This window comes from Lampetra planeri, chromosome 19 (assembly GCF_965212315.1).
Source record: "Lampetra planeri chromosome 19, kcLamPlan1.2.h2, whole genome shotgun sequence".
Classification (NCBI taxonomy): domain Eukaryota; kingdom Metazoa; phylum Chordata; class Hyperoartia; order Petromyzontiformes; family Petromyzontidae; genus Lampetra; species Lampetra planeri.
In genome coordinates this window covers 6,955,729-7,083,910 of record NC_136125.1, presented here as the reverse complement: position 1 = coordinate 7,083,910, position 128,182 = coordinate 6,955,729, and the positions used below count along the sequence as shown (strand labels likewise).

Below are 128,182 nucleotides of genomic sequence, written 5' to 3'. Positions count from 1 at the left end.
TCTCTCCTCTCGACCTGCTCGTAGCTACAGCGGCACTTGCGCTACACGCACCTGATGATTGCTGAACAAGTCCCAGTTTGCGGAGCGCGTTCATTCACGTTAACATAGAGACGACGTTTCGGGTATGGGCGCCTCAATTAATGGCATGCACATCGCACCGAAGATCGAAGAAGAATACTGTTAGGTTTTTTCAGTAAAGTCACGTAGGTAAAAAAATAAAATTTAAAGTTAATAAAAGTAATGGAAACAAAATAAAATAATAAATCACGACGTTTCGGAGGGCAACACAAGTCTCCGTCATCAGGTGGGGACCGTCACAGCTACCCCCCCCCCCTCATTACCCCTCCTCTCATACCCCCCCCCCGCCCCCCCCCTCTCATACCCCCCCCCCTCATACCCCCCCCTCTCATATTCCCCCTCTCATACCCCCCCTCTCATACCCCCCCTCTCATACCCCCCCCTCTCATACCCCCCCTCTCATACCCCCCCCTCTCTCATACCCCCCCCTCTCATACCCCCCCCTCTCATACCCCCCCCCTCTCATACCCCCCCCTCTCATACCCCCCCTCTCTCAACCCCCCCCCTCTCATACCCCCCCCTCTCATACCCCCCCCTCTCATACCCCCCCCTCTCATACCCCCCCTCTCATACCCCCCCTCTCTCATACCCCCCCCTCTCATACCCCCCCCTCTCATACCCCCCCTCTTCTCATAACCCCTCCCCCTCTCATACCCCCCCTCCTCATACCCCCCCCTCTCATACCCCCCCCTCTCATACCCCCCCCCCCCCTCTCATACCCCCCCCCTCTCATACCCCCCCTCTCATACCCCCCTCCCTCTCATACCCCCCCTCTCTCATACCCCCCCTCTCTCATACCCCCCCCCTCTCATACCCCCCCCCTCTCATACCCCCCCCCTCTCATACCCCCCCCCCCTTTCATTACCCCCCCCCTCTCATACCCCCCCCCTCCTCATACCCCCCCTCTCATACCCCCCCCCCTCTCATACCCCCCCTCTCATACCCCCCCCCCTCTCATACCCCCCCTCTCTCATACCCCCCCTCTCCAGGTGGGTTCGGCGTGGCCAAGAACTTGAGCTCGTGGGCCTCCGAGGGGCGCGAGCTGCTCCGCTGCTGCCGGGCGTGGAGGCGGCGCTGCGCGCCTTCAGGGAGGCGGACAAACCCGTGGCGCTGTGCTGCATCGCCCCCCGTGCTCGCCGCGAGGCTCTTCCCGGGATGCGAGCTCACGGTCGGGGGCGACAGCGAGCAGGGGGGCAGGTGAGAGGGGCGGGGCGCGGGGGGGAGTGGGGGGGTGGAGAGTACAGGGGACAGGTGAGGGGGAGATGAGAGGGGCGGAGTGTGGGGGGGAAGGAAGGGATGGAGGTGGGGGTGAGAGGGGCTGGTGCAGCTGAGGAGGGTATTGTGATAGCAACGGCTTTGGAGCGGCATTCACCCAGCAGTGGATAGACCATAGATGAAACACTCGCACCTACTCCTATATAAGTCTATGTGAACAAACATGTGCCAGTAGACGTGTACACACACACATGTATACACACGCTGTCCCCCCGTCTCACCGCGTCTCCCCACCCCCGCGTGCGCCCAGGTTCCCCTACGCGGGCACGGCCGCCGCCATCCGCGAGCTGGGCTGCACGCACGTGTGCACGGACGTGGGCGAGGCACACGTGGACGCCAAGCTGAAGATCGTGACCACGAGCGCCTTCATGTGCGCCACGGCGCCCATCCACCACGTGCACGACCGGCGTCGGCGTCATGGTGCGGGAGATGCTCAAGCTCGCGTGAGCGGGCGGGGGGAGGGAGGAGGGGGGGGCGGGGGGAGGGGGGGGGGATGGGGGAGGGGGGCGCTGGTGACCAACACCCCCCCCCCCCCCCAATTCTCTCTTCCGCTGACCCATACCCCGTCTCGTCCGCTGACCCAGATCGCCTCTCCATCCTACATGCGTGTTATGCGAACACATATGTGGGATGGACAGCAACAGGAAAATGTAAAGTGTGTTTGTTGTTGTTGATGTTGTTCGGGAAAAACGCAAGGAATCGGAAAAAGAGGAAGACCTCGCAGGCATGGCTTGACGACGACGACATCAGAGATTGGTGCCAGAGTGTCACACCACGTGAGCGTCTCGTCCAGTCGACACCGACGGCCTAGATGCCCATGGATCGTGATGATGATGGTGATGATGATGATGAACCTGGGTCAAAGGCTGTGTTTAGTGTTGCTGTTGTTGCGGTCTGCGTCTTTGCTTCTCGTGAATAAATTTGTTGCGCCGCACCGAAGGTCGTAACCGTGTTGTCTGTGTGTGCGCGTCTCCTCGCTGTGTGGCGATCGCGTCACTTGACACGCATTTCCGTACGAGTCGCGAGACGCGTCTTGTCGCGCCTCCCCCACCACTGACGGCACTGCAGGGACGGATTTTCGAGAGCACGACGGCCACGCCGTGGCAGGAGCGGTAGTGTCCACCATAAAATAGCGGCGGAACCCAGATCCTCTGTCTCACCCGCCACCACCACCACGGGGGAGACGGAGCGATGCAATCATCTCATGGATCGTTCTGTCGCGAGACTGTGGGGGCATGGGGGCGGCTCGGAGGAGCCTTCATCCCATCAGTGAGCAGGTCATCGTCGATGGTGTCACGTTGTTCACTCGTACATCGAGTGAGCTGGCGGGCGTCCTGTCAGGGCTGTTCATCGGGTTGCCATCCCGTGACCAGTCTCGTCCCTTGGCACTGATCTGGGCGCCACTGTGGCGAGATGTTAACTATTTCGCCTGGTCAACAGGAGGTCGTGGGTTCAATACAGACCCTGACGCCTGTTTGTAGATTTGGAGTTTGCATGTCTCTCTCCCCGTGGTCACGTGGATTTTTCTCCGCGTCCTCCGGTTCCCCCCCCCCCCTACACATTTAGAATCCACATGCGTTTAGAGTAATTGACTGCTGCTGTAAATTTCCACGCGATTAGCGACTTCGTTGAGCTATCATTTGTGGCCAGGTCGCTTCTGAAAAATAGCTATCTAGCTCAGTGAGCCTTACCTGCTAAAATAAAAAAACATGTTTAGCTCATCTCGCCTGGGCGTAATGCCTCCTCTCTCGTGGAGAGTTCCCACACCGCGCCTCAAATCCTCTCTTCTACAAACAACCAGGTCTCGGATAATTTCTTGTTCAGATCAACTCAGATCCCCTCTCCTACACAACCCAGCTACACTCTCCGAGAAGACCCAGATCGGGGCTTCATGTCTCACTGAATACAGTCCAGTGTTGTAACAAAAAAATCCGTGGCGCTGCCAAAACCAGGAGATTGGCACGTGACTCGGAGCCACGGTCATGACTAAAGCTGCACTGAATATGGTGAAATTAATCCCTCGCCCACACCCTTCACTCCCCTTCCATCCCAGCAGCGTCCTTCTTGATCGGACGCGTTTTTAGTCTGGTGACTACTATAACGTTTACCTTCGTTCCCTCTCTCTTTCCCGGACGCACGTGTTACCGTGTCTCTCGACAACAATAATAACGATGACGATGATTCTCGTAATAGGAAACCTTTTACCCGTGGCACACCGCCAAGACGGACAAGAGAGCAAGTTGGAGCAAGCTGTTTATTTATCCTGGAGAAATCCGACGAGCTGAGAAGCTCTTTTTGTCTTCTTCCAAAGACGCCCAGTAGGTGCGGGTCAGAAAGTCACAAATCACAGGCGATACGAACACGCGACAGAACTGTTCTCCACCTGAGGACGGCTACTTGCGTTGTGGCCGAAACGTCGTGAGAATTATTTTATTATGTTTTATTTTTATTATTTTATTCATTCAATTCTACGTTACTTTACCGGAAGAACCAAGAAGAAGGAGAGCGGCGTCTGAAGAAAAAAGAAGAAATGGCCGGGCCGAGATGTCGGTGATGATGAGAGATGATGATGATGATTGGAGAAGGGGGGGAAAGAGAGAAGGAAGAGGCGTGCAGAAGTGAGCTGCACGGAGAAGCGGCGTCTGTTTTCACAGTGGGCGCTATGGAGAGAGGGGGGGGGGGGGTCAGAGTGGGCGTGGCCACACACAAGTCACGTGATTTACTGGAATCTCAAGCTGATTCAGAGCTATTGATGCAAATAGTGTATAACTTACAAAGTCACAGAGAATGCCTGCTCAGCTTCTTGGTTCTTTCGGTAAAGTCACGTAGAAGGGAAATAATAAAATAATAAAAATTAACATAATAAAATAATTCTCACGACGTTTTTTTTATTATTTTTTATTATTTTAATTTATTTTTTATTATTATTTTATTTCCCTTCTACGTGACTTTACCGAAAGAACCAAGAAGATGAATCCCTGCAGTTACGAAAGCTTCAAATCGAAAAATGCTTGCTCAGTTTTAAGCAAAGAGCTGGTGCTCATTTCTGTCGGCGGCTCTGAACCAAAGATGGAAATTCCACATGTATGTTGTATGTATGTTGAACTTCTATCGCACCGTACATAGCCAACCATGCTAATCGGAGGTGATGGCAACGATGATATCCAATATGACAGTCGCAACAAGAAGTGCAATGCATCAAGTTAAACTATTTTGTTTATCAGGTGAGGCCCACTGAGCTATGTAGCTCTTTTTCAGAAGCGACTTGGCCACAAACGATAGCCCAATGAGGTGGCTTATTATGTGGAAAGTTATAGCAGCACGTTTATTAACGTGGAGGGAGAAACCGGAGGAACCAGAGAAAAAAATCCACGCGACCACGGGGAGAGAGAGGGAGATTACACGCAAACTCCAAAGATGCAACAGGCGTCAGGGTCGGGATAGAACCCACAACTTGCTGTATACCTGGCGAGGTAGTTCACATCTCGCCACCGCGGCGCCCACGTTAATACGCTCGGCAGTGTAATTCCCAGCATGCACTGTCGCACACTTCTCCATTTTAACTGCTCCGCATTACTTTGTTCCATGTTCACGTTTCCTGAGATTACGCTGAGCGACAGCAAGAGGAACTGCTGGGATGATGAAACTGAGACACGTTCGATGGGTCACATGGGTTTAACAGTGAGTGAGCGTGCGTTGCGAGGGAGCTGCGAATTTCTCGCTCACGGCCAACGCCGGTGACGATTATCTGAACCGGTCCTGCGCTTCCTCGAGGTCCGACTCAGCCTTAAATGAGTACCCGGTGCGGTGCGTAAAAGATCGCCACTAGAGAGACAAAGGCGGCCGGGCGTGGTGCTGGCCACCCAACCCCTCGTGTGCAGTGTCGGCCGTCATAGGTGCTCGCTAACGGCACTTTTCCCCAAGAGTCTGTTGGGGTTATAGGCGGGAATCTTGGCGAGGGTGGGATCCCAAAACTGGTTTCGAGTTCGCTCCACGCTGACGTTAGCCACGGGCGAGTTCTTCACGCAGTGCCCTAACCACTGCGCCACCGCTCCACCGAAGAAGAAAAACAAAACAATCGTGAACAAAGTCAAATCCTCTCCACTTTCTAACAAACCACGTGGTGGGGATGCTGCTGCTACGTTTGGCAAGGGTGCACAAAGATAAATTAACGATAATTAACAACAACACAAACTTCACACGTTTGTCAATAACAACACAGTGGCCTTTAAATCTACGTATGACGTGATGCGTCCTCTCTCCTGGAGAGCTCCCACACCGCCGACTCAAAGCCTCTCTTCTACCAACAACCAGGCCTCAGCTCATTTCTTGTTCAGATCAACGCAACTAGTTTTTAGTTGCGTATCTGAAACCTCAACCCTAACCTCGAGAACATCTCGACCATACGTGGACCGTTTTTTTTAGGGATGCGTCGGTCCTATTTGAGGAACTTGATGGCCCAGTGCAGGCACCCCCCTCCCCCTTGCCCCCCACCCCACCGATATGATTTTTGTGTTCTTGTTTCCGTGTGCCGCAAGGAGAGTGCTGGAGACAGATTAGACGACACTTCCATCTCCCCTTTGCGCGCCGTCACCCGACTCATCAGCAGCACCGTGGGGCGCTGGTGCCCGGCCATGGTGGCCTTTTTGAGAGTCGCGTGGATTTGTCGCGTGGCTGCCACAAAAGAAAATAAACTCCGTAAAAAAAAGTTTTTTTCAAACAACGGTTTTATTAACAACTTCGTTTAACTCGCGGTCTAGAAGTACGTCAATGGCGCCTGAGACACGCGTCGCCTGCTTCTTGTGCGAGCCGATTCCACAGTTTGGGGACCACGACGTTTTTGACCTACACAGACATATATAACTAATAAGCCGTCCACACAAAAATTGTAATTGCTTGAAACGAGGCAATTAATTGATGAATTTATGCCAATTTTGATACAGGCATGCATTGTCACCGGATCTGAATACGCGTGCAACATTTGGAATTGATTGCACCACAGGAAGTAGACTAACTTTTGATTACAACATTTGACCACGACAAACACAAGTGAAGTTAAATAAACCCGTTGAAAAAAAGGCCACACTCACACTCGCACGAACGCGCGTGCAATGAACAATTGCGGTGCCAGGCAAGGTTCACTTTGAAGCGGGCTGCCACTTGGTGTGTTACGGCTTAACTGGCTGAGGGTGTCTGGCCAGCTGGGTGTTCGGCACAGTCTTTGCTGAGAACACCTTCGCTGCTTACCTGATGAGTCGGTACTGCCAGCAGCTGCCAACGCCTAACCCCGGGCAACGGTTAACTAACCCGACAAACTCAGTATCTGAGTTGGGTCTGTGGAACCCTTGGTGGAGGAAATAGCCTCAGAAGGTCTTCTCAGACCACCCACTGCGCCCAGCATCATCTCCAGCCGCCTGGACACAGCCTTGCCACTGGATACAGATGAGTTTGGGCGAGAGAGTGAGGTCTAAGCGGCGCCACTCTCCCTCGCTTAAATCCAACTCTAAGAAGCACCATTGGTCGGCACTCTCGTTCTTGGCGCCAGTGTCGAGAACAGCGATGGAAGTTCTCCAACTCCCTCGGACATCGTCAGTTTCTTCTTCTCTAAAATCGCCTCGCCTCGACTTCGCAGCTCGAACCAAACCACCGTCTGACTTCGCACAGCGGTGACTAGGGAGATGTCCCAAGTCCCGTGGCGAGGTTGCGAACGACAACGTGGCAGGCGTCGATGCACCGGGGACTTGTGGCCGTGGACCCACTCACGGGTGGCTCGGGTTGCCGCGGGGGTCGCTTTTCAAAGGACTGAAGCGGCACTGGAACTCGGCAGCAGCCTGGGCGACTGAGCAGCCCTATTCATGATCACACTGCTCACCTCGCCAGCACGAGGTGGAAAAGGTGCCGCGAACATCGTGTCCTCAACGTCACCCTGGCCAGCCTACCCCAGACTCATCCCAGTGGAGCGTGTCACGGTCATCGTCAACCTTTGATGGGCGAACAAGGAAGAAGAAAAAGCTGGGGTGATTGGCAGACGCGCTGCCTGTCACTGCAGGTAAAAACAACAATAACAACGATGGCAACGACAACAACGATACGTCTTTGTAAACTGTCGGGGGAAGTGCTGTTAGCGAGCACCTATTAAGGCCGAAAACAACGTACGAAGGTGTGGTGTAGTGTGGCCAGCACCACTCCGGGCCGCCTTTGTCTCCCCACTGGCGACGATTACACACTGAACCGGTACTAATTTCGGATGATGAATTTGAGGCGAGAAAAGGTTCCGGGTTTGCTTCTGATTTCCACGCCCCACTGACATTAGCCGTGACCGGGAATCGAACATTGGTAGCGGGGGTTGTAGCACAGTGAGCTAACCGATGCGCCACCGCTCCCCGCATATGATTCCACTTGCAGCTCACGCTGTGCTCGGAGGAGAATCGAAGCTGGCTTGGGTATTGAACTCAGGTGGGGTTACTCTTTGGTTCTTTCGGTAAAGTCACGTAGGTATAAAATAAAATAAATCACGACGTTTCGGGCGCAACACAAGCGTCCACAGCAAGAAGCAATTGTTTTCTTGCTGTGGTTGTCCCACATGATGACGGACGCTTGTGTTGCGCCCGAAACGTCGTGATTTAATTTATTTTATTTTATACCTACGTGACTTTACCGTAAGAACCAAAGAGTATGGATCCCTGCAGTCACGAAAACTTCAAATCTAGATTCAGGTGGGTATAGAGTGGAACAGGGGGCTGCGCAAGCAGGTCTGGAACGAAGCGAAACGCCCTTTCACCCACTGAGCACTCGATCGCACAATCCATCACCACGATCATCATCAGCCGTCATCTATCCACTGCTAGAAAACCGGAGGACCCGGAGAAAAAACATCCACACGACCACGAGGAGAACACGCGATCCCCAAATTTACAGGCGTCAGGGTCGGGATCGAACCGACGACCTCCTGTGTATCAGGCGAGGTAGTTAATATCTTGCATCCATTTCCTCGGTGAACGTCGTCCTCCCGGGGGTGTTCTCGCTCCTTTGACTGCCGTTCCATTGCTGGTCTCGACCACGGGCCGGCCATCGAGTCCTGCCTAAGCCCAATTAATTAATGTTCTTAACAGTCGATACGATACTCTTTGATTATTTCGGTAAAGTCACGCAACACAAGCGTCCGAAGCGTCGCGATTTCTTTTATTTTATACCTACGTGACTTTACCGAAAGAACCAAAGAGTATGGATTCCTGCAGGCACGAAAGCCTCAAATCAAAGTCGAAACGATGTCTCTAACCTGCGTATGGTCCCGCCTGATGCACCCCCCACCACAAAGCCCCCCAGTCTGTGTCTCGGTGATAATCTAAGTTCCTCTTTCTGTCTCTCTCGGTGTTATTCAAAGCATGCACCAAGTATACTGCATGCCTCGATATGATAATCCATCAGGGCGCAGGCACTTCGAGCTGTCTTAATCTCGTCCGGACGTTATCTCGGACGCGTTCCGAATCTTCGCTGTGACTTCCGCCGTAAATATGTTGACGATCGGCTGTCATGTCTCCTCGCCTGAACCACCACGTGCCCTGCCCCAAGTCAACAACCTCCGACGAGCTCGGCCGATGTCACACCGTGGGCCTTCGAACGGAAGATACAGATTGTCTCTCTCTCTCTCTCTGTGTGCGTGTGCTTGTGAAGAACGACCATTACCCGAAACGTCGCACATTATTTATGTGAAAGGCGGCGTGGAGCTGTTCGTTGTTAATTGTGATTGTGCACCAAATAATAAGTTTGATTTTATTAAGGAAGCGAGGTTGACCTCGCTGACCTCTCAGCGCAATTCAAAGTGCACACTTCTCCGCGTTTCTTAGGACAAATTTGTTTTCCTTTTAAGTTTTCATTGTCCCACGTTTCTGCTCCGAATAAATTAAATTTGGAGCTTTCGTGACTGCAGGAATTACACTTTGGTTCTTTCGGTAAAGTCACGTATGAAGAGAAAATAATAATAAAAATAAAAGCATACTATGCTATTATTTAATTTATTATTTTCTCTGCTCCGAATGACTGGCGAGGCAAGAGTGTACGTTGATTCACGTACGGGAGTTCCAGTGGCTGTGTTACTAATCAGTGTTTTGCACACCGCAAGCAAGTGCTATTTTTAAGGCTGAGTAGACCTAGGCGAAGGCCCACCACCAGTTCAGATATTCACCGACTGTTAAAATGTTTCAGTTTAACGCGGAGGATGCTTTCGCGACCAATATCATTCACAATCGAGATTTTTTTTGTATGATCGCGTAAATATCTAAAGGTTGTCGTTAAACCCGACACACAAATCTGGCTGTCGCCTGATGAAGCTGGTTGTAATTACTGGCGAAACGTCGTACTCAGATTGTAAATGTTGTGGCTCTCCAACACACCGGTGTTGCTGTACTAGTGACGAATTGGCCACGTTCTGTTTACGTGACAACCCTTACTAGTTGGCTGTGTCGGGTGGTGGCGGGTTTAACGACACATTTATATATTTAAACGATCTAAGCAAATAACCCATCTATTATAGATGTTAAAATCGTCGTGAGCGGGTATCGAGCTCGTTTGGCCGGGTTCGTAGTGCAGGCCGCTCACCGCTGCACCCCCACACACAAATACAATGACTAAACGATTCCCCGTGTAGCCTTTAACAGATTGTTGGGGCATGTGCTGTTCGTGAGCACCTGTGTATGTATGTTGAACTTCTTTCGCACCGTACGTAGCCAACCATGCTAATCGGAGGTGCCTATGAAGGCCGGGACGGCCCACGAGTGGCGGCGGGGGATGGGGGGGGGTGACCGAGTCACCACACCCGGCCGCCTTTGTCTCCCCAGTGCTGATGTTTACACGCCGCACCAGGTACTTTTTTTTAAGGCTGAGCGAACCTAGGTGGAGGCCCACGAGCGGTTCGAATATTCGCCACTGCTCAAATCGCCGTGAATCCGCGAACTGAAATCGGGTCGCCGGGTTCAGTGGCGCAGCGCGCTAACCAAAGCGCCACCGCTCCCCCTCCCCCCATCACACGCACGCCCCGACGCAAACTCCTGCCAACCCGCACGTGCGCCGCGCACTCACGTTCGCTTCTCTCCGCAAGTCCGTGCGGCAACAAGTCGCTTGGCACGGTTCCGCCGGACGGGTGAACGCGTGATGCAACTCGGCACGAGGAACTGTCTACGGGAGGAAGAGGAGGAGGAGGAGGGGGAAGAGGAATGAGAGTCGCCGGGGACGGTTTGACAAGAAGTTGAAAGTCACAGTGGAAGCGAAGTTGCGGAGTCGGCGACGCAGGCCACGAGATTTTAATATTTTTAAAAGTAATTGACTTTAAAGGTCAGCTCAGTCACCGCATGGGGAAGTACACAGAAAAAAAATCCCCCTCCCAGAGAGAGAGAAGGCCGCGGTTAAAAAAAAAAACCTCGCCGTTGGCGCTCACGAGACGAGCACCAGTGACTGATGATCGTCATGATCACCGTGAGTGTCATCATCATGGGACATCAGCGTCAATCATTAATCATCAGCATGAGCATCGTCAAACAGACATCATTGCTGCTTTATCGGAGGCAGATTTCCCGTCGCTGGAGACTCCGACTAGATTATTGTAAAACCACCGCGGGTGCTTTCCATCTGAACATGCTCGCAGCAGACACCACCCTTGATATATCATTCTGTTGTAGCCCGGTGCGCTACGACCCCACGCCAAAGATATATCGGTGTTGCTATTGGCAAAACCCTGACATTCAACGGCCTCACATGAAATAAATCTGTGGACATATCAAATCAAGAATCGCCCCGCTACAGAAACTTGCAGGATCGACCTGGAGTGCCCTCGGCTCAAGCGCCGTCTCGCTGTGAATGATCCTCTCCGTGGCAGCAGAGTCACCGTGCTCCAGCCCGGTCCGGGAGCTCGTACTACACAAAACTGCGAGATGCACAATCAACAACGGTATGATACATGACAAGGTCGTGTTGATGATGTTGATGACTTAACGAGACGTCTGGAAAAGAACAAAAAACATTACCAAGCTGCAGCGTGCACAACATTCTTTGGCACGTGTCGTGACAGATCCGACCGTGTCCGTACGGTGCTCGCTAAAGCTGCAGTGGCTTCAGGGTTGCCGAACGAATTCATTATTGTAAAGGTGGCTCTCATTACACACACACAGCGCTTGCCACAAAGGAACCACAGTACCTTGCTGATGGTCTCGTCAAGCAGCAATAGACCGTCACGCGGACTGCGTCGCGTGCTTTCAGATGCGCTTCTGCGGCCGTCTGGAACGCTCTTCCTTGCGATATTAGGAAGCCACTGGAGCTATGCATTTCCAAATCTGGTTTGAAAACTAATTTCTTAATAAATATTTTTTGTCTTTAGTTGTCTGTCCTTCCCCGCACCTCCGAATAGCATGGTTGGCTACGTACGGTGCGAAAGAAGATCAACATGCATGTTTACGTCATCAGCCGCAGTAGCGGCAACATCATCGTCATCGACACAGCCGCAGGCATTCCTCATGAGCCTCCTCCTTCACCTTCTCCACCTCAACGTTCTCATCATCTGACCAAGTGGTGTTTATTTTTATAATAATAATTCTCTATTCACAAATGGGAAGACCGCGAGTTCAAAGTCTAGTGAGAGATAAATTCAGCCCATTATCTTTTCGCGGCAGATAAAATAGTTACCCACTTTGTGGAAAGTCAAACAGAGGTCCTGGCTCTCGTCATAGGAATGGGGAATTTCCTCACACTGGTTCAACACCACCGACAAAAACGAGAGCATGGAGACGCGACGCATGTCCATCCGAGATGGTCATGAAGTTGCCAGGTTGATGTTAAGAATCACATTCATTTTTCACCACCATCATCATCCATGCTCAATCCACTGCTCAATGAAGCCTTCCCCAAGGCGCCACCACCTCTCACGATTCTGCGATGTAACAATCCACAATACATCTGCGCAGTAAATCTGATTCCATCGCTCCATCTCCTCGGTCCACGTGCTCGAAGACGCGTTCCATCCCTCGACTGCCACTTAGCCACCTTTATAGGGTGTCAAATCGTCCCCCACCACCCTTCCCATCCCCCCCCCCCTTCCCCCTCTCCACCCTCCATCGGGATCTAGTTAATATTTGTTGGTATCTGGAGCATCATCATAGGCCATGCTCGCTCCACTGCTGAATGAATGCTTCCGGATTCCACCGGCGCCACCTCTGACGATCATTCCGGGCGACGTGAATAATCCACAGCCCGCCTGAGCGCAGGTGGGCTGATAGCTGGCTGATAAGATAAAGATAGGTATAAGATGAGAGAATCAAAAGCATTCTGTTCTACATCGGATGATGGGAAGTTCCACATTCTTATGACCTTGAAGATAGCAACACTTTGCGATTGTCGATGAGAAAACAAAAACACATCAAATGTCAAAGCAATGCCCGGCACTCACCCCTCTCGCATTCTCATACCGTCACGCTCTCAATCTATCACTTGTTCTCTAATCTCACCTTGTTTGGGGCAACGTCAATTCCCCCGCTCATCTTTATCGTCCCCTCCCCCCTCCTACTCCTCATCTACCCCTATTTTCTCCTCCACTTCCTCCCCCCCCCTCCTCCTCCTAACCGAAGCCCCCCACGAATCCGGCGATACAATCTGCGAGAGAGATTGACAGAGCGGCGCGTTTTACGTTCCATTGCGAAATGACGCCACACGTTCGTCGGCAGCGCTGTGGTCTTAAAGGCAATAAAGTCGACCATACACTAAATATATAATATATATCTCCCTATATAAATGTTGCAGCTTTGTAACTCTTTGTCGATGACACCTGTGACTTGATAACGTCCGCATGCAAAGAAACCCAAAGGCGTCAAATCCGGAGGTGAAGTTGTCCAGGGCGTGTTTCTGCCATGTCCAGCGACTTGGAAAACGCTAATGGAGGTACTCCCGATACGACGTTTGCGGAGTGACAAAAAGCCCCATCTTGTTGAAACAAAAATAAATTATTCAATTTGTATTTATTTTTACCAGCTCAGCCCCACTGAGTTAGCTCTTTTTCAGAAGCGACCTGGCTACAAATGGTTGCTGAACGAAGTGGCTTATCATTATGTGGACATTTCTAGCAAACACATACTCTAAATAAACGCTGATTCTAACGTGGAGGGGAAAACCGGAGGAGCCAGAGAAAAATCCACGCGACCACGGTGGAGAAAAGAACATGCACACTCCAAATATACAACAGGCGTCGTCAGGGTGGGGATCGAACTCACGACCTCCTGCATACCAGGCGAGGTAGTTACCATCTCATAGCCACCGTGATGATGATGAGAGAGACGCAAACTCCAAATATACAACAAGCGTCGTCAGGGTGGGGATCGAACCCACGACCTCCTGTATACCAGGCGACGTAGTTAACATTTCCTAGCCACCGTGATGATGATGATAAGAGATGCAAACTCCAAATATACAGCAGGCGTCAGGGTCGGGATCGAACCCACGGCCTCCCTGCATACCACACGCTCTTGTACATTCATATTCATAGGGTCCTGTAAAGAAACATTTCTATATACCATTAGTTCATTACAAAATATATAGAGACTTCATGGATACCCTGTATATCAGCCATCCATTTCCAGGTGATTGCAAACTATGTTGGCGTTGCATCTGCTGACTGAACACATGACGATGTGCATGCTTTTCTTTGTATAAATCAAGGCCGTAGCCATGGAGTCAACATTGGGGGGGGGGGGGACCCAATCTTCCAGGGGGTCTGGGGGTCCCCCCCACCCCCCCAGAAAAAAAAATCTAAATTTGAAAACTAATTTCCTGCCTAAAATATTACAAAATTCACTAACACACAGGATTGACTTTTTATTTATTTTTTACAATAATGTTTAATAGGGTATTGTATTCCATTCCTCAATGTTTTTCCTTTTCTTGTTTCATTGTATGTAATGGCAGAGATTAGGGATTAATAAAGTACAACCATAACCACAATCATATAAACAGAAATCTATTTTATAGCAATATATTGGGGGGGACATTTTAAGAATATTTGAATATGGGGGGGGGGGGGAATGTGTCCCCCCCCAATATATATTATAATTACGGCCTTGGTATAAATGTCATCGAAGAACACATCTGGGAGATGTCTTGAAATGTGTGGGATGAGGAGTAACCCCACAAACATCACCAAATCTGGCTCCCAATGCCCTCTGCATTTATCTGGAAGATAGAGGGAGAAATTAGAACAACGACTCAAGCAACAGACAAGAATCATCACAGGTCGCACTGTTTTGTATTGTTCACATATACAGAGCTTGAAGAAGAAAACAAATTTCGATTTAAAGCTTTCGTGACTGCAGGGATTCGTCTTCTTGGTTCTTTCGGTAAAGTCACGGAAATAATAAAATAATAAAAATAAAACATAATAAAATGTTATATTTGATTACTTTATTATTTCCCTTCTACGTGACTTTACCGAAAGAACCAAGAAGATGAAGAAAACAAAAACAAGGATGCAGCTTGGAAAGTTGAATGGAGTTCAAAATAACTCACAAATGAACACGTGGTTTGTGAAAGACCCAACGCAGAAGATCCCTGGGTGTTAATCTTCCACGAAGCTCGTGGTCCATCCTGAACCACATCCAACGCACAAACCATGGCAACGGATGCGGATACCCTGATGATGCACAAATTGAAAATGTTAAACTCTCCAGTAGCGTGCGACTGTGGTCATTCAGAATAGACGACGCGACGTCTCACGACGAAAATTCCCGATCCACAAATACCAAAGAGACATCACAGCCACAAACTCTGCTACGACGGACGCTGTTATCTGCGTTTGTGAAATTGTAGCTGTTAAACTTCGATTTAAAGCTTTCATGACTGCAGGGATTCATCTTCTTGGTTCTTTCGGTAAAGTCACGTAGAAGGGAAGTAATAAATTAATAAAAATAAAACGTAATAAAATAATTCTCACGACGTTTCGGCTACAACGCAAGCAGCCGTCTTCAGGTGAAGAATAAGACACTGCCAAGCTAGGAGCTTATATATAAGCTGGGTTGGAGGTGGAAGACGAATGTGCATATCAAGAGGAATTTAACATATTCATGCTAAATTCCTCTTGATATACACATTATTTTGTTAAGGCGCTCTTCTTCCACCTCCAACCCAGCTTATATATAAGCTCCTAGCTTGGTAGTGTCTCATTCTTCACCTGAAGACGGCTGCTTGCGTTGTAGCCGAAACGTCGTGAGAATTATTTTATTATGTTTTATTTTTATTATTTTATTACTTCCCTTCTACGTGACTTTACCGAAAAAACCAAGAAGATTGTAGCTGTTGCTACAAAACATTTTTTTTAGAAACGCAAGCTTACACTACCAGTGTTATGATATAGATTCAGAGATCTGGGCTCCCGTAATCTACCCGGCGAAGCTGGTTGTGGCTACCACGAAAAAAAAACAACGTCGTTGCCAATGTAAGCGTTGTGAAAGGGGCTCTCGAACAGTAACAATAAGAGCAACAATACCGGCGAAGCGGTGTTCACCATGGATCGGGCCACGTTTCGGCCGCAACGTTAGTAATTGGCCGTGTCGGGTGGAGGAAGGGTTTACGACACGACATGTTACTCAACGCCATCAAACCCGCGCGTCGTGATGTCCCGTCGCGAAAGCTGAGCCGGCACGCGTTCAACTCGTCCGTTCAAATGCCGGTGTCACGTGACACTTTTATTAATTCGGTTGTGTCGAGCGAAGGAGGGTTCACGAAACAATAGAGTTCTTCTATTTAAACGACATTACCCAAAAGAAACCCAATATGAATCATAAACAAACAGGTCTAGTTTTACTTCAACATTTCTGGCGCTTAACCTGCTATGACAATAGATATCAAAGTGAGATTTCCATCATCTCTTCTCGACACAGAACAGGAAGTTTTTGTTCCTGAATCTTCAACAAATCTTAGGTTTTCAAACGAATTGATGTTATTTTTATTTATTTGCCACAGCAATGCGATTAAAATCACGAACGCCAACGCTTCCATTTCACAACACCGCAACCCACCTCACCCACCACCACTCCCCACTCCCTCTTCCACCACACACACCACTCCATCCTCAAATATACCCCGCTATCACTCATCTGTTCCGCTGATCTCATCTTCCATTGCCCCCCCCCCCCACACCTTAACTCTACACCTCCACTTCCTCCACCTCCACTTCCTCCTCTGCCTCCTTCTCCTCCTCCTGCACCTCCCCTCCACCTCCTCCACCCCAACCTCCACCCCTCCACCTCCTCCTCAAGGCACATTCCTCATCATGTCGAGTCTAATCCGGGTGAGCGGCACAAGATATTAAGTTTTGTACAACGCAATCATCATTTTTTTCAAAATGACAAATAATAGAATAGGCGACGTGTTGGTGCAATGGCCTTCTTCTTCACAGCACAGAGAGAAAGCCGAGAGCCCACTCTACCTCTTCAGAACAATAACGTTATAAGATTAGGTGTAATCCTTTCTGGCAATAAAACAGTTGTGTTAAGATGTTAAGATACCAAACTGAAACCTTTTGCAAGGAATCGTGTTTGACATTAGCGACATATACTTGTGGTGAACGTGCATCAACAAAAACATGCTTTGATGGTATATGCTTTCTTATTCTTAAAGAAAGTTGTTTTTGGCATGAACCAATCAGTTTCAAACACAATGCATACACTATCAGAGCATGTTTTTTTATGTTTTGTTTTTTTGCATGTGTAGTGAGCCACTTCCGAGACACGCCGTGTAGAAGGCTTCTTAGCTACACATCGCCGACCCTTCGACACAACCCCATCGCCGGCGTCCAACTAGGCAGCTGTCCGACTCGTGCAGCGACGGCGACGATGAGAGCCCTGCAGAAGATCGGCCACGTGGCCGGACGACGAAGAGAGATGACGGCGAGCAGCGACGCAGCCAGGACCCAGGACCCGCAACAGCACCAAACCTCTCGTTCAGTCCCCCTTATATACACCGCGACGCGGCCAAAGCCCCGCCTCCAACCACGCCCCCTTCCAGAACCTTCGAGCAGGTATTCTTAGATTTTTTTCGGCAAAGTCACGTAGGTAAAAAAAATAAAATTAATAAAAGTAAAATAAAAATAAAATAAAAATTACGACGTTTTTATTTTATTTTTATTTTACTTTTATTAATTTTAATTTTTTACCTACGTGACTTTACCGAAAAAACCTAAGAATATGAATCCTTGCAGTCACGAAAGCTTCAAATCTAGAACTTCGAGCAGGTTCCCGAAGCTCCCCGACTGACTCTGCTTTTCACCTTTATCCCAGACACGCACCCCTCATAATGGGACATTACGTAACTTGCCCATAACCGCGATTACTCCTTCAGGCCGACAGGTCATTTTACACATGTTCACCACAAGATAATGTAGTTCACGCAGACATGATTCCTTGCAAAAGGTTTCAGTTTGGGGTTTTAACATCTTAACACCTGTTTTATTGCCGGAAAGGGTAAAACCTATTTTTATATTTTGATACTGGCAAGGGAGGGCCCATAAACTAATAATGTTAATATGTCAGTCGTGGGTAAAGCCAGAGATATTTTCACACGATGACAATGATTTCCGAGCCGCAAGCGTCAAACATTGGGAGCAAAGCTGGGCAACCGCGAACCTGACGAGGAAACTCCCCCGGGGTTACAGCAATCAATCCAAGAGATGTGAACCTTGAGTTAGGCCACATCGGTGCATTGCTTTCAAAAATTATTTTCTGTGTAAAATATATATATATATGTATGTGTGGGTTTTTCCCCGCTTTCTCCATTTTTTATCACTATGAATATTATTGTTATTTCTATCATCGGATTGCATCATTCGCCGTGTGTATCTGTATCACTCAACACATTCATTCGTCACAAGACGACGGCAAAGTCCAACGTGATTTTCTGCTCAAATGAGCATTGATGAGACATCGGTGTTCATCTGCTGATTTTATAGGCCTGACCCATTGGTGGAAATTCCACGTTCCTATGGGGGAGGGCGAGTCTGTATCCATCAACTAACCGCTGTCAACCCCATCACAAAGTGGTACGGTATTCTTTTTGTATCTACCCCAAAGCTGAGACACGCAAAAAGATGGACAGGGAATATATATATGCATACAGAAACTCAGAAAAATATAGAAATACAGTGTCACAGAGAGACACAGAGAGATAGACAAAGACCCCCCGTGTAGCCTTTAACAGACTGTTGGGGCAAGTGCTATTAGTGAGTACCTCTTCTTGGTTTTTTCGGTAAAGTCACGTAGAAGGGAAGTAATAAAATAATAAAAATAAAACATAATAAAATTAAACAATTCTCACGACGTTTCGGCCACAACGCAAGCAGCCGTCCTCAGGTGAAGAATGAGACACTTCAAGCTAGGAACTTACATATAAGCTGGGTTGGGGGTGGTAGAAAAAACCAAGAAGATGAATCCCTGCAGTCACGAAAGCTTTAAATCGAAATTTTGTGAGTACCTATTAAGGCCGCAACGGCAAACGAGGGGGTGGTGTGGCCAGCACCACACACAACAACCGCCGTTCACTACTGAGTAGCGGTGACGTCACCACGGCGCTTGTGCCAGGCTATGTGCACTTTGAGGCCACGTGAAGTGTCTCAGGCCAGCTGGCAGAAGGTCACGAAACAGATCCAGGTGCCATGGGTTGACTGACTGACATGGCTGGCAGATGCACCAACTGTGCTCCCCACTGTGCCAACTTTCTGCGTTGTATCTGCCTGGCGCTCCGCTCGTTGTTGTGAGCGTCGCTCCTCCGCCCTCCGTTGTTGCTGGAGGGCGACTGCCTCCACCTACCCAATGGCTTCCTTCACTGAACATCCTCCACAGAGGTCGATCTTGACAGCACCGGTACCAGTCATCGGCAAGCCCACTCAGCTCCATATCCTCCTGTACCGCATCAGCTCCATCTCTTCTCCCGCACGTCCCACGCACGTTTATCCCAAGCATAGGCTGGGCATGCCAACGCAGACTCGCTTGCCGGAGAAGCTCACTGATGGCACCGTGTCCAGTTCTTTCACACACCACACCAGGTACTAATTTGAGGCTGAGTCGACCTAGGGGAGGCCCAGGACCGATTCAGATAATCGTCACTGGTATTGGCCGCTACACCACCGCATCCACACTACACTCAACACTAGGGCTGAACGATTTGGGGAAAATATCTAATTCCGATTTTTCTGATAAATATCAGGATTACATTTTTTAAAGTAAAGTTTCAGTTCAATATTCACTGTGTAATGTATTGAAAACATGTGATAAAACATTACCACATGATACCATCAAAATATGAACTGCTCTATATATTCTAATGCAAGGATGAGGACTTAAAATATATTAATTGTTTCCAACATGCATTTATAAAAAAAATTGAAATAGAACATAAATAATACAAATAAATAATAAAAACAAAAAATAAAAATATAAGAAATAATTGAAATTTATTAATGAATCACGACGTTTAGGAGGCAACACAAGCTTCCGTCTTCAGGTGGAACAGTCACAGCACAATTGCTGTATCAATTTTTATTATTTATTTTTATTATTTATTTTTTTCCTACGTGACTTTACCGAAAAGACCTAAGAGTATGAATCCTTGCAGTCACGAAAACTTAAAATCTAGAATGAAATAGAACAATCAAACATAGAACAATTGCTAAGTTAAATAAATAAAGTTATAATAATCACAATAAATAATAAACCTATTCCAATAAAAAAGTAATAGGACTTTTCAAATCGCAAAAAAATCGCAGCCTTTTGCGATTTGCTAATCGCATTGTTTCAAATTGCGATTTCCATTTGAAATCGATTAATCGTTCAGCCCTACTCAACACACGCAACGACAACACGGCCCCACCCGAACATGTTTGTTCGCTCGAGGCGCCCGTTGTGTTTGCTCAGCCCACGTCTCTGGGTGACTCCACCGGGGAATTTTGGAGGGGGTGGGGTGGGGAGTTCCCAACGCGAGGTCGCGAGGAGTCGCATGGATGGGTGATGGGGGCAAAGTCGCCTTCTCTCCGGCAGCTGATTGGGATCCGAGGGCTGGAGGGGGTACAGCGGTCAGCGTCGTCGCGTTATACGAACCCGACAACCTCGCTGACTGCCACCAACACCGGTTATAATGAACCGAACAAATCCGGGGTCTCCTACTAGGTCGACTCAGCCTCAAATGAGCACCCTGGTGCGGTGTGTGAACATCGCCGCTTGGGGGGAGACAAAGGCGGGCGTGCTTGGTGTTGCTGGCTTTGCGGTCTGGGTGGCGGTCCCGATCGCCAAACCCAAAGGCAGGAGGATCTGGTCGTGCCATGGGGAGCAGCTGTGCCTTCTGCTTTCACTCTGCCTCACAGTCGCCGCTGCGGTCGCGTTTAATTCATTATCCATACGATAGCGGTCAGAGGATTGTAGAAAAAATATTAACATATGGACACGCTGGGAACACGTCCCAGACACTCTCATGCTCACATGCCCTTTGGATTGCACCCATCAGGCTCACATGCCCTTAAGATTGCACCCTCATGCTCACATGCCCTTTGGATTGCACCTCTCATGCTCACATGCCCTTAAGATTGCACCCTCATGCTCACATGCCCTTTGGATTTCCCTCTCATGCTCACATGCCCTTTGGATTGCACCTCTCATGCTCACATGCCCTTTGGATTTCCCTCTCATGCTCACATGCCCTTTGGATTGCACCTCTCATGCTCACATGCCCTTTGGATTTCCCTCTCATGCTCACATGCCCTTTGGATTTTCCTCTCATGCTCACATGCCCTTTGGATTTCCCTCTCATGCTCACATGCCCTTTGGATTTCCCTCTCAGGCTCACATGCCCTTTGGATTTCCCTCTCATGCTCACATGCCCTTTGGATTTCCCTCTCATGCTCACATGCCCTTTGGATTGAACTCTCATGCTCACATGCCCTTAAGATTGCACCCTCATGCTCACATGCCCTTTGGATTGCACTCTCATGCTCACATGCCCTTTGGATTTTCCTCTCATGCTCACATGCCCTTTAGATTGCACCCTCATGCTCACATGCCCTTTGGATTGCCCTCTCATGCTCACATGCCCTTTAGATTGCACCCTCATACTCACATGCCCTTTGGATTGCCCTCTCATGCTCACATGCCCTTTAGATTGCACCCTCATGCTCACATGCCCTTTGGATTGCCCTCTCATGCTCACATGCCCTTTGGATTGCCCTCTCATGCTCACATGCCCTTTAGATTGCACCCTCATGCTCACATGCCCTTTGGATTGCCCTCTCAGGCTCACATGCCCTTTGGATTGCCCTCTCATGCTCACATGCCCTTTGGATTGCCCTCTCATGCTCACATGCCCTTTGGATTGCCCTCTCATGCTCACATGCCCTTTAGATTGCACCCTCATGCTCACATGCCCTTTAGATTGCACCCCTCATGCTCACATGCCCTTTGGATTGCCCTCTCATGCTCACATGCCCTTTAGATTGCACCCTCATGCTCACATGCCCTTTGGATTGCACCCTCATGCTCACATGCCCTTTGGATTGCACCTATCAGGCTCACATGCCCTTTGGATTGCCCTCTCATGCTCACATGCCCTTTGGATTGCACCCTCATGCTCACATGCCCTTTGGATTGCCCTCTCATGCTCACATGCCCTTTGGATTGCCCTCTCAGGCTCACATGCCCTTTGGATTGCCCTCTCATGCTCACATGCCCTTTGGATTGCCCTCTCATGCTCACATGCCCTTTGGATTGCCCTCTCATGCTCACATGCCCTTTAGATTGCACCCTCATGCTCACATGCCCTTTAGATTGCACCCCTCATGCTCACATGCCCTTTGGATTGCCCTCTCATGCTCACATGCCCTTTAGATTGCACCCTCATGCTCACATGCCCTTTGGATTGCACCCTCATGCTCACATGCCCTTTGGATTGCACCTATCAGGCTCACATGCCCTTTGGATTGCCCTCTCATGCTCACATGCCCTTTGGATTGCACCCTCATGCTCACATGCCCTTTGGATTGCCCTCTCATGCTCACATGCCCTTTGGATTGCACCCTCATGCTCACATGCCCTTTGTATTGCCCTCTCATGCTCACATGCCCTTTGGATTGCACCCTCATGCTCACATGCCCTTTGGATTGCACTCTCATGCTCACATGCCCTTTGGATTGCACTCTCATGCTCACATGACCTTTGGATTGCACCCCTCATGCTCACATGCCCTTTAGATTGCCCTCTCAGGCTCACATGCCCTTTGGATTGCACTCTCATGCTCACATGCCCTTTGGATTGCCCTCTCAGGCTCACATGCCCTTTGGATTGAACTCTCATGCTCACATGCCCTTTGGATTGAACTCTCATGCTCACATGCCCTTTGGATTGCACTCTAATGCTCACATGCCCTTTGGATTGCATTCTCATGCTCACATGCCCTTTGGATTGCACCCCTCATGCTCACATGCCCTTTGGATTGCACCCTCATGCTCACATGCCCTTTGGATTGCACTCTCATGCTCACATGCCCTTTGGATTGCACTCTCATGCTCACATGTCCTACAGACCATCTCTCACAATCGCTGGCCCCACCCTCTTGCCCGATGCGGCACCCCCCCCCCCCCTCGGGTCTATATAATGCCTCTTCCACAGCAATCTGATTCTCTCACCTGAAGACGGTCGCTTGTTGTTGCGATCGAAACGTCGTGATCTATAAACTTTCGGTTCAACTAAACGGGATTGTATCTTTGTAGTAGCCGCGAGTGGCTTTGTGTCCTAGACATCACGTGCCGGATGATTTCATCAAGGAGCCTCCTGGTTTGTTTCTAACTGCGATCGGATGAATAATCTCTCACGTGCAGATTATTTCATGATACGGTTATAGCAAGAATAACATCGCGTATCTACGATGACAATGCCCTGTGTACGTCGGTCTTCCGCGGCGTCGAGTTGGACTACTGCTGGGCATCCAGAACGCCTCTGAGCGACTTGTGACCGACCGGTCATTCGCGTTCGGACGCAATCTCCCAAACGTTACTCGACCTAAAACCACCGGCTTCCAATTGAGCTCCGTGTTGTTAGGTTGAAATTTACTGTGCTGCGCCATTCACATAGAGGTCTTTGCAGCAATCGCCTCAATCTTTTACCGATAAACTGCAAATCCTTGTTCCAGGTGTGAGGTCATCACGCAGACCACACTCCTCTGTCAGCCACGCTTATGGTAAAAAAAACGTTTCGGAGCTCGGGCTTTTTCAGTCCTTGGACCTCAGAATTGGAAGGCTCTCTTACTCAAGCACTGCGCCTGGCCGCTGAGATTCTCCCATTGATAAAGAAAATAAAAATACCTCCTTTATTGGTTTGGTTATTTCGGTAAAGTTACGCAGAAGGGAAATAGTAAAAAAAATTTTTTTATATTAATTGTATTATTTCCCTTCTACGTGACTTTACCGAAAGAACCAAGAATATGAATCCCTGCAGTCACGAAAGCTTTAAATCAAAATTTCTAAGATATGTTAGATAAATCAGAGACGTGTTTTTTTTTTCGAAATACATTTTACTGCACGGTACTGACGCACTTTGTTGGGTCGGATGCGCCTTATAAAAAAAAAAACGTGAATAAAAACGAAATTTGCCGCCCTACGTCAATCCATTGCTGTATAAAGGCCTACCGCACGACGTGTCGGTCGTCGGGCTTGATTTTCTTGCCATACTTCACCTTTTCAGTCTCTGCCCCAGGGTCCATGCGAAGCCACGCTACGCTATACGGCCCAATAAGATTCTGCTCGGCCAGAGTGAGGGGTCTAAACGGGTGCGGTACGGGCTGGGGAAGAGATGGACTGATGCATAGGAGGATGTGGAGCTGAGGGGACTTGCCGATGACCGGTACCAGCGGTGTCAAGATCGGCCTCTGTGGAGGAGGCTCGTGAAGGACGCTGCTGGGCAACTGGAGGCAATCGCCCTCCAACAATAACGGAGGGCGGCGGAGCGACGCTCACAACAACGAACAGAGTGCCAGGCGAATTAAAATACTTCTCGTTGGCGCAGTAGGGAGCACAAGTGGTGCATCTGCCGGTCATCTCAGTTAACCCATAGCATTTGGGTCTCTTCCGTGACCTCATGTCTACAGCGAACTTTCGACACTTCAAGTGGCCTCAAGGTACACCTTGCCTGGCACAGGCACCGTGGTGACATCGCCGCCACTTATTGAGGACTTGTGCAACACAAACCATTTATTGAAATATTTTATTTCAAAGCAAACATGAGACTTGATTTAAAACATATTCACAGGTATATACATTGACACGTGACACGAAATGAACACACATGAAAATCATGTATACAATATTGCCTATGTGTGCACGCGAATTTTCATGACAATATTTCATGTTCATTTTATTAGCAATACATTAATTATTTACATAGCTTCGTCAATCCACTGCTGTTAGTCCATGGAGGCGGGGGGGGGTTATTTCACCATATTTCACCATTTTGGTCAATACGGGTTGGTGGAGGCGGGGAGCCGGACGTGGGAGCATAGACATCGAGGTTGATGTTGCTTCCCCTGCCTTCCACTGTCCACAACCCTCGCAGCAGCCGATACCACCCTCCTATCCACGGTGATCGCACATCCCAGCACTATCCAGGCTCAAGCCTGCTCAGCTCCCGGCTGAGTTGGCCGTAGGCGGGAAATCGTGCACCGCGATGCCGCGGTGGATTGTGGGCCATTTATTTCGTGGGCCACACACTCTGCTGACGAGGCTCAGAGAAAACGAAGCCGGGCCACGGTTTTCGCCACGAAAACAAATACTTGCCGGGTAAAGCGTTGATCCGAGAGGCCGATAGAACTCGATGTGATTTATAGTGAAACTGCACGAATGTGTGCGCTCTCTCGCTCTCGCTTGCAATGAACACATCGATACATTGCAGTCCAGCTCACGCGAGCAGCTGAGATGGCGTGACTCCAGCCAGCTGTCGCCAGGTTGGAAATTCCCCAGAAGCCCCTCCGCTCCCAACCCAGCCCGGCCAGACCACACGCGCACTGCGGCTGTGTTGAATACTTGAGTCACACAGGGGGCATTGGGTCGCCGGGGCGGTGGGAGTGGGGGGTAGCAGAGGAGGAATTTGGTGGCGTTGACTCTCTCTGGAAGTCCCGTGCATCAATTGCACGTGCGTGTGTGTGTGTTGACTGCACTCTCCATTCCTCTTGGTCTGGGAGGCGGCACGGTGGTGTAGCGGTCAGCGCTACGCTGCGCTCCGAACCCGGCCACCCGAGTTCGATTCCCGCTCATGGCCAACACACAGTGACGATTGTCTGAACCAGTCCTGGGCCTCCCCTAGGTCGACTCAGCCTCAATTGAGTACCTGGTGCGGTGTGTTAAAACACCGACACCGGGGAGACAAAGGCGGCCCGGTGTGGTGCTGGCCACCCACCCCCTCGCGTGCCGTTCCGGCCTTCATAGGCGCTCGCTAACAGCACTTGCCCCTACAGTCTGTTAAGGCTACACGGGGGATCTTTTTGTATCTTTTACTCCACTGCCCATTCCCCTTGGTCTGGGAGCCGTCACGGCCAGGGAAGATGAATGCATGGAGATAGACGTTGTAACTTTGAGAAGAGGCTCTCTCCTTTCCTCTCAAGTTCTCACCTCACTCACTTTCTGCTCTCCCCTTCTCCCCCCCTCTCCCCAATCCCCCACCCCTCCCATTTGCAGGAGGCGTCAAGCAGCTACCCCCCCCCTCCCTGCCCCCCTCTCCCCACCCCCCTCCCTCCCCTCTCCCCACCCCCTCCCTCCCCTCTCCCCACCCCCCTCCCTCCCCTCTCCCCATTCCCCCCCCTCCCCTCTCCCCATCCCCTCCCTCTCCCCACCCCCCTCCCTGCCCCCCTCCCCACCCCCTCCCCCCCTCAGTGCAGGAGGCGGCAGATCTCGGAGGCGTCGCTCAGCTCCTCCACCCCCTCCAGCAGCGCGGCAGCGGCCGCCGCCCTCGCGTCGCCGACGCCGCCCCCGGCCGCGTTCCGCGCGAACTTCCCCAGCAGCGCCTCGCGGCCCAGCGGCCGCCGCCAGTGGCCGAGGAAGGAGTCGCAGCGCGCGGACACCTCGAGGCCGCTCACCGAGGCGCTCGCCTCGGCGTACATGAGGGCGAAGCTCGGCACGTTGTCCCGCGGGTGCTCGAGGCGCGTCCGCTCGAGCAGGGAGCGCAGCGCGGGGCGGGAGCGCGCGGGGGCCTCGAAGGAGGCGCGCGTCACGGCGCCGTCCAGGAGCGCCGAGCAGCCCACGAACTGCGGGGAGAGGAGGGGAGGAGGGAGAGGGGGGGTGAGTGTGGAGATGGGGGGGGATGTAGAGGGGGGGGGTGAGCCCGGGGGTGGGGGAGGCAGAGAGCCCAGGGAGACGAGGAGGTTGAGCGGGAGATGCGTGCAGGTGTTGCTGGTGAGTGTACAGGTGACTGTACAGGTGAGTGTACAGGTGAGTGTACAGGTGAGTGTACAGGTGAGTGTCCAGGTGAATGTGCTGGTGAACTTGCGGATGAGTGAGCGCCCAGGTGAGAGTACAAGCGAGTGAATGCAAGGGTGAGTGTACAGGTGAGTAGGTGAGTGAGTGAGTGTACATGTGAGTGTACAGGTGAGTGAGTGAGCGCGCAGGTGAGAGCACAGGCGAGTGAATGCAAGGGTGAGTGTACAGGTGAGTGAGTGAGTGTACAGGTGAGTGTACAGGTGAGTGGCGGCTGGTCCGCACCTGGAAGGAGTGGCGCGCCTCGTGCTCGTCCGCGGGGGAAGGCGCGATCCACGTAGGCGCTGCGCGGCACGTGCAGCACGAGGCTCTCGATGAGCGCCGTGTCCACGTGGCCCCCGCTCACCGAGGCGATTCGCTCCCGCAGCGCGCACGCCGCGTCCGCCACCCAGTGCGTGCCCAGGTGCGCGGGGAAGCGCTGTGGGGGGAAAGGGCGGTGGAGGGGGCACGTGAGGTCACGAGGTCATGGGGACGATGGGGTCAACCAGTCCCATGCAATACTGCAGACGTCTGCGTGCGTATGATGAGAGTAGGTGCTCGCTAACAGCACCTGCCCCCACAGTCTTTTCAAGCTATGCGGGAGATCGTTGTCATTGTTACGGCAGTGGGGAACACAGGTGGTGCATCTGCCAATCATCTCAGCTGAGAGGTTCAATCCGTGCATCGGGGTTGGTGGGACGCGCGCATTTACAGTGGGCCATCTCTAAATGGATCTCCCCGCGTCCACCTCCGCCTGTCAAGAGCGTTCCTTGCGACCCCCCAGCACGAAACTCGCCCCGTCCCCCGCCCACCCCCTCACCCTCCACCCGCGGCCCTCACCTTGAAGGCGACGTCCTGCTGCTCCAGCAGGAGGGGGGCCCCGCCGCAGGGGTCCAGCGGGGTGCGCGGGGTCTCGTAGTCGGGGTAGAAGGCCCCGAAGCCCCTCTCGGCGAGGTCGAACATCGCCTCGTTGGCATGGAGCCCTGAGGCCGCGAGCGCCGCCGCCTCGAGCCCCATGCGCGCCGCGTGGCCCGCGTGCAGCGGCTTGGCCTGGGTGGCCGCGTTCGCCAGCGGGGCGCCCGCGAACGACGCCGCGATGGCGAGGGCGTGCAGGCACCGCGCCGGCTCCAGCCCCAGCAGCCGCGCGCAGCCCGCGGCCGCGCCGATCGTGCCCACCACGGTGGGGGGGTGGAACCTGGAGCAGGAGAGGGGTGGAGGGTGAGTGTGGGTGTCGCTGTGTGAAGCTCACTGTGTGTCTGCTTGTTTGTGTCTCCCGTGTGCCTGTATCTGTGTGTTTGTGCTCGCTAACAGCACTTGCCCCTACAGTCTGTTACAGGCTATACGGGGGATCTTTGTCTGTATCTTTGTCTCAATGTGTCTGGCTCAATGCCCGTGTGTGTGTGTGACATAGGCGACCGGGCGTGGTGCTGGCCACCCACTCCCTCGCGCGCCGTGCCGGACTTCACATTAGCTCGCAAACAGCACTTGCCCCCAAGGTCTGTTCAAGGCTATACGGGGGATCTATGTCTTTGTCTCAATCTCTGTGCGTCCGTCTGTGTGTTTGCGCGCTTGCATCTCTGTGCCGGGTCGTTTGACGCTTTACGCGTCTGGCCGCCCTCTCGCCCGTCCGCCTTTGTCTCCCCACCCACCCACCCACCTCTTGGGGATGTCGTTGGCCTCGCGCGAGCAGCGCAGCAGGCGGCCTTGCACCTCGACGCCCACGAGGAACGCGAGCAGCAGCTGCAGCCCCGAGGGCTTCTGCCCCGCGGGCGCCGCCTCGGCCGCGGCGAGGAGCGCGGGGAGCAGGGAGCCCGACGGGTGCGTGGCGGGGTGCCACGTGTCGTCAAAGTCCATCGCGTGGATCTGGCCACGGGCAGGAGGCAAACGAGGTGTCATCGTCAGTCGTCAGCAGCATCAGCAGCAGCAGCAGAAGCATCATTGTCATCATCAGGAGCAGTAATATCACGTTCGTCATCGTCATCATCATCATCGTGGCGGAGAGTCATCACAATCCATGGCCTGCGCCTGCCACGTGGCGTGCACGAGGTATCATCATCATTCTCATCGTCATTATAATCATCATGATGCTCATTAGCATCATCATCATCATATGTTTTTACTAATCATTCTACTAATAATCATCATCACCACGATTAATCAGCAACATAATCGGCACGCTAATATTTATTCTAATCACCACAGTCATCAACATTCAAACAATCATCATCATGCCACTCACCGAGACCCCGTTGACGAAAGCCGCTGCCGAGGCTGAGAGTCGGACCCCGCTGGACCCCCACGCCGTGCAGGGGCCCCCTGCCGAGAGGAGCTGCGGGCGGAGGGTTGGAGGGGAGGGGGTGAGAAGGAGGTCGATGTCAGCGATAGGAGCCACAGATCGAGGCGATTGCTCGAATTTGCATTCATTCCTCCCTCGATTGTTTACCATTGTGCTACAGCCATCGCGTGCTAACGAGCCTCAGTCAATTAATTCCACTAGAGATGTCGTGGCAGTTACCAGGGCACCACGATCGCGCGTCACACGACCCCCCCCCCCCCCCCCCGGGTCCCCGTGTCCCTGCGCTGCGCTCACCTCCCCGTGTCTCCGCGCGATTTGCGCCACCTCGGTGCGGGCGCCCAGGAGCCCCACGCCGACGGCGTCGAGCATCATGCGGGAGGCGCGGCTCCGAGCCACGGGGCTCGCGTGCTCGGGGCCCAGCCCGGCCGTGAGCTGCGCCAGCGACTGCGAGAAGCTGCCCTTGGGCTTCTCCCGTCGCCGCTGTTGTTGCTGCTGCTGGAAATCTTCCTCCGGCTGCTGCTGCTGGAGCTGAGGTTTCTCTGCGGGAGCGAACACGCGGACTGGGCTCAGCGCCACGGATTCCGGATTCGTGAACGGAAGCGATGACGTCGCGGGGCTAGTGTCGTTATCGTTGGGAGTCGTGGGGACTCGGGGTGTGAGTGGAGTTGGGGTGGAGTTGAGATGGAGTTGAGGGTGGAGTTGAGGGTGGAGTTGAGATGGAGTTGGGGTGGAGTTGAGATGGAGTTGGGGTGGAGTTTTCATGGATTTGGGGTGGATTTGAGGTGGAGTTGAGGTGGAGTTGAGGGTGGACTTGAGGTGGAGTTGGGGTGGAGTTGAGGGTGGAGTTGGGGGTGGAGTTGAGATGGAGTTGAGGATGGAGTTGAGGGTGGAGTTGAGGGTGGAGTTGAGGAGTTGAGGTGGAGTTGGGGCGGAGTTGAGGTGGAGTTGAGGTGGAGTTGAAGTGGAGTTTGAGGGTGGAGTTTTGGTGGCGTTAAGGTGGAGTTTAGGGTGGAGTTGAGGGCGGCATTTCGTGGGTCTCACCTCTGAGCAGGGCTCCACTGCCCCCGGTCGCGCTGTGGAGACCCCTGCAGCTCGGACCCCGCAGAAGGATGAAGGGAACCCTCGACAGGGGTCGCGTCTGTGGGGAGGGGGAGAGGAGGGGGGAGAGGGGGGGGGAGGAGGGGGGGGAGGAGGGGGGAGAGGAGGGGGGGGAGGAGGGGGGGAGGAGGGGGGGGAGAAGAGGGGGGGGAGGGGGAGAGGAGGGGGGGAGGGGGGGAGGAGGAGGGGGGAGAGGAGGGGGGGGAGAGGAGGGGGGGGAGAGGAGGTGGAGAGGAGGGGGGAGAGGGGGAGGGGAGGGGGGAGAGGAGGGGAGGGGGGAGAGGAGGGGGGGAGGAGGGGGGAGAGGAGGGGGGGAGGAGGGGGGGAGAAGAGGGGGGGGAGGGGGGAGGAGGAGGGGGGAGAGGAGGGGGGGAGAGGAGGGGGGGGGGGAGAGGAGGTGGAGAGGAGGGGGAAGAGGGGGAGGGGAGGGGGGAGAGGAAGGGAGGGGGGAGAGGAGGGGCGGGAGAGGAGGGGGGGGGGGCAGGGAGGAGGCAGAGAGAGAGTGAATGGCGTGGGATGTGAGGGAGAGACCAGGGAGTGAAGCGAGAGAGAGAGAGAGTCGACAGAGGTACAGGGGGGGTAGCGGAGTGGAGGGATGTTGAGAGGGAGGGAGAGAGACAGAAAAGGAAGCAACAGCGGGGAGTGAAAAGTGTTGGACAAAGGAGAGCGAGGGGGCGGTAGGGGAATTGGAAGGGGGGGTAGAGAGGGGCGGTGGTGGGGGCGGGGGGTAAGATATAATTATTTAATTACTTTCAGGAAAACAATTGCGAAACATCACTGCGGCGCGATATTTGCTTTTTGGGATTCGTGCAAAACAGGTGACCGCATTCACTAAACACACGCAGCACGACAAACACCCGCCTTTGTCAATCCACTGCTGGACGAAGGCCTGAGTCTTCTTGGTTCTTTCGGTAAAGTCACGTAGAATGGAAATAATAAAATAATAAAAATAAAAATAATACATGTTTTATTTTTATTATTTTATTATTGGCAAAAATAAAACATTTATTATGTTTAATTTTTATTATTTTATTATTTCCATTCTACGTGACTTTACCGAAAGAACCAAGAAGATGAATCCCTGCAGTCACGAAAGCTTTAAATTTAAATTGAAGGCCTGAGTCTACAGCACATTCCCATATATATGTATATATATTGTTCGTAGCCGGTCGCAGATAAGTGAGCAACTAAGAGGCCGTCCATAAATGACGTCACGCGATTTTGGACGATTTTTGACCCCCCCCCCTCGACACACGGCGTCACAAAAAGTCAGACCCCCCCCTCAAATATGACGTCACAAAGCTCTGCCCCCCCCCCCAAAACCATATTTCTATTTTGGAAATAAAACATGCTTCAAATCGCTTATTTTTCGGAAATTTTTTTTCGAAAAATGTCATCGTATGTACGTTGAACTTCTTTCGCGCCGTACGTTGCCAACCGCGCTAGTCGGAGGTGCGGCGAAAGGACAACAAACACACATCAACAACAACAACAAGAAGCAGCGTTGGCATCTGCCGGCCTTGAAGTTATCGGCAGCTGCAGTCTTTGCACGAGGAGTGTTACCACTAAAGACACGAACAAGCAATGAAGCCCCGTGCCATAACCAGCCACTCGTTACGCTCCTCACCTGAAGAAGGCCTGAGTGGTATTGTGGTTTATTCTTTCTAGATTTGAAGCTTTCGTGACTGCAAGGATTCATATTCTTAGGTTTTTTCGGTAAAGTCACGTAGGTAAAAACATTTTTATTTCATTAAATAAAAATAAAATAAAAATCACGACGTTTCGGAGGCAACAGAATATACTCTTTGGTTCTTTCGGTAAAGTCACGTAGGTATAAGATAATAAAAATCACGACGTTTCGGGCGCAACACAAGCGTCCGTCATCAGGTGGGAAAGCATGATATCATATTTAATATTTATGCTTTTTTATATATTTGAATATTAAATTGTTCACGATTCGACTCGAAAACATGTTTGTTTAATCTATAACACGGATATATATTTTTTCAAACATTTCAAATACGTATGAATGTATGCACAATAATTACATTGTATTCATTGCTAACGTATGAATGTATTTCAGACGCACTCAATGAAAATGATACTTTTTCATTCCAGATTTGGGGAAGTGGGAAAACCTCACACATTCATTGTTGTATGTATGTTGAACTTCTTTCGCGCCGTACGTATGTGGAACTTACGGGTAGCGGTTAGCGCGCTGCGCTACGAACCTGGCGAAGCGAGTTCGATTCCCGCTCACGACCCAACAGTGACGATTCATTATCTGAACCAGTCCTGCGCCTCCCCTAGGTCGACTCAGCCTCAAATGAGTACCCGGCGCGGTGCGTAAAAACATCGCCACTAGGGAGACAAAGGCGGCCGGGCGTGGTGCTGGCCACCCACCCCCTCGTGTGCCGTTCCGGCCTTCATAGTTGCTCGCCAACAGCACTTGCCCCTACAGTCAGTGGATCGACCTTTTCACGTACATCTCTTGCATCATCTCTTACATATCTTATGTATATATACACAGAGAGCAAGAGAACAATGCTCCACTGCCATCTACGTCCCACCACGTAGGTCCGCCACCGCATAGCAACCTGTGTGTGCATAATGCTCAACCCATCCAATCAGCTTGCCAGGCTCAACGCAGCTTAGCTTGCGAGATATCGCGATATCTGGCGAGATCTGGCGGGTGACTCGGCTACAGCTCGTGGATTTACAAAGGCTCTGTGAACTATTAACGTCTTAAGCAAGCAGAGTAATCAGCAATCTGACGCAGCATCCTCTCGTGAACGAGTCTTGAGACCCGGCGAGGTGCATGAGTAGAGCGAGGGGGCTTGGAGCGCGCTTGCCGCCGATCTCACCTGTTTAGCGGAGAGGAGCAGCGCCGAGGAGGTCATGGTGAGCCGAGTGGGACTTGAGTAGCGACGAGGAGAGGCGGAGGAGGGCGTCGAGTCGGAGTCTTGAGGTCCACGAATCGTCGATGTCCTCTGTCTAGGAGTTCGCCCCTTATGTACCCGCGTCTCTCACGTGACTGCAATTTGCGGGATAATAAATTGGTCATGGTGGGGGGGGGGGTGAGAGGCGTGGAGATCAGTTGCTCAAAAAGTTCAAAAAAAGAAGCAAATCTACAAAACAAAGAGTCGAGGCTTGGTCGGTGACGTCGTCGTTGTCTGTGTCCCGCGGAATTTCCAGCGCTTACTCGCGCGCTGATTGGCTCGTCTCGTTTCCGACATCAACGTACGTCACAGTTGACTAACCCCCCCCCCGCTCGCAACACCCCCGCCCACGCCGCCCCCCTCATACCCCGTGACAGACAGATCGACGCACTGACTGAATGTGCAAGACGCGAGTTGGATTCTGAAGCGAGTGGATTTGGAAATCCTTTCCACGCTTACGTCATTTCCAAGATGTGGTAAAGGTATAGGGAAGCAGAGGGCAGGAGGGAGGGGTCGGTGGTGGTGGGGGGTGGTGGGGGGGGGGTGTGGTGGGGGGTGGTGGGAGGTTGTGGGGGGGTGTGGTGGAGGTGGTGGGGGGCGGTGGGAGGAGTGTGAGAGGTTCGGGGCGGTGGGTGGGTGGGTGGGGGAAGTTGAATATAAGGGGCCTGGGTGCTGGAAATCGCAGAGACGCGGGAGTTTGGAAATTCCCACTCCGCGTCTTTAAGACTCCGCGCTCAGAGCCGCGCCGCGTTCCTCTCGTGTCGAGCCCTGATCCCTGCAGTCGCGCGCCTGCCCCATCACTCGTCGACGCCTGCCGAATCAGTCGAATTATCAGCGTCGCTCCGTGTCGCGTCTCTCTGCGCCTCGCGTCGCGTCTGCCCGCGCGTCGCGTTTTTGCGCAGCGTCTCTGTGTCGCGTCTCTGCGCAGTGTCTCTGCGCAGTGTCTCGTGCCGCCTCTCTGTGCGTGTCGCGTCTCTGCACAGTGTCTCTGTGTCACGTCTCTGTGTCACGTCTCGTGTCGCGTCTGCCTGCGTGTCGCGTGTCGCGTCTCTGTGCGTGTCGCGTATCTCGGCGTCGCGATGTCCGGCACGGGGGGTGAGAGCCAGGGTTTCGCCGCCCTGCTCTACAGCGAGCCCGGCGTGCTCGGCCTCCTCGCCAACGCCGTGAGCGCGCTGCTCGTGGCCATGCACAACTTCTCGACGCACCGCGCTGCCGCGCAACTCTCGCCCACCAACAACATCCTGTCCGGTACGGGGGGCGGGGGGTGACGGCGACGATGACAATGAAAGTGGTTTTGATGATGAGCATAATGACAGCGGTGGTATCATGACAATGATGATGTTGGTGGCGTTGATTGATAACGATGGTCGTGGAGGTGGATTTATGACGTTGATGATGATGATGGTGTTTGTGAAAGTGGTTTTAATGATGATGATGGAGGCGGTTGAATGACAATGATCGTGTGGATTGTATTGTTGATGACGATGATAATGAAAGTGGTTTTAGTGATGAGCATAATGATAGACGTGGTTTGATGACAATGATGATGTTCGTGATTGATAACGATGATCGTGGGGGTGGGTTTACGATGGTGAAGATGATGTTGATGATGGTGGTTCTGGAAGTCTTTAATGATGATGATGGAGATGGTTTCATGACAATGATGATGTTGGTGGTTTTGATTGATGTCGATGATTGTGGAGGTGGGTTTACGATGGTGATGATGTAAATAATGATGATGTAAATAATGATTATGTAAATGATGGTGGTTGTGGAAGTGTTGATGATGACGATGATGGAGGCGGTTAAATGACAATGATCGTGTGGATTGTTGTGTTAATGATGACGACGATGATGATGGAGGTTGTTTTTATTATCATCAACTTGATTTTGAATAACCAGGTGAGACCTCAAGAGACCACGATGAGTCTCATTTGCAAGAGTGACCTGGGACATTCGTCTGCCAGTAGGGGGGAGCGGGGCGGGGCTATTATAGCTGTGTGTATAAACCCAATTGAGTAGTGTGCGGGAAAGTTTAACATTTTAAACATTTGTGCCGTTACACTGACACACACTGGCCTCATCCCACCCCACCCCTGCCCCTCCATTTCTTCCCTCCCCTCCCATTTCCTAACCCCTACGACGCACCCGCCATCGTGGTCACCCCTTCCTCATCCTTTCCACGCCCCCTGCCATGTCAATAACACAATTTTTTTGTTCATACCGTTTTTTTATTATGTTAAGCACCTTGATCAAAGGGTGCTCTATAATTATAAAATAATACAAGAGGTAAGATTCCTTGCACGAGGGCCCATGGCACACCTCGCTACGCCGTCCATGACCACAATCGTGCTTATGGAAGAAGTAGTTGAAACGATGATGATGAGGATCATCGTAATTTGGAGGGGTAGTTAAATTAATGACGATGGTGATGATGCTGGAGGTGGTTTTGATGATGGTAGTGGTGATGACGTTGATCATAGGTGATGATGATGGTGGTGGTAGTTTTAACCATGACGACGATGTTGATCGTGAAATTGGCTTCAACGACGATGGCAAATTTTCTATGAATGATGGTGTAGAGGTGGCCGTGGTGGATGTAATGCAATTAACGACGACGATGATGATTATGGTGACGAGTTAGAGGGGTCATTATGACCAAACGGTGATGACGGAGGAGGAGGAGGTGGTGCCTTGTGCGGTTGATCATTCACATGGTGGTACGGCAAAGATGAAAAAACGGAAAACAATTGAACATATAACGCGTTGTGATCACAGGCGTCATGACAGACGATCAAATGCATGCTGCAGAACATAATTTTTGTTGTAAATGTGAAATTATTGGTTTTGTGTCGACACATCTTGCGAGTTCGCTCACTGCTGCCTTGAACCCCGCGAACTGAGTTCACGACTAACATCAGTGGCGTACGATTTCTGAACCGATCCTGGTCGCACACTCCAAACCTCTACCAAAATACACCGGCGAAATGACAAAAGGTTGCGCATTACATTTTGACAAATGTTTGTATAAATTCTATATTTGAAGCTTTCGTGACTGCAAGGATTCATACTCTTAGGTTTGTTCGGTAAAGTCACGTAGGTAAAAAATAATACAATTAAAATTAATAAAAGTAGTAATAATAATAATAAAATAATAAATCACGACGTTTCGGAGGCAATACAAGTCTCCGTCATCAGGTGAGACCGTCACAGCTAAATTTACTGTATCAAGTGATTTATTATTTTATTTTTATTATTACTTTTATTCATTTTAATTGTATTATTTTTTACCTACGTGACTTTACCGCAAAAACCTAAGAGTATAACTGTTTGTATTTCTGTAAAGGAGGTACGACCCCGTCTCGGGCCAGTATTAAACTGCAGCAATGATCTGACGTGATGTACCGTACAGGACTTATCATTCATTAGAGCTGGGATGCCCCGGTGAGATTTAAGATACTCGTTGGCCCGTGGTCGTATTTATGGAATTCTAGTTTTTTTTTCTGCCAACTGCACTTATTTATGGGCCTCCACAGTGGCGAAATGTTAACTAATTCACCTGGCATACAGGAGGTCGTGGATTCGATCCCGACCCTGACGCCTGTATATTTATGATTTGCATGTTCTCCCCGTGGTCGCCTCGATTTCCCTCCGAGTCCTCCAGTTTTTTCCTACACATTTAGGAACATGCGTTTTAGAGTATTTGTCTGCAGTACATTTCCACGTGATAAGCCACTTCGTTGAGTTATCATTGGTGGTCAGGCCGCTTCTGTAAAAGAGCTACATAGCTCAGTGGGCCGTATCTGGTCAAATAAATATATCTAATTTAAGTTACATAGAGTATAGTATCAGAGCCTGGTTGACCCATGTCTTAGCGATAGGATCAGACTTTACAATGAAGCAGGTCCCTCCTCTAGATGAGCCCCTCCAGGGAAAAGATTTCTACTTTAAATGTTCACATGATGAGCCACTTATCTGGTTAAATAAAATACATATTCTTAGGTTTTTTCGGTAAAGTCACGTAGGTAAAACATTTTAATTAACAAAAGTAAAATAAAAAAATAAAAATCACGACGTTTCGGAGGCAACACAAGGTTCGTCACGATGACCAACATCCCTTGTGTTGCCTCCGAAACGTCGTGATTTTTATTTTATTTTTACTTTTATAAATTTTATTTTTTTACCTACGTGACTTTACCGAAAAAACCTAAGAATATGAATCCTTGCAGTCACGAAAGCTTCAAATCTAGAAATAAAATACATTTGTTTAAATTTATAGATTCCACGCTTTTATTTCATTTAAATAACAAGGGAGGTTCATGGTTGAAACACTCCTCTACAGTATATACAAATGTGTTTTCACCAGGCCCAACTCGCCCTTTCTCTTGACGCTCTCCGCCCCCTTCCGCTTTTGGCCCCACCCGTTATCTTTAGGCCCCAAACCCTTCCTCCGGACACGGGCATGAGCTTGTGTCTTTTCAAGGCAGTGCCGCTTTTTATTCCGCCACGAGACTTCGCCGCAACTCCGGGCTAAAAGCCAAGTTGACTTGAGGGAGAGACAGCTGAGTGGCAGAGGTCGCAAACGGGTTTTGATTCCTTACCCGTACCCGGCCGCACCAGGGTCGCAAATTGGTACCCGTACCCGGCCGGGCACGGGTACCCGTTCCCTACCCATACCCTACCCGAAATGAGTGACAAACGGTTACTCACCAATGACTCACGGCATACCCGTACCCGGCCGCACCAGGGTCGCAAACGGCCGGGTAGCCAGGTATCGGGTAGGGTACGGGTATCGGGTACCCGGTTGCGACCTCTGCTGAGTGGGTAGTGCTGGAGGTGCGAGGATGGGCTGTGTGCGTGCAGCAGGACGTTGTGGAGGGGGTTGGCATGGTAGGGGTGGGTGGAGACAGTAGGGGTGGACAATACGTAGGACTTCTACGGCGTCACGATGACCAACATCCCTCTTAGAGCAAGAATATATAATCTCCCTACCTACTGTCCTTCTCACCTCTACCCCTATGGTCCCCGCTCACAACTACCTCCTGATGTGCGAGCACGCTCCCCCCTCGTTCCACCACCCCCACCACACTGACGCTGTCTCTCACTCAAATTAACTTTGCTTTTGCCCAGAGTTGCCAAGTCTCACAGGGAATGAAAAAAAAATCGGCATTGCCTTTCAACACAAGCCCATATCCAGAGGAAGGTGTGGGGTCCAAACAAGTAGGGGGCAGAGCCTGAGCAGGAAGAGGTGGGGCCCAAACAGGAAGGGGCGGGGCACAAACAGGAAGTGGTGGGGTACAAACAGGAAGTGGTGGGGCACAAACAGGAAGTGGTGGGGCACAAACAGGAAGGGATGGGGCACAAACAGGAAGTGGTGGGGCACAAACAGGAAGGGGTGGGGCACAAACAGGAAGTGGTGGGGCACAAACAGGAAGGGGTGGGGCACAAACAGGAAGTGGTGGGGCACAAACAGGAAGGGATGGGGCACAAACAGGAAGTGGTGGGGCACAAACAGGAAGTGGTGGGGCACACACAGGAAGTGGTGGGGCACAAACAGGAAGGGGTGGGGCACAAACAGGAAGTGGTGGGGCACAAACAGGAAGGGGCGGGGCACAAACAGGAAGTGGTGGGGCACAAACAGGAAGTGGTGGAGCACAAACAGGAAGGGGTGGGGCACAAACAGGAAGTGGGAAGTGGTGGGGCACAAACAGGAAGTGGTGGGGCACAAACAGGAAGGGACGGGGCACAAACAGGAAGTGGTGCGGCACAAACAGGAAGTGATGGGGCACAAACAGGAAGTGGTGGGGCACAAACAGGAAGGGGCGGGGCACAAACAGGAAGTGGTGGGGCACAAACAGGAAGGGGCGGAGCTGTAAAAATGAATTGGCGGACCTAAAAACAAGTAACCTCCAATTAAATAGGCCTTCCCCAAAAAATGCTAATTTAGAATTCTCAAGATATGACAGTGACTATTTTGTATCTATGCTCGTGGGAAATTTTTAAAAATTCTGTAAATTTGGACCATGAAATCATCACGCATAGTCATAATGAAGGTTTTTGGATTATATAGCGTAAAGTATACATTTGTTGTAACCCTCCACAACCCGACACAGCCAATTAGTAAGGGATTTGTCACGTAAACACAACGCCAATTAGTTACCACTTCAGCCCACCAGTGTGTTGGAGAGTAAATGTTGTGGATTTACTCTCCAACTAATTGGCTGTGTCGGGTGATGGAGGGTTACGACACATTTATACTTACGCGGTCTAACCCAAAAATCTATATTATTAATAATATTGGTCGTGAAAGCCTACGTGTTTCACGCATAGTCAATTTTTTTTATATCACATAATCTGTAAAACAGATCGTGGTATATATATGTACGGTTAATACATCTGCAGTGTTCTCCAGGATGGCTGCCGGGCTTGGAACCACGAAAGTCTGCACTTGTCACATCCTCAACCAACAGTCGTGTCGCCACACAATGCCTTCAACCACACAACATCCCAACTCTGCCCCCCCCCCCCCCGCACTCGTCTCTCACCTTTCGCCATCTCTCCTCCCCTCCCTCTACATCTCCAGGTGTGCACCTGATCCTCATTGGCGGCATGACGCAGCTGGTGTCCGGCCTCCTGACCTTCCGCAAGTTTGACCACCTGGGTGGCACGGCCTTTCTGGCCTTCGCCGCACTCTGGAGTAGCTTCGGAGCATCCCGAATCATCTCCGGCGTCATGACCACCGCCGCTGCCACCAACTCCTCCAATATGACGAGTCTCGTGTACGATCACGGCTTGATAGTCATCAGCAACACGACGGAACCGACCATAGAAGTGTCACACACTGCCGTGGCGAGCCTCGTGGCGTACATCTGCGTGTCGGCCATCCTCGCCTTCTGCTCCGCCACCGCCAACTACATCATGCCGCCCGTGTTCGGCACCATCACGATCGTGCTGGTGTTCGAGGCCGTGCTGGCCGCGTACCCGCTGGGCTGGGCGGCCCCCGTGGCGGGCTTCTTCGAGATGATCATCCTCGCGGCGGGCCTCTACGGCTCCGTGGCGCTGCTGCTCAAGGGCATCACACAGCGCTACGTGCTCCCGGGCTTCGGCAACGCGCTCTTTAACGTCCTGCTGCTGGGTACCGGCAGGGCGGCGAGCGGCGGTGGCGGCAGTGGGGGCGGTGGCGGTGCGGGTGGCAACGAGCGCAAGAAGAACACCAAGTACGCCGAGCCAATGGCGCTCTGCTGTCTCTGCGACGTCGTCGCCGCCGTGATTTTCGCCTTCTACTGCTTCGGGTTCCCGCACACGTTCACGGCGGGCGCGCTCTGGCTCAGCGTCAACTCCGCGCCGCAGCTGCTTGCCGCCTACTACGCGTTCCTGCGCGAGGACGCGTACCACGGGGCCAAGTCGGTGCTGCGCTGCATCTTCTGGCTGGTGCACGCGTGGCAAGAATTCGTGGTGTCCACCGTGGTGGGCACGGGCGAGCTGGACTCGGCGCAGCTGGCGATGGTGGGCGACTGGTTCTTGCTGGTGGCGGCGGTCGTGCTGCTGCTCGTGTCGCTGGACAGGGACGTCCTGGAGACCGCCGAGAGTTCGTCCTTCGCGCTGCTCGCCGTGGCGGCCATCCCGCAGATACCGACGAGGGCGCGCTACGCGTTCTTGGGTGCCGCGTGCTGCGTGCACGCCGCCGTGAACCTGTACGCGACGTTCGCCCGGCTCATCAACTCCATCGCCGAGAAGCCGCTCGTCCCCATCGGAGCTGTGCCCCTCGCCTCGCAGCGTCTGCGGGCCTTCCTGGGCGCGCTCCGAAGGTCCTGCTGCGGCAGCAGAAGCAGCAGCAGCAACGAGGCGGGCAACAACCAGCCCGGCCCCTCCATGGCGCAGCTGTCAGACGCCGCGTTCTACCTGTGCAACGGCGTGGCCGCGATGTCCGCGCTGCACTCGACGGAGCCGCTCCGCGCTCGCCTCTCCCTGCCCTGGGTGCTGCTGCCCGGCGCTCTGCTGCAGCTGTTCGTGGCCCGGGTTGGACTACTGCGTCCGGCGTCCAGTGGATCCGTGATGCCCTTCTGCTACGCGGCCTTCTGGGCTGTGTGGACTTGGCTGCGGCTGGCGGGTGAGTGGTGGTGATCACCTCCCAATCAACCGGAGGCGAGGAATCAACAGGAGTCTGGGGGGTGGCCTATACCCCCACTGTAGATGAACATATGTAGAGGGACACAGGCAAGGCTGATGAGGAAAATGTCACTTGTGATCTGCTGTCCCAGTTTGTTGGCTAAAGTTGTCTTGTGGAACACAGTTATCTATTCGGCGGTTACTTTATTTCCTGAGCGGATAATGATGCTAGCACGTTTGTAGAAGTGATTGGAAGGCGTGGGACAGATCATCTCAACAAGATCAATAGGAGGCTACCAGATGTTTGTGCAGCCAATGGGTTCGTAATCGCCAACACGCTTTTGCATCACTTGGGTGGATGGCTAATCACAAAAGAAAACATCTGCTGGACTATATAGTGATGGAACAGCAAATACAAGTCCATATCCTTGACACACAAAAATGAGGACAAGGAAATTGCCACAGTTGTCCGCGATTCCAAATCACTCGTTAAATCCATTAAATTGTGTCACTTGCAGTGCTGCCCCTATTGCCATTGTTAGGTGGAAGAATGTGTGTTGTGATCTCTGATTCTGAGGGTCAGGCCTGCAGATTCGTAGGGAATTCGGTGTGATCTTCGTGGAAGACAGATCTCAGAGCCTAAACAATGTTAGCACCACGTGGTTTTCACACCTGATGATGATTGCTTGTGTTGCAATCGAAACGTCGTGAGAATTGTATTGTTTTATTTTGATTCTTTTATTATTTCCCTTCTACGTGACTTTACCGAAAGAACCAAGAATATGAATCCCTGCAGTCACGAAAGCTTTAAATCGAGACGTTGAGTATATTGACAGTGCTGATGATGATGATGCTGATTATTGATGATGGTTTTCCAGGATCCCCCCTCCAGGTCCCTGATAATGAAATTGACGGCTTCATGGCAGGAGCGATCTCCGCGCTCGTCATCAACACCTTCTTGATACTTGTGGGTAAGTGGACACTGGCACTGGATAGGAAGTCTCCTTCATGCGCGGTTCGTCCACTAGGGGCGTTGGGGCGACACCCCACAAAGCAGCCGGAGATGTGAAATTATTTTTCTAATAAAAATACTTTTCTACAAATTGTTTAGTTGTGTTTAAAAAAAGATGTAAATAGTAATGATTCTGATAATTGTTTTTTTTACCCTTTTATCTGGCAACAAAACTGACACCTTTTTTACAAGGAGTCATGTTTGCATTGACCACAATACCTGCAGTCATAATGCAAACAAAAAACACAACTCTGATAATGTATGCACTGTCCTTGAAGTTGATTGGTCCACACCCGAGACAGCTTTTCTTAGAGCCTAGTCCTACATGGTGTTGGACCAGATGACGCCAAAAGGCGTACAACTCAAAAACAGCGGTGTATTATTGTGCACATGTTTATGTCCTGGGAAGACTTAGATAATTTCGTGCGCCTTTTGGCGTTATCTGGTCCAACACCATGTGTACTCTAACTGCACTTTCCTCGAGGTGATGCTGCGGCGGGATAATGCACACGCTGTCTTGTGACCCCGTGACCCCTATCTTCCCGATTCCCCCCCCCCCCACCACCACAGCCGTGTATGGGAACCTCGTCCTCCTCTTCCACACGCTCGTCATGCAGATCCTCGTCATCTGCCTCCTCCTCTTCACACTCAAGAGCCTCCCCCAGCCACTAGAGGGTGAGGACGACGAAGATGACACAGCTAGCAGTGCACCTGTAAAGACAACATCCATCAACACAACTGATCTCCGCACATCACTGATCACTTGTCGATGATGATCGTCGCTGACCATCAACGACCATCGCTGATCTTTGCTCACCACCACTGGTCATCAGTTATCCCTGTCTCGCCGATGAAGATGTGCGCGCAAATTGGTGCGTGCTTAAATCCATCGGAATCTCAAAGCGCCTTATCTCATCTCAACCATCCATTTGCCCTGTGGCAAATTGTAACCAAGGGAACCCACAGTGGCAGCTGTCCCTGTGTGGCACAAGGCGTACACGGCACCAGCTTGCCAAGTCGCGACATGAGTTTGCCAGTAAGGGAGCAATGCAAAAAAGACGATACGTACTCATCACTGATCATCAATGAGCTTCCCTGCTCACCCATCATCTCCACGGGTCATCACTCACACCTCCCGCCCCCCTCCCCCCCCTTCCCAGACGTGGTGCTGGCGCTGCTGGCGCTCAGCTGTGCGTACGGGACACTCGCCTCGGTGTCGAACTGCGTCTTCGAGAGGCAGCTGCTGCCCCTGGGACGCGCCCTGCTGCGGGTGAGCGGGACGTCACGGGGAGACATGGGGACACACGGGGCGACATAGCGACACGTGGACATGAGGAGACGCGGGGACAGAGTGACACGGAGACATGGGGGCAAGGAGACACAGGGACAGGGGATAGAGAAATATAACATGTTAGACATGGAGACAGTGCCCATTGTAGGCTGTGCCAAACCCATTTCACATTACCTACTATAATCACCCAGAAATGTCTGTCCGTCCCTCGCGTGACGTCACTCCACATGAGGCCCACCCCCCCCGCGTGACGTCACTCCACATGAGGCCCACCCCTCCCCCGCGTGACGTCACTCCACATGAGGCCCACCCCCCCCGCGTGACGTCACTCCACATGAGGCCCACCCCCCCCTCATTAATATTCAAGAGTGGGTGGATTTTTACACTAACGAAGGTCGAGCTGAATAATTTATGACGCAAAGTCGCTTCAAATATGACGTTTCTTTACGGAAAATGACGGTAAAAAATAAATCTAAGCAGCACAGTGCTACATCCGTGCATGACGTCACTGCAAAAGAGGCCACCCCCCCTTCATTAATATTCATGCCCGCGTGGAAATTTACACTAACGCACAAGCGCACTCCACATGCCGCACCCCTCCCCTCATTAATAACCATGAGCGGGTGACATCACTCCACATGCCGCACCCCACCCCAATAACCATTAGTTAGCGGGTGACGTCGCTCCACATGGGGAAACCCCCCCCTCCCCCCCTCATTAATAATCATGAGCTGAACAATTTTTCTATTGAATATTTCAGATTTACTGCAATATACACCCGTCCTTGGACGGGCAAAAAAGCTAGTCTTTATTGAATGAATGAGTCATGGATGATGAATTTGTAAATTAATGAATGATTTAATTGTAACGAATGAATCACTTCGCATGCGCCGTGCCCCCCTCTCCTCACCTCATTCATTAATTGTGTGCCCCCCCACTCCCCGCCCACAGACCCGTGCCACCCGCGACCCCGCGGCCCCCCCCGTGCGTGACCCCCGTGTCGCGGCGCACGAGCGGCCTGCGCGAGATCGCGGCCCTGCTGGGGGGAGGCGCCGTGTGCGGCGTCCCCACGGACACCGTGTACGCGCTCGCCGCCTCGTGCCGACACCCGGGGGCCATCCAGCGCATCTACGCCATCAAGGTACTCGCGGGGGGGCGGGGCTACTCGCGGGGGGGGGGTACTCGGGGGCGGGGGCTACTCGCGTGGGGGGGGGGGGCGAGGTACTCGGGGCGGGGCTACTCGCCAGGGGGGGGGGGCGAGGTACTCGGGGCGGGGCTACTCGCCAGGGGGGGGGGGCGAGGTACTCGGGGGCGGGGCTACTCGCCAGGGGGGGGGGTACTCGGGGGCGGGGCTACTCGCGGAGGGGCGGGGCTACTCGCGGGGGGGGGGGGGGGGTACTCGTAGAACTTTGCGGGCTAACGGCACCTACCGCCGTCTCGGTTCGAGGTCAGGGGTTAGCAAGCCGGAAAATGGCGATAAGAGAAATTTGTTTAGAATTCGGCACAACAACAAAAGGCAACTCAGTGTCGATCGAGCCGCAGGTTGCCCAGCCCCTGTCCTAGCTACTCGCACAGGGCTCGCGTCGTGCTCAGAGTGCTCCCGTGGTGCTCGCAGCACTCCCTGGGTACCCCGCGCTGGACGAGATCACTCCCCCACAGTCGAACTTTAGGGGGCGAGAGGAGGGGTGGAGAGGGAGTGGGGGGGGTCCTCCACTGATGACCTGCGAGCAAAGATGATTAAATGGTTCTCTGTTCTGTTTGCCCTTCCTGCACCCCCCCCCGCCCTGCACCCCCCCCCCCCGCACCCCCCCCTGCACCCCCCCCGCCCTGCACCCCCCCCCCGCACCCCCCCCCCTGCACCCACCCCCTACACCCCCCCCCCCGCCCTGCAGGACCGGCCCCAGGAGAAGCCCGTGTGCATCTGCATCTCGAGCCTGGAGCAGCTCGCGTCCGTGCGCCCCCCGTTCAGCCCCCTGCTCTGGGAGTTCATGAGCGGCGTCTACCCGGGGGGCATCAGCTGCATCGTGCCCAAGGGGGACTGGCTCCTGCGCCTCGGTAACCTGCACTGCCGATGAGCCTCGCGACGCGCGGTGCCGGTGGCCGGTGCTGCTGGTGCTGCTGGTTATGATGATAATGATGGTAGAATATGGATCGTTAACGGTGATAATGATGATGGTGGTGGTCATGATGGAGGTGGCTTTGATGGTGATGTTCATGATGACGATGATGATAGTGGCAGCAGTGGTGTTGAGTCTGATAACGCTGCTGCTGATGATGATGATGCTGTCACTGATGTCGCTGCTGAAGCTGCTGCTGTTTCTGCTCCCGCTGTGTCTACTCTTGCTGCTGTCCTTGTTGCTGTACTGACCTTCCCCCTCCCTACCTCCGTGTGCCCAGGTGTGGGGGAAGCATACGACCTGGTGGGCACAGCGGACAGCATCATGATCCGCGTGCCGGACAGCACCGTGGCGTCACACCTCGTGTCCATGACCGGGCCCATCGCCATCACCTCGGCCAACCCGAGCGGGGAGCCCGATAGCACCCACCACGACATGGTGGTCCGGTGAGCAGTACAGCAACAAGGACGCAGCAGCCACAACCACCACCACCTCCACCACCACCACAACACACACTCACGGCGGCAGTACCAGCCGGAGTGGGTCTGTGCCGCGCTCGCTCCGCTCCGTGGTGAGAGTCTCTCTCGTTGCCCCCGCAGGCGCCTGGGCGACAAGCTGGACGGGGTTCTGTGCGACGGAGACTCCAACGAGACGGTGGCGTCCACCGTGGTCAACTGCCTCGACATCGACGGCAGTGAGTGGTCCGCGTGTGTCTGCGTGCGAGCGTCTGCATCGAGCCGGGGAGACAAAGGCGGCCGGGCGCGGTGGCGTTGGCCACACTGCCCATCCGTCCCGATTGTTATAAGTGTATCATTGCATTACCTTCGTCTTTTTTTACGACATTCTGGCAACTACCTGGCGATGCTGGTTGTAACTATCAGTGAAGTGTCGTGCCCACAATGTTGTGCTGCTGCTGCTGCAGCGGTGTTACCATACATTGGGCCACGTTTGTTCACCACGTGACAGACAACTCTATACATTTTCTGTGTCGGGTGGAGGAGGGTTTTACGACGTAATATATTACTCACGCCATCAAAAGCTGAGCCCGCACGCGTTAAAAACTCGTCCGTTCAAAATCACCTTGCGTGAGCAGGGCGGGCGTTTCCCCGGCGAAAATATGTCGTTCCTCCTGCACGGTATCCATGCTACAGCACTGTCGTGTCTTGTCCCGCAGTCGGAATCCGCATCCTGCGAGAAGGCTGCGTGCCGGGAGCCGTCGTTCACCAGATCTTCGAGCGGGTGGCGGCGGCGCAGGGCTTGGAAAGTTCGGACTGAAGATTGCGTGCGGGCGCGGAACGTCGACGATCGAAGCGGGGGATTCCCCGGCACTCCACATCCAGCTGGGGGTTGCCACCCTCTCTCGTGGTGTACCATAGTACAGAAGATGAATATCTCGCGATGCCGGTGGAGGAGGAGGGGAGGGTGGGAGAACCACATGGCAATGCGTTGTATAAAGTTGCGCGGATAAAAGAGTGGGGGAGGGAATGAGGAGACATTAACCCTGACCCTCCCCCCGTCACCCACCCCGTCCACCCAAAAAAATGTTAGACCATTTTTGTGTTCGTTCGATATGTACATTTGTAAATAATTGTTGATGATTCTTGATTCGTTGATGTATATTTCCTTATTGATCCGTTTGTTTTTAATGAACATTGGCTTTACATGGAATACATTTCGTTTTCCGAAATGAGGCGGCCGTCTGTTGCAGTGGAACTAATTTGCGTTACAGCGGAACGAAAACGGATTCACCCGACACCGAACGTGCAGCCGGGTGCGTGCTCAGATGAACGGGGAAAGTGAACTGGGAGTGAATCATAAAGAAAACATCATCTTTTGTTATCTATATATGTAAATATACAAAATCGAGATACATAAAAATCACGGATGCTGAGCAGAGGCCCGAAGGCCCCGAAACGCCAAGCGTCCAGCAACAAGCTGCACCATTAAAGCTGTACTACAGATACGAGTGTAACACGTTCCTTGTACGGGTAATGACGACTTGAGGCCCTTCTCTTGAGATGGCACTTCATTGAAGACACGTTCACTTGACATCAGGCGGAGACTCCCACTGCAACAGCCCCGAGTATCCCGCGCATCTCCCCCTTTTATACCGACACGAGGCCACGCCCCCCTTCCCGAACCTTCTCGCTGACTCTGGACGCTCGTTCCACCGGCAGACTCCACCGTCCTCTTCCGTCACCTGACCACGCACCCTTCTCGAACATTCCCGTAGCCACCAGTCCCTTCGCACTCACAACCGATGCCCCTGTCATTACCTCCCGTAGCCACCAGTCCCTTCGCACTCGCAACCGATGCCCCTGTCATTACCTCCTGTAGCCACCAGTTCCTTCACACTCGCAACTGATGCCCCTGTCATTACCTCCCGTAGCCATCAGTTCCTTCGCACTGTAAGCTGACTCCCCTGTCATTACCTCCCGTGGCCACTAGTCCACTCACCCCACATGTCGACTCGATTGTCATTACAGATGTATGTACGTTGAACTTGAATTAATCAAGGATCTATAACAATACAGTATGAATTAAGCTCACTTCTGCAGGCATGCTGGATGCGGTGGCGCACAGCTATCGAGTGTGCAGGCGGTGTAATTGCGCTGGTGCCCACGGGGCCGGAGGGGGTGGGAGGGGTGTGAGAGTGCACGTCCACATCGCCACAACACTGGTTGGAGAATTTTATTTTGTTTTATTTTAAAAAGTCTGCCGATGCTACAAAAGTTACAAAGACGACCTCACTTATATTTATTAAAACGTAGCGTGTGTGCGTGCGTGCATAAGCTCTACATATTCGCACAGTAACGCCGATGGTAAAAATAAAAATATATAAGAAAATGGGCTCGTCCGGGATTTGAACCCGGGACCTCTCGCACCCGAAGCGAGAATCATACCCCTAGACCAACGAGCCACGCCATGTACTGTGCCCTTCAGTACCTGAGTTTGACTCCCAGCCACGGCGAATGAACCTGGATTGAGCGACTATCCTCACTTCAATAAAATCCTCTCCCGGTCACGAATCCGCACCGACCAGCCTGGTGAAGTATGGTCATTCAACCCCCACGACCGACACGGCGTGGCGCCTGGGTCTCATCCAGGTGCCACGATTCTACGAGGTCGTAAGCGGTGATCAGAAACACGGCCATTGACAAACATGGACCACGATTTAAACATTAAAGTGCGCAAAGAAGCACGGAGGGGTCGATGCTTGGAATTGCAATGAGAGACCGGAAGAGGTGCAGCGGTGGTGAGATGTTAACGACCTCGCCTAGTATACATGAGGTGGTGGGTTTGATTCTCCACCCGAAGCCCTGTATATTTGGAATTTGCACGTCTCTTTCTCTGAAACATACGAAGGGGGTAACACTTAAAGCTCCCGCACGGATGGATTGAAGAATCCAAAACCCACCACCACCATGTGTACGAAAGCGTAAGGCTCAAAGTTCTGCCACACAGACAAGGTCACGATCCCACTTGCTGTACTGCCACCTTCTGGCCACCACCTCGCAGCCCACCGGGTTTGAGAGTTTCAGAAATATCCACGTGACCCACATCCTTTGGTCCGCCCACCCACCACCCCATGAAACAACTACAATTGTTTTTTGTTGATATTTACCAAACAAATTGATTGATTTGTTGTATTTATATATTAATTTCGGGTCCTATTTAAAAAATATCTTCAGATTTTGTGAGCCGTGTTTCTAATCACGCCCCCTCCCCTCCATCCTCCTTGGGAAGTTTTGAGATCCGCCACCGGTGATGGGTCAACTCAGCCCTCTATCATCATCATACCTGTGGAGTTAGATAAAATTAGTACCACTTTGTAGGAAATGAATGGTGGTTTGCAAGAAGGTCGAACTGGCTCCTGGTGGGAAATGATAGAAAGTTCATCACAGCTGGGGGTATTGCCCTACAAGTCGCTTTATATTCTCTTAGGTTTTTTTCGATAAAGTCACGTAGGTAAAAAATTAAATTAAAAGTTAATAAAAGTAATAATGGAAATAAAATAAAATAAAAAATCACGACGTTTCGGAGGCAACACAAGTCTCCGTCATCAGGTGGGACCGTCACAGCTAAATTTACTGCATCAATTTTAGCTGTGACGGTCCCACCTGATGACGGAGACTTGTGTTGCCTCCGAAACGTCGTGATTTATTATTTTATTTTATTTCCATTATTACTTTTGTTAACTTTTAATTTTATTTTTTACCTACGTGACTTTACCGAAAAAAACCTAAGAGTATGAATCCTTGCAGTCACGAAAGCTTCAAATCTAGAATCGCTTTATATTACTACAGCGTCCCCTAGTGGCGAAAGTGTGTTCCTCACTCTTCAGCTGTAAATTATCTCAGATTGCACTCCAACTGTGGATTGTACATATTCACTACACTGTGGATTGTTCAGAATTATACTTCATTGTCGATGCTACATATTCCCTCGCTCATGATGCCGCTGCTCAGGGCATTTCTGCTGTTACCACTGACGATTGAGATGATCTTGGTGCTCGTGATAATTGAAGTATGAATCTAGATTTGAAGTTTTCGTGACTGCAGGGATCCATACTCTTTGGTTCTTTCGGTAAAGTCACGTAGGAAAATACAATAAAAATAAAATAAAAGATAAAAAAAAATCTAATTTTTAGTTATTTTCTTTTATTTACCTACGTGACTTTATCGAAAGAACTAAGAGTATAGTATTATTACAATTCATACTTACACCAGCATTAGCAGCCATGATCAATCCACTGCTGGATAAAGGTGTCTTCCAAGTCGTAGCCACCATACCTCATGGATCTGATGTAGCAGCAGCTTGTTCCTGATTGTGCCTATTTCCTGTTTTCCTCCATAATCTGATTTGACTTCCCACGCGTCTACCGCAAACGAGCACAGCATTTGTTTATGGGGTTTTATTACTTGCGAAAGGGCAGGTTACACGGACGGAAGTCGTAGATATAAAACCACTAACCACGCTTATTGCTACGGCAAAGTGTCGTTAGCGAACACATTCAGCCCGGCACGGCGCACATCGGTGATGGTGTTGTGATTCGGCCCCTCGCACACCCGGGGACGCCTTTGCTTCCCAAATGTTCCACGGTTCTTCTGCCAAACCCCTGGGTCGCGATCTCTGCTCAGCCGGCGTGCGTGCTGCAGGGATGGCTAACGTGTTAAAGCGATGACTAGCGTGCCTATAGGCATGGCTCACGTAATGCAGAGATTACTGGCGTGTTATAGGGATGATTTGCGTGCTCTAGGGATGGCCAGTACGCTTTATAGATGGCGAGTTTTGCTGCAGGGATGACTAACGTGTTATAGGGATTGCTAGCGTGCTACATGGATGACCAACGTGTTATAGGGATTGCTAGCGTGCTACAGGGATTGCTAACGTGTTATAGGGATGGCTTGCGTGCTACAGGCATGGCTAACGTGTTATAGGGATGACTTGCTTGCGTGCTACAGGGATGACGAGCTGTTAGGGGTGGAAACACTTTCATTTCTCTAAACGATGGGCTTCTGGAAGCCTCTGGCAAGTCGGGTCATGCCAAGTTTTGATTATTCCAGCACCAACAGACATCGCCACTGTCCCCGTGGGGCGAGGGGGGTTGGTGTATCTCAGCCCTGGCCACGGTGTAATACGATAACATCGAACACCCCACACACGAAATTACCGATCAAGAGATTCGCCCACGTATATGGAAGAGAGTTAGGCTTGACATTGGTCGCAGGGGCTGTGTGTATTTAGCCCCATGTCCCCCCACAATATGTGGTGGTTCCACTGCCACTTAAGGTTGACACGCACAACAAAGACAAAGCTCCCCCGGCACGTAAATAGACTTTCGCGGGCTGTCTGGGCAAGTGCTGCTGTTAGACGATGCCACACGAGGGACCGACCCAGTGACGATGTTTACTACACACCGAGCCAGGCCCAGAGGACAGGTTTACATCTTTCATTCACTCTTGTTGTTGTTGTTGCTGTTGTTGTTGTTCGGTTGTGAGCGGGAAATGTAACTGGGCGGGGGTTCGTTGCACAGCGTGTTTGCAAATCACTGCGCGCCGTAGCAGCCGCAGATGATATCGGAACTCGACATCCCACACACTGAATGACCGCTGACACACACACCTACACACACCTACACACACACACACGCCTACACACACACACACCTGCACACACACACACCTACACACACACCTGCACCTACACACACCTACACACACACACCTACACACACGCCTGCACACACTTACGCCTGCACACACACACACACACCTGCACACACACACACCTACACATACCTGCACACACACACACACCTACACACACACACGCCTACACACACACACCTACACACACGCACACACACACACAAAGATCCCCCGTCTAGCAAGTGCACGGCACACGAAGGGGGGGTGGGTGGCCAACACCACGCCCATCCGCCTTTGTCTCCCCGAGTGTCTCACCGCATCGCACCGGGTTGCTCAAATATTTGAGGCTGAGTGGACCTAGTGGAGGCCCAGGACCGAACGCGCTGCACGCCAGCCCCGCGCACGTGACAGGCGGGGCGGGGGAGGCGGGGGGTGGGGGGTGGGGCGGAACCCGCGGATATAAAAAGCGGCGACGTCGGCGAGCATCCGACTCGCTCCCTGCCGTTGTTGGGAGATGGCGTTCGCTTCGTCCACCTGCCACCTCCACCACCACCACCTCCTCCATCAACGAACAGCAATGGCTTGGAGGCTGTCCAGCACCGCGCTGCTGCTGCTGATGGTGATGCAGCAGCAGCATCCAGTCACAGCCCAGATGGGGTAAGCGTTCTCACGGCCACTGATCAGATAATACAGTTGTTTAGCGGCCTTTTTTAATCGGAGTGATGATGGGCTTTGACGTTTGGTTCGGTGAATGCGCGAACGTCAGAAATGCACGGGCGTCACGAGACATCTGCGCTACTGTTACCCGTATGTAACAACGGTGGCTCCCGTCGTAGGAACGTGGAGTGGTTGAGCGTGTGCCCGTAGGCTCTAGGAAGCTGTCGGAGCTGGCAGCTGTCCCCTAAGGAACGCGGCGAATCGAGGCGGCCGCCCCAGGCCCCGCGCTTTGGGGGGTGGGGGGTTAATACTTTCGGTTTTAGTTTGAAGGCATCGGGGGGGGGGGGCCACGCTGGCGACACATTGAGACCGAGGGTGGGGGCAAGGAGGCATTCATCCAGCAGTGGATAATACCGTGGTTGATGCTGGTTATGTAGTGGGTGTAAATGATTTTCTACCCCCCCCCCCCCGCTCGCTCCCATTGATTCGATTAATCGTCAGGCAAGAATAGAATGAAGAGTCTATTCTTCTCCCCCCCCCCTGTCTCATTTGTAACCACCACCTTTGCACTTTCACGTACTGCTGTCCGCACTGTTAACGTGAATTGCAACACGAACACGAACATCCTTGTCACGATCGGCATTGCTCGGTCCACTGCTAGACTAAGCCCCCCCCCCCCCCCACGTGGTGTCGGTCACGGTGGTTGTTTGGTCATACTTCACCCCGCTGGTGAGTACGCCGAGATGGGAGGGCACATGGCCTGTACTGTATACGGTACAGTATCTATCTGCGTATCCACGCATCTCTGTGTTGTGTGGCATCTGCCTCTATCCGTGTTGATTCTCCCGTGTCCATCCATCCAGATTTGCCTCCCCGTGTCTCGCCGTCTTTGTCTCTTAACTGCCGCGCATTTCCATCTTGCACCATTGCCACACGCAGCAGCAGCACGTGCACGTGCCAGGCTAGGTGCACGCAGCTGTATATCCATCCCCCCTCCCTCCCACCCCTGAGAGTGGGTTTGTGTCTTACGACATTTTCGGGAAAGGAATTCGAATCCTGCGATTTGAGGAAGTGACGGGCTGCTGTTGGTTTGAGATGGGAGGGGGAGGGTGGTGGGGTGGTGGCTGGGTTGTTGGGTAGGGCCCACTAATCTATGTAGCTATTTCGTTCTTTCCAGAAGCGACCTGGCCACAAACGATTGCTCAATGAAGTGGCTTATCGCGTTGACATTTCTAGCGGTCAAAAACCGGAGGACACGGAGAAAAATCCATGGGGAGAACATGCACGACCTGAGGTAGTTAACATCTCGCCACCGCGGTTGTGTAATAGTGATTCGCCACTAAGTAGAGTTAATTTGGGGGGGGGGGGGGGCATAGCAATATTTGGTAGTGCAGGGTCCACCCCACTCACCCTTATCACTGACCTTGGGTGGCTAGGTATGTTGATGGATGAATGGCTGTGTGGGTGGGTGGCTGGGAGACTGGTTAAATAGATAGTTGGGTAGCTGGGTGGGTTAGGGCTGGTTGGTTTAGAATAGGGTGGGGGACCTTTATTCTGCCAAGGGCCATTTGGACATTTACAACATCATTCGCGGGCCATAAAAAATTATCAACTTAAAGATTAGCCAGTTATATTTGGTCAAACATTGAATTAACTCGCCCCTAATGTGATGGCTGGAACTGCCAATTGGTTTCGCAAGCCTTATACGGCCCGCAGGCCGGACGTTCCCCACCCTGTGGATAACTTAGCTGCAGGGTATCTAGGCAGATGCCTGACTGACTGGGTGGGCTGGTGACTGAGAAAGTGGATGTGTGGGTGGTAGATTGACGAGTAGGTGCCGAGTTGCCGGGTAACTTGGGGACTGGCCGGCAAGATATTTTGGCTCAATGTTAAAATTCGTCCTTCACTGGCTTCGTATCTCGGGCACAATCTGAAAGGATTATTAAAAAAAAATTCTACCACATTCCGGTTTTACCGGCAACCCACCGAGCCTCGATACCGTGTCAGGAGACTCTGTTGCTGTGGGGGGGCGAATGTGGAAGGCAAGACGTTCTCCATGGTTGGTCATTGTCAATGACGAACCCTTATGAAAAGTATTTCAGACTGTAAGGCTCTCCTGGATATACAAGTAGCCTAGGGGGGTACAGAATTATCCCCTCCCCCTCGACCCCACAACTTTTCTTGGGCGGTAGCTTCTTGTATGACAATTGACCACAACAATAGATATATTTTGTGGTCCCATTTTTTTCTCTTCTCGTTGGCATTGTTTTCCGCCAGTTCAGTTTTGTTTGCTCCATTGGCATTAGTTCAAGGTCGGCCTAGCGTTTGCGTGAAAAGTAAAATAATTATCAATTTTCGCACGCACGTCTCGATGCCCACATGGCGCGCATCAAAATTGCATTTAATCGCTTAAAAATAGGTTCTGCTCTTAATTTGGCTAAATTTCAGCTCTTAGAATTAAACAATGGTTCGACTTTCACACGACGAACTTTACTCCGTGTAGCAGAGAGGGCGGCGAAAGTGCTTCCCTGCCCTCATACACAACGTGCAACGGAGGTCGCTCGGAGGGATCTCGGACGTAGCTCTGTAAAATCTGCTTCCTCGGGCTGTCTCTGAAAGCACCCGGCCATGTTTTTCATTCCGTGACGCCGATAGTGCAACTGCTCTAAACCGGGTTCAAAGATACAGAAAACATGATAAGATTAAATAAACATTATTTGGGTCTTTCGGTAAAGTCACGTAGATAGGTTCAAATAAAATAACAAAAAAATAACAAAAAACTACGACGTTTCGCTCACGCACCCGCTCACCCGCCCGCCCGCTCACTCACCCACCCATTCAATCTCCCACCCATTCAATCTCCCACCCACTCCTTCTCTCACCCACTCGCTCACCCACTCGCTCACCCACTCGCTCACCCACTCGCTCACCCACTCGCTCACCCACTCGCTCACCCACTCGCTCACCCACTCGCTCACCCACTCGCTCACCCACTCGCTCACCCACTCGCTCACCCACTCGCTCACCCACTCGCTCACCCACTCGCTCACCCACTCGCTCACCCACTCGCTCACCCACTCGCTCACCCACTCGCTCACCCACTCGCTCACCCACTCGCTCACCCACTCGCTCACCCACTCGCTCACCCACTCGCTCACCCACTCGCTCACCCACTCGCTCACCCACTCGCTCACCCACTCGCTCACCCACTCGCTCACCCACTCGCTCACCCACTCGCTCACCCACTCGCTCACCCACTCGCTCACCCACTCGCTCACCCACTCGCTCACCCACTCGCTCACCCACTCGCTCAACCACTCGCTCAACCACTCGCTCAACCACCACACTGCAGGACAAAACACGTATCATTCCGCTTCTTCCCTTGCACTGCCTCACCCTGGAATCCCCTCATCCTATCATCTCTTTGCTCCCAATCTCTTAAAATAAATATCCTAGTTTAATTTAAGACAAGTGTTGCACTCTCACAGAGTACAACTTTTATAATAGTGCTGCTTGTTGCTGGTCGCTTGCCACTTTTGGGACTTTGAGCGTGCGCTGAAAAAACTGTTTCAAACAAACAGACCGAGCTGAACTTTGCTCGCCTGCCACCAAGCGTTCTAACCATTGCGACCAAACCAAGCCATGCAACGCTTATCGAGCGACGCTCTGTGGGTTACCCAGGAATGAAATAATGACGTAAATTTCGGCAATAGTCATAGGTTCTCTTTACATTTTGATGCAGGAAAACGAAGCCTGTGTAACACCGGCTTGGCCAAGATATTAATACTCTGCCAATAATTTCTCCGGGGTCGATAAAAATGCATACCACTTTGTGGGGAAGTCAACAGTGGATGCCCTATGGATGGAGAAGACACTGCTTATGGCTATAAACAGGATACAAACTGCTGACTACGTTCAGTAGTAGAAAGCCTCCTTTGGACTCAAACGGCCTCCGTCGGCTTGCAAAGTGCACCGGGAGTGGTGGGAGGTGGGGGACAGCGGAGGAGGCGAAAGGGGGGGGGGCTGTAAGACTGGCGAAAACCGCAAGAATCCACGCACACACCCAGTGACCTCTCGCATAACAACCGTACAGTACGCATTTCCCCCTCGTGTTGATCTTAATAAACAATAAAAAGACGCATTCTTCGTACTGTGCTTCTACGGTGAAGTCTGCTCAAGTGATGCTCACCACCCGCTCGGGTGTGTTGTTGGGAGGAGTACTGGACCGTCCGGCAGTGGACGGACGCAGGTGATGTACGTGCACTTCTCTATCCACTGCTGGACCAGGACCTCCCCACGGTGCTTGTCGGGTCGGAGTTCATATTCTTAGGTTTTTTCGGTAAAGTCACGTAGGTAAAACATTAAAATTAATAAAAGTAAGTTTAAATTAAAATCACGACGTTTCGGAGGCAACGCAAGCTTCCGTCTTCAGGTGGAACCGTCACAGCCACGACAGCTGTATCAAGTAAATGAGAGATTGCAAGAGCTACCACTCCGTATATATAATGGTTGGAGAGGGGGAAGGGCCAAGTACGGCACACTTTTTATTAATATGGTAAGGTGAGGCTTAAGAGGCTGAGCCTTTGAGGTCGCAATCGGAGTTCGTGTTTGCCCGACCCATACTGCACCACACCAGAGGTCGCAATCGGGTACCCGATACCCGTACCCTACCCGATACCCGGTGCGGCCGGGTACGGGTAGGCCGTGAGTCACTGGTGAGTCACCGTTTGTCACTCATTTCCCAACGTCTTGTCTCTTCTCACAATTCAAGTTCCTAGAATCAACCCACCCGCGCCTGCAACATGGCTTCATCCCAGAGGTCGCAATCGGGTACCCGATACCCGTACCCTACCCGGTACCCGGCCGGGTATCGGGTACGGGTAGGGTACGGGTACCCGTTTGCGACCCTGGTGCGGCCGGCTACGGGTAAGGAATCAAAACCCGTTTGCGACCTCTGCACCACACTGGTCCCATGCCGGTCGGAGGCCCGGGACCGGTTGGGACATCGCTCGCAACTGATGTTCGCCGTGGCCAGCGATGGGTTCCAAGGTCGCTGGGTTCGTCGTGCAGTGTGCGACACAAATATAGAAAATTCCCTTTTCCCTGTTGGGCTTCGCCGAGTCTCAAGACTCATTTGGAGGAGGGACCAGCTGCATTGGGAAGTCTGATCCTTTCACTAAGACATGGGTCAGCCAAGCTGTAATACTATACTATATATAACTGACATTCATTTTTTAATTTTATTTTATCAGGTAAGGCCCACTGAGCTACATAGCTCTTTTCAGAAGCGACCTGGCCACAAATGATAACTCAACGAAGTGGCTTATCACGTGGAAATGTCTAGCAGCCAAATACTCTAAAGTCTAAACACACGTTTCTAAATGTGGAGGGAAAAGCAGGAGGACCCAGAGAAACATCCACGCGACGACAGGGAGAAACGTTGATGCTCTAAATATACAGGTGTCAGGGTTGGGGTCGAACCCATGACCTCCTGCACACCAGGCGAGGTAGTTAACATCTCGCCACCACGGTGCCCCTCTGACTCTCCGCCCTCCCCATCTCTCCTTCAGCACTTGTCAAGGACTTGTTTGTTCCCCTCTGTTTTTGCTGTAACACCACGAGAGAAGGGTGATGGTGGTGGTGATGACAGTGGTCACGCGTTTATTTATTAAACTATCAACCATAACCAGTTTCCTTCCCATAAAAGAGACCCTGTAGCCGAGGGGTTTGGATATTGCACATTTTCCCGGCTCGTGTCACACAGTTACATCATCCCTCTGGGGTCTATCAAACGAGCACCACTTTGTGCAGAAGTTGACCATGGTTGTCTTATGACTGGATAGACTCGCACCCGCCATAGAAATGTGGAATTTCCACCACTGGCTCTGCAGGGCTGTATATTTGCCATGAGCACCATTTGCCTCTGCCTCTGGGTTGTTTGCTATTGATGAATTATTTTAGTTTGGGAAAAATATGAAGCTATCCACGTATACAAACACAGACAAAACTTTAATCGAGAAGAAGGATGTGATGAACCACGTAACATTTTAACTGCTATGATTTTCACTCGCCCACTCGGTTGTCGTCGTCCGATTACGACTTGTACTACGAGTCCATTTACTTGCTAATTTATCTAGCCCCACCCGTCCCTGCACGCCACAAACCCTCCCCACCCCCCTCTCCCCTGTGAACTCCCACAGCCAAACTCCTTCCCCCCTTCCCTCTCCCCTCCTGCGCCTATATAAAGCCACAACAGCGGATATTTTTTTCTCACCTGAAGGCGGAAGCTTGTGTTGCGACCGAAACGGCGTGTTTTATTATTTTTTTCTATCTACGTGACTTTACCGAAAGAACCAGAGAGTACGTGACAAATACTTTAAGAAATGGGACAAAACCCCAAGCCCACCAATAATGCTGACGAAAAGCAGCAACATAACCAATGTGCCTGAATAAGCCACCGTATACAACACAAACAGCGAGTCGAGACAAGTGTAATATATGATGAATCGCTGCCGGGGTAAATGGCATTTGGGGATTTCCCTAAACTTTCGTTTTTCTCTGCTTTGATCATAGCGACGCTGCTCGATTTTGAGCAGCAAATGTTTGCATTGTGTGTTCCTTTTTTAAAAATGAGAATTTTGTGCGGTGTGTAAAAACATCAGCACTGGGAAGACAAAGGCGGCCGGGCATGGTATTGGCCACCCACTCCCTTGTATGCTGTGCTGGCTGTCATCATACTTGCTCGCTTAACCGTCCTTGCGGCCGTCTGGAACGCTCTTCCGATATTAGGAAGCCACTGGGAGCTATGCACTTTTAAATCGAAATAAGAAAACTGATTTCTTTAGAACTGCTTTTTGTGTTCAGTTTTTCTCCTTCCCCCGCACCTCCAATTAGCACTGTCGGCTACGTACGGTGCGAAAGTTCAGCATACTCGTGTAGTGTGGTAAAATACGCGGTGCGTACTGTAGGCCGAGGGCAACCGAGGGCAGGCAGGTGCACGTGTGCAACGGGAGGTTGCACGAGCAAACCTCCACCCCATTAAGGGGAGAATCGGGTGCAGACGGGGTCGGCCCGGGGTTGCACGCTGACACCGGAGGTGTTGCCAGGGAGATGTGCGATAAGGGGCGATTGATGGCCTGGCAGGCGCCAGCCTCTCTGGCCCTAACGAGACACAAGGGAGGAGCTGGATCATTGGGAGGAGGATATAAGGAGGCGCGTGAGAGCGGAGCGGGAGTTTGGGTTGCTGGGACCAAGGTGAAGACATTCTCGCCGCTGCCGAGTCGCCGGGCGGGTGATGGTTGATCCCCCCGCTCGGATCGGACGATTGAGTGGGTCTGAGGGAACGTAGGCGAGGGCAGCGGCGCAGAGTGAGCGCTGCTGTGTGCAAGCCTCTGTGTGAGCGCTGCTGTGTGCGAGCCTCTGTCTATGTGCGGAGCTGTGAGTGCGGAGTTGCTGAGAGGAAGAGCTGCCGCAGGCAGGTTAGCGAGGTGTAAAGTAGATAAGGGAATAGTCAACAAAAGTGACCGTATAGACTATAGACAGAGACAGGAGTGCCTACAACTGGTGCAAGAATAGAGTAGTAAAGTGTAAGCAGGTTGACTTGTAACAACGTGTCCGACCTAAGTGATTTTACAAGACTCTACACATGCTTGCGCCTTAATAGAGGGTGTTTTTTGGGTTAGAACGCGTAAATGTAAATGTGGTGTTAAACCCGACACAGACAATTAGTAAGGTTTGTCATGTAAACAAAACACGTCAATTAGGGACTAGTTCAGCACACCGGTGTGTTTGAGAGTTAAACCCACAACATTTACTTTTGACAAACCTTGCTTCTGGGCTGTGTCGGGTGGTGGCGGATTTTAATGACGCATTTATATTTACGCGAGCGAACTAAAAAAAACCTGGATAACATCGATCGCGAAAGCCTACTCCGTGTTAAACATACTTGCCTCTTGCTGAAGGCCACGCGTGGTGGGGGGGGGTTTGTTTTCGCAGGCTGGACAAGACTCCCTCGGTGGACCCCCGGTGCCACGCCCAGTCTCCGTTCTGCGCGCGCGGCCGTCGAGGTGGCGGCCTGCCCACTGTGCAGCCCGAGGATGGCCTCGTTGTGTTCCTGCTACGCTCAGAGGGCCTGGGCCGCCACCACGAGCCCTTCCTGTCCGAGCTCCAGAGCCACTTCCCTGGGCTGCAAGGCCTGTGGAGTGTGAGTCGCTGCCCTTCGCTTCCCTGGGTGTGGGCGGTTCGTTGGTTAAGGCGCATATATGACGGTTGACGATGCGACCTTGGCAATACAAGTATAGAGGTGTAGTGGGTGACGTCACGTCATGCTCGCCCTCAGAGAGTGGCGTCGCAGAACGTGACGTCAGGCGGACCTTGGGGGACGGTAACGTCATGCCCCCGGGGGGGTATTTAAAGGGGGACCCGGGATGTAACCGGGTTCGTCGGGGGTAGGAGTGGGGACTCGGGGTAGGTGATCCTCACACGAGGCTAGGGGAGGCTTCTCCGCCCGACCGGCTGAGGTGGGGCTAGTCCCGGGCCGGGGCAGGGTGGAGAGCCGAGTTAGCCGGGGTGTAGGGATCACAGTCCCCTATCCCCTGCGGAGTTATAGGCTAGGGGGGGTTTGGTTCGGCGTAAGCCCTTAACAAACTTGGCATAAGCCCCTAAACGCAACCTGCCTCGGAGGCGTACATTGCCCCGCAACACAAGTACAGCGCTTCATTTCTTCGTTAAAAAAACCCAATATTTTTCGGGTTGCTTGGAATACTGGAGAAAAGCACGTGGCCAGTGGTAGCCGTGGCCATAGCAAGTGGTCTACTAGATGTGGTGTGCCAGGCGATGGAATATTTTCTGGGTTGCCAACACGGACAGACACATCCTGAAATTAATATTGTTCTCGCCCCTCACCACCACCTCCCCTCACCGCACAGAGCTACCGTGAGTCCCTGGGGTTCTACAGTTTCCTGATGAAACGCAATTTCACGCTGAGCTGGGACCCCCTGTTCGGCACGTCCTCCGGCGCGACGCCCCTCCTGGACAAGGGGGGCGACCCCATCTGGTGCAACGTAGGGGCCTCCTGTTTCACCTCGGTTGAGGGTGGCTCAATGGAGGCTACGAGCGTCGTCAAGGTGGCCGAGATGACGGGTGAGCGACGTTTGCGGTTCAGGGTCCCAGCGCCCATCCCCCGCCCTGCCACCGCTGGTGTTTTTTATCGTAAATGACACTCGCAGTGGGCATTAACCCTTTCCCGTTCCGAGACGTCTGCAAGTTGGAGGGTGGGGGTCCCGTTCACCGCTGAATCTGGGAAGTGGCTAAACGTTCAGTTTATTTAGAGAGACGAAGCGCCGCTGGTTTTGAAGACATTGAACTCGCCACAGAAAACCGTAGTGACACGACCGCACTCTGTGATGGCTGGCGCCAAACTGTGCCACGCCCTCCCGCATAGACTTTTTTCAGCCTCGGTCCCAATAGTTATTTTTTCTTCCGATTACATTCCGATGAACTTGCACGTACGTCATCAGAACAGAATCGGAAAGAAAACTGATGACGTATGTGTACGTCATCGGAATGGGAAAAGGTTAAATGCCCAATGTCTTTATTTGAGAACGGTGTAGGCCTTGTGTGTACGTGTGCCGGTATTACGATCCGATTTTGCCAAGTTTGAAAATTGGTCGCGAATTACCCAATTGAGTAAAACCCAGTGTAGAAAAGTGGAGGGACAAAGGAGTGTAAATAATTTTTAAATGGAACAAAAACAAATTATACAAGCGAGGTGATGATCCAGTGGTTGAAGAATCTGAGCACTTGAGATCCTAAGTACGAATCCCTTGACATCGCAAAAGTTGATGGAAATAACAGAATAAATACCGTATTTTCCGGATTATAAGATGGTCCGGGACAGTACGACGTACCCCAAATGTTTTCAGAATAAACATTCTCCTACTGAATACGGGAAAGAACGGTGCAGAGTATAACGATCCTAAATATAGAGTGGACGATGCGAAGAAAATCTGTATTTTTTATTATCGGGAGAATTCGGTACCATAGAGAACCGTCTTCAGGAAGATACTTTATGGACACGCTGCATTACAATGGGGGGGGTGGACGGAGATGTCTTCCTGAAGCTGATGTATTATCTGGATTACACGACACCTCTAAAGTTTTTATTCAAATACAGGTTGGCATGGGGGGAGGGGTAAAAAATGCTGTAGAATGTGGTCATTTTTAGCGATGTGAATTCTTCACCTGCTTCGGCTTGTCCCACAGGCGAGAATTTCAACCAAATGGCCGCCTGGGTGCAGTCGCAAAACGCCACCGCGACGCCCTTCGACCTCTGGACGGTCTACAACGGCACGGGCAGCAACGCGACGGTGCAGTTCGACGCGCGGGACAGCAACGGCTACGTGCAGGGCGTCATCGCGAAGCTCTCCTCCATCGGGGCCAATTTCATCGGGTCCGAGACTGCCAGGAGGTCACGGCTCGCCCTCTACAGCGACGCAGCCAAGTCCCTCGGAAACGGCAGCGATATCTTCGGCCCCAAGTCGAAGCAGCAGGCGCTGGCGAAGGACATGCTGAAGTTCTTCAGCTACTTTCGGCCGGGCCAGACAGCCCTGCAGAGGGCATTGAGCACCATTGGTATCTGCGTCGAGGTCATGTACCACAAGCGGTTCTTCATTTACCGTGACGACACGTACTGGCAGCTGCAGATGATTTACCCGTACTTCTCTGTGACCGATGAGTTTTGGCCGTTGCCTAAAGCCGCCTACGAATATCCCTTCCTCCTATAGTAGCCCCCTCTTCTCGCCCTTAAGCACATTCGCAAGGAGCACTCAAAGAAATGGCTACTCGCTTGGTTGTCGCCAGAGGTCGCAATCGGGTACCCCGATACCCGTACCCTACCCGATACCCGGCTACCCGTACTCAGCCGGGTACGGGTACCCGTTTGCGACCCTGGTGCGGCCGGGTACGGGTAGCCGCACGTGACTCACACCAACCAATGAGTGAGAAGGCGCGTGAGTCACTGGTGAGTAACCGTTTGTCACTTATTTCCCAACGTCTTGTCTCTTCTCACAATTCAAGTTCCTAGAATCAACCCACCCGCGCCTGCAACATGGCTTCATCCCAGAGGTCGCAATCGGGTACCCGATACCCGGCTACCCGTATCCGGCCGGGTACGGGTAAGGAATCAAAACCCGTTTGTGACCTCTGGTTGTTGCTTCTTTGTTTTGTGACCCGCCTGCAGTGGCTTTTGCAGCCAATAGCAAGAGAGAGACTAAAACCACGTGTTATGCACACGCTGTTCTGTGACATTTTGCAAACGTGCGTTTAAATCTTCGTAGGCATGTAATCGGCGATGATGAACGTTACGTTGCCATGTGTTCGGCAGATTGACAAACTATGGCGAGTACTTGTCGCGCTGTTCCATGTCGCCAAGATTTTGGTTGATGCTTTTCTTAGTTTGTCATATTTTTCCATCGGGTAAGAATCTCATAGCAACATAACGTTAGACTGAAACGTTGTTTGAAAGGACTAATGGGGTTAACATGTTAAGCCTTGCTAGGAAAATCACAGAAAATAATGTTTGAAATGTATATCAAATGACCATTGCAGTTTGTGTGATTTTACTTTTTGTTTAACTGATTTGTGTAACCTGTGGAAATCTGTGGCTCGTGTAGTCGGGTAACGTTTATTTTCAGTTTTTTAACATATGATCTAATTGGGCTCCTGGAAATTAAACCTTGTTATTTTGTATTGTTTTTCTCCTCAATAAATTACAGGAGAACGAATACCCCATGTGCGCTTCTTCTAAGTTTTACGTGATTTAATAATGACATCGAGTGTGATTAAGTACAGCCAACCATTCTTATTCTGCTCATAGCCAAAGCTTACCCCTCTAGCCTTCACCAGCTGTTGGAGCAAGTGTTACTTGCGAGCACCTACGAAAGCCAACGTGGCACACGAGGGCATGGTGTGGCTAGCACAGGGGTCGGCAACCTGTCGCTTCAGAGCCACGTGCGGTATTTGGTAAGGACCGTCAGGTATTCACATGCATTTCGGCTCTGAATTATTGAGTTTGCCGAATTCTAAACAAATCGCTCGTTATTTCGGTTCCAGACCCCTGGTCTAGCACCATACCCAGCCGATTTTGTCCCCTCTCCCCCAGTGGTGATGTTTACACACTGCACCAGGTACTCCTTTAAGGCCGAGACAATGTGAACCTGTAAGGCCCTGGGAAGGTTCTGATATTCGACACTGATGTTGGCCGTGAGCAGGAAGAAACTGGTTGACGGGTTCACAGCACAGTGTGCTCACCACTCCACTATCACTCCCCACAAAGTAAACCACAACAACAACATTTGCCACTAAGGTGGTGATGTGACCTCGGCACCTATGTCAGGCCAGGTCCACTTGTAGACCACAAGTGTCGAAGGCTCGGTGGCAGGAGGAGGTCACGGGACAGACCCCGGTGCCATGGGTTGACTGAGATGACTGGCCGATGCACCAGATGTGCCCCCTACTGTGCCAACTTGCAGCATTTTAGCCGCTCGGCGCTCTGCTTGTAGTGGGCAAACACACACCCACACACTTTAAAGAATACTTTGTATTATATGTGAAAGATGTTTTCCTATTGAGGCCTCTGTGTCGTAGGCGAATGTGGGTTACTAGTCACGTGTGTAAGAATTGAATGTGGTGTTTGTACGGTAATGTGCGGGTTGTACCGTGTGTTGTTCGCACCTTCGATTAGCGTGGTTGGCTACGAACGATACAAAAGAAGTTCAACATACGTACAACCAGAACCGATAAGAACGTGCTGCAGGCACGGACATGCTTCCTGGTTCACAAGATGACAACTAGTTTTCATATTTGTTGACACATCGGTGTTTTACGCACAGGTTTAAACATTTTACTTCAACACTTTACTTTTATGACGTTTCTGGCTCCACATCTGGTAGAGTTTTAGGTTAATTGGGCTCTTGGCAGATACAGCACGACCCTAAAAACATGCAGTCCTACAGAAATGATTTACGTGACATCCTGCAGCCTCTTAAGGACACTATTATACACCACATTGTACGTGGGTGGTGGGGGTAAATAATATCATTGGATACAATCGGGGCCCTGAATCGTGAAAATGAATATAATCATGAGTAGTTTGACAGGCGCCAATCACTAAACGCCTAGTTTGTATTGTGTAAAGGCCTGAGAAAGTACCGACACGCTTATTGTGAGAAATGTGGCTCGTATTTTTTACAAAAGTGAACTGGATATAGGAAGTCGTTTCGCTGGCGAGTCGAGTGGCTTCTACCGCAATGTTGAGTGTTGTACAAATAGAGGAATTGTTAAAAACATAAAAAATATATATATAAATGTGTGCTCCATGGACCCCAGCCCACACTCAACGTTTTTGTTACATTTGTGGCTTGCCAGCCCGCTCTGCAGCCGAGGTCACCTGACACACGACACCACACATTTACCACTCAGCTCACCAGTCAGCTCCCCTGATCCTCTCTACTCACCAGCCATGAACCCACCTGACCCTCACCACTCGCAATAAAATACATTCCTTTAGAACTCCTTTTTGTGTTTAATCCGTTGTCCTTCTCCCCGCACCTCCAACGAGCACGTTTGGCTGTGCACGGTGCGAAAGAAGTTCAACATACACATGCAACTCACCTGAGCCTCACCACTCATAAATTAACCTGACCATCGCTAATCACCAGTCATCTACTCGCCTAACCCTCACCAGCGAATTCACTTGACCCCCATCGCAAAAGGACACTCATCTGACTCGCCACTCACGGGAACCCACTCACTTGACCCTCGCCAAACTCACAGCCATCAGCTCGCCTGAGAATGTAAAATCTAGATAAGCAGTCTTACACGTGATGATGTGCGAGAGATCAGGCTCTTCACTCACGCGTGAAGAAGCAACCATCTGTTCGCTGTCTCTCTGTGTGTACTTCCCTGTCCCCAACTCCCCATGGTCACCCATCATCACTCCACTCTTCTCATTTCCATTTTCGTTTATTCCACGCATCGTCACCACCACCTAAGTTTACACACATCCCATCCACTCGTATCGTTTCATCTCGCCAAACATATTGTACCATAGTTGACTGTACAGCGCCTGTGTTAAGGCGCTTTATAAATGTATGAAAAGATAAGGCGAGACGTGAACGAAGTGCCTCACTGATTTCCTCACTCGTCCCATGAATAAACACAGACAATGAAGTAGCAGGCAACGTTAACTTGTATTGCCGTGAACGTATTAAAAGTAATTCTAGATTTGAAGCTTTCGTGACTGCAAGGATTCATATTCTTAGGTTTTTTCGGTAAAGTCACGTAGGTAAAAATATGAAATTTATAAAAGTAAAATAAAAATCACGACGTTTCGGAGGCAACACAGCTATCGTGCTGTGACGGTTCCACCTGAAGACGGAAACTTGTGTTGCCTCCGAAACGTCGTGATTTTTATTTCATTTTTATTTTACTTTTATTACATTTTTTTTACCTACTTGACTTTACCGAAACAAACCTAAGTATAGTATTAAAAGTACATGTCATAAATATCGTTAATGTCATTGTCTTTTGCTGTTGTGGGATCTCCGTACGTTCTTCCTCTGTGTTCTTCCTCTGCACCCTCTGCTCGCGATAGAGACGACGTTTTCCGTTTCTTCCCAGGTCCTCCAAGGGCCGGCGATGCCGCCTTTGAAAAATAAGAAGTAAAATTGTGTTAAGAGCTAAAACTATCAACGAATGTATTTTTTTAATTTTACCAGGTAAGGCCCACTGAGCTCTATAGCTCTTTTTCAGAAGCGACCTGGCTACCACAAATGATAGCTCACCGAAGTGGCTTATCGGGTGGAAATTTATAGCAGCCAAATACTCCAAACGCATGTTTCTAAATGTGTACTGTGTATGCGCTGTACCATAAACTCAATACCGTACACGTGTACATGTAATGCTTTCATTTGGTGATACTTTTATCAATGTTCCTCATGTTGCGTGTGACCAGGAGATCTGTAGAGTCTATTAAGTGGTAACAGCACTTGCTCCTACAGTCTGTTCATGGCTATTCAGGGGGTTCTTTGTACATACACGTGGAATATAGTGTACAGCAGAGTATTGCCCTTCGGTCCCCCCCGCCCCCCGAAAAGTCTGAGCGTTCGCCACTTTGGAGGAAGAATCCTCCTTTGAAAGAGTGAAGGCCAAGACCGAGACAGCCAACAACGGTCGCTGGCACAGCGCTGCCAAGTGGCACGGACCAGGCGCAAAGAGAGAGTGCCGAGACGACCGAGAGTGAGTGATGAGGTCGATTTGTCCAGATACCGAAGCCTCAGCCAGCCTCAATGTTGAGTTTCCCTTCGCGTTGCTGTGGAGGCAAACTCCTTGCGTGCTGAGACCCCCCTCCCCTCCACAGGACCGATGGACATCGGAGAAAGACACTTGCGGAATGTGATGGATGACCCGTATGCCCTTCCTACATCCATAGGAAGAGATTCCTCATTCGCCACCAAGCGTAGTGAGACTGGAAGATCACCTCCATCGGGGAGAAGGGCTTTCTCCTTGTCCGACTTCCAGAGGCGAGAAGAATTGCAGTGGAAGGTCGGCGGTGCCAGAGGCCGACTGCTTGCGCGCCTTCCTCGACCAGCAATTTGGCTCGTGGTTTTTTGTTTTGTTTGTGGAGATCTTTCGAGGTTGTGTCGGCGGGGTCGTCGAATGGAGTAGTTTGATCCGAGTAAGTTCAGCTGAGTTGATGGCTGGTGAGGACCCGGTGGGTTGGTGACTGTTGAGGGCGATGTGAGTTGGTGAGAGTTGAGTGGTGAGGGTCAGGTGAGTTGATGATTGGTGAGTGGTCAGGGTCAGGTGAGTTGATCGGTGAAATGGTGAGGGCCAGATGAATCGCTGAGAGAAAGGCGAGCTGGCGTTTGAGTGGTTCAGGGTCAGGTGAATTGAGTGGTGAGCGTCAAGTAAGTGGGCGATTGGTTAGCTTCAGGTGAATTGATGACTGCTGAGGGTGAGGTGGGTTGGTGAGGGTAAGGTGAGTCGGGCATACCTGTCAACCCATTATCAGTGCCCTACCTTATTGCAAACCAATTCAGACCGTATTGGTCACTCCGTGCCCTTATACATCTCAACGTTCATCCGACAAAGTCCCATCACAAGGGAGAAACACAAAGAAATAGACAAAACATTTTTGTTGCCCTGAAAACTAAATGTCCTTGTACAAGAATACGGGTAGACCGTATGGGTTGACACGGTATTAGTTGGTGACAGTGAATTGTAAGGGTCAGATGAGTTGATATTGCTCGTGGTAGAGGTCAGGTGAGTTGGTGACTGGTCAGCCTTGTCAGGTAATGTGATGAGTGGTGAGATTCCAAAGAAGAGTCAGCGATTGAGGAGGCTTCCGTGAGTTTGGGGAGTCGTGATGTTGAAATTCTCCACTCTGCCACGTGGTGCCACTCACACCCCGCGCCATTCGCCAGAGCTTCTCTCTCACGGTAAAGTCACAGCGCTCTGGTGATGTTCCTTATTTACATATAGCCATACATATTGACGTGTACAGTATCAGCATCGGGTTATTAACGTTGCTGTTGTCATTGGTATCGTTTTTGCTGTAGAATAAATGGCTTCGTTATGTTAATGCGGCTATGTAAATGTATCGGTCGGTGTCCCGGACAGACACCTCTCTGGCGTAGATCCGCGGCCGGCATTGGCGCTCCTGTTCCGGTTCGGGGCAGTAGGCCTCAGGGGGGTGGCCCGTTCGGTCTTTATGGTAAAACATTTTTGACGGTTTTGATGATCAGATTTAACCATGTGGTGTTTGTCACATCAAGGTGAACTTATCGTGTAACTCTTTTGTGTTGTCGCATTAATTCTGTATGTGGCGATGCGTCATGGTTTATGTTTACGTCTGTGAGCGTGCATACAGTACCGCACTTACATGTTTTGTAAGTTATTTGAACTTGATTATAACAAACTTGATTGTAACACATAAACATCAAGGACACATATATATTGCCTAAAAGTATGGCATCAAATGCCGCACCTTCACGGTGATCTTGTTGTATTGCATTGGTGGGTTTGTGTATTGTACGTTCTGTGTTGTGTGTTATTGGCACTGCTGCTTGCGTTTCGTGTTCAGCAGTTTTCCTATCTATACTGTAGCACTGTAGTGCAAATGGTATTTTATTTCTCTAATCTCAGTATTGCTTAATTCTTTAGTGGGTCGTGTGCAACCGAAAATGCGGGCCGATTCAGAGGTGGGGTGCCCCGGTAGGGCCGTTCCATGAACAAAACTCCACTGGTTCCATGAAGACCACATCCAGTGTCAAACGTGTCAACCCATACGGTGTCACCCGTATTCTTGTACAGGGAAATTGCGTTTTCAGATCCATACGGCGTACAGCCGTTTCAATACGGGCACAACAAAATGTCTTTCTGTTTCTCCCTTGTAATGGGAATTTGTAGGATGAACGTTGACATTTATAAGGGCACGGGGTGACCAAAAAGGTCTCTGAATTGGTCTGATAAGGAGTTGACAGGTATGCAGTGTATTTAAAGATTGTAATTACATTTGTTGTGCTTTAAATGTAATTAGAAAAACATACACATCGTATATAATGCTAAACTGTAAATAATTTTATTTAAGCTTCAATTTAAGATTGAACTTGGGACTTTACTTCCCTGTTCAATCGTTACTGTGCTGCTTCCTATACAGCCACCTGGAAATCATCAGTGAGAAATTAAGCCCTGATCATAGAAGTTGTTGGCTGGAGGATGGATTCTGCGACGTGCTGAGTATGCCCCCACGCTTGGCTGACATGAGTTTAATGCTGTTTCTACTGCGGTACAAACGAATAGATTACTTTTCAGACGTGTTTATTGCGTGTGTAATGAGCGACTTCCGCGACACGTCGTGTACAGGGTACTTCTTTTATTTCTCACACTGGGCACAGCACAGGCCAACACTTAGATATTAACGTCTCTATTGGCTACACACAGCCAATCACTCGGTGTGGTCTCACCGCCCTCACTCGGCTATGTCGCTGGCTGGCGGCATGCCGAGGATGGCGATGGAACCCCCGCAGGAGATCTTTCACGTGGCCGGACGACGGAGAGAGATGACGGCGAGCAGCGACGCAGCCAGGACCCAAGAATCCACACTCAAACCCTGAGCCCGCTCCCCCTTATATCCCTCCAGGTGTGACTAGGCCCCGCCTCCGGCCACGCCCTCTCGTGGAACCTTCGAGCAGGTTCCCGGAATATCTCGGCTAACCCCACCTGTTACCTCAGCCCCAGACACCTCTCCTTCCCTGATTGGTTGTTACTTTAACCGTGCCCGTACCCATGCTTCCCTTTCCCGTCCAACAGATGTCACCATGTCATTACGCATGTACCAATCTGCTGTGAATGTGACATTGGAAAGAAATATCAAGACACAAACAGCAGGAGGCAAAACTCCCATCATGCCTTGTGTACATGTCCTGTGACCACCACATTGCTTGTACATTGTCCTCAGCCTTGTCTAGACCACCAACTCAACAGAGAGCTGATAATGTGTCCGTATTGTTTAGGACATGGATGTGACCGTGGGGGTTGTGCCCTGGCGTGGTCAAGTCCTGGGAGGTTGCTGGCTCCAGTCTGCTCTGCTCTTTGCTCTGCTCATGGTCAAAGGTCATGCTGGAGCCAGGGCTACCTGGGCTGACTCTGCTGACCCTGACGACTTGGTGAACAAACCACACTGGCCTGTGCCCTACAGGTCAGGAGGAAGCCAGTGTCACAGGACACATGGTGGCTTTATTCATTTTACATATTTATTTTTTACTTATTAAAATATATCACCTGTAAAATCACTTGAGATGGAACGTCACGTTTGCAAGGGTGTCCAGAGTGTAGATTGATGCATCGATAGCAAACACATAATTACTCATATACAACATTTCTAAATATATAATGTATACGGTATACATTTACACAAGTAAATCAGTGTTGTGTTTAAATTTCAGTTGCCTATGATTATGAATGAGTGTGGCACTGTGCTATGAACCTGGAAACTTGAGTTTTATTTATGACCATGGTTGACATCAATGGGGAGTGATATCTGAACTAATCCTGGACCCCTACCCCCCACTTCACCATCCTACATTGACCAGCTTGGTGAAGTATGATCAAACAAACCCCCATGATCAAAACAGCATGGGAAGGCCTTCTTCCAGCAGTTGATTGACATTATGATTATTATTTCTATATTGTGATATTTCCACTGCTGCCAGTATTGTCAGAAATTCCATATAATCGACGTAGAGTGAGTTCTAATAATTTCTTGAAGACGCTCTCAGCACGTGGAGCGAATAGTCGAACATCATGCCTAACAACACAAGGTACAACCCAAAAATACGACAGACAGCTGAGCGAGAGTGCGTTGGCTGTGCGTACACAGACGGGTGAACTTCCGACCGACCCCGGACCCCTTCTGCCAAGCGCGCTACACGTTTTGCCCCGACGGAGACCCGGGGGGTTCCATCCCCGCCATGGCCCCCGAGGATGTGCTGGAAGTGTTCCTGCTCAAGGCGCCCGTCTGGGAGTTCAAGTTTGGCGACCTCCTGGGAAAATTTGTGAGCAGTCATGCTTTTGTTGTTGTGGTACTCGGCACTCGGATCACGGCCTAGTAATTATAACCTACGACCAAATGGCCCTCAATGTGCCCCATTTTGTCAGGTCTCAGAAGCCATGCAGCCTGGCTTATACTTGCATGGGAGACTGCCTATGAATAGCAGGTATTGTAAGGGTTAGGATACGAGGTGGCCAGGAGATATCGGTGGATTCTTGAATCTGTCACGAATTCGTCACTTTACCAATTTGTTCACTCCTTTCGCCGAAACAATGTCGGTAGTCAAGGTGATTTATTGCTCAAATGAGCACTGTTTACAGCCCTGGGCCAGGAATGGAAGTACCACAACTGTATGGCGGGAGCGGGTTTCTCCACAGGACAACCTCAGTTGACATATCCATGAAGTGATACTTATTTTATGTACCCCGTAGAGATGAAGGACTGAATCAACCCCCAACCAGGATTTGAACTCCTCTACCTTTCAATTGCGAGCTGCTCGCGCTACCGCTTAGCCACCTAAGCTGAACTGCAGAACGCAAAACGCCTTGTGTTGCGGGGTCACCATCTTGCGAATGACTGAGGCTAGGGGCTGTGTGTGCGCTGGGAGAGGCATCTAGCGGTAATCATTTGAAACTCTATGCGCCGCCCTCTCTATCTCCCGCCCTCTCTATGTCCCGCCCTTTCAAGTGGTAATAGTTTCATTCATGGGCGGTCGTGGTTGCAGAGATATAGCGATTTCAAAGTGGGTCCATCTTTTTTAAACACTCTGTATAATTGGCACATTTTTGTTGTAGATTTAAAAGAATAAATTATTGCAAGCACAATTAGATGCATGTATTTAAAGCTTAAATTTATTTTAATCTACGCATAACTACGCGCTTACATTTTATAAACGGTCCCTGATGGGAAATAGCTTTACATTTTGGAATATTTAGATCTTTCACGACTAACAGTAAAATAATGTGTTGGTATTATCATCTAATGTATTATATGAGTTCTGTAGGTCTGTACAATACCTGTCAAGCGCATACACTTATACTGTTCATACTCTTTGGTTCTTTCGGTAAAGTCACGTAGATATAAAATAAAATAAATTAAATCATGACGTCCGTCATCAAGTGAGCAACCACAGCAAGAAACAATTGCTGAAGTGGGCAAAAGGGCTGCTGTAACAAGAGGCTATATAGGTAAGAGAGGGGGGGAGGAGCTAGGGAGGAGAGATAGAGAGGGGGGGGTTGGGGTAGGAGGACTGTAGTGCTGCTCACTAGAGGGAATGAGGAGCGAGGGAGCAAGAACAAAATGCCGGGGGGGGGGGTGGCGGGGGGTGAGAGGAGAAAGTGAGCAGTGCTGGGAGTGGGACCGGTTTCGTGGAAGACAATTTTTTCACGGACCGGGGCAGGGGGGTTTCATCATTGGGTCTTTCTCCCTTTTCAAAGAAGCTCTCCAATCGACGTTTGCTTTTTCTCATGTTTGCTCAGGTTAGCTTGTGGGCTTACCAAAACTGTAACTGAGACAAGTGCGCAGTACGGGAAAGAGGCGCGGACGGACGTGGTAAATAAAACAATGGGGACGGGCCACGCGCGGACTCACCGCTCTCACCTCGTGCTGCTGTGCGGCCCGGTTCCTAACAGGCCACGGACCAGTACCGGTCCGCGGCCCGGGGGTTGGGGACCCCTGCTCTAGATGACAATCTGTAAAAAATAATTATCTTGTTAAAGCTTCACTATTGTTGTATGTATGGTCTCGATGACATGGATCAGATCCATGGACATTAACAAACAAATTGTAACAAAGCACGCAAAGAAGCATGGGAAATTGCATGCTCCTAATTGAGCAGGGAGACAGAGGAACATGTGGATTGGGGAACGAACACAAACCAGTCACATACTGGCTGTAAACAATAGTAAATGAGATGACGTCCAGTGCTTAAAACTAATGACGGAGTGGCAGCCAAAGTCGGGAGCGTGCCCGAGTTTTTGACGATCTTGGAGATGGGGCAGTGAAATCAGCAGGAGTTGGATAGATTGTTGCACCATGAGACTGAGAGATGGCGACTGCACGAGGCGCCCTCATTTCCTGAGTTTATAATCATGGCTGATGATAGGAAGTGACCCTTGTATGTATTGGGTTCAAGTAACCCCTGCTGTGACTATAGAGGTTGCTTCGTTCACCACAATAGAAGAAAGAATAATCAATTGTCGAATCAAATGATGGCCGTGAATCGTGACAGTTTGTAGAATCTCTACTGTCGTAATGTGTTACAGGCAAACGACAGTGACGAAAGCGCCGCTTCTCTTCGTATTCACGTCGTACTTATCGCCTCTCGCCAATCTGTACGCCCTCCACAGAACATCATGCATGATGCCATCGGGTTCCGGAGCGCGCTCACGGGACACGCCTTCACGCTCGAGTGGTACGAGCTCTTCCAGCTGGGGAACTGCACCTTCCCGCACCTGCGCGCCGGTCTCTCCGCGCCATTCTGGTGCAACCAGGGCGCCGCCTGCTTCTACGCCGGCCTGGATGAGCGCCACTGGCAAGAGAACGGCACCATGCTGAAGGTTGCCGAGGCCACAGGTGCGACTCGTTCAATGCCTTGCATTGAAACACCAAGGATAGTGAAATTAATACATAGGTTTTCTCAGCCAATATTGTGATTTACATTTCATATTTGGGTTAGGCCATGCGATGATCTGGCCACCTTTGTGTCATTCAGACCCTCCTTCAACCGACATAGCCAAAAAATATTTAATGCACCAATTATTGTATAGTTTGAACTCACTGGGTAAGATGAACAATTTTCACGAACGAAATTAGCAAATTGATACGTTTCGCAAGTGTTGTAAGTTGGCAGTCTCAGCCCAGTCATCAATGACTGCAGCAGAAAAAAACCCTAACATTACGTTCGCATCTGCACTTAATTTGGATAAATCCAAGGGGTTTCAGAGGTCGCTCTGTGATATCTGCTTCTGCAAACCATTCCCTAACACCAAATGTTGCACTGCGCATTGAAAGATGCGAATTGATTCTTCGTCATCTTGAAGCTCTTATGGGCAAAGACCATTACAATTATGACATTGAGTGGCGGCAGAGTGGGAATGTCTTATTGCGTAAAACACCAATGTATGTGAGGATTTGCCAGTCAAGAGAGACGATAACCGTAGTTTGGTCAAGAAGCAGGGAGCATGCCCGTAGCACGTTTGACAAATTACCTTAATATTCAGAGCGAAATTAAGCCCCGGCCTCCCATCCCTTCACAGGCGAGACGTTTAACAACTTGGCCAAGTGGGTACGGCACGACAACGACACGGGCGTCTACTACGAGACGTGGACGGTGCGGAGCGGTGAGGAGCTCAACGCCACCTCGTGGTTCGAATCGTACGACTGCTCGCGCTTCGTACAGCGCACCTTCAAGAGGCTCGCCGAGTTGGGGGCGATGTTCAAGCCAGGCCTGCGCACACACTACACGCGCCTCAACCTCTACTGCGGGGAGCCCCATCTCCTGGGCAATGCCAGCACCATCTTCGGGACGGCGTCGAAGGAGGCCATTAAGTTGGCAAAGGAAATCCGCAGCTTCTACACCAATTTCCAGCCGAACCAGTCGCTGCTGGGGCTGCTATTGAGCGTGTTAAATATTTACGGGGAGCTGGTCTTGCAGCACCGCTTCTTTCTTTACTATAACTCCGAGTACTGGTTGCTGCCCATGAAGCCGCCGTTTGTGAGCATAACATACGAAGAGGCACCGCTGCCTTAGCTAAAAACCCCGCCGCCATGGCTCTTGTGGCGATGGGCGAGTGTGGTTGTGGCGAGGACGAAGTCACTTGGGATGCACAATTTTATAATTGATCCGGCTATGCCTGTAGACCGTCTGACCAAATCACGCAGAATGTGCCCAATTTTCATAACTTCTTGGAAGCTAAGATGAGTTGAGCCTGGATAGTGCCTGGATGGGCAACCACGGTGCATGACATGTTACAGGCTACGGGGCTGCATGGTGGGCAGTGCAGCAAAATCCATTGTACTATACTTCGATGCTTGCATTCACTAACCCATGACCCTACACGGTGGGGGGAGGCCCTCATCCAGCAGTGGATTAATAAGAGCTTCATATGTACACATGTTGAATGTTTTGACATGGTCGCACTGTGGGTGTGATGCACCATTGGGATTTGTGCTTTACACAATTTGCAGCAAGTGATTTGTGGCCTCTTGAGTGAACGTTTTGATTGCCCTGAATGATAGAAAATGCACTAACTGTACTTGTCAAAATGAAATTGCAATAATAGATTAATGAAGATTTTTGTGAAGAGCACTGTCGTTAACTTAAACCTTCATGCTATACACAAATGCATTAGTTTTGTAAATTTTGTATATGGTTGGAATAACCCTTTTAGGGCCACACCACTTTACATATTGTAAATTATAACCACAATTGCTTCAATCAAGTAACTTTTATTAAACTCTTTTGACATTTTAAAACGTTTCACATCTGTTTATAAAACTAATACAATTACACTTTAAGATGTATACTGTCATCAATACAAGCACAGCCACAAGATGTACAAAAACTGCAGATATTTTTTTAGATTTGACACAGCACATGCAAAAACAAAAAAAAGTCAGTTTTAAAAAATGATAGAAACAGGAATACTCTATAAATACAGCCAGTGTCCGAACTGCATTGCCTGCCGCGGCACCCCTAATACAGGTGTAGGTGTGTACAAATGTGTGCCGGTGGGCAGGTAAGGCCGGGAGTTGAGGCAAGGGTCAGTAAAGACTTGTTTTCTTCATGACACGCAGGAACTCCTCCTCGTTTATCTCCCCATCACCGTCACGATCAGCCTCATCGATCATTTCCTGCAACCAAGATTTGGGGGGTTGGGGAAGAGAGACCAGAAGAGGCAACCAATTGCGGCGAATGTAATCGGGGGTGGGGGGGGGGGCGGTCGCAAGAACGACAGATGGCGACGGCTTGGGGAGGCATTCATCCAACAGTGGAATGTTCATGGTTGATGTAATTGAGGCACTTAAGTAGAATATCTGTCTTTCCGACAGCCCTGTTCTTCACCTGAGGACGGCTAATTGCGTTGTGGCCAAAACGTCGTGAGAATTGTATTTTATTATGTTTTATTTTTATTATTTTATTATTTCCCTTCTACGTGACTTTACCAAAAGAACCAAGAAGATGAATCCCTGCAGTCACGAAAGCTTTAAATCGAAATTTAGAATATCTGCATAAACATGTAACCATTCATCGATGATTGTCATTTCGTACGCATTTTTATCCTGACTGCAATCGGTGTCGTGACATTTGAAGAATGTATTCGGATCACTTAGCAGTGCAGAGAATGGTTCTCAGAAGCGGAAATCGTAGAGCTACCACGGAGATACATTCAAGTGATCTCTGGTCGATGCAGCAGGGAAATCGGCATTAAGATTGAACTGAATCTTGTCCAACGCAGCACATTGAGGTGTTGAAGCAGTACGTCTGCCTGAAATTTCTGTGCCTTCCATCAGACTCATACCGGCAAAGATCCAGCCTCTCTATCCACTAGGTGTGTGTGTGTAAGATGTGCAGCCACTCACCTGCAGTTCCTCGTCCGTCAGGGTCTCCCCCAGTTCTTTGGCCACTCTCTTGAGGTTCTTAAAGGAGATCTTGCCCGTTTCATCGTCGTCAAATAGGCGGAAAGCCTTCAGGATCTCCTCCCTTGAGTCCTTCTCACTCTGACAACACAAAGACCGATAGAACGTTGTTAATTACGTGATATTGGAGAAGATGCGCCAGTGTATTGCTTCAAAGTAATTTTTTTTGAATAATTATGTATGCATATATAACTTCTTTCGCACCATATATAGCCAACCATGCTAATTGGAGGTGTGGGGAAGACATGCAAAAGCCAAATTAAAGACAGTAAATGGTACGATAGGATCGGTTCCAACATGCCTTGCATGTCACGTGATATGGCTGCATTTACCACTTGTCAATAGCTCCTTCGTGCCCGAGTTCTCTTTGAGCGAGTGAATACTGTGCGTGTTAAAAGTTGATATGAATAATGTTTGTTTTATACATAAGATCAAAGGGCAGACTTACCATCTTCTGAGTCATCATGGCCAGGAAGTCGTTGAAGTTGATTTTTCCCGAACCATCCTTGTCAAAATCCGCAATCATTTTCTTGATCTCTTCCTTTTTGGGCTCAAATCCGAGTGCACGCATTGCCACCTGCAGGCAAAATTACAACATTATAATGTGCAATGCATTGTGTGACTGCTGAATGTACATTCCTCACATATATAATATCTATGCATGTGTATCATCATCGGTCCAGAGGAATCCATTGCTAGATGAAAGGCTACCCAAGCCATCTCCATCTCTGAAGGACTTGCATTGCAACAATCCAATTCACACCTGTAGGTAAGCTGATTTCATTGTTTCATATCCGCAGTGGACATCCTCTCGAGCGTATACCCTGCTTTGGATGCCAATCCATCTTTGTCTGACCAGCATCATCCCTTCAAACGAAGCATCCTGCCTAAGCCCACTTAACTATTTGAAATTTGACGTTTTTACTTACATGCTCTGAAATCCATGTGCTTTTTTGTCTGTATTTCAGTGTACATGGAGTAAACATTTTTCATTTAAAATTTCAGCATCTGTAATTTTAGGTGCAAAAACATGCCAGGCAGTAGAAAATACTGCAGGCAGGCAGGCAGACAATTATAAGCAGGCAATGACAGAACATCCCTAGCAGGCAGGCAAACATTCTCACAAGCAAGCAATGGTAGGTAGGCATCCTAACAAACAGGCATTGATAAGTAGACAGTGGCAGACAGGCACTCCAAAAGTAAAATAGGCAGTAAAAGACTGATCTGGTTGGTGACAGGCAAGACAACAGTATAGTTGTCAATGAAAGTTATAAACCGTATCTGCACAAACCATGGCAGATGTGGATACCTGATGCACAAACGGAAACTTTCCAATGTGCGACTGGTCATCCAGAACAGACCGTACAACAACATATGACGCAATGCCCGTTCCACAAATACGAAGGAGACATCACAGCGATACACTACTCCACTGCTTCTGACGCGGTTATCTGGCTTGACCACCTGAATGTGAAATTGTAGTTGCTGCTCTGCATCTACATCAGCCGTACGAAAGAAGAAGAATGCCATCCAGATATTGACTGGCAGGCAGTGACGGACAGGCAGCCACCCAAACCTTGAGCTCCTTGACGTCAATGGTGCCCGAGCCATCTGCGTCGAAGAGGTCGAAGGCCTCCTTGATCTCCTGCTTCTGCTCCTCGCTCAGCTCGGGCTTGGGTCCGCTCTTCTTACGCTGAGCGCCACCCGCACCCCCCAGTTTCCTGAACCCAGTCGCCTGGGAGGACAGCAGATGGGGAACAGGATCAGACATCTACTCCCAGAGTCTCATGAATTGAGAGGTAGCCGGGTGGCTCACCGTCAGAGCGTTTGAGCTGGCGCCGCTGAGAACCTGGGTCCAAATTCAAGCCGAGCCGCCCATCATTAAACTGGGTTCTAAAGTGTTGAGTTGATGGCCTCAGCCCGAATATCAATGAATACACACAAAAAAACATCGCATGACTGACATTGATTAAATTCCCGCTGAGAATTAAATTAGTTTGATTGTCATACAACTCTACTCCGTGGGCCAGAGGTCACCTGAAGGGATTTCAGAGGTAGTTCTGTGGTGTCCGCTTCCGCGGGCCGTTTTCTAACACTAAGAGTTGCACTGCTCTGCGAGAGAAATTATATACTTCGTCTCGTTACGTGACACCAATAGCGCAATAACGATAAAATTGGGCAGAAAGATTGAAAAATCTACCTTTGTTCAGGTCGTATGCCTTTTGAATGTCGACTCCACCTTGGTTTAGCAGCCGTCATTGTTTCTTCATCCCTTTGATTCAAGTCGACCCATTAAGGTTGGATTCTCTCTTGAATCGAGTCTCCCCATTTAGAGTCGACCACCTTGGTTTAACTGGCGGCCCGAGCGATCATTAACGCCATCTAACGACTGCCTTTCTTCCCAATCCGAGTCCGGTGTTCCAGCTTTCGGTGCTCGCGAATGATTTGGATTGATGAAAAGCAAACCGGTGTGCTGAACAGGTAACTAATTGATCATTGGTTTTTTACCCTTTTATCTGGCAACAAAACTGACACCTTTTTTGCAGAGTCATGTTTGCATTGACCACAATACCTGCGGTCGGAATGCAAACAAAAAACAACTCTGATAATGTGTGCACTGTCCTTGAAATTCATTGGTCCACACCCGAGACAGCTTTTCTTAAGAGCTTAGTCTCACATGGTGTTGGACCAGATGACGCCAAAAGGCGCACAACTCAAGGACAATTAACCATCAGAGTATGAGAGCTCGGGGTAAGCATTTACACACCATTGGAACCTCATTTGCTAGTAACAAAATATGATAATTGGTTTTATCTGCCAAAATATGATAGTTGGGTTTTTACCCTTTTATCTGCCAAATAAAAGGGTAAAAAACCCAATTATCATATTGTTACTGGCAAATGAGGTTCCGATGAGGTAACTAACTGGCATGTTTTGTTTACGTTACAACCCTCACTAATTTGGCTGTGTCGGGTGGTGGTGGGTTTAACGACACAATTATATTTACCCGATATAACCTCAAGAAAAACTCGATTAGGAACAATGTCGTCTTGAAACGATTCGCGTGCCCCGCTTAACCAACCTGTGTGGCTAAACCACATTATGGATCAATCCCCATGCCCGCCCGATACGGCGCTGCGAGGCGGTTCATCGAGCAGTGGATTGACAACGGGCTGCGATTATAATCAATTGCAACCAAGACTGAACAATTGGTAGAGGCGAGGGAGGCCAGACCTGGCTCGGGTTGAGACGATTTCATCGCTCCATCTCCACGGGCTATCGAGCCGCGCCGTACACGTCCCAGACACATTGTGCGCTACCGCCCCATTCCTAAACTCTTAAACTCATCGGACATCGTCCCAAGCCCGCTATACACTCGTCGCTTAACAGTGTCCACCCCCCGTCAATAGCTTAATTGTAACGATATCGTGGCAATGCCGCGATGGACGACCGGGGCGGAGGAGCGAGGCCCAGGCGAGGTGGGAGCAGCAGGATGAAGGAGGCCCAAGTCGGGCCCAAGTCGGGACATTTGATCGGAGGGTGACGGACACCATTGGCCTAAACGACAACGCAGACTCCCCAACCTCTCTTCACCGAGCGAGACTCCTTGGCCTGCGTGTTGGTGGTGGGTTGATGGTGGTGGGTTGTTGATGATGGTGGTGGTGGGGAGTGACCCCCCTTCCTGAACCCCACGCCGAGGATAAACAGTGTGGCTCTCTCCCTCGCCTTTCGCCGCTCACCATTGCGTGCACCCCCGGGTTCTGTCGATGGAGCGCGGGGAGGGCCGTGGAGTCTTCCGTGCTCGACTGTCGCTGTCGTCTCTCGCCACCACCACCACCGTCGCCGCCGATTCTGTTCGCTGCTCCCGCCTTTGGCCGCCGCTGTTTGCCGCCGCCGCTGCCGCCACTGCTTGGGGTGGTTGCCCCGGAAACGGACCGGGGGGTGGGTGGGGGCGAGTGGGCGGGGTGGGGGGGAGTGGGTGGGGTGGGTGGAGGGGAGGTGGGGTGGGGTGGGTGGAGGGGAGGTGGGTGGGGGTGGGGAGTGGGTGGAGGAGGTGGGGAGTGGGTGGAGTGGGTGGGGGTGGGGGTAAGTCGCGCGTGCTGAACCCGGGCCCCATCTTGTTTAGGGCGGTGAGAGTCATCATCATAATTCAACTCAACCCAAGGATTTACAACTTTCAGAATCAATATTTTCTTCGTTCGCACGGCTGCAATTTTTTTGTTTGTTTTCACACTCGCGGTGGTCAGGCGACAGGGTGACCGCGTCCGGTTGCAGTGGAAGGCTGTCGCTTGCAGTGTCCTAATTTCGTAAAAAAATTTAATTTGGATCGGGACATTGCGTCCGTGATGCGATGTACGGTCTGGATTGACCACAGTCGCACACTGAAGTTCTTTTTTTTTTAAAAATTCCCATAAAAAAATGCATTTTTCAGAATTTTTAGACTGGACGAATCCGATGAGCTATCAAGCTCTTTTTCACACACGTCCCAGTCAGTCGAGGCGGGCCAGCAAGTTACACCAACAAACAAGACAACATTCACAATCAAGGTTTTTGGGTTATAGCGCGTAAATATAAACGTGTCGTTAATCCCGCCACCACCCGACACAGCCAATAAGGTTTGTCACGTAAACAGAACGTGCCAATTCGTTACTTAGTACAGCACACCGGTGTGCTGGAGAGTAAATCCACATTTACAATTTGAGTACGACGTTTCGCCAGTAATTACAACCAGCCTCGTCAATTTGGCACGTTCTGTTTACATGACCAACCTTACTAATTATTGGCTGTGGCGGGTTTTAACGACACGTTTATATTTACGCGATCTAACCCACCCCTCTATCATGGATAATATTGGTCGCGAAAGCCACCATCGTGTTAAAACAGATTTACAATTGGTGACGTTTCGGGCATTGGGCCTTCGTTTTCGACGAGTGTTCAACAGCAAAGTATATATTTACGCTGACTTTCCGACAGACCTGTTCTTCACCGGATGACGGCTGCTTGCGTTGTGGCCGAAACGTCGTGAGAATTGTATTTTATTGTTTTATTTTTATTATTTCCCTTCTACGTGACTTTACCGAAAGAACCAAGAAGATGAATCCCTGCAATCACGAAAGCTTTAAATCGAAATTTATATATTTATATATATTTGCACGGGCTTTAATGATGGCACGCACACACGGGGGAGCCTTCCCTGCGTAAGATGGCAGAGCCGTGGATTCAGTTGTGGCAGTCGAGACGCTGTCGCATGGTTAACGTTGCAGAGGTACAAGGGGGGGGAGGTCCAGATGTCTTGTGACCCCCCCCCCCCCCAATGAATTGACTCCTAAAATCCCACCCCCTTGCATATTCATTTATGTTTGAAATAAAGCCTACTTTCAAAAAATACTTTTAGATAATTCAATGGGAGGGGGGTCACAATTCATCTGGACCACCCTACATAGTAGCTGTTTTAAATTAATGAATCACTCGGTATTTGTGCGTTGTGGAAAAAAAGCCATTGGCATTCTTTTCTTGAAGAAGTGCATTTTGGTCCTCTTTACCATAAATATACATTCTTCCACCGCGAACTGTCATCCTGCAGTAGGATGACAGGTCATGGCCCCACTTCATATATATATTTTTTAATGTAATAGCGCATATTGTGTTTATTTAAACTGAATTGTCAGTCACAAAACTCAACTCAATATAGCTCGAGTCGCATTTTATCTTCACATTTTTATAAAAATGTGCATCCAATCCTGTGTATTAATATATATCAACGTCAACTTATGTAATTTTTCATAATTGATACCTTTTTTCATCCAGGAAAGCCTGACCGAGTCTCAAGACTTTTTTTAGGAGGGTCCTGCCAAGCACATATTTTGCATTAGGCGGGGGCGATGCTACTGATTACTATCCCAATTGAGTAACTTGTCGAGTAATGCTTCAGCATTGGGCTGTTTGACTAATACCACTCACATTGGGGTTATTTTTTTAAATCTATGGAAGGTAACCGGAGAACCCGGTGGGAGAGCATAATAATTGAACACAATAAATGCACCCAAGTACACAATAACACCCAGGCGATTCTTGCTGTGAGACACGATTGTGAGCACAGCGTCACCCTTGGAGCCCAATTGAACCCATTCACAATTTAAACTATGAAACTATATTTAATGTAACTAGCCCCGATGCCTCACTACCACCACCAACTCTGTCTTGGGAAATCTGAAGACCCCATTGTCCAGCCTCGAAGAGTGTCAACAGCTGTATAGCTTGTTCCACAGTCCTTGCCAGCAGAGCTCATCTATATGAATGATAACCACTGTTAATGCTGTCACCAACTAAATTGTTTTTGCCAATGTACAGCCCAATTTTTCAATCCACTGCTGGCGCATAGCTCTCCATGTAATGTGAACTGTAGGGGTGATTTGACCATACTTCACCACACAGGGCATTGGGGGTTGGGGAAGGAAGGGAGCATAGATGAGGCAGCGTAGTACAGTACCTCAATGGCTGTTTAATCCACAAGGGCAGCGAAAACCAGACACCAGACAAATGTGGTCATGGCTATGGCTATCAGGCATGCATAAGTCCAGCTGCATAAAACCCTAGAGTCTCTTTGTTTAACCATAAAACACGCATAATTTAAAGGACAAACTAAGTGGAAAATTCCACTCGGGGTGTTTAATTCAACGCATGACCATGAATGTAACTCTGATCCAGCCAAACACACGTCTCAACGGGATATGGTTTTAGAGTATCATGACTGTTTTTTAAACACTGAAAAGTAGGATTGCCACCTTTTCCAAAGCTAAACCCCCAAAATGTTTCAGTCAACCTAAATCTATAAAACGGTGTAGTATACTGTAACTATTGTACGTTCCACACAATACCATCACATATTTTATTCAAATAGATTCCTGCCACCCAAACACAGATGGCAAATCCCGGATTGTCATGACCAACCTCGGACAAATGGCAACACTACTGAACATCCCATTTACGTTACAGTATAAGCAATGCCTAAGACTACATAGTTGTTTGGGAACCCAAAAATCCTCATAACATACAAGCGAGCGCCTATATCACGATTGCCTAAATCTGGTCATCATGGAAATAACGTGGGATATTCTTCAGAAAACAGTCATACGGGGGAACCCTGTAGCGTGCTCAGTGACGACGACCTGTTTGGCAGTGGAGAGAACCCAAGCCACAAACCAGATAATGTTTCCTAAAGCCATGAATTGGTGACATATTCATCATCGTATCGTTTGCTGTCCTATTGTTTGCCATCCTATTGTTCAACGTCATATTCGTCATCCTGTTCGTAATCTTTTTGTTAGTTGTCCTCTTGTTCCGCATCCTATAGTTTTTTTTTCTAAACTGAAAACGATTTTTTTTAATGCTCTGTGCTTAGTTTGTTATCTTTCACCTGCATCTCCGACTATCACGGTTGGCTACGTACGGTGCGAAATAATTTCAAGATACAACCCATCTACTGCATTAGCCCGGTATTTCGATTAAAGTGTACGAACTTCAGATCTCTCTGTTTTAAATATGTTCAGTGCGTCAGTTTAGCCAGCATGGGGCGTTAGATTGCCGAGTGATTATTTTTAGCCTGGACATGTGAATGGAGAATGAGTGGTTGGGCCTGGTCTAAAACCGTTGACTCCTAAAAACGTTTAATTTGGGTTAAGATCGTGTAGGTATAATACCAATTTGTAAGTATAATACTCCACCAAAAAGCTTCCTTCACCAAAACCCAATCATGACAATTTCATCCAAAATGTGACTCAAATGCAACGCCTTCTGTAAGTGATGAGAAAGCCCATCGTTGTTGCAAGGGCAGAATGGATGCAGACTGGAAACAAATACGATTGAATCTTGATTTGAAGCTTTCGTGACTGCAGTAATCCATACTCTTTGGTTCTTTCGGTAAAGTCACGTAGGTATAAAATAAAATAAAGAACCAAATACGATTAAGCTTTTTCACACAGATGGGTGCGGTTCACAAACAGCAGGAAGGCATGACTTCCATCCGAATGTATTTTGCATGCATCTCATGGGATTACCACATTGCACGCCGACTGTACAATGCTTTGTTTTGTCAAGGCCACCAAATACTGTGAACAGTGACTGTGCAGGCAGAGCGAGCCAGGGGGGGAGATAAAGAGGGATTGTGTCCTCATTCACTGTGGATGTGTCTCTTGTAATGGGGCCTCCCTGAGCTACCAAAACTCTTAACACAAATCAAAAACCCCATTGCCTAACTCTAATCATAACTCTATCCCGAACAGAACCATGACTCTTAGCTCCAACCTTGACTATAAATCTTACTCAAACTTTTAACCTAACTCTAATTTTACTCTAATTTTACTCTAATCCTAATATACACTAAATTCCCTTTACCAAAACAGACGACCCCCTCCACCTTGTAAACATTTTATAGGTACTGTAGTAATATATGGTAGTAGTTAGGAGACCAGCGGGCTACCATTGTGGATATTGCACACTGCAGTATACATGAAAATACAGAATTAAGCGAAACGCCGCTGAAATGTTGACGCGAATTAAAATCAGGAAGTGAGTTTTATATTTGATCAGCAAAAACAAAATGAGAAGGGATAAAAGAGAGTGGAAGAGCTGAAAGGGGTGATGGAGAAGGCGAGGTCGGTTGTCAGAGAGAGAAGAGGCATCTTCTTGTTTCCTGATAGTAAAAAAGGAGAGCACACAGAGAGAGAGTGAAGGGGAGAGGTAAAGAGGAGAGCACAGAGAGAGAGAGTAGGGAGAGAGGGGGTAGAGAGAAGGAATGTAGAGAAAAAAAAGAGGGAAAGGGTAAGGAGGAGAGCAGAGCGTGAAATATTTCTTTTTTTCAGTTTCATTAATTTGGCATGGCCCTGTGAGCCATTCGGCTCTTGAATCGGGTGCAACCGCAACAAACAAAAACATGAACAAGAAAACATCTTAAAGTGACTATGCGCAAACAGAAAAATCCAGGGAAAAACTGCAAAGTCTTCCAGAAAAAAAGGGGGGGGGGGGAGGAGCACATAAAGCAAAGCATTGAAAAAAACACAAAACAACTAAATGATGAACGAAGCAAAGTGCCGACTACACCGAGCATCTTCTTGTTTCCTCTGATCGTTTAAAAAAATTCAAGGATAACGCGGGGGAGAGGTGGATAGAGAGAATGGAAGAAAAAAAATTACGAAATGATGAACGAAGCAAAGTGCCGACTACACCGAGCATCTTCTTGTTTCCACTGATCGTAAAAAAAAGAGAGACCTGTGGAAAGGGGTCTGAGAGAGAGAAGGGGTGAAGGAGGAGAGGGCCCTGAGTTGTGTGGCAGGGCAAGGACAAATCGGAGTGGGAGGAGAGAGGAGAGGGAGGAGAGAGAGAGGGAGGAGAGGGACTCAGGGAGTGGCCTCTGGGAGTGGCTACTCCGCGTGGCTGAGATCCGTTCCAAAAGCCACGCTCCGAACTTTCTCCCCCCCCCCAGCTTCTCCCCACGCCGCACACTTCATCACCGCGCTCCGGACTCTCATTGCCGTCTCGATCGTGGTTCCACAGAGGAATAAAGTCGTAAGCAAGCCAACGCTGTTCGCGATGGCTGCGTCCGCATTGCGTTCTGCCATTGTCTTCTTGCTGCTCTCGCTCGCCCTGTCGGGTAAGCGCATCATCTCCATTGTGCCGTCTTGCGGCCACCCCTCCATTGTGTACGGTGGGTGGGTGGCAGCTGCTGTGTTGTTAATGTCCTTTCTCTTTAATTAATACCACGATAGGTTCGTGTTGTTGTTTTTTACGCGAGCGAATAAAACGCGTCCCGTGCCATTACGCGAAGGCGTCGTTCCAGGTTGCAGTGATCGTTTTTTGCGTGTTTTGTGTTCACATTTCAACAAAGGAATTGAATCTCGTGGCACGAGATCGGAGTCGTAATGATGTCGGCATTGTCCCTCGCGTGGCGGGGAGAAAACCCGAGAGATGTGTTTGGTAGAACCGAGATCATTTTGTTACTTTGTCTGATCAAGGGCCACCACAGTTACTTTCGTGCTCGCTCCCTCCCCATGGAAGCAAAATTGCCATGGGTCCGTTCATAATGGCCACCACCAATTCTTGCGGTGTATACTTCACGCTGTTAAGAGGGGGATTTGTCCCTACCACGCTGCTTGTGTTGTACATGGGGTATTGTGTCTGGTGAAGTGTTAAGAACACGGGCATCAGTGGAGTGAGTGATACAAAGGTGGCCGGGCGTGGTGATATCGCCCGGCCACACCCTGTGGTCTGGCCAAAACTGATGTTCGGGAGGGCGTTTTTGTGTGTGTGTGATTTTAACGAAATAATTATTTATTGTTTCATACTGCGTTGGGGGAAGTGGTTATCGGCAGTTATGTATGTATCGTTCCAGTGGACACGTGTATTGATTGACACAGGCCTTCACGAAACTCGTCGAATATTACGTTGGGTTTATTTGACGTGTGCCCCGATGCTGCAAGCGATATACAATTGGATATTTGCCGCAGTTGTGAATGAATTGATACGCACGGAAGAAGCGTGGGGGATGTTTTTGCACGCTTTTAAAGTAGCACGGGAGAGATGGAAAGATACAGAACAAGCATTGGTTACAATACATCTTATTCTGATACATTAAATGGGATCGAGCAGGAAGATCAGCCGATGGGGGTTAACAATGAATGGGAACGCGTCTTGTCAGATCGTTCGCAGGGGAGATGGAGCGACGCAATTAGCCCGTGCGGTTTGTTGCATCTCGGAACCGTGAGATATTTGCAGCAGTTAATTGATTATGGATGATGTTTAAAGGAAGCAACACCTATAGGTAAATAACACTTTGCATGTACAATGTTCTTGGTTGTGAATTTGATAGCCCGTGGAGGAAAAATAAAACTGACTGGGAATGGATATTTTTTGTAATGTAATGCAGGATAACATATTTTTTCATGTGTCTATAGTGTATGACAAAAAGCACATCTACACATTCTTATGTGTATATGTGAGGAGTACTCCTGCTTAACAGAGTGTGTCAATGCCTGTACAGTGACCGATTCCAGAATGAGGAACATATCATTAATTGTTGAGAACAAAGTGGGCTTGAGCTGAACACATCGCTAGAAAGGGGACGACGGACATGTGTGAAAAAGCTTTATTGCGAATCGGTTTCCCCCAGTATGAATACTGACTTCTGATGGATGGTACTGGTGATGGAATGGCAGCCAAGGGGAGAGATCTCAACCCGAGATAACGATCATCAAGGAGATGGAGAAATACGATCGGCTCATGTGCAGGAATGAATTGGATTTTTGGATTCGTATGACCGGGGAAGGATTGCAAATCGTCGGGTGGAGGGAGGGTTATATCCAGCAGTGGATACATGTTTATAAAACAAGGATACAAATCTTCGTGGTGATGTTTATTCATGCGCTAAAAAGTAACTACTTCCATTGTATTTTGAGCCGTTATCAATTTATTTCGAGTTAGGAAAAGTGACTGCAGGAAGATTTCAAATCATATTTTCTGGAGACAGCCACAACTTCTGCTGTTCTACAGTCGTGTTTGGTCATCGGTTGCAAAAAATGCAGCCGCGCTTCTTCCAGAACTTTCTCCATAATCTCTCTCCCAGATATTTAACCACATTGCAGTGTGGATAAAGGAGCCGATATATATTTTTGTGGCGCAGTATATCTGGTTCTCATTACGAGGAATTCTATAATGCAACGTGGTGGCCCACTGTGTAAGAATGTCAAAAATGTGTAGAGAAAACACGATTATGTTGGTCTACAAAAAGTGTTTAGTGTTGAAAAATCGGCAGGCATATATTTATTTTGAAGGGCTTGCTTATGTTTCCTATAGTTTACACCCCTGTCGTGTTTGCACTCTTATACAGTTCTTTTGTATTGTTGTAACTTTTTATTACCTGCCCCTACTGGTCATCTGTAAAAAAAAGAGCTTAATAGCTCATCGGATTCCTCCAGCCGAAATAAAGATTCTGATTCTATTTTGCCTGCGACTCATGAGGATTCGCAGCTATGCGAGGTCTATTCTCAGCCATGTTCTTCCAGAGGCCTCGTTCAATTAAGGTGCTTTTCTTCCCAACAGCTCCTTAGCATCGGGAGGGGACTGAGCCCCCCCCCGCATACCCCCCGCCTATATGATGGGCATCGCAACCTTTCCTCATATACATACCCAGTCGGTGAGAGGCAGAGCAGAATGCCTGATAGACAAAAACAGATCGCATTGTTGCTCATTCTGTTCATAGCGCTGGTCAACAAAAAAAACATGTTTTTCTGGCCTGGATTTTTGCAGCTGTTTTAGACTAATTTCAGGGTGCTGATTCCAAATCTGATCTCAGATTTGCTCTATCACATCTCATTTTTATGCTATCGGCATACCCCATTTTCATTGATTTTACCCGAAATTAACTCCGTCACTTATGATTGCAAGTTGTTGCGAGTCAGTGACTGCTTTAGTGTTAAAATATGGTGCTGTATTTTTAGGATGGTGTGTTTATAATATAATTTTATGTAGATATCCACATTTTTTAAATATTCTTCTTCTGCAGTTTTTATTGAAAATGCAATATTTGATATCTCAATCTGATGTGATGGACAAAACCTGATGCCAGATTTGGAATCAGCACCCCAAAATTACCTTAAAACCGTTGGAATACCTTATGCCAGAAAAAGTGTGACCAGTGTAGTGTATTTCGATTTAAAGCTTTCGTGACTGCAGGGATTAATCTTCTTGGTTCTTTCGGTAAAGTCACGTACAATGGAAATAATAAAATAATAAAAATAAAACATAATAAAAGAAATATTTTTTATCAAGGTTTATTTTTTATTATTTTATTATTTCCATAAAATAAAAAAAATCTTTTATTATGTTTTTTTTTTATTATTTCCATTCTACGTGACTTTACCGAAAGAACCAAGAAGACTGTACTGTAGTTAATATTGACTGCAGTGTCCCCCCCTTCCTCCCCCCTGAGTTTTTGGTTTGCTGCACTCTGTCCCTGAAGTGTATTTCACGATATGGCACGTGGATTCATAGGAGGCCAAGGGGCAGTGCCACCCCCACCCCTCCACAACATAACAGTTGGACAGGAAGATCGCAAGACATTATGCTATGCCCCATAAATCAAATCCATTCACGGCCTCCCCCTGGCTCCTTGATATGTGCCCCTTTCGATTTGAAGCTTTCGTGAGTGCAGGGATTCATCTTCTTGGTTCTTTCGGTAAAGTCACGTAGAAGGGAAGTAATAAAATAATAACAATAAAACATAATAAAATAATTCTCACGACGTTTCGGCCACAATGCAAGCGACCAAGTCTGTCGGGGAGACAGCGTCTTCAGACCTGGTCTTCACCTGAGGACGGCTGCTTGTGTTGTGGCCGAAACGTCGTGAGAATTATTTTATTACGTTTTATTTTTATTATTTTATTACTTCCCTTCTACGTGACTTTACTGAAATAACCAAGAAGATGTGCCCCTTTGACCACTTTATAGCTCTGGTGTGCTTTCGGGGTAGTACCTTGCGTCGTTCGGCACGATGTCCCAACGTGTTGCTCCAGGAACTGAAAGAAGCTTCCAGGACGTGGAGTTAAACGTTGGAGTTCGTGTCGAGCGACACGCAGTATACAACCTGAGAGCACATCCGACATCTATATAGGAGAACACAAGCCAACGCTGTGGAATCATGTCTAATGATGAAGTTTCATGAGTTTCCTTTATAATCGTCTCAGAAAAAATTCCACGTTGATTGTTTGGCACATGGGGAGGAAATGCCAGTATCCATAGAAAGCCCAGTGCATATGAATGGTTGACAACCGCTCTAAGCCACGCACTGATATATTTCAGAATTGTCTGCTTTGCTGCCAGTTCGTGATCACCCAGGCAATCTTCCATTTGAGTACTGCTGTCCAGCTTGAGGCCTGCCTAGCCTCAGAGATCCAACGAGAGTGGGGTGCATTCTGGAGTGTTTTGGTCGTTGGCATTTCGTCTAAATCACAGTCGCTGAGGACAGGCCTAAAGGCTCCAAGCATCAAGCAGCCAGCAATAAACAGCACCATTTGGTTAGTCAGGTAGACCGAGCCTTCAACCCGGGTGGAGGAATCGGTGAGTGAAGTTCATGGGAACAGTCGCAATCTATTTCAATTTAAAGCTTTCGTGACTGCAGGGATTCATCTTCTTGGTTCTTTCGGTAAAGTCACGTAGAAGGGAAGTAATAAAATAATATTACTTCCCTTCTACGTGACTTTACCGAAAGAACCAAGAAGAATCACCATCTATATATCGAAATAAACTCAAAGTTCCCATGAATCACGTGACGTCTGTGTGGCCAGCTCCACTCTAAATCTCCTCTCTCCGCCCCCTGTGAAAACAGACACCGCTCCGTTTGGCTCACTTCTATTTGCTCCTTTTTGCTTCCGCTCTTCCCTCCGCTCTCATCATCACCCTCTCATCATCACCCTCTCATCATCACCCTCTCATCATCACCCTCTCATCATCACCCTCTCATCATCACCCTCTCATCATCACCCTCTCATCATCACCCTCTCATCATCACCCTCTCATCATCACCCTCTCATCATCACCCTCTCATCATCACCCTCTCATCATCACCCTCTCATCATCACCCTCTCATCATCACCCTCTCATCCCCAATGTCTTGGTCCGGTCATTCCTTCGCCTCCACCTCCTTCCCTTCCTGTCCGGCACTCCCCACTACTCATCTTGAGCTGTGCGCCCTGTTTGTCATAGTCGTGATATAAAGCATGCACGAATTTTATTCACGTATGGATGGTCTTGATGTGCTCATTGTGACTATGGGTAGCGCTGTGGTCTATTGCAGTTTACCTCTTTAATTCTTCCCGTTTTGCTTACGGGAAGAGCATTTGTCCTAGCATCGGCAATATTCCCATTTAATCTTTGCTTGGTCATTTCCTGAGCAATGTTAAGTTCATTTTGTGTCGGCAAACATTTCACGATACAATAAAAATATCCACATTTATTGGCAATCTGCGTGCACATCCACAGACGGGTATGGCAATGCAATACTGCAATTTTCCAATCATCACAAACCCGCTCTGATCAGGATGGTTAAATAACCCCATGTACAATTTTTACAAAAGCGCTCTATGTACACAATACAGGACTGCAATGTTATTTATTTTACTTGGGGAAAAGCCTCACCGAGTCTCCAGACTTACTTTCAGAATGGTTCTTAAATTTGACGTTCAGACCCATTGCGTTCATGAAGTGATATGCAAAATATCAACACATGTTCCCACTTTGTGTTCCAAAGATATGTTGTTATTTTACTGGAAAATAGATAAAAGTGGCCTAATATAAATTATTGAAATATGTTTAATTTGTATATTTGTTTAGGCCACGTGTAGTTGTAAAAGTATGACTTTGTACAAACTTCCCGTACCGAATCATGATGGGGAATTCTGTATACAGTATAGTACTGCATGTGCTGTCACACCCTAACTGTAATTGTATATCATGACTAATGCAGTAACATTTCTGGCAATTCTACTGAAAAAGCCACAACGGGTGATCAAAGAAAGTTATTAAAATGCCAGGATCATTTTGACTCGTTTCCAGGTAGGTCCTGCCACATTGGTAGTGTTCAGCCAGTTTGAGAGATGAACACATGGGCCAGAGGTTTGACTGTTAATGAAAGTGTAGAGTGGGCTTGAGCAGGACATGTCATTGCGAGAAGGGACTGACAGCTTGGGGTCCTGCGGTGGTCGAGATGTTAACTACCTCGCCTGGTATGCAGGAGGTCGTGGGTTCGATCCTGACCCTGACGCCTGTATATTTGGAGTTTGAATGTTCTCCCCGTGGTCACGTGCATTTTTCTCCGGGTCCTGTTTTTCCCACCACATTTATAAACATGCGTTTAGAGTGTTTGGCTGCGATAAATCTCCACGTGATACGCCACTTAGTTGAGCTATTATTAGTTGTGGCCAGGTCGCTTCTGAAAAAGAGCTATACCGTATAGCTCAGTCGGCCTTACGTGGTAACAATTGAAATTATAGTTTTTCAGTTTAATGTAGCCGCCAAGGGAGGGAACACGCCCCACACGGTGAAGTGATGAATTCAGATTGTGTGCAGGAGCCAAATCGATTGTAAAAACTGAGCATGTTTGTCAATAACATTTTGGCCTGAAAAGCAAAAGTGTATACAAATAATAAGCGACGTTTCGGGCAGTGGCCCTTCACAGCGCATAGAGGCCATAGAGATCGTGGATGGTTGTTAGATTGCAAGACCGTGAGAGATGGTGACAGCTTGACGATGATATTCATCAGGCAGTAGACTGATAATTATTTTTATGATTGTAAGTATTACGATATTTTATACGATAGCCTAGGTTCATTCTCTGACACAAGACGGTGCACTGCTCATTCAAGTGTAAGATTCCTGACTTTAAATGTCTAAGTTTCATTACATGCCTTGATCAATCCGCTGCAGTATGTAGGCCTGTCCAAGCTATCACCAGCTCTTAGGGTTCACCCTATGTAACAATCCGTCCAGGGCCTGCACACAATCTCTTGTAAGTGCTCCATCTCCAAAATAGAAGTGCTCTTGGGCACGTTCCCTCCTTTAGTTGCCACTTCATCATTAGTCTCAAACATCGGCCATCATCCCCTCTAGCGGCATCTCGCGTATGTTCTCGAATGCATGTGATCGCACCAACGGAATACAATTTTCGGAAAACGGAAAATAAAACACAAGTGGGAGTAACGTTACACATCGGAATGTTCTTGGCAGTGGTGTACGTTTGTAGTGTAGCGGTCAGCGCGCTGCCCGGCGAACCCGGCGACCCGAGTCCGATTCGCACTCACGGCCAACACCAGTGACAAATATCTGAACCGGTCCTGGGCCTCCCCGAGGTGGACTCTGCTTCAAATGAGTACCTGGTGCAGTGTGGTAAACATCGCCACCAGGTAAACAAAGGCGGTCGGGCGTGGTGCTGGCCACCCCCCCACCTCCTCTTGTGCCAAGCGGGGGCTTTCATAGGTGCTCGCCAAACAGCACTTGCCCCATACAGTCTGTTAAGGCTATACCGGGGGGACCTTTGTCTTTGTACCAAGTCATGCGGCTTGCTGGGAATGTGAGGTATGACGTCAAGTTGGTTCACCCAGCCCTTCTCTGTTTCACTATCACACACAGTCACACAGACAAAGGTCCCCCAATATAGCATTAACAGACTGCTTTGGGAAATGTTTGTTAGCTAGCACCTATGAAGGCCGTCTCTTTGTCTCCCCAATGGCGATGTTTTGCACACCACGCCTAGGGAATGCCCAGGAAAGATGCAGATACTCATCACTGGTGTTGGCCGTGAGCGGGAATCGAACTCGTACACACAAGCAGTCACACACACACTAGTGTGTGAGATCCCAATTTAGCCTTAACAGACCGGTGGATCTTGTGCGGTGAGTGAGCAGCGGTGTCGCTGCCCACAGTGGCATGGTGTTGGCAGAACCACCCCCGCCCGCGTTTGTCTTGCCCTTGTGCTGATGTTTTTACACACTGCTGCCCCATGTTCTTATTTCAGCCTGAGTTGACCTAGGCGAGGCCCCGGACAGACCCGTTCAGACATCACTTTACACTGATACGATGTTGGCCATGTCTGCCATTCGAACTCCGCTGCCTTGGTTTTGTTTTATTACGGTGCGTGAACCACTGTTACCACGCACAGAGGTTAGCTGCCAATACCCCAGAGAATTCCTACTAGGAGTAGGGGGGGTCAGACCCTAATTTTAGGGGGCATGTGAACTGCCTTGCTAAAAGTGTAAACACACTACAGCGTAATTCTTTGTGCCGGGTTGGGCAAGACTTTTTTTCTCTCGCTACTTATTTGACCAGCAGTCTATGAATTCCATCGCACACGAAAACATTCACGCACACACACACCCATTCCTACACACACACACTCTGTACACATGTGTGCACATACAAAAACATGCAGGCCTCAACTTTAACGCAAGACAGAACACCCCCTTGTTGTACCCGGGATAATTTTTGGGGCAAGGTGTGTTTGCGAGCGTCTATTAAGGTTGGCGTGGCGCAAGAGAGAGGGGAGGCGTTGTCAGAACCACACCGATTTGGCCGACAGTCTTCTTCCATTGCTGGTGATTTAAGGCCGAGTTGACCAAATGGAGGCCCATGATTGATCTTCGTTGCTGTGTAACCACACTTTCTACAACTGATTTGATTTGATTTGGCGCCCTGATCTCAAACATTTAAAGGGCACCCCTAGTGGCAGCTGTCTGTGTGGGCACAGGGTGACTGGTACCTGGCTTGCAAATCGGCATTAGGCTGCCAGGAAGAGGGGCGAGGGTGATGATTGGTTTCTACGTAAAATATAATCCCGGATGAATAATTTGCAGGTACATTTTTTTCGCGTTTATGTGGGCCATGCCGCCTCCTGCTGCTGCTGCGAAAGACGTCCGCGGATCTGCTAACGTCTACTCTGAAGTTACCAGTAGTAAATTTTGATTGAAAGCTTTCGTGACTGCAGGGATTCATATTCTTGGTTCTTTTTCTCCAAATTTTCGTGCTGTGGATTTCACACCTGATGACGATTAGCTTGTGTTGCAGTCGAAACGTCGTGAGAATTTTTATTGTTTTATATTTATATTATTTTATTATTTCCCTTCTACGTGACTTTACCGAAAGAACCAGTAGTAGTAACTAGTAGTTGTTACCAGTAGTTCACACAAATGTACAAAAACAAAGATCCCCCGCATAGCCTCAGCGACTTTTGGGGCAAGTGCTGTAATAGACACACACACACACGGATACACACACACACTTGGCAAACCTATTCATGCCACTGTAAACTGATGCCATACACACACACTCTCACAGGCAGGCAAGCGGACAGTACAGTGGGGGAGGTGGAGTGGTGTTGTCTTGCTCTCTTTCATTCCACGTCTGCCGAGTTTGAGAGTGTGGGAGAGAGACACGACAAATGTGAGGGTGGGCCGCTGAGTGTGAGAGAGAGAGAAAAATACAATATAAAAAAACTAGAGCAAAAGAAAGCAAGAGTTGTACTGTATCAGGAAAGCGTGTAGAGTGTGTGTGAGAGAGCACGAGGAGAGCGTGTGGGAGAGTGCAAGGAGAGGATGGTGGGTGAAGGCAGAGAGTGGTGGTGGGGGAGTTACATTACAGTGGGAGAGAAGAGGGGACTAAGGAGAGTGGAGCGTGTGGGGGAGAGAGATTGAGATGAGAGAGGGTGTGGGAGTCAGCGGCGTGGCTATCGATGTAGGCAGTGCCAACTGCACCTTGGCACATGGGCCGCAGGCGCCCTGGTTATGAAGTGGGTGGGGGGTTGTGGAATTGGACAAGGTGGTGATCCTATTTGATTCCTTGCACCAGGGCCCATGCCAGCCATGGCGACACCACGGCGGAGAGGACCGAGTGCGAGTGAGGAGGACGGGAAGGGAGGTCCGGAGACAGGGGAGGGCAAGGGGTGGCAAGCAAGTGTGGCAGTAGATTTGAAGCTTTCGTGACTGCAAGGATTCATACTCTTAGGTTTTTTTCGGTAAAGTCACGTAGGTTAAAAATAAAAAATAAATAATAAAAATAATAGAAATAATAATACCTACGTGACTTTACTGGAAAAAAACCTAAGAGCAAGTGTGGCAGTCCAGAATGGGAGAATGATGAGAGGGGGATGGAGAGAGAAGTCCTGTGGTTGTGAGGTTAGAGAGAGAGAGAGAATGTAATGGGAGAAACGCTATAATGTAGGGAGAGGGTACAGGGGAGCGATTGGAGATGCGGGGGAGGTGATTGAGGAACGTTGGGAGAGAGTGTAATCGAGCGAGTGTGAGTTTTCAAGTGTTTATTTCAGAGTAATTTGGCGTCTGACATAGTCGTCGAGCCGTATGAAACAACACCAGATTATAGATGGCCCATTGATTTCTAACTTGAGGGCGTCTCAACCCATGATCGACTCGTAAAAACTACCGCTCCTTTTCTCATGGAGGAGAGCATTGAAATGCATCTTAGGATTTACTAATTGTGTCAGATGGCCCACTGATTTCTAATTTGAGGGCCTTTCAACCCATGATTGACTCGTAAAAACTACCACTCTTTTTCTCATGGAGCAGAGCGTTGAAATGCATCTTAGGATTTACTAATTGCGTCAGATGGCCCACTGATTTCTAATTTGAGGGCCTTTCAACCCGTGATTGACTCGGAAAAACTACCACTCTTTTTCTCATGGAGCAGAGCGTTGAAATGCATCTTGGGATTTACTAATTGCGTCCACTCATTAGCCCGCATTTTTGGCTCTGAGGTTATCTTCCACCTAGGCGGCAGCCTCGGTCGCCAACTCCTGGGAGCCTCGCCAAGAGCGTTGACTCGCGTATGAAAGGGCTCGCATCAGCACAAAACCGTAAAATGTTAAAATTACCGCATGCCATGGCCGTGATCCACGAGCGCTGTACAGTGTGTATAATTTAACAGTACGGTTGGCCCCGGCAACGATTACTGTAAAAGAAAATGTTTTGCAAAGGCGTACGGCGAGGAATGGTCTCAAACTTGATTTGGAGCTTTCGTGACTGCAGGAATTACTCTTTGGTTCTTTCGGTAAAGTCACGTAGAAAGAAAAAGAAATTAAATGATGGCATGCGACGTTTTGATTGCAACACAAGCAATCATCAGGTATGAATGAAAGAGAAAACAAACCGAGTAAACTTAGAAATATAATGCAATACAACACAGAGTCGGCTAACATAAGTCAACACTGGTTGATTACGAATGGTCTCGAGTTCATGCGAGGGCACGGACCGTGTAGGGATGGCAGGGGTGTTGTAATATGCGTAATTTGATAATAAAAAATTGTTTGGAATTTGGAACGTGTGCGCAGCATTCGATCGCTGTTATCCACAGAGCTTGATAGATTCAGAGGTGCAGGATACCACAGACAAGCAAGGAAGGTGGCCAATAATTTGCCCAAGCTTTGTGGTCCTATAGTGGGATGTTTGGCCCATGCCCATAAAGATAGATCGTCACGCTCACGATACATGCGTAGAATCATGCGTGTGCCGATTTTTATTCTTAGTATGATCGAGTTCAATGTTGCAAGAGCAGCGTGCCTGAAAAAGAGGGTACTTAAAATCGACACACCATCGCCTGCTACGACGCGGATCAGAAAAGCTGACAAGGGGAACGAAATTTGTAAAGCGCAAATTAAGAAACGCAGGAGAGATGTGTGTTGCGACTGTTGTCTGACTTTTTACGTGTGTCGTTTTGCTCTCTTGCAGCACCCACCCGGAAACCAGGTACGTGAACACCCTTTGCCGTTTGGCTTTGATGAGATATCATGGTTTTGACGTGCATTTGGAGGTCCATCGATAAATGTTTTCCAATGAACGGAACGGTCCGTTTTTTTAAATATATATAACGAGAAGACCAGAGGGTCCGTTTCTTTATGCCAATTAAATATTCTTGCTCCTTGGGACCCATGGATATTCTCTCTGCGTCTTCTCTTTCGTCAGTCGTCACACGGTGGCTCACGATGGAGGCTGGAATGCACTTTTTCCTCTCCTTCCTTCCTCTGGTCACAGCCGACCCCTTCCTGCAAGCCTCCATTTGTTACCCACAACTCCTCCTGTGTGCCCTCAGTCCACGTCTCGTATTGGAAGGGCACCTGCTTATTCGCTCAGTCGGTCTCTCCCAGCGGCATTTTGTTAAAGCGGGCCAACTCCTGGTCGGTTTTGACCATCTGGGTCTCGTCAGCAGATTCTGAAGCTAAACTACTATTTTTATCTTCTTGGTTCTTTCGGTAAAGTCACGTAGAAGGGAAATAATAAAAATAAAACATAATAAAATAATATTATTTTTATTATTTCCCTTCTGCGTGACTTTACCGAAAGAACCAAGAAGATGAATCCCTGCAGTCACGAAAGCTTTAAATCGAAATTTACTATTTTTATTTTAGGAGGTAGAGCCTACTGGGCTATGTAGCTGTTTCAGAAGCGACCTGGCCACAAGTGATAGCTCAACGAAAGTGGCTTATGTGGAAATGTATAGCAGCCAAATAGTAATAATAATCAACTTTCTAAAAACACCAAGGTAAACAGCTGTGAAACAGTGGGCACGGTGGCAAGATGTTAACTACCTCCCCTGGAGTTCATGGTTTCAATCCCGACCCCGACGCCTGTATATTTGGAGTTTGCATGTCTTTCTCCCCGTGATCCTGTGGATTTTTCTCTAGGTTCTCCGGTTTTTCCCTCGCGTGATAATTTTTACGTGATAAGCCACTTTGTTAAGCTATCATTTGTGGCCAGGTCACGTCTGAAAAATAGCTATACACCTCCGTGGGCCTTAACTAGTAAAATTAGTTTAGTTTTAATCGGGGCGGCCTCCGGATTTGAACCGTAAGCCTCTGCAACGAGCAGCGAACACTCTGCCAAGAGGCTGCGTCACCGACAATAAGCGGTGGAGCAGACCTGACTCTGCTGATGTGACCCAGAATGTTGAAACCAGTCCGGGTTTTTGTTTCCTCCTAACACATATGCCGCTTGAGAAAACATTGGTATAGATGTCCCATAGGCTGATGAACCAAACAAATTATGAATTTTACGTAGAGACGTGGATTTCCTGTGTTGTTATATATTTCATTATTTGAATTGTCAGCAGCATTAACTAAACATCGTTTGTTTGCATCAGTAGCAGCAGCATCATCATTCGGTTCATCATCAGGCCCATAATCGAGTTTAATCATTGCCGTCATCGTTGTTGTCTTGTTTGGTTCTACAGGGTTAAGCGACGCTGACCTCTTTGATATATTTGACGACGACGACAATGGTAAGTCATCAAGATGCAGTGTGACCTCCCGAGTCACCCACCCGCTCACTGACCACTTCACTGACTTGCCTGCTCACCCACTTCTCCACTCACCCACTTGTACATTTGCTCGGCAATGTACTTGCTCCCTTATTTTCTTACTGTCGCACTTACCCCCTCACTTGCTAGTTCACTCACATACTCGCCCACCTGCTCACTCGTTCACTGACTTGCTCACTCACCCAAACACCGACTTTTATTTATTTGCTTTCTCGGTCATACACCTATTCAATCCTCAACTTATATACTGACCCGCTCGCTCATCCGCCCACTTACTCGCTTATCCACTGAGCAGCTTCCTCTGCTGATTTGCTTTTCGCTCTCGCTTGTTCGCTCGCCTATTTTCTCACTCGCCCACTTACGTCCTCTCCCAGTCACCCGCTTACTCGCTCACTCGCGCATCTTCCACTGGTAGACATTGCCTGCATAAACTTCCAGTCTATAAATAACCGCCATTTATAATTAGCCCTGTAATCCGGTGTAAAAACACACTGCACACGCGCACACACGCGTGTACCATCGTCGCCCATTCGTTCCGTCACCATGAGGGTATCCTAACTGAACCAGCTTCCTTTATTGAACTGCGTGCGAGTACTGCTAAATAAAATAGCAGCTTCCTCTCGCAAGGTATATCCTCAGAGTTGCTAATCACAGCCCTTACCTGCGAGCTGAATGCGAGCAGGTAAGGGCTGATGTGAATCCAGAGTTTACCACAAAGTTATAATATTTATGTGTTGCCCAAATGTGACCCCATCTCAAGATGCAGTGCAGAAATTGTGGGTGTGTTTATTTCAGAGGGAGTTATGGGGAGTGTGATGGGGAGGGTGAAGTGGAGCAAGGTCCTAAGCTGTTGTCGCTCGACCAGTTGCGGGGAAGTCCGCCGCGTGGGTGTCTGGGACAAGAAGGACGTTCCTGAAAGTGGCGGCAGCAGAGGGGGATGAGCCTACCACCCACTGAGAGGAGGCTAAACGGGGGCGTTGACGGAAAGCCCTGCCATGGCATAGCAGTGGAGTGCTTGGAGGGGAGTAGAAATGAGAGTCAGGAGAGTGCGTGGAGGGGAGTGAAAGTTCGTCCGTCGGTTTGCAACTTTGAGACCCTTATTGTAATGCAAGAATGAGCAGACAAAAACGTTTACTGTGGAGACAAACAACTGGGCGACCACTGCCTCACTGACATCTGCGAGTTGCAAAGCGATAGATGCCGGTGGTCTCGGCCCAGTTACCAATAACTACACCAATAAAAGCATCATGTTTAAATGTGGGGTTTCAACCAATTTTTCTGAACCCAGCACTGAGAATTAAAAAAAACCCGCTGCTTCGTTTGCACATGACGAGGGGTTTTTGCAGAGGAAGTGAACGGTATTCCTTTTTTATTTCTGGTAAAGCCCAATGAGCTAGGACATTTTTTTTTCTCCGTCGGCGACCCAAATTCCGACGCAATTTTGTGACGTCAATCTTCTGGGGCCGTCCTCGGTCATGTGGTGCGTGGCTTCCTGCAATAACCTGAAACTAAGCAATGTTGTTTTACTTGACCAGGTAAGGCCTACTGAGCTTATATAGCTCTTTCAGAAGCGACCTGGCCACAAGTGATAGCTCAACGAAGTTGCTTATCGTCATGTGGACATTTATAGCAGCCAAATAATCTAAACGCATTTTTCTAAACGCGGAGTGAAAAACCGGAGGACCCGGAAACAAATCCACGCGGCAATGGGGAGAACATGCAAACTCCAAATATGCAGGCGTCAGGGTTTGTATCGAACCCACGACCCCCTGCATACTAGGCGAAGGAGTTAACATCTTGCCATGGCGGCACCGATAGTTCTGCATGGAAATGTAATCTTGTCTCATGGCGTGATGAACATCTGTGACCAAATCGCCCTGAAATGCACCTAAAATCTCTAGATCTCACAAGCTAAGCATGAGTTTGACCGGGGATGATGCTTGGACATGCGACCGCTGCACACAGCTTCTGAAAAATAGCTATATAGCTCAGTGGGCCTTACCTGGTAAAATAAAAAAAATAGTTTTAATAGTTTACAGTTACAGGCGACTGTGGGCCACATCGTGGGCATCGGAGGACATAGCAACAAAATCCTGCTGTACTGTACTTATATGCCCCCATCTTCACAAACCCAACACTTTTACCACCGTGGTGAAGTACGGTCAAACAACCCCCACGACCCGCACAGCGTGGAGGGGGAGGCCCTCATCCAGCGGCGGGTTGACCGTAAGACTTTACATGCGCATGAGTTGATTACTTCTGAAGCTGTTGGTTGGGGGGGGTGGGGGTCAGAAGTTTGTAAGATTAGCGTTTAAAGTTCCACTTGGCATCCTTCAATATCCGAGGGTTTAGTTTCTTCCGCTGCTTTGGTTTAAGCCGCCACCCGAACGGGAGTGATTTTCCTACTGCAGGGAAATAACGCAAAGCAGGAAATTGGCAGCGATTCATCGACGGAGGCAATTAATCCCGCCGCTTATTGTCCCATTGCCCTGTGGATTTAGCGAATTCACCGGCTGTCCCTTTTGTTTCCTGTACATGGGGCTCGGGGTTGTCTCGCTGGTTCACTGTGCCTGGCCGGTGATGATGATGAGTCACAACGCAGGCATTTCTCCCCTTACGCAGGCTGCATTCCGCGATTCAAATCGCCTCCCCAATGGCCCAACACGAATCACGTGCGCGTGTAGACCCTGTGTGCATATGTAAAGACAAAGATCCCCCGTATAGCCTTAACAGACTGTTGGGGCAAGTGCTGTTAGCGAGCACCTATGAAGGCCGGCACGGCACACAAACACCACGCCCGGCCGCCTTTGTCTCCCGAGTGACGATGTTTACACATCGCACCAGGTACTCATTTGAGGCTGAGTCGACCTAGGGGAGGCCCGGGACCGGTTCAGATAATCGTCACTGGTGTTGGCCGTGAGCGGGAATCGAACCTGGGTTGCCAGGTTCATAGTGCAGCGCGCTAACCGCTACACTACCACTCCCCACCATATCCACAAACGCATACACAGTTCCTACCTCATCACTTAAGACTGTCAAATCCACAATTCCTCCCATATTTAACGGTTGTATTCTTATCAGTACTAACACCATTAATCTGCTTGGTACAACATCTGTGCTGGCATGGAATGGCTGCAATGTTACTAAAACGGCTAAGGAGTTATCGGAGAAGCGTGGTTTTTCTTTCCGTGCCAAAGCATTCATCTTTAACTCTGAATAATTATTATTTCCGCAATACAAAACACACAACAATGCACTCGATCACTGACCCACTCATTTACCACGCTGCAGATCACAACAACACACTCACCCGCTCACTCACCCACACACTCACCCGCTCACTCACCCACACACTCACCCACTCAACCACCACACTACAGATCACAACAACACACTCACACACTCGCTCATCCACTCATCCACCACACCACAGATCACAACAACACACTCACCCACACACTCACTCACACACACACTCACTCAACCACCACACTGCAGATCACAGCCACACACTCGCCCACCCACACACTCACCCACCCACACACTCACCCACACACTCACCCACACACTCACTCACCCACTCACTCGCCCACCCACACACTCACTCACTCAACCACCACACTACAGATCACAACAACTCACCCACGCACTCGCCCACCCACACACTAGCCCACTCACCCACTCGCTCACCCACACACTCGCTCACCCACACACTCGCCCACCCACAGACTCACCCACACACTCGCCCACCCACACACCCACTCCACCACCACACTACAGATCACAACAACTCGCTCACCCACACACTCGCTCACCCACACACTCGCTTACCCACAGACTCACCCACACACTCGCCCACCCACACACTCACCCACTCCACTACCACACTACAGATCACAACAACTCGCCCACCCACACACTCGCCCACCCACACACTCGCCCACTCCACCACCACACTACAGATCACAACACTTTCCCTTTCCGCCTTTCTCCCGTACCATGCTCCACTTTGAAATAGCTCGTATACACACCCATGAATACACACATCCTATATACACGTATCCTACACTGTATACACATACCCTATATACACACACACATGCAAACTTTTTGTAACGGTACGGCTGGTGTGGTTTCACCGGGGGCCTCTGGTCCGAAGACCTGGCGGACCCAGTTACCCGCGTGGCTGCTGATGAGGATCCGTGCTCGAGTCTCAGCCAGTTTTGCAGCAGACGTTAGAACAGCGCTGTAACGAGTGTTTACGTTTACTTACACTCCCTATGCACACACTCTGTACAAACATAAACCTTATATTGTATACACAGCCGATACGCATGCATTGTATACATATCTCATGCTCGTACACATAGCTGACATATGCACACACAGCCCAAAATACTTGCAAACCCATATGTACACACATGTGCATACGTGTACTCCATATACACCCAACTCATGCCACATCCATTATCTCACCCTGCCCCCCCCCCTCCTACACGCTCTACTCTTTTGACCACGTGGAAATGGCTGCTGCTCCCAATGAATATTTCACGAGTGACCGTTGTCACGGCGTTTGCTTTTGCACGACAGGACAAACCTCCTCGTGTCTCTGCGGTGGAGAGGGTGGGTGTTGGGGGGATGGTAGGGGGCAGCCCTGCCCCCTTCACCTATCCCCCCCCCTGCCCTTCGACGTTCGTGAGAAAGTGGAAACCACTTCTCATGCATGCGCCGCTCTGAACCGGCGATAGCTTCACTGACAGGCTCCCTCGGCAATGCCCCACACGACACGTTGTGTTCAACTTACTCGTTTTGTGGCAGTTGGGGTAATTGGTGATCCAGTGCTTGCCGCTTAACTCCCAGTCGCTCGCTCACTCACTATCGGCGGTCAGCCACCTTCCCTGTCACTCTTCTATCACTACTACCATGGTAACTGTGAACTTCGATTATTGATTCGTGAATCTTGCTAATTGACTCCTGGAATTTGTGAAAAAGAGCTTTACAGCTCATCGGATTCTTCCAGTATTAAGAAATATTCGGATTCCTCCTCCCGTGTTGAGCACTCGCCCAGCGTGGCAGGGCGGTGGCGCAGTGGTGAGGCTCGTGCCTCCACAGCAAGAATGGCCCAGGCTCGATTCCCGACTTGGGTCACCCTTTCTGCGTGAAGTTTGTACATTATCCCCCTGTTCTGCATGCATTTCCTCCCGTATCTGACATGCAGTGCAACTGGAATCGTCCAAAACATCCCAATGCTGCACTCATTGCTGAGGAAACTTCTATGCAGTGGCTGCATCACTCAGGAGGAGTAGCAGAAGCTTGGTTTTATTCCTTGCCACACAGCCGTCGTCCCTTAACTCGAAACAATTATTATTTGGCGGTCCTAGACAATGCGCAAATTGCTCGCCACCGATCCTAGCCGTGGCCGGGAATTGAACTGGGGTTGTCGGGTCCCGAGCGCGGCATCTGAACCACTGCCATCTCCACTCCCATCTCCCACTTGTGTTTGTTGTGGAGTCGGCTGTCCCATGGGACTTTGTCAGTGACTGCCCCTGTTTGCTGGAAAAAAAGCACTATTACATTTTTAATGCGTGGCAACTCCCATTTGCTTCTCAATTGCGGTTTGCATGAGACACCCAACCCAGCGAACAAAGGAGTTTGTTGTTTTTGCCGAGTCCGCTTGTCTGGCCTGTCCGAGTTTGAATCTTCCCCAGTGAGACACAATAACTTCAAAGCAACTTACAGGAGACCGCTGGCAATGTTGTTATATCGGTGTTTGTACATCGGCACAGTCGTTTTGGCCAAATCCACTGCTGGATGAGGTCTCGTGGGGGCGGATTGTGGACCGTACATCACCAACGGTGGTCAGTGCTGCGCTACGAACCCGGTGACCCGAGTTTGATACCTGTTCACGGCCAACGCCAGTTCTGGACCTCCTTTAGATCGACTCGGCCTCAAACGAGTACTTGGTGCAACGTGTAAACATCAGCACTGGGGAGACGAGAAGGCGGCCGGGCGTGGTGCTGATCACCCACCGCCTCGTGTACCGTGCCGGCCTTCACAGGTGCTACTCACTTAACGAGCACTTACATCAACAGTCTGTTAAATGGCTACCCGGGGGATCTGTGTCGTTTTGTGTCTGTGCGTGTGCGCGTTTGACAGATCCGAAGCCAACGACCAAATCCCAGACCACAACAACCGCCGCCACTACTACAACGAATAAACCCCCACCCCCAAAAGCAATGGATGACCTCGACCTTCTGGACTTTGGAGATCCGGGAAAGAAATCCGGTACAATGCTGTGTACACACAGACATATTTGGCCGCTATAAATTTCTACGTAATGAGCCACTTCGTTGAGCTATCATTTGTGGCCGATTTGCTACGGAAAAAGAGCTACATATTTCGATTTAAAGCTTTCGTGACTGCAGGGATTCATATTCTTGGTTCTTTCGGTAAAGTCACGTAGAAGGGAAATAATAAATTAATAAAAATGAAGAAGAGCTACATAGCTTAGTGGGCTTTATCTGGTAAAAAAAATAGTTTTAGTTTATTTATTTTTTGCGATTTGCTCACCTTTTCAATACTGTGCACTCCCGTGTTTTTTTTGTATTGTTGTATCTTTCTGACCCACCCCCAAACTGGACATCTGTGAAAAAGAGCTTAATAGCTCATCGGATTTCTGCCAGATAAATCGATGAATATTCTTATTCTAACTACTACCGCATGAAAGCAAGAAGGCTGGGAGGAGCACGTGGCCCTGGCGAGCTTTGTCGATATCGTCGACCCGAGGGAAGACCAAGGACCATGTCGGGGCAGGGGGGGGGGATACTGTTAGGCCAAGATGTTGAAGGGTGCCGCGGTTGAAAGCGTTGCCACGGGGTGGGTGTCGCCCCCCCCCCTCCCCCCCTCTCCCCCTGACGTCGGTGCACTGATGACTCCTCGATACGATGCACGGTTGCCGTTTGTGTGCCGAGTCGGTAAAGTTTGCCCGCGTGTCCCCCATGCAGACACGCCCACCAAGCCCAAAGACAACGACGTTCCATCGAGGTCCGGTGGCGGTGGTGGTGAGTAGGTGTTTACATTTTTTTGGTTTTTCCACCGTTTCATCGTAAGCCAAGCTAAACAACTCGCGCACACGTGTTGAGGATGTTTGCCGACGAGACAAAGGGAAGCCTCCTTCCTCTACGCAACAAACGCGGGGGAGGTCAGGTGGTGCGATCGTGAGCTTAGACATTGCTTGACCTTCCCTTCTCCCTGTGTCCGCTTACCCAGAGTTCAGTGACGATGATCTGTTTGGGGGTGGAGACCCAAGCAACAAGCCAGGTAATACCTCCAAAAGCCACGAATCGGTGGCATATTCTTATTCGTATCATTCGCTGTCCTATTGTTTCCCATCAAATTGTTTGACGTCCTATTCATCATTCTGTTGTTCATCATCTTGTTGTTCATTATCTTCTTGTTCTTCATCGTATTGTTTTTCTAAAAAAATAGAAATATTTCTGTTTAGTTGTCCCCCCCCCCCGCAACTCCAATTAGCACGGTTGGCTACGAACGGTGCGAAAGAAGTTCTACGTACAAACATCCTCTCGTTCGTTATTATTTCGTCCATCATCCTGTTGTCCATCTTGCGATTGCTGGATGCGCAAATGGGAACCACTTTTTTATTCGAGCGAGGGTGAGCGCACAAGTCGCGCAGTGGCTATGCACACGTGTCATCGACCACTGTGGGAGGCGGCGGCGGCGGCGGGGGTTGTGAAACTCCCTCCCACACCCTGGCTCGCCAGGAGAAAGGCTCTACAGCTAAAAATCTGGACTCCACCTGTTCCATCTGCGCGGGGGAGACCGTGTTGCCCCATCACACGCGTGGATTGGTGTTCTCCGGTTTCCTCCCGCAATCAAACGCTCATTTCATTGGCCGATAACACCTTCACATATAAACTAAACGAGTTTTTAGTTTTACCAGGTAAGGCCCACTGAGCTATGTAGCTTAACGAAGTTGGCTTATGTGGACATTCATAGCAGCCAAATACTCTCAATGGATGTTTCTAGATGTGGAGGGAAAAATCCACACGATGGCGAGAACATGCAAACTCCACATATACACACTTCAGGGCCGGGATCAAACGCAGGCGAGGTAGTTAACATATATAGAGGATCTCAGAGCTTGGTGGGGGAGGGGGGGTTGGAATTTGGAACCGGGTTAGCAGCCTGTTTGCTGCCATTTCAAGTTGCTCTGTCATGGCCCCTCGTGCCTCTTGAGTCATCCTCCCTCTCTCTGCCAGAACGAGCGGATACTGTGCGGTGTGTGGAGGTGGCGGTGCGTTACAAGTCAATAATAATTATTACTGTGTCAATCAATGTTCTTCATTGCAAGGCGCCCCCCGACAATACACAAATGTGAAAACACCCCATCATCATCGTGCAACCATCATCCTTGGTGATCCCTTGTAATGTGCACCCATGACCGCCTTCATGGGTAGGTCGCCCTCGAATAAAAGTGCTGCTTGGATCAGTGGGCCTTAAACTGTATTTAATTGAGCGTGTTCTCGTGTTGTGGGGAGCGGAAGTGCAGTGGTTGGCACGCTGCGTTATGAACCCGGCGGCACTGATTGCGATTCCCGCTCGTGGCCAATTACAGTGGCGAATATGTGAACCGGTTCCGGGCCTCCCTTTAGGTCGACTCGGCTTCAAATGAGTACTTGACGTGGTGTGTAATAAACATCGTCACTGGGGGGTGCTGATCACCCACCCCCACGTGTGCCGATCACCCACCCCCACGTGTGCCGTGCGGGCCTTAATAGGTGCTGCTTGTGAACAGCCCTTGCCCCAGCCGTCTGTTAAAGGCTATACGGGTGTCTTTGTATTTGTGTACTGTTGACAGTGATTCCAGCAAAGCCCAAGACGGATCACAATTTTGATGGAACCAACAGTGGATGTAAGTAACCCTGTGCATCGCCCACTCTCGCATGGTTGCACATCTCACACATCTGCCCCCCCCCCTCTTCTCACCCTTCCTCTGTCCCGCCCTGTCCTCAATGGCCACAAATCCGTTTTAATCTCTCGTAATTTCACGATAAACGATTCAAAAGTTAATTCTGCAAGCCAACTTACATTACGAGGAAACTTATGTTCCTTCATGTGCAATATATGTTAGTGCACTATTTTCTATTTCTCCTGTAGCGTGGCAGTTCTAGCTCTCATGTTTTCCATTTGCTTCATTGCTCAACTTTTATTGGGTTTATTGTTGATTTTGTTGTTTCGTTGGCCCTGGTCTCTCTTGCGAATGACACTTAGGCTGATCTCGCTCGAGTTCTCTCCTGGATAACAATTTACAGCTTAAACTCAATTTCCCTCCCGGGGAAGAGGGCTGCCTGGCTCTAACCGTTCGGAGATCTTATAATCGCCAATCGGGGATCTCATTTGGGGAAAGTTGCAGAAAATGTATCCGTGGTCCAATTATCCAGCTTGCAGATTAACTGTGCTTGTTCGGTGCCATCTTTAAACCGGAACGCTGGTTTAATTATTAGCTGCTCCTCGCTCGTTGAGGGCCTCTGACTTGGATGACAAAACTCCGACTTGGCCCAGAGTTTGGAGTGTAAAAATTACGTTTGACTCCCCCCCCCCCCCCCCCCTCTTGCGAATACAGTTAACTCTTGGGTTATCTGTGGGTGTATTATCAGGCCTCCTCATTGACCGCCCCTGCAGAAATGTTTTTATAGTTATTTTTTTTACACGCCCTGTACTTTAATTTATCAGCTGCTCCTCACTCGTTGTGGGCAAGGGGTGTAGTGCGCACGTGGGTGAGTAGAACCGAGTACTTTGAGAGCCAATAAAAACGGACAACGCTTTCCACGGTCATTCATGTTCTATGTTTTTAATAGCCCAATTTCCATGCGGTTTGAATTATCCTTCGTATAATTTTGTCCGGTAAAATGAGATGGGGAGAGGGGAGAGCTAGGAGAGTGTGTGGAGTGCGGAAAGGGTGAGATGAAAGAAGAGAGGTAGTAGAGAGATGAGGGGAGATGTAGGAGAGCGATTGGGGTGGAGTAGAGTGAGATAAGAGGGGAGCGGAGGCGTAGGAGAGTCCGTGGACGATCTTGAAGACTGCGAGTTGTGAACTTGGAGTTCATGCAGGATGGGATTGGGATGTAGCGGAGGGATCGGCGTGGGTGGGAGGGGGGGGGGGTGATGCCACCTGATGTTTCATCAATGGCGGTGGTCGCGACGGTCGAGTGATTGTGCCCTCATTTCCTCCCCTACCCCGTCCCCCACCACTGCCACCGCCAGCCATCAGTGACGACGACCTCCTCGACATCACGGGGGGGAAGAGGCCAGCGGGGGGCGGCGGAAGCGGTGGCAGTGGCGGCAGTGGTGCCCGCGGAGGTGAGCAGAGAACACGCGGCGGCTCGTAGCGAACGCAGGCAGGAGTACAGTACAACGTTGCACCTCCGATTAGCATGGTTAGCTACGTATGGTGCAAAAGAAGTTCAACATACATCGTCTCCGGCGACCGTCACTTATCTGCCCCGACCGATTAACCGCCCGCACCCCCTGCAGCGTTACTGCGTTGGGTGTAACGGTCATTTTATAACGACGTTCGCTAAGCGGACCTTGGGCACGAACGGTAACGTATGCCCAATCTCGTGTGGGCGTGTACCAAATTGCAGCACCTCCTCGCGCCGTAGGGCAAGAGAGGTCACTTGAAGAGATCTCAGAAGTCGTTCTGTGATATCTCCTTCCCTGAATGGAAGTGTCGTCTCGTGACGACGCCAATCGGGCAGTTGGAATAACATTTGAATAAATAAAAAACTATTTTATACGTGGATATTTTCTTGCAATGTAAAAACGTTAAATAATTGTTGCGTTTTCTCTCCCCTTCAATGAACTCTCTCCAGGCAACATCCCGTCTCCTACAACCGGACCTGGTAGGTCGCAGTTTTATGTTTTTACATCTTAACCTCATGTTCGTGACGGGATGGAGATAATGTTGATGGGTTGGTGACGTAGGTGGTGAGGTGGCGATGTTCATAATGGGATGGTGATGATGATGGGGTGGGGACTGGGCGGTGATGTTGGCGACGAGGCGGTGATGTTGGCGACGCGGCGGTGATGTTGGCGACGGGGTGGCCGGTGTCTGTTAGACGCAGATGCTGCGGTTCCTGGGACGGTCGCGGGGATTCTGGGAGCGCTGGCGGCCGCGATCCTAGCGGGCGGCTCCAGTTTCGTGGCGTACCAGAAGAAGAAGCTGTGCTTCAAGGCCCCCGGTGAGAACCCCCCTCACCTCTACTCACCACCACCGGCACACTCCTATTTATACAAAGACAAAGAACCCCTGTATAGCCTTAACAGACTGTTGGGGCAAGTGCTGTTGGCGAGCACCTTTTGAAGGCCGGCACAGCACACGAGGGTGTCGGTGGCCAGCACCTCGCCTGGCCGCCTTTGTCTCCCTAGTCGCCGCGATTTTTACATACTGCACTAGGTACTCATTTAAGGCTGAGTCGACATAAGGGAGGCCCGGGACCGTTTCAGATATTTGTCACCAGTATTGGCCATGATGAGCGGGAATCGAACTCCGGTCGCCGTGCGCGGCGCACCAACCACTGTTCCACCGCTCCCCATATCTATGTATGTTAAACTCGTTTCGCACCATACGTAGCCAACTGCGCTATTCGGAGGTGCGGGGGGAAGGACAACAAACTAAACTAGATTTAAAAGTGCATAGCGCCGATCGATACACACCACCGCTCACCACGCACCTATAACGACGAAGACGACGATGATGATGACGACGGTAATTCTTTGCTAACCCCGGCCTCCTCGTGTTCCTGCGCAGACGACGGCGAGGGTCAACCTGACGGGCAAAGAGGCGAGGATCCTCAACGTAAGTTGCTTCGTTTCCACCCTGCACCATTCGCCGCTTTCCTTTATCGAACCCTGCCACCGCTGCGTGCACGCGGCTAAACAAGACGGTCTCCTCCGCCCTCTGTGTGTATCACCGATATCGGCAATAGGCCCCGGTTGGGGTCGCCCAGTCGCTAAACTAAACTAAACTTTTTATGTTATCAGGTAAGGCACCACTGGGCTATGTAGCTCTTTATCAGAAGCGACCTGACTGTCACAAATGATAGCTCAATGGTGAAGTGGCTTATCGTGTAGACATTGATCGCAGCTAAATAATCTGAACGCATGTCGTGTCTAAATGTGGAATGAAAAACCGGAAGACCCGGAGAAAAATCCACGCAACCACGGGGAGAGAGACATGCAAGCTCCAAATATACAGCCCTTGCAGGGTCGGTAAAATGGGTATCGCACCGGTTTGTGGCAAATCGGCAGCAGTCGCGCCACAGATTCCGACTGGCTGCGCCCCATCTTCCTGCCCTCTTGGACATTGGAAGCTAAGCAAGGGTTGAGCCTGGATAGCGTTTGGATGGGAGACCACCAACTGTGTCGCACGACAGGTTTGCTGCTGCGTGCATGCGTTGTTACACTGCACGTCTATGCTCCCAACGTCCCTGCATCCCCCCGCCTTCAACCAGCGCGATGGAATTACGGCCCATTAACTGCCGTGGACCCGCACGGTGTGCCGGGCAGGCCCCTCATCCAGCAGCGTATACACAGTCGGGCTGTCAGTGACATATATGTACAGAGTGCTTCAAAAAAATATTAACACTGACATGGGACTATCGTTTTTAATGGAAAAAGAACGGATAATACAATCGCATGATAACAACTGTATGTTAATAGCTTCAAAAAGTCAGTCTCCATTTGTTGGCCATAATTGTTAACACGTACCTAGAATCGTCTCCAGAGCCCGGAGGCACATTTATTGGATTGTTGCAAATTCTCTGAAGTGTTTACATTTTTTTGAAGCACTTTGTATATATATACTGTTAGGATGATTGCACTATTTGACTCTGAGGTTGCATAGTTTGTAGGATCTGTCCCAACTATGCGTCAACTTGAATTTTCTCAGCTTCTTTCTATTTTTCTGTGTTCTCTCTCTCTCACGGCCACTGCCTGGCGGGGTCGGGTATCGGATTTGGCAAGAGGTGCCCTTGTGAAACACAACGACCTTGCCTGGCACCGCAGGCTTGTTTATTCGGGGCAAAGCTTCGAGCGTGAAAGAAAACTAAGAACTAAACTATTTTTTATTTGACCAGGTAATGCCCCACTGAGCTATTTAGCGACCTGGCCACAAATGACAGCTCAACAAAGTGGCTCATTGTGTGCAAATGTATAGCAGCCAAATACTCGAAACGTGTGACGTTGATTTCAAATGTGGAGGGAAGAACCGGAGAAAAACCCACGCGACCACGGGGAGAACATGCAAACTCCAAATATACAGCAGGCGTCAGGGTGGAGATCGAACCCACGACCTCCTGTATACTAGGGGAAGTAGTTAACACCTCGCCACGGGGGTGAGGTGTTAAGAGGGCCCTGCTTTGTGTTTCGGCCCACGCGCATTCATGCGGCCCCTCCACACGTGGGCAGATCAGTTGCAAGCAACTCGGTTGCTCACTCCCACGTGAAGGTCTCCCCCAACCGGAGACCTCCACGGGATAGTTGGTAGGCGGCTCATTGCCACTTCGCGAGCGGTTTGCTTACGCAACTGACGGCCCTCTTAACCGCTTGCGTCTGCAGTGCATGATGATGATGATGATATTAACACCTTTGTCTCTCTTTCATGAAACATTTCCACGTTTGTCTTCACGTCGCTCATTGCCACCTCGGCCTTCCATTAACTGTTTCTCCACTTCTGCTATTCCTTCCCTTTTTCCTCGAACGCATTCATTTCCATTTCTCCTTTTGCGTTGTCCCGCCATTGCGGTGTCATTGTTTTGGACATTTCAGTTATGAACATTATCTGCCCCATAGTTTTCAGCGCTCTGCTCAGCCAGGCGTCCCGGTTTTTCTCCGGAGGCGGCACGCAGCAGCAGCAGCAGCAGCAACAACAGCAGCAACAACAGCCTGGATCGCCCCTACACGATGGTTATGTCGACGAGGAGAAGGTGTAAGGACACGTTTCAACCGCCCGGCAAAACCAAACCAACCAAGCCCTCCTTTGTCGTCGCCGCCACCACCGCTCACGGCTCTGTGAAAATTGGCACCACGAAAAAGTTTGCCAGGAAACGAAATGAATGGACGGAAGTTGCTTGTGCATATGTTTTTTTTGCGGTTGTTGCTGTATCATTCTCCAATGTGTTACTCGGGCTGGTTGTTAGTCGTCGTGCTGTCCCGACGTTGCCTATCCATGCGCTGTGGCGCACCTTAAAGTTCGTTTTCCCGAAGAAGCTCCCCAGCGCGTGGAGCGAAACGTCGGACGTCGTGCCGATGTCGCGCCGATCGGCACCGTGGTACCACCCGGGGATGGTACGTCGCGGAACTCGCCCGCCCGTTGGTTTTAAAACTGATTGCGTTTCGTTGTTCTTGTGTCACATTAGGTTGCACTGTGAGGGGGCGCGTGACAAACGACAGGTTCGACTTTGATTTTAAAATTGCAGGACTTTTAGGAGTTACTGTTAAAGAGGGACGAAGGGGGGTGGAGGGGTGTTAGGGTCAGGACGGGCGGGGGGGGATACTCGTGCTTTGCTATTTCTTTTGCGCCCCAATTTACCCAGACACTGCCCTTCTTCCTGCCAGAACTTGCCGCGTGATGACGCCTTATTTTCCGCCGACAGAATTTTCTCATCGGTGCCGTGTTTTACAAACTGCATTTTTTTAGTTTTCAAACGTGAATAGTGAAAGCCCTTAATTTTTTTTTATCGGCACGACTTTAGTTTTTCTTGAAAAAAATGTAAGAGGTGAAAAAAAAGAGGGCAAAAAAACGTCGCTTCATATTGAGCGAGCGATTTGCCAAAACCGTTGGGCTCCGTGTACAGAATTTTGCGCTCTTAGCGTCTCGCTCGCTGAGTTTGCGAGCCCGGCCGCATCCGACTTAGCCCCTGGCGTTTGGCACCCACGGCCGCGTCTACACCAGAGCGATCGCTTTACGCGTGCACGTCGCTGCAACTAGTTGTGGAGAATCTGAGCGACTGGTTGCTGCTCGCAGCAGAGACGACGGACGTGGACTTCCAATCGACGGTCTGCTCGTCGATTTGGAGCAGTGCGTTCCGTCGCACTGCAAATTTCTGGACCGACATCGTTCGGTACCATCCTGAACAAGCCGTTTACTTGAGACGTTGTGCAACTACTCGCTCAGCTTTCGACGAAGCATCCGAGGGCGTTTTGTTAGTTGCACGATTTGGACAGCGATTTGGCTGCGTAACTCATTGCTATCGAGTGTGGAGCCGCTTTGGAGCGATCGTCCGCCGCCTTGCGTACACAGTGCAGCCAACTCGCGGTTGTCCTCGGGCAGTTTATCCGGCGGCGCAGATTACCCCGTTCTCGCAAACAAGTGAATAAAAGTATCTTTAATCGCGCGCTGGATTAATTGTCGACCGCTGTTCACCCGTTGGGGGTCAGGCGGTTGATTGCGCATGTGACCACCAATCACGTCGGCGGGTAAACCGATTTTAAGAAGCAATACAAACGTGGGGCGACGTGTTCTTGCATGTTCACCCGCGTTCTACGCAAGTAAATTATCGCCTTGGGTGACACGCTTTGCTTTACCCGTGTTTTCATTTTATCTAGGCCACCAACAACACCCCCCACCTGGTTTACCCCACCCATGATCGCAGCGAACCGAGAGTTTGCTTGTAATGGTTAAGCGTGTGCGTCCAAAAACTCCACGCGTGTGACCTCGTGCTCCCGAGGCCGGAGCCATGTCAACAACGGGGAATCGATAGGGGAGAGAGCCCACCTTCTCCGTGACGTTTCATTTTGTTTAAAGCAAATCGGCTGAAAGAAAAACAAGTTAAATATCAACTTCCCATTTTTTTCCTTCAAATGTATCTTGACTGTTTGCATCCAACCGGGCGTTTTGAACGCGTAACGGTTTCTGTGTGTGGAAAGTTGACCCTTTACCGGTGGTGTGCTCTGCTTGTTCGCCTTTTGTCTGTTATCCATGCCCTCCCCCCTCCCCGTGTGGCGAGTTGAGCCAGCATATCGATTCACGTCCTTTCACAGTAGGCTGAAAAACTTTGCCTCGGCGAGAATTTGAGAATACGGCGTTGATTCACATTACAATGATGGATGGGCCGAACATGCGTCCCAAGTTTTGTATTGTTGAACCGAGTGAGAATATTGAGAGACCAGGACGAAGTCTGTTGTTCAAAGAGTGGCCTGGGTCTGTCTTTTTGCAACGATTTGCAATGTATGTTCCCAATTGAGTCATGTGCGGTGTCATATTCCAATTTGTAAGAAGAAGAAAAAACTGCAGGCCAAGAAATTAGTCCCATCTGGTTCACAAGATCCATTGTTACTCAACTCCAGTCCTCACGGATGCCCATCAAGTGTCCAGTTTCCGTTCCGTGTTCCTTTCATTGCAGCCCTTTGTGTCAATCCACTCCTGGATGAGGGCCCCACCCCTCACCTCGTTGGGCTCTCGCGAGATTATTTGATGATACCTCAAGCCGCTCAGCGGGGGTAACAGACCTCGAGCAAAGTACAATGGATTTCGTTACTACTGCCCTCTGCTGTCCACCACGTGAACCGACAGCCATTTTTTTTTACCGCATGCACCTTAATTTGTATTCGTGTGCACCGCACACGAAACACTGTAAAATGGGTGGGGTTTGAGGGGGCGGTTACGAGGATCATCGTATAATAAAACCGGGGATATATCATGGGAAGAAGTGGAATATCTCCATACCAGGTGTAATCTTGACTGGTGTATTATTGAATGCCGGGACGTTTAATTGATGTCCCGGGAAGACTTGCAAACGGCTACCCGAGCAAGCGGGACTATTATGGGAAAACCAGGACAGGTGGCAACCCATAGCAAGGACTGGAGTTGACAAAACACACATAGGTGAAAGAGTTGAACTGGTGACCATAGCCAGCCAATAAAAACACTTCCATAAATTGCATGAATATTAATGCCGCACTTCGAATTTTGTTATGCATCAGCAAAGCTGTTTGTAATATATGAAGTATTGATTGGCAGTTATAACCTTTGCAGCTTGGAAACACTCTGCTGTCTGCATATGTGAAGCCCATTGACCTGAGATCCTCTTGGTCTAGGGCAGTTGCCGTCAGGATTTTTTTGGGTTGTTAGAATACAGAATGAAAGTTAGAAAAAAAAAGTGGTTACAGATCTTCAAACCTATGACCAAATCATCCGAAATACATGGCCATTCTCGTCAGATCTTCGAAGACGAGCAGAGATCAGATCCGAAGTTTTTCCCCCGAGTAAAAAGCCCCTTTATCACCCAGCGCAGTGATGAAGGGCTGTACAACTGCATGCTCAAAGACGTCCTCGAATTGTGGGTTGGGGGTCACACGTTTGAACGGTTAGTTTTAAACTTTTATTTCGCAACGGATGATTATCTAAGAGCAATACTGCGTGGACAACGACGCATTGTCTCATTGTTATTTTAAATGAAGTCAAAAGTGTTATCGCAGAAAAGCGAGTGGGGTTGAGACCTGTGGTCCGTTGCATGACGTATTTTAATAACAATTTTATTTACCTATGAGAAAGCCTTGCCGAGTCCAAAGGCTTTTTTTTCAGAAAGGAACCTGCTACATTGGGATGTTTCGCTAATTCCATCCGTGTTTTTGGCTTTGTGTTGGAGAAACCTGGAGAAAACGCACCGCACATGCAAGGAGGGTAACCCTCAAAGCTCGGCGCAAATAGATCACATAATCTGATTGCTCTTTTGCCATCTGCTGGCTTTTTCGCAGGCCAAGTCTACATCACCCGGTAAAGTATTGCCAGGCAGTCTCCCATCCCAGCACTTGCTCGTCTTAAGCCAGGCGGTGGTGGTGGCTGTGTACGCCTGGAATCCAATACTGGAAGTCGTGGGAGATGGTGGATCACACGTGTGAAACAACTCTTCCTGTGGGTGTTTTTGAGGTGCCCTATCCTGGCTTGCAAGGAGAAAGCAGCAACGTGTGGAATTCCGCCTGTTCCATCGAGCTATCCTAATCACTCCGTTATTGGCCGATAACAGCTTCATTTATAGAGGACCGCAGAGCTTGGAGAGGGACTTGGTGCTAGGTCAATGTCTCGCTGCCTTTCCCATTTGCGGTTTCCCGCACCTCCGAGTGGTTTTCTCCACGAGAGCTAGCGAATGTTGTGCAGCGCTTTACAAAGTTGAAATACTAACCTCGCCTAGCTTCTGAGATGTAATATCACAGGAGCATTCCAAATAATTTGAACTTTTAGCGATTTGCGTGAAAGTGTTCCTCCGTTTGCCATTGAAGTCGAGGAAATGTTCACCTTAGTCGCTTCATGCAACCAGCTACAATAATTGAGACCACGACGTAAACTTTAACGTAGATTTATCAACGGGGACAATCTAACGGCCATTCGTCTGGTGGTACCGACATCTATTGTTTAATGAGTTGTGTTTTTAAATCTGTATGCCTTGGCCATTTACGTGATGATCGCACTCCAGTTAATGAAAGTAGGTCAAATAAAGATCTGTTGGATCTGTATCACCGATGTGCGTTTCCGTGTGTGTTTTGTGACATTTTCCATAAACAGGGAATTTGCATTCGAGGCAGGGTTTGTGTTGTGGCTAACTGGCCTGGGCCCTAGGGGTAGCACCAAGTGTCCCCTTTGGCGAGGTCTCGTGGTACTATGAGCTTGCGCCTGAATGTTTCAATCAAGCAGTCGACGTCAAGGGGTCACGATCAATGGCATTGATGCCACCACACATCGCCATCCTCGCATCTGCCAGATCCCGCAGGAGCTAACGGTATTCTTTCAAGGTTTGTTCCTTCGGTCAGCCACCATCTATTAGCACGGTTGGATACGTACGGCGCGAAAAAAGTTCAACACGTTTAGGTGTTCCATGCATGTTGAACTTCTTTCGCACCGTACGTGCTAATCGGATGTGCGGGGGAAGGACAACAAACCAACTAAAACCATTTCTAAAGAAATTAGTTTTCAATTTAGATTTAACAGTGGAGCACTCTTCAAGCATAGCTGTTGCATGCTGCCTGGTGGGGTTCTTTGTGCTCTGTCTACTGGCTTTCCATGCGATGTAAGGAATAAAATTGGCTAAACATCCAATGCACGACCCACACGTCGGTGCTGCTTTCCTGAATAAAATTAAATTGTAAAAAAACAAGTCCCGTCTCGTTTTGGGAATGACCATTCGCATTACTTCCCACACAGAATAAAGGTCCATTTATATGGGATTTGCATTTATGGTAACCAATACCCCCACATGACCCCACAGCCTGCCATGCTACCCTCCCATCTCCAGCCCCCCCCCCCCCGCTACAAATGTGAGTTACCTGCGATTAGCAGCACGTTTGGCTACGTACGGTGCGAAAAAAGTTCAACATACGGAGCACGCTTTGCCAAGACAATACCATCTTGTCACCCAGTAACGTTAGTCCAGTTTAACGCGTAGGCTTTTGCAACCAATATAATGGTAAATGTTGTGGCTTTACGCTCCAATATCCCATCATGTGCTGCACGAGCAACGAATTGACACGTTTTGTTCACGTGACAAACCTTACTAATTGGCTGTAAAATCGTTATTGCGAAAAATGCGTGGCTTTTGTTTAAATGCCGCGCACCGGTGTGACGTCAAGAACGTCGGCAGCCAGACAGACCATCAGCCACGTTATGAGACAATGACGTGAACAGTGACGTCACGAAATACTATTAATACAATGACGTCATTAAATAAAGGCGTCGTGCACTACGATGGCGTCTTGCAATACGATGACGTCATGCAATACCCCGACGTGCGCTATGATGACGTCATGCATGTCGATGGCGTCGTGCCATCGAAATGCATGACACTTACGTTGTGAAATACATTGACGTCTGCAATACGATGACGTCATGCAATACACCGACGTGAAATACGATGTCGTACAATACGATGACGTCTACAATACAATATTGCACGCTGTAAGGGCCGTCCATAAATGACGTCACGCGATTTTGGACGATTTTTGACCCCCCCCCCTAGTCACGCGGCGTCACAAAAAGTCAGACCCCCCCCCCTCAAACATGACGTCACAAAGCTCTGCACCCCCCCAAAAAAAATAAAACATGCTTCAAATCGCTTTAAACTATTGTCATTGTAGTGCATATTTAATGTGGCGCTGCACTCTGATGTTGTAGGAGAAAACATTTATTAAAAAGTATATTTAATTAAGTAGAACGTGTTGTCTATATTTATTTAAAGTTGCGCATTTTGATATGACGTCACATTTCTCCCCCTCCCCCCCCGTCGTCACAAATGTCTGACCCCCCCCCTCCCTTGGTGCGTGACGTCATTTATGGACAGCCCCTAACGTAATGACGCAATATGCACGTCAAGTAACTTCCCGAACATGATGAGAACAATTTAACGATTTAAATTCCTACAGCACTTCAAATAGCCACTAAATAGCACTTAGCGACTTACATTCACAAGGACAATGAACCAATCGAAACCAATTCCACTTCAGATATTGAATAAAAGCAATCGCATTTGGTAGCACGCTTAAGGATACGAGCGCCGCCATTGACCACGACGGTCACGTGGCCACGCGCCAATGCTAAGTGGGAATTGCAAACGCGCGCTCCACCACCCGCTTCCGGGTCACGTGCCCGTCACCATGGCGCCGCTGCTCGGGGCCCGAGGCCTGCCCAGAGGTGGGGCCCTCATCCCCTTGACCCCCTTGGTCCCCTCATCCCATTGATCCCCTTGATCCCCTCTCCTCATCCCCTTGATCCCCTCATCCTCTTGGTCCCCTCATCCCCTTGATCCCCTCATTCCCTTGGTCACCCTCATCCCTTTGGTCTCCTCATCCCCTTGATCCCCTTGATCCCCTCATTCCCTTGGTCACCCTCATCCCCTTGATCTCCCTCATCCCCTTGGTCTCCTCTCCTCATCCCCGTGGTCTCCCTCATCCCCTTGGTCCCCTCTCCTTATCCCCTTGGTCTCCCTCATCCCCTTGATCCCCTCTCCTCCCCTCGTGTTTCTGACCCCCCCGGCGTAGGTCCCCCTTACCCCCCCTCTTTCCCTTCACTTCCCGGTCCCCTGTGACCCCCTTGATCACCCGATCTCATAATCCCTTCACCCTCTCATCCCCTCGTCTCTCTCATCCCCCACATCCCCATCCATCTCCTCTTCCGCTCACGCTCCTTAATCCCCTGGCCACTCATCCCTCTCATCCCCGTGGTTTCATCATCCCAGTTATCTCCCCCAACTCCCCACATCTCCCGTTATCTCATGTATCCCCTTCATCCCCTTTATCTCATCGTGTCCCTGATATCTGCTGATCAAATTGTAATGCCATTTGAAGTGAATGGCCGTCGCAGTGTTAACAAAGCTGCTGTCGTAACCACAGTTCCCTTTGGGCCTGCTCTTATCCCCTTGATCCGCCCGGGGTAGGTGGGACCCCTGTTTCATCCACATCCGTCTGATCCCCTAAGCGGGGTGTACATCCTGAGCCCCCTATTCCACCTATCCCCTTTGGCCTGCGGTGCCCCTCAATCCCCGCTATCACCCCCTGATCCTCTTAGACAGAATCCCGATTTCCTGATCCCTCTGCTCCCCCGGGTTAAGGGATGGGGGGTGAGTGGTTTAGGGTTACAGTATAAGGTTTGGGGGGTTTAATGTAAAGAGGATTAGGGAACAAAAGTGGGGAGGTGGTTTTGGTGTGTACAGGTTTATGGATACGGGAGAAGGAGGTCTGGGTGCTGGGGGTGTCATGGGATATTGGTGAGTGGTTTAAGGATAATATAAGCGGGCGAGGGGATTGTAAGGATGGTGTGGGTTAAAGGATAAGGTGAGAGTTATGGGATATGAGAAGAGGTAGTGGTTGAGAGGGGGGGGCGGGGACGTGAAGGGGGTCACGGGGGACCGGGAAGTTAAGGGGATGAGGGGGATAAGGGGCACCTACGCTGGGGGATCAGAAACACCGGGAGATCGAGGGGATGAGGAGAGGGGATCAAGGGGATGAGCTCGCTTATGATTGACCTCCTCCTCTGGTGCCCCCCCGGCAGGTCCATGCGCTGCAGTGAAGCGGGCTGGCGGCGTTCCGTCTGACCTCTTCGCCGAGATGGTGAGTGATGTTGTGGTGAGATGGTGAGTGATGTTGTGGTGAGATGGTGAGTGTGTTGTGGTGAGGTGGTGAGTAATGTTGTGTCCACGTGGTGGTGAGATGGGTGAGAGTGTGTTTGATGAGGTGGGTTACAATGCAATGTTAATTTAGATTTGCGTAGCGACCACTTCTCGTGACTTTGTATATCGTGATCATATTCATGGTGACAGCACGGTTCAGAATCGCAATCTTTATTTAGGCTGCAGGAGGAATCCGATGAGCTATGAAGCTCTTTTTCACAGATGTGCAGTAGGGGCGGGCCATGAAGTTACAACGATACAAAAAAACTTTCGAAGTGCAACGGATAAAAAGGGAAGCAAGTCACTAAATATAAATAAGTAAAGTATGTCTGATTTTTCAACACCAAATGTTGATTGGGAAGGAAGTTTCCGACTACAGGAGGATAATAGAATGATGCACACTGAGCGAAGGTTAAACACATTCCTGCGGAGGGAGCTGGTAGGAACGTTGGGTTGCTCGGTCAATGGCCAGGGTCAACGGCGGCGTGGTGTATTCCGCAAATATGGCCGACTGTGATGGCGGGCACAAGCCGGCGTGGGTAGGTTAAACGTTGAGTTTTATAAGGGCACCACGGGGTGACCAGCCTCTCCCCACCCAGTCCCACCCCACCCAGTCCCACCCCACCCTCCCCACCCAGCTCCTCCCCACCCTCCCCTCCCCAACCAGCGTTGGGGTGATGTGGTCGCGTCAATGGGTGTGGATTCTGGCAGTTACATTTTTGAATCGTTTGGGAAAAGAGTTGATCTGTTGAAGGAGTCAGTGGTTTTATGTTAATGTCTTGAGGTGGGCGAGTAATGTGAGAGAGTCTAGGAGGTGGTGTGCCTTCAGTGGCCAGTCTTGATGGTGACGAGCAGTATCTCGGGAGGTTTTTACGGTCGTGTGGTGAGGTGGTGAGTGGTGTTTTTAAGCTGGTGAGAGATTTGTTTGAGGTCTTGAGTAGTTTGTGAGACCTAAAGGAAGCTTTCAATCCAGATGTGGCGATGATACAGGAAAACATCCTTGCATGATGTGTTGGCTATCCAACAAGAAGGCCTAAATCTAGATAGTGATGATTGATTATTATGGCTGGACTTGGAGGTGGCAATGTCGTGGACTTGCAAGAGCTACCGGATCTTACAACAGGAAAGAAGCGATGGCGGGGGATGATTGGATCAACTGTATTGGCCGTAATTACCTTTTAACCCTGCGTGCAGAGCTGTGTGGTGCTGGCCTACGTGCGAGGAGAGAGCCTTGCAGTGGACACGGGTGCCATGTACGAGGTGAGGTTTGCTTCACATCTCCAGTGGGTGAATTTGACGACGCGGTGTGTGTGTGTGTGTGGCTCAAGCCAAGAGGTAGTAGCCATACATACATTTTAATCCATCCATTGTAGATTCACACAACATTTTCAAATTGAATAACATCTCTTATTTGAATAGAAATTATACAGGTAGGAACAACAGTTCTACACTGCCCACCAGGGATTATTTGTCTGTCTGTCTGTCGTGCATAGCCACGCCCTCGATTTGTATTTCATAGAGCGCTTCGGGCGGGCTCAGCACCACGTGACGCGCCGCTGCACGCAGCTTGCGCCGCGTGACACGGATCGCACGATTGCGCTGTCCAACCAAGTTCGTACCTGCCCACTCCAAAGGAACGTGTTTTAATTGGAAACCGCGTCGCTTTTTGGACTGTGGGGAGGCCATCGGCTTTGATGGTGTCGATGTGGCGGCATCAATGTGGTATTGCCCATATGGCGATGTCAGTGTGGTGGTGTCATCGTGGTAGTGTCATTGCCATGGTGGCGTTGCCGTGTTCTCGTGGTGGTGGCATTGGTGATGGCGGTGATGTGGTTGTGTCATCGTGGTAATGTCATTGCAGCGGCTGATCAGCTGTGGTGTAGAGGGCATAGGCGAGCAGTCGGTGCAGGAGGTGGTCTCACTGCTCACAGGAATCTTCAGGTGAGCTTGGCCACAGCAAACATGTGAATTACCTTGTGTCACGATCCCATAGTGCTCATGACACCAGTCTCGACATGGCCATCGAGCGAGAGCCAAACTTCACAGTTGACTCTCGTGTCCTGCCTTCTTGCCCTGGATTAGTTTTGACTTTCTCCTGCTCAATGTTGCCAAAATAGAAGTACAGGCGGTCTCTGCTTTTACTACATTACAATGCGTTCCTGGAAACCTTGTCGTAAATCGGATTGTCATAAATCAGACCCTATATTCCCATTCAGTAGAAACAGTTATTTAACGAAGTTTAATAGGTACAAATCTACAAAAACAGTTGAGAATAATAAAAGCTCCACACATCGGAAAGAAACCAGGCCGACTCTGTTCGAATGTGTTCGGAGTCGTGGCGGAAGGTGTGTCGTAAAATCAAGTATCTGTGTCTCGTGGTGGCATCGTGTAAACATCGTAAATGTGGATCGTCGTAAACCAGAGACTTCACAAAATGTGGATTAGGAGCATGAATAATTGCAGGGCTGCTCCTTGACCTTTTCCGCCCGCCCACGTTGCAGGGTGGCCACACAGGCGGGCACGTCGGGCGAGCAGCTGGCATTGGATTTGGCCGGCGCTAGTTCGGACTGGACCCGGCCAGCACTGAAGGTCATCAAGCACGTGTGGGACAACGCAGGACCGGTACCGCCCACCCAGTGGCCGGCCTCTCTGCCCTCTGCCGCCAGGGTACGTCCTACCCATTGCGGGCGGTGACTGTTGTGTTTGGTGGCGCGTGGTGTTTCGCCCTGGCTGTTGTGTGGGTTATGCACACCAACGCAAGCCACCAGATGTGCAACATTCACCACAATAGTAAAAAAATGTATCGAATCATCACCATCAACTCTTTCGCACCTCCGTTTAGCACGGTCGTCTACGTATGGTGCAAAAGAAGTTCAACGTATATATCCCAGAGGCTATAAGAGTAAGCAAATTATATTCGTGTGCGCGATTGTGTACGTGTACTTGGCCTCGCCGACGTTCACCAGGCTGTAAATGAGTGCATGGTGCGGTGTGCAAACATCGTTACTGGAGAGACACAATTCAGCTGGCATGGTTGCTGGCCACACCACTGCCCCCATGCACCGTGCGCGCCTCAATGAGTGCTCGCTAACAAGCAGTTGGCCCAGCGGTCAGAGGTTATACGGTTTATATTCGTCTCTGCTTGCGGGTGCAGCTGTTGGACGTGCGCTGGAAAGTCGGCATCAGCGTGAGCTCCGACCGCTGCCGTGCGTTGAATGCTCCGTTCGTGACGCTGTGCCTCGCGCTGGCCGAGAAGTCGGGACGCACGAGCACCCGAGTCTTCGAGATGAACCTCACTCAGTTCCAGGTGAGGTGACATCCCACGTCGGTTTTCTTTATTGCAAGGCCCGCGGGCCACTGGCGGCCCCCTGGTGGCCTTTACTGCGGCCCCTGACAATACACAAAGTGAAAACAACCCCTTGGCAGGCGGTGTGGCGGCCCTCACACTGATGCCTTATCGGCAAATGTAGCCTCCCACCTCTGAAAGTTAGTGAGGAACACTGCCCCACGTGGTGATGGGTCATCCCACCAATCACCACCACCCAGAGGGTGCCCTGCAACTCATTGGTGAAGAACCCCAGCTTCCCCCTCAAGCAGGCCCTGGGACTTGTCAGTGTTAACCTGATTGCTCTCCCGAGGATGTACGGCATACAGGTTTCCCTCGCTCTGTGCGGCAGCAGTAGTAGATGCGCTCCAAAAAAAGTGCGCACAAAGCGAAACCGCACGAGGAGACGGCTGCCTGCCGAGTAGTACAGACAGTACGCACACAGTACACACACACAGTACACACACACAGTACACACGCAGTACACACACACACAGTACACACACAATGTTGTCTCACGTCCGACCGCATACACACACAACGTTGTCTCACGTCCGACCGCATCGCCACGTGTAGAGTGAATTCAAATCACATTGTGTAGCGAATTGGGGAGATACAGGTTAGCCGCATATACAGCGCGAAATCGCACAAACCGAACCCGCATAGAGCGAGGGAAACCTGTAATGTATATTTACAGATTGTCAGTGTTCATACATGTTTGGTCTCTTTATATATATATAAAAAAAATATATTTTGAGGATCTGACCTCGACCTAAAAGTCTCCCAGCCTAGGCCTCGGCGTGGTCCTGTGGAGTCCTCTTGATTGCTGTGTAATCGCAAATTGATTTTAGCGATGGGTGGGAAACCCACGCAGAGTGTGGAATCCAACCCAGGCCCTTCTTGCTGCTGTGATGCAACAAACGTTACCACGGCACTACCCTGCCACCAATAAATGTCGAGATGTATCTTAATCTGCACCACCGACGTTTTTTTTGCAGAACTTTTCCCGGCAGCTGAAGGAAATGTCGTCTGCGATGGACACGGCGTGACACCTCGGTTTGCCGCTCACCTTCTCGCAGGAGAAGTTGCATTGTAGATTCCCGCGACGAAGCTGGGAGAATGTTAATTATTTGAGAATTGCCCACTTGCTGACCACACACCTGCACTGTCCAATTTAATTGAACAATTGATGATAGCTCCCACCCTGATGTGCTTAACGGGTTTGTACGTGAATCGAAACCTCGGACATTGCGTCGAAAAACACGCGGTACAGCTAGAATATATACTGGACAGCTCTACCTGATCTTGTATGGACTCATCTAGCGCCTTACAACACAACCGCTAACACCTACACAGTCGTCGTCGGTCCACAACATTAATTACAGATGTTTGTAAACACTTAAATTAAAGTAACGTGTGGAATCCCATAAAGCAGTTTCTCCACCACAGTACTGATGGGTGTGTGACCTTGATTCTAACCCAGGATTTATCAGCTCCGTGCCTCTCACCTCTTTTGCCACCTGGCCACCACATGAGATTTTTTTTTTCCAATTTAAACTCCAATGTGTACATGCATACATGTTACTGCTTGTAAATAGAGCATTTTTGAAGGAATAAAGTATTACAAATGTAAATGTATCACTTGTTTTTAACATTGAATGTGGAAAGCACAATTGTGTAGAGCTTCAATGAAATGTACAAATTTTGAATGTGAACACCCTATTAACACCATTTAATACAATAATATCAAGACTTGAAGGTGATATTTATATTGAAACAAATCCCTGCATTTTTTATTGAAACTTGCATATGTTGAACGTGCACTTGTTTAACCAGGTGGGCACTGGGTGCCCAAGATTATTCTCATTTGCAAGCGTGACATGGGTCACCAAATTGAAACGAGCAATAACGCAACAAACTAAAAAAAATGCACCAACGAAACAAAACTGTAATCCGTACAAAAGCAAACATCTAGATTGTGTCAAAACAACCCCATTGTAGAAATAAAATATTACAAAAACGGTTTACAAACATAAATC

The 128,182-nt window shown here is 49.8% G+C and overlaps 7 protein-coding genes, 1 non-coding gene and 1 pseudogene across 11 annotated transcripts; 6 read left to right on the top strand and 3 right to left on the bottom strand.

Annotated features, from left to right (window-relative positions):
• The first annotated feature begins 145 nt into the window (after positions 1 to 145).
• On the top strand, positions 146 to 2,287 carry LOC144723918 (putative glutamine amidotransferase-like class 1 domain-containing protein 3B, mitochondrial pseudogene; annotated as a pseudogene). The gene is made up of 3 exons (XR_013586416.1): positions 146 to 179; positions 1,068 to 1,275; positions 1,604 to 2,287. The product of XR_013586416.1 is annotated as a putative glutamine amidotransferase-like class 1 domain-containing protein 3B, mitochondrial pseudogene (transcript).
• Positions 2,288 to 26,274: 23,987 nt separating this feature from the next.
• Positions 26,275 to 33,282, bottom strand: LOC144724016 (cis-aconitate decarboxylase-like). Its single transcript, XM_078602840.1, is given in 9 exon segments — positions 26,275 to 26,649; positions 27,104 to 27,139; positions 27,141 to 27,296; positions 27,698 to 28,052; positions 28,515 to 28,720; positions 29,097 to 29,186; positions 29,448 to 29,692; positions 30,195 to 30,291; positions 33,116 to 33,282. Coding segments are annotated over 9 exon segments (1,596 nt in total). The 5' UTR covers positions 33,152 to 33,282.
• Positions 33,283 to 33,886: 604 nt separating this feature from the next.
• On the top strand, positions 33,887 to 47,680 carry LOC144724015 (uncharacterized). Its single transcript, XM_078602839.1, has 10 exons — positions 33,887 to 34,438; positions 39,774 to 41,300; positions 42,178 to 42,270; positions 42,882 to 42,986; positions 43,472 to 43,581; positions 44,554 to 44,743; positions 45,495 to 45,657; positions 46,000 to 46,165; positions 46,319 to 46,413; positions 46,894 to 47,680. Exons 1-8 carry the CDS (start codon positions 34,270 to 34,272, stop codon positions 46,139 to 46,141), a joined length of 2,499 nt encoding a protein of 832 aa, XP_078458965.1. The 5' UTR covers positions 33,887 to 34,269; the 3' UTR covers positions 46,142 to 46,165; positions 46,319 to 46,413; positions 46,894 to 47,680.
• An 887-nt stretch (positions 47,681 to 48,567) lies between these two features.
• On the bottom strand, positions 48,568 to 48,639 carry TRNAP-CGG (transfer RNA proline (anticodon CGG)). The gene has a single exon. It is a non-coding gene; the product is annotated as a tRNA-Pro (tRNA).
• A 3,700-nt stretch (positions 48,640 to 52,339) lies between these two features.
• On the top strand, positions 52,340 to 64,311 carry LOC144724014 (bis(monoacylglycero)phosphate synthase CLN5-like). The gene is made up of 4 exons (XM_078602838.1): positions 52,340 to 52,528; positions 60,524 to 60,731; positions 61,456 to 61,669; positions 62,792 to 64,311. The coding sequence occupies exons 1-4, from the start codon at positions 52,386 to 52,388 to the stop codon at positions 63,310 to 63,312; spliced, it is 1,086 nt and encodes a 361-aa protein (XP_078458964.1). The 5' UTR covers positions 52,340 to 52,385; the 3' UTR covers positions 63,313 to 64,311.
• A 4,640-nt stretch (positions 64,312 to 68,951) lies between these two features.
• On the top strand, positions 68,952 to 76,616 carry LOC144724011 (bis(monoacylglycero)phosphate synthase CLN5-like). Of its 3 annotated transcripts, none has more exons than XM_078602834.1 (5): positions 68,952 to 69,027; positions 71,104 to 71,288; positions 71,970 to 72,144; positions 74,489 to 74,714; positions 75,398 to 76,616. In XM_078602834.1, exons 2-5 carry the CDS (start codon positions 71,107 to 71,109, stop codon positions 75,889 to 75,891), a joined length of 1,077 nt encoding a protein of 358 aa, XP_078458960.1. In that variant the 5' UTR covers positions 68,952 to 69,027; positions 71,104 to 71,106; the 3' UTR covers positions 75,892 to 76,616. The 3 variants fall into 3 exon arrangements, with proteins under 3 accessions (XP_078458960.1, XP_078458961.1, XP_078458962.1); XM_078602835.1 differs by having other exon boundaries at positions 68,980 to 69,046; XM_078602836.1 differs by lacking the exon at positions 68,952 to 69,027 and adding an exon at positions 69,074 to 69,302.
• On the bottom strand, positions 76,574 to 81,740 carry LOC144724012 (uncharacterized). The gene is made up of 5 exons (XM_078602837.1): positions 81,521 to 81,740; positions 79,357 to 79,515; positions 78,229 to 78,357; positions 77,724 to 77,861; positions 76,574 to 76,994 (listed from the first exon to the last, which is right to left on the bottom strand). Exons 1-5 carry the CDS (start codon positions 81,521 to 81,523, stop codon positions 76,905 to 76,907), a joined length of 519 nt encoding a protein of 172 aa, XP_078458963.1. The 5' UTR covers positions 81,524 to 81,740; the 3' UTR covers positions 76,574 to 76,904.
• Positions 81,741 to 87,162: 5,422 nt separating this feature from the next.
• Positions 87,163 to 119,184, top strand: CD99 (CD99 molecule (Xg blood group)). The gene is made up of 12 exons (XM_078602831.1): positions 87,163 to 87,429; positions 99,059 to 99,076; positions 100,557 to 100,604; positions 106,800 to 106,928; positions 107,648 to 107,704; positions 107,913 to 107,963; positions 109,522 to 109,575; positions 110,928 to 111,023; positions 111,536 to 111,565; positions 111,782 to 111,904; positions 112,474 to 112,521; positions 114,516 to 119,184. Exons 1-12 carry the CDS (start codon positions 87,369 to 87,371, stop codon positions 114,653 to 114,655), a joined length of 855 nt encoding a protein of 284 aa, XP_078458957.1. The 5' UTR covers positions 87,163 to 87,368; the 3' UTR covers positions 114,656 to 119,184.
• A 2,012-nt stretch (positions 119,185 to 121,196) lies between these two features.
• COMMD6 (COMM domain containing 6) lies at positions 121,197 to 127,777 on the top strand. Its single transcript, XM_078602832.1, has 7 exons — positions 121,197 to 121,344; positions 122,701 to 122,759; positions 124,013 to 124,078; positions 124,680 to 124,759; positions 125,320 to 125,485; positions 125,973 to 126,125; positions 127,142 to 127,777. Exons 1-7 carry the CDS (start codon positions 121,245 to 121,247, stop codon positions 127,190 to 127,192), a joined length of 675 nt encoding a protein of 224 aa, XP_078458958.1. The 5' UTR covers positions 121,197 to 121,244; the 3' UTR covers positions 127,193 to 127,777.
• The last annotated feature ends 405 nt before the right edge of the window (positions 127,778 to 128,182 follow it).

Coding starts and splice junctions, on each gene's coding strand:
- LOC144724014 (XM_078602838.1), top strand. CDS start 52,386: ATGGCGTTCGCTTCGTCCACCTGCCACCTCCACCACCACCACCTCCTC. Junction 52,529..60,523: donor CCAGTCACAGCCCAGATGGG/GTAAGCGTTCTC, acceptor TTGTTTTCGCAG/GCTGGACAAGACTCCCTCGG. Junction 60,732..61,455: donor GGCTGCAAGGCCTGTGGAGT/GTGAGTCGCTGC, acceptor CTCACCGCACAG/AGCTACCGTGAGTCCCTGGG.
- LOC144724011 (XM_078602836.1), top strand. Junction 72,145..74,488: donor GCGACCTCCTGGGAAAATTT/GTGAGCAGTCAT, acceptor CGCCCTCCACAG/AACATCATGCATGATGCCAT. Junction 74,715..75,397: donor GAAGGTTGCCGAGGCCACAG/GTGCGACTCGTT, acceptor ATCCCTTCACAG/GCGAGACGTTTAACAACTTG.
- LOC144724015 (XM_078602839.1), top strand. CDS start 34,270: ATGTCCGGCACGGGGGGTGAGAGCCAGGGTTTCGCCGCCCTGCTCTAC. Junction 41,301..42,177: donor GACTTGGCTGCGGCTGGCGG/GTGAGTGGTGGT, acceptor ATGGTTTTCCAG/GATCCCCCCTCCAGGTCCCT. Junction 43,582..44,553: donor TGGGACGCGCCCTGCTGCGG/GTGAGCGGGACG, acceptor CCCCGCCCACAG/ACCCGTGCCACCCGCGACCC.
- LOC144724012 (XM_078602837.1), bottom strand. Junction 78,358..79,356: donor TTGACGTCAAGGAGCTCAAG/GTTTGGGTGGCT, acceptor TTTTGCCTGCAG/GTGGCAATGCGTGCACTCGG. Junction 77,862..78,228: donor CCATGATGACTCAGAAGATG/GTAAGTCTGCCC, acceptor TTGTGTTGTCAG/AGTGAGAAGGACTCAAGGGA.
- CD99 (XM_078602831.1), top strand. CDS start 87,369: ATGGCTGCGTCCGCATTGCGTTCTGCCATTGTCTTCTTGCTGCTCTCG. Junction 107,964..109,521: donor AGACCCAAGCAACAAGCCAG/GTAATACCTCCA, acceptor TACTGTTGACAG/TGATTCCAGCAAAGCCCAAG. Junction 109,576..110,927: donor TGATGGAACCAACAGTGGAT/GTAAGTAACCCT, acceptor TGCCACCGCCAG/CCATCAGTGACGACGACCTC.
- COMMD6 (XM_078602832.1), top strand. CDS start 121,245: ATGCTAAGTGGGAATTGCAAACGCGCGCTCCACCACCCGCTTCCGGGT. Junction 124,079..124,679: donor ACACGGGTGCCATGTACGAG/GTGAGGTTTGCT, acceptor ATGTCATTGCAG/CGGCTGATCAGCTGTGGTGT. Junction 124,760..125,319: donor CTGCTCACAGGAATCTTCAG/GTGAGCTTGGCC, acceptor CCCACGTTGCAG/GGTGGCCACACAGGCGGGCA.